Genomic DNA, 126,725 nt, shown 5'->3' with positions numbered 1-126,725 from the left:
CCCCCCAAAATAAAGCAGTATTAAGAAAAAGCCTAAAAACCAGCAAGTCTTACATTTAAGGACAAATTAAATACTTCACAAGGCCATATAGTAAAGAACAAGACTAGGATTCTGCTATGTTAAGTGCCAGACCACTTCCAACTAAAAAGCAGTTTAGATTAGACGCTTTCTATTTCTTTAATCACCTCACCGTCATCTACTGTGTGAAGGGAGGTTAAAGGGGCTGAGAAGTGCTTTGAGTTAAAGGAATCCAAAATAAAAGATGAGATAAACTAGTTTTTTTGGTTGTTTCTTTTTTTTCCCCCTGCACAAGTTCTCAGGCAGCATTAAAGCATGCAAAGAACAGGCTTTAGTTTGCTCAATCAAGGTGAACAACAGTTTGCCTCAATCTACCTCCAGTAGATACCAGTCATTTTAGTAACGGAACACAAAGAAAGCCTCAGAATTCCAAAGGTCTACAGAAGCTTCCCACAGGCACAAAAGAAAAAAAAATTAGGAGATTTTATTTGTCATGATTTGGTACATTTTTGAAGGCCAGTTGCCTGAGTTACAGAAAATCAGATGTTCTACCCCCCTCCGTTCTGATGCTAACATTCTCCTTCAGTGATTTCACCAATCTTTCAACTCTGTATCTTCTCATATTTGCGACGTACTTTTGAGATTTTTTAAAATTCAATACTGTAATACTCTCACTCACCTTTACGTCATTGAGTGAACAGTGGAAAATAATTCACAGATGTTATTTATAAGAGGAGAATAATAGTATTCAGTAAATTTAAGACAAATCCCTACTTTCCTATTAAATGGCAAGTGATAAGCAGCGTTTGGAGCACTGTAAATCACTGCGCAATAATTGCTGGGGATTAGTTGAAATATAACGTCTCAATTAAGCAATGTCTGAAATAGGGAGACAGGGTACTGAACTAAGATCTGATGGACAAAACAAGTGAAGTGGAGATTGAAAAGGAGAAAAAAGGAGCTTGTCACCACAGGTAGAAGTTATTCATCAACTCATATTACACGTTCAAGTGAAATGCGCCACGCTTATCTTGTAAGTTTAAACGAATGGGAAACAACCAACCAACCTTTCTGCTTCATATTTGCATTTCTTCCTACTCTCAACTCTTCTCACCTAGGTGCAGTTTGCCTGTATCACAACTCACTGACACCTGCCAATTCAATTCAATTTCTGAGTGGAGCCATGCCAAACCAGCCCATTTCTCTTCTGCAACTTCATCATCATGGAGACCAATTTCAGCAAACGATAAAAGTTGTTCATTTCCCTGCATTTGGTAGTAACTGGGTAGTACTTGAGACCAAAATAAAGCAAAAACAACAAAAATAATCCACCAAAAAAAAAAAACAAAAAACAAACACAACAAAAAACAAGCACTTGTTTCCCACATCTCTGGCTCTTATGGAGCCAGCGTACTCCATAAAAGCATACTCATTAGTAAAGCAAGACCTTCACACCAGGGTGACTCCTCTTAGTGTGGTCTTCTGGACCACAAGAATGCCTAATATAGCTTGAAGCAAAGTATGTGAATGCTCCCTACTCCCTTGTATCAAAACATTGGAAGCTCTCCCCTTGAAACCCTTAGGCTGGATGCTTACGTAGCTTCACATTTTGTGCAGCCCTCCACTCATGCAGGAGTGAATGCAGTCCCAGGATGAACGGGTTCAGAGAAAGGAAGCTTCAATCATGCTGCTCTTCAATTATGTGAGAAAGGAATGATGTATTATTAACTTCCATAGCTGTACACTAAATTCCCCCTTGGGAATTTTTTTCATACATAGTATTTAACTAGATCAAAGTTTTACCTCATAAGGTAAAGAGCATAAGCCAAGTCTCATCTTTTCAAAGAAGTCTAAATCCAGGGAGATCCCAAACCAATCAACCAAACTGATAGACATATACTTTGTTATGGCCTTCTGTTTGGGGATAAAATATAATACATAAACCAATAACCATCTATTTGTTTCAAAGTCAGAACCTTTCTGATATTCCTGCCACCCGGCCACTTACCTACCACCCTATAATCTCCTTAATTTTTTGGCTACTTCATTCGAAGCCTGTCAACATAAATGTTACAAGGGAAAATACAGAACAGAGGATCTTCTGTATCTGTAGTCCGGAGATTTATCAAGTTCTTTTCAGTACTGATAACTGTTCTTAAAGTTGCCTGCTTTTTTCTACAGAATAACCATTACTCCCTGTTATTTTGTTAATACTACCAACATTAGTAGCACTCCCACTTTTTTGTGAAACTTACACAATTTTTTAATTCCCACAGGTTATTCTTCAAATTATGATAATCTGAACATCCCCCCCCACCCCCCAAAGGCCCTGTGCTAGATATATTTTCATGATGAGCAAAGTAAAATTCACATGTTCTTTATTTGTCCATATAACACACCATTAATTTTTTTTTTTTCTTTTTAAATTAGATAAAAGCAAAATTAAATGGCAGGTGTATGAAGTCCTTCTGAAACAATGCCAGAACAAAAAAACTGAATTACAAAATGTTAAAAAATATGTTGGTACATTTGAACTTAACATTCCACTACTGCATAATGTTACAGATATTGTCTAATGAAAAATAATTGTGCCACTTACCTATTTTTGCTGTTTCTAGGAAGTTTTTATTCTGTACATAGGACGATTCTGTACAAAATATGAAGTCTACATTTTTATTACTTATTACCATAAAACAAAGTACAATGTATGTACAATATTAAAATGAAGCCATACTGAAGCCACACTAAAAAGACACTTGTAATATTACTTTTGACATTCCTGATGTACAGGTGTAATTTTGGAGAACAGGGAAAGGTGTCAAACACAGAACTTTATGAAGAACCACAGTCACCAAAATTCTACTTCAATTTTTCTTCCTTTTTGTTGTTGTTGGCTTTGTTTTTTTGTTGTTCTTTTTTTTTTTTTAAGAATGGTTCAGTAAAGGATTATAAATATATAGTTATTGATAATAAACATGCTAAACAATTAGTGGTGACAGATTTTGGAATACTGCCTAATAAAATGACAAGTTGCCCCAAACTTAAAATATGAATCTATATGAAATTTAAGTGTCTAGAAATAGCATATTTCTATTTCTTTTTGGTGAATGTTTATCTTCAATAAAGAACAGAAATTAAATTTAGACAGTGAAAAATGTTCTTATACGTTGAGCATCACACAGTCAATCAAACATTGATATACATTTTTTTTTCCTTCCCCTCCTTGGGTAACATAATTCCTTTCAGCAACCTCTTGCACAAACATACTGAACACCCAAAATCAAAGGTAACTGATAATCTACCAGCTAAAGATGGAAGTTCAAACAATGGTATATCAAAATACATAGACACTGCTTTACACAATTAAAAAAGCACCCTTTTTCCCTCAAAAGGAGAAGGCATCTTTAAACTGTTCTAATAGAGTTTATCCTTATGGTAAAGCATAATCTTTTTCAAGTTTTACAGGAAATGTTTCTGACGCAGTGGACATTCCACTTATAGGTTGGGTTGGTCTTTAAATTTAGTTCTTGTAAGCCAATATCTACTGCTGAGAATTTTCTTCCAATAGACCACAAATATTGGAAATTGTATGTTAAATGCAACCAACAAACAGCAGGCATAGCATCTGCACAAGGTTACTATGAATGTCTGCTTTGTGCAATATCTTTATGGATGCAGGAGACATTATACTTCCTTAAAAAATGAAACAAAACTATTTTTAAAGAAGCCACATTTTTATCTCTTTATGCATCAAGACATTAAACATTAAGTTATATCATGTTACTGCCAGAGACAAAGGAAACTAATCACCCATTTAGAATAGCAGAACACATTTCAAACAGCTTGTAAGCAGGATAAGTAAGTCAAAATACTGGCCACCCTGAGAGAAATCAAATATTGAAGACAAAGAACTATATTTTAAAAAAGATTTTCCTCCCGTGCTTTTCCATCTACAACAAAAAGCTCAATACATGCAAGTAATCTTGTGGAATATATAGCAGCATTTGAAGATCATCAGCAATTCAGATGCGTTTTCAGTTCACTTGTGAGGTGTATTTGCAGCACATGTGCTCTTTACAACAACAAAAATATTTTCACAATAAAGTTATGGTCACAATCTCCCCAGCTCTTAGACTCAAAAAAAAGAAGCAAAATGGAATTCAACTGTCTGTTCTTTTTCTCCTTTTACTTTGTCCTAAGCTTGTGAAGTTTTGTTTCCTGAAAGGCTATGCTCATCTTTCAGATAAAAACTGATGCAGCTGAAATGACACAAAATATCTGCCATGGAATACTGAACTCTTAGAGCCCAAGAAAAATGCTGAGTATTAAAAGCTCAGATAAGGGAGAAAACAGTGAAAGAGTATTTTATTGACTTGGAAAAAAAAAAAAACAAAATGAAATTTTATATTCAATCTGTTCCCAGTCATAGTAAACACTTGTTGTTTTTTGTTTTTTTTTTTTTTTTTTTTTAGGAAAAATTATTTTACCAGTTCACTTCTGGAATACTGGTGCCATATAATATACTGAAGACTGGAAAATATGGCTTTAAATATACATAAAGTATTAGGACATGGAATATATATATACTTATATATATATCTTTATCCTAAGTAAAGGAGAAATGAATTTACAGAACCCTTAAAAGGAATCATGATCAAGGGTTGTCATGACAGGTACCAGTTTGTAAGCCATGTTTTATAGTACGAAAGAATAATCACGTACTTTCAAAACTGCTGGTATATTACAAGATAGCAATGTGGAAACAACTATAAAGTTGACAAATCCTACAAAAGGTTTAATACTCAAATTTGATATAATTTTACTTTTGAAAATGCACATTTATCATTAGTACCAACTATTGGTCATTCATTTATTTAGATGGAATTAGTTTACAGAATGCTCTTCTCAAACGTGATTATAAAAACTGCATGTTATCAGCCAGTTGGTACTACGATAACACCTCCAGGAAATTGTGTCCACTTGATTATTGTCAACCCAATATTCTGCATACAGAACTGGGTCGTTTACCATTGTTTGAACTACTAATCTTGAGCTGCATACTCTTAAGTTATTGCCTACAGAACTGGGTTGAAGAAAACTTTGACTTTGTGTGTAACCAATAGGTATGGCACAAAAAATTAAGTTCTACTGTAGAACTGAGTCCAGAAAAAAAAAATGTTCCTCCAAAATAATATTTCACTGTAATAGCTTAATGCCCATCATGTGATATTAATTCATCAGCTCTGCAATGTGATTCCAAGGCTTTCATGGTATAGATATCCTGAGGCAGTTCTGACTTGCGTCGCACGAGAGGACGATCTTTTTTCTGATCTTTCTGTGCCTGAAACCAAAGTAGAACAAACTTGACAAAAAATGTTACTTCCTGAACATTAAAATATTCCTTGCACATCCATCTTTACTTTCTGGAATGAAATTCTTACCATCTCCTTTTTATGCCATCACCTGTCTAGTTTTAAGTCTTGAAACTTTTTTTTTTATTTTTTATTTTCATTATTTTTTTCCTCCACAAAAAACCCAAAAAACTGAGAAACCCTAACAAACTAGAGCTACCAGCAATCACGGCATTACTACTGTGACAGTCACTTGATTATAACTGCTCTTAAAGTAAAACTCTGACCTCTCTTCTCTTACCATCTTTCATTTTGTGTATCTTTACATCCAAGACAAACAATCCTAACTTTTCCCATGCTTGTTTACTTGCACCATTCACACACCTGAATTCATAGGATTCTCCCATATTACTTTACTAATGCTGTATCAAAACCAGATAGTATTGACAGTATATTTTTCAACTACATAGGGGTATTTTCTTGCAGTCTCTATATCCTTCTAATCTACCCCAATTTGGTTGTTAATCAATATTTATTCTTTTTCTTTAAATTATACTCAGTCTATGAAGGAGCACAAGGTCAGTAATTCCTTTCTGCAAATATTCTTTTCATCCCCCTGCCCCCAGCTCCTCTTCCCAAGCTGTTACACTTCACATACATTTGAGCTCATTACATCTGCACTGAAATTTTTCACTCCTTACAATTTCTGTTAAGCCACACAGTTGCAATCTGCAAATGGCGTCATTTCAGACTCACATTCTTCACCTGTAGTGAATGCTATAATTCTTTCCTGATAAATCTGACATGCTGCTCTTTCATTCTTCTCATTGGGAAAAATAATTTTTATTTTTCCCCCCACCTTTGTTCTCTAAACAGCCTTATAAAAGGAATTCTACACTTAAAAATAATTTATGGCCCTTATAAAAACCAAGCAGCTTTTACTTTGCCTTTTTTTTTTTTTTTCACAAGCATCTTCATTAAGTTATTAAAGCACTGACCAAGTTGTATCATACCAGACTATTCACTACACTCGCAATCTGGGCAAGAAAAACAGCTGCTGGTAGACCTTCCTCAGCCATCCCATCACTTCTTCAATATCGATACTCTGCGTAAAGCCTTACTTTCAATGACACTGTATAGATCTTTACACTGTTCCTCACTTCTGATCTTTTATTTTTGACTTAAAAAAAACAAAAAAAAAAAAAACAAAAAAAACCCCAAAACACACAAACCCTTCATGCTGACTTTTTTTTCCTGGGAAGCCAGTTTAGCTTGTTTTAGCATCAGTTTCCTTTGGTACTTGAGCAAGGGATAAGTAAGTCTCTCTCCAGTCTGCAATCACAAATGCCACTGCATACCTAGCCTGCTGTCCACAGTACCCCACAGCCCCTCAGTCCTTTTCTTATCACGAGCCAATGATCAATCTCCTTGCAGGCTTCATATTTAGAGATTTCTGTAAGTTTATGGTTTTGTGTTTTTTTGTTGTTTTTTTCAACTCCAGTTTCAAACTGTCCTATTCACCCATTTAAGACAGGATCTTTATCTTTGAGAAATAGGTTTAGAGCTCTTTATCATTTCATTTACTTCTTGCACCCTTCTCTAATGGAGAAATGCAGGAAAGCATGCACCTGGGGAGATGGTTAAAGAACACTTAAACAGTTCTCAACAACTCCAAAACTTAATTTTACCACTTTTTTCTTTTCCATTAGCTTTTACTGCAAACTGCTTCAGAAATGAGTGTTTAAAAGGTAGCCAGTATTACAGAGTATAACTTAGAGGTTTATTATTATTAACTTCAACCTACTGAATTCAAAATCACATATTTCTTAGAATAGATGAAATATAGTATTGCAGAATAATTTTAGTTTTTAATTAATGGAATTTCAAGTAATGAAAGAGGTAAAGTCCACATTATGTTTATTGTAATTAAGTTCCTTGTTTGATATTTTCATTCAAATTAAGACTTTATCTCTGATCTCAATCCCTCACCTTGACATCACTGCTCTGATCTTAAACTTTGCTGTATATAGAGGTACTCATACTATTGATATTTTACCAGATATCTGAGTAATACTGTAGTGCTTGCTCCCTGTCTCCCCATCACCTTCCATTAGTTCCCAGTTCAAATAGTTCTCCAAAGCTCTAGTTCTAATGTTGGGACTCTGCTTCCACTTAAGTTAATTAAAAAAACACCTGGAGATCACTAATAGTCTTCTGTCTTTAGCTAACTAGAATGGCCTTGAGTCTCCTTGTCTTTTTGTAGGTAATGGAACGTTACCAGACCGTGAACTGGGAAAGACAGCCTATATGTGTAGGCAAGGAAATTTACACGGTGGACACCTCACAAGTTTTGTCAAAACACTGTAGGCTTTAGCCAAAATTGTGAATAACAGATAAAAGAAATGTAATCCCTAGTATCTCACTATTTTATAAGTTCTCCTTATTAAAGACAAAACTGTTATATAGTTAAGAGATTTATACATTTTTAATTCTGCTTAGGAGAAAAGCGTTGCTTCTGCCATGACTCAGCTAATTTCTAAGTTGAAAGGAAATGAAATCTTCTGTAGAATATCTCAAGAGGTTTTCATCAGATCCCTAGACATGAGAAATGTAACACCATATTCCTTGCTGCTCTATTATCACTTTAAAGTAGCAGCTCTAATGAAGTTTCTTATTGCAAGACACAAAAGTTAAAGAGATGAAAATATAGCTAGTTTATCTCTGGAATTAACAAAAAAAATCTAGAATTAAGAGCAACTGCCAGATTTATCATTTGTTAATACAATTTGTAAAGGGTACTTTATTATCTTCACATAACCTTACCTGACAAGCCTCTTCTTTCACTGTCTTTTTCAGCATCTGCAAATCTTCAATTAAAGGCCCATCTGTTTCCATTGCAACTGGACTGTTCAGCAAGCTCGTGTCACTATACGTTGGGTACTAATAAAATGCAAAGTGTTAAAATAATCATCCTGAATAGCAGTAACTAAATACTAAGAGTGATTTAGAGCACCTTAACGCTGCAATTATTGGAGATTAGCTTCAACATCTTATGCTTCCAGGTACCAAGGAATAATTTTTTTCCTAAGCGTACATAAAAGATGGAGAAAAATGGAACTCCAGTGTTTCCATTCTGGCATACATGTCCCACTGAAAAATTACACTTTATCTGAGACTTAATTTTAAAGCATATTCATATTTTGCCAATTTTTGGCAGCTGAAGACTCCCTAATACACTGTCTAGTGATTTAAGAACAGTGTGACAGCACAATGATTTTTATTGCTGGTGCAATTTTGTATTTATAAAAGAAAATACACAGTTTAAAAGATTAAGTTACTGTAGACAAAAACCTTTAAAGTTAAGTACTTACATAGGACAGAAAATTTTAATAAAGCAGCCATACAAGTGCTTCGGGAATTAAAAAATTATGTGAAAACACTCATAGTATCTGAAACATGCTGTTCAATAATCTCAATAGTTTATCAATAGGTTAAGTTTGATTTAACTCCAGTGAGGCTTAAGTGGTCTTTAAATAAAAACTCATTTATAAGCACACTTTCTCATCTATTTGTCTTCATAGATATTTAGTATCTGTGCCAGTAACATCATATATATAAGATAATAAAAAAATCTAATCAGCAGGAGTTGTAATATCAAGATCTAAAATTTTAAAGTGTATTCTGTTATGCAAAGTCAGGAATAGCTCTGAACAACAAGAACTGTTAGTAATTAAAAATTAAGGGAGTGTTAATAAATTCAGGGTGGAAGGGGGAATTGCTAAAATCCATTATATAGACTGCAGTGTTCAAATTAATCACTTTAAATCACTTGTCATTATCACCTCTCTTCAAGCAGGCTATGCAGAATATATGGTATACAGGCTGTGCTACCCAGCTTCAGAAAGCACACTGAATGACAAGAAGTTAATTGCAAAAACTAGCAATTTTATACTTCAGAACTGTAGATTTTACTACCATGAGTCTATTCATTTATTTAGACAGGCACAATTCACCATTTGTGACAGCAAATGACCATCTCTATCAAGCACTCTTGAACCAAGTCTTCTGTATGACATTAGAGAACGTTGTGTCAGTGAAAGACAACCACTACTTTCAAGCACATGGCTTTTCTAAAACTCATTTGACTCTTCTATTGTTAGGCATACTCTGATTTTTAACATTTTTTATTTGAGCAGTTTAGTAACTGTTCCCTGGTAGAAACGCTCTAAGGGGAAAAAACATTTATGAAATTCCTTCTCCTTAGGAAAAATATGACCCCGTACTTGGTTTTAGAACACCAATGAGATCATAAAGTGTCCTGCTTCCTTTTATCATTGTTCACTCTTCTACCACTCAAGCTAAGCTGCTGCAAAGACACAGCACAGTAAGTTGCTTGCTGCAATAATCTACTTGCTGAGAAGTAATAGAAATGGGTTTTTGTTTTTTTGCCTACAACAGCAAATCAGTGACTGCGATAAGGAAAAAGACTCTTTCAGAAAATGAATGAATAAATAAAAAGAGAAGCGGCATTCTCCAAGAAATGAGAGTGGGTGAGGGGAATTCAGGCTGAATCATCACCTTCTCCCATGATGTCAAGATAAGCACTCTAAAGGAAATTTTCTTTATCGATATTTTAATCATGTCAGCTCACAGATACTTGACAGGACATTTCCTTTTCAGTGAGAATCTGATGTGCACATTCACCAAGTGACTAACCCATAGCAAATATGAGAACAAATGCAGTAGACAAGAACGTACAATTTTAGTTTAATTCATTTGACACAGAGGAAAACTGAGCAGTCATAACTCACAGTTTGCAGAAAGATCTCTTTTGTAATATATTGTGTGCAAAACAGCTTTCAAAGAGAAACCAATTATGGCATCTCTATGTTTATAATTTTGCACAATAACTTTTCAAACCGCAATACAGTAAATCTCCTATTATAAGAAAAGGAAAAAGTACTTCACATCATATTTTTCAGAAACCTTTTTTCTTATTAAAGAACTACTTGCACAAGAGAAAGGTTACAAATTTTAAAGTACTTTTATTGTATATCTTTCATAATACAATTAATGAAATTGTTTTATTTCCATGACCAGTCAGACCTGTTTCCCCCACTGATATTTAACAAAACTAAAGTATTAAAACATGAACATCTTATGTTAATCTTTTCTAAATACCTGGGGATTTGATTTGGCTAGATTTTCTATTTTAACCCATGCTTCTTCCCGTTCCTTCAATTTTAGCTTCTCTCTGAAAAAAATTTCAAAGCAAAAATGGCAAAAGAAGCTTGGTGAATCCTGTATCACAACTTGTGTATTTTCTTTAACATTAAAAGAAAGATCACTAGAAGAATAAATTGTTTGGCAACGCCCATTTCAGCTTAGCGCCCAAAAAACCCATTTCACGTTGGCATTACAATTTGTAACAATGTCATGATCCCAAAGCAGCATTAAAAAGAAAAAAAACAAACCCAATCCTCTCATGAAGCAACCAGCTAACACGAGCTAATCTTTGCTAATTGTACACTTAAAAATTATTGTAACTCAAGGGGAAAAAAAAATTGAACTGTTACATGGATTCTTACTGTCATCTCAGTGGCTTGGGTGATAGTTTAAACAAGAGAAAAAACCCAGAGATATTTTGAATTGTACACAAATAGAGACATGAAACAAAACAAAACATAACAATCAAAAAACACAATAAATCATTCAATGGAGTCACAAGAAATGATACTTCAGAAGTAAGGTTTCTTTCTGTATACCTGATTTTTTTCAAATTTAAGTTATTGGTTTTTCCTACCCTAATAAACTGCCTCATGTATAGGCCTGAACAAACTCTTTGAAAGGTGGTAGAGTTGTGAAAGGGCTTTTAGATCAACAGTGCTTAAAAAAAAAAAAACAAAACTTTCAGGCTTCAACACATGGAGTAGCTGATCCTGGCAAAACTCAGCAATTATAATTCAAGCCTACACACAAGTTGCCTGCAGCACTTCATTAAGTTAAGCTTAGGGTGGGGTAGAATTCCCTCTCCATCTAAGCTCTATTGTGGTAAAGAATTTCGTTTTGCTCTGATGTCACCCTTAGCACCGTCTGCCTCAGTTCACATTCAAATAAAATGTCACGAAACAACCACAACCAAAAACAACAAACTAAACAAACAGGAAAAAGGAGGAACGATTGATTTCAGATTTAATAAAAGGACTTCTACTCATTTGATATAAGAGATTCACACAGTCTGTTCTTTCAAAAAAATAAATATTCACTTTTTGTCCATATAAGAAAATATATGCAATACTACAAGTTAATTTCTACTTGAATTATAACAAGCAGCTTCAAAATTTAAGTAAGATTATCTACATTAGAAATTTACATTACTTCCAAAATATTGTTTTAATTCAGATTCAGAATTTGAAACATTGTCTGAGGGAATTCTTGGTCACTTAGAAAGTAAAAATCAAATTGAAATCCAGATATTTTTAATATCTGCTTTTTAATCATGCTCCCAGTTTCTAAGGTAAGCACCGAATGATTCACACATTTGACTTCTATTTCCAATCTATTAAATAATTTTGAGGTCCAGAGGAATAGCAGGTTTATGAAAAGTAAATTCATGAGCACAAAATTTAGCTTCATTTTTGGGCATTTAGCAGAAAAAATTCTAGCTTCTAATTTCCTGCTCTCTTTCAGTGGCCTGTGCAGGACTACAGTAAGTCATCAGGATTCTTCTGGCAAACAGTGCATTATAACAGAGTGACAACTTTATCTTGGATTACTTCCAGAACAACAGGCACACATGCGCATACAATGCAATGTCAAAAATACTGGAAAAGTGTTTTGGCAAGGACTGAGTGATAACATGAGAAAATAACACTGGGTAAATACAGCATGCAAAAAATAAACAGAGGATGTCAACCAAGCTCTTCAGCAGATCATTAACAGTGGGCTCCATGATTAGCAGTGTCCTTTTCCAGAAACTAGTTTTAAGAAAGGTGATATGCAGCAGCATTGGGCCAAAGACTACAGGAAGTACCCCATTCTGAAGATTCTACAGTTCACGTGTAATGAGAACTTTTACCAAGCGAATTTTGAGACTGTTGTACTGTAATCAAGTGGGTACAACTTCCCAGTAGAGACATAGTTTTTCAGAGCAAAAGCACTCTGAACAAATTATTCAAGAACAGACAGACACTGACATGAAAACTTACTTCAGTTTTTCTGCTTTAAATTGCTGTGTGCAGTCATCGAACAGTTTTTGGTTCATCTCCATGAAGAGTTTCAGAGCATTGTATATCAAGCCATGTATTGTCCTATAAGTAAAACTTCTGGTTGAAACTCAGAGTACTTTAAACTTTGAAATCTATTTTTTCTGGTGAACAGAAGCCAATAGCCTACTTAACTGGAAAATCACATCATTTCAGAACAAATGGAAACAACACTAGTTAACGGAAGTTTCAGTTTATCCTCCAAAGGGCCAACACAAGTACTAAAGTTACCATTTCACTTACTCTATAATACTACTTGTCACCTATATTTTTCATGAACTTCATTTTTTAATACTGTGTATACCAAGAGGACTGGGTTTGAAATGACTGTCTGACCTTAATCAAGCTCAGTTGTTAAAGAAAATGCAAGATAGCATTACAGTTTTTGAAATAAGTAACTTACTGGCAACTGACAGAGTGATTATAAGGAGCCCAGAGAAGACATTATTCATTTTGGCAACTGCCACACAGCAACAGCGCTTAGTTCAACACAATTATGCCAGGACTCTTTGGAAAAGCGTTAGAAAAGTGATGTGGAAAACAACAATGACGAATATCTGCCTTATGAAGCACTTATTTTTACAGAGTATTTTACAAATTCTGGTGCATAATCTGCTGATCATCAAAACCACACAGCAAGCAATCGGTTAAGTGATTACTTTGTAACACAAGTGAGTTGCAAGTGGGAGTGCAGCTGTACTGGGTAGCACCACTTCTGCTCAAATAAAAATGAATGCATATTCTTGAAAGCCAGAAAAATAACTGACAACAATCCATGTTTACTATATGCAGTTGCATCACTGAACCAAAATTTCATTTGTAAGCACATTATTTGTTACTGCTTACATCCAGCGATAATTACCAACCGCTAACATCACTTTATCTTCCTTTCTTTTTCTGTGTTTAGAGGTAGATGCAGTATGCGTGCTTGGCTAACCAGACCTCAGTTCATGGCCAGCACTAGACTGTGGATGCTTTCATCATTCCAGCAGTTGCACCACAGCAGAAACAAAGAGGCCCTTTACAATGGAACAGCTGCAGAAAGGAGCTGACCAGGACTGTTTTCATGTGCAAGTACTATGTTATAGTGGGGGGAAAAAGTGAAAACAGTCAATGGAGAAAGAAAACAAAACACAAAGGGGGAAAAAACAAGAAAAGGAAAGGAAATAAAATGACCCAGTCTAAAACATACTGCACTAGAATTCAGAAGAAATGCAAATGAGCAAAGAAGTTAGAGATCAAAAAATCAGTTAGTCTTCAGAAACATCCAGATTAGAGATTAACAACAAATTTTCCTCACATTAATAAAAATGCCATGGATTACATGTACTAAAACATTGTTTTTTTATGTAATGGAAGAAAGACTTGCTTAGAATTTTTGCTTATATTGCTTATAATGTTCAAAATCAACATTTTGACAACAGTAATCTTTTTACTCTGCAACCCCAATGACATATAATAAAAACCTCAACACATTTAAAACTTCCCAAAGACAGGATTTGAGCTATTTTCAAGGCTAAACTAGACCAAAAAAAAAAAAAAAAAAGCACAAAATTTTATTTGTACAAATGTTTCTTACTTGTTCCAATGTGTCTTTGAATTCCGGTATAGAGATGGAAACATGATGGGTAAAATCTTTGCTGCATTATCACTAATTAAACTCATAATATACTCATTATTCCAGTAGTATAATGCACGCTCTGCAACCTAAGACGACACAGAAAAAAGAAACACTTCTTCAAACAATCTTTTAAAAAGCAAATATTTGGCAAAAACATGTGACAGGTAAGAAAAGCTGTAAATGAGATTCGGATTTTTGTAGCATAACTAGAAGCTACTGATGGAACTGATGGAGAAAGGAAAACTGCTTTTTCCTTAACAAGGACACGATTCAAACCATTCAAACAGCCCAAGAAATGCTCTTCTGCAAGAAAATGTATCTGTAGAATTCAATTTCAAGAAGTGAAATGCAAGCATTACATACTGCTAAGTTTCAGGTACTTCTGTGTACACCACAATTGTAAGCTGCTAAGAATAATATTTAAGTGAATCATCAAAAATAAACTCTAGTACTGCACACTCGAAAAGAGACAATAAGGCTAACTTTTGGATCTCCCAATTTTGCCATAGATGTTAAGACTTTCTGTAACAACTGAAGCTAAGTATGGTGAATAACAGCAAAATCGCTTTGTAAAAATCCTCACTGCATTGCACATTTTTTAAGTACAGACCTGAAAGTGTGGACTGGACACACATTTGGCTAGCTGTCTGAAAAGAGGCTCCATAACTTTTACAAATTCAGATGGTTCAATAACATCTAAAATTTCTTCTAATTCATTTAAAAACATGACTTCTTTTGGACTGTGAGTCTTTGGCCAGTATTTCAGCAGTGCCATTACAACCTGTAGGAGCAAAATGAACAAAATTTTGGTAAGTTAGTACATGACAAAGTAATTACATCTAATTAACATGTCTGATGAACGGAAAAAACAGTTGAACAGAAAAAACCCTCAAATATTTGTCTTCATATAACAGCTGTGATCAGATATGGTTCAGTGCAGAAGCACCCATTCACTGATCACTACTTTGCAATTAAATGTGTTGGACTAATGATACAAAACACTATACACAATTTCAGATAATTAAAAATATTCATCTAGGTATGCAGCTATGTGCAGCCAGACAAAAGTCTGTTTTTGTTTGTTCCAAGGTTAGTATCTGATTCTAAAGGAGAACAGGATCTGACTCAAAAGTCTTGCATCAGTATGTAGCTATGTGTGCCGGAAATCTGCGTGCCAGCACAGTATCAGCCTCACAACAGAGCACAATTCAGGCAAGTAAATATCTGACTAAACTGCTTTTCGATCAGCTGTTTCATGGAGAGTCAACCAGAACAAAATAAGCAGAGTACACTCAATTTTGCTCCTAAAAGATATACCTTAAAAACTATTAAATCGTTTTCAACATTGTAGAGAAAGATACCCATTTGATATGTCAAATGGTTATATATCTGATTCTTCCTAATAAAAATAATTACCTATCAATACTTCGTTCTCCAAGCGTCCTTAAACAGTTCACTGATAAAAAGGACATCAGTCTCCCCAAAATATATAATAAAGGCAAAATAAACTTACTGGTTCTGTAAGCGTGCTGTCCTTCTCTAAAAACTGAACTACACAGTATGCCAGCTACAATCAAAGAAAATATTTTGTTAAAACTTCTTGTGAAATGGAACACAGTGAGATCAGCAGCTTAACCAGGGAATGTTACAGAATTCAGATAAAACAACAGTACTTCTGTAATTTTACAAAGATTTGGAAGACAATTTAAACAACAGAAGAGCAAATACGCTCTAACCCTTTTTCTCAAACTTCTCAATTCTGTTCTCATCTTCTCTCCTAGTTATAATATGAAGGAACTTTCAATACAATCTCTCAAGAAAGAAAGAACAGAAAAGGAAGAATGGCTGAACAAAAGTTCCTCCCCCCATTATGATTTATTCTTCTCCCATTACTCAGTAGATCACTAAATACAACTGATACATTTTTATCAGAAAATAAGAAAAAAATATAAGTTTAATCAACCTGATTTTTTCTAGCATATATTAGGAGATCTGCGTGATTCCAGTGTACAAAGATACCAATAATGAGGAAGAAAAAACACTTAAATTTGGAGATATTTCCCACTGTTATTCTCTAACAAGGATATGCACAAGCGTAACAATTACCTCACGTTATGGAAGGTTTGCATTAAGTTATCACCTGAAACAATACTTGCATGCTGCTTTCACTTTCTAGGAAGATCCAATCTACAGAATTAGGAAGAACTTACACTATTAATACTCTAGGAAATATTCAACGTGAAATCAGACTTCTTCCACAAAGTAGTGCAATATCAATCACATCTATTACATCTTTGCTCAAATGCTCTGCTTGTTTGTACATAGTTTTTGCTTTATTATTTTTAATTAAAGAAACAACCTAGAATCTCACCTTTATACAAAAATAATTGCTCACTTTAATAAAATAAATTTCATAATTTCATTGAAGCAAATGCCCACTCAGAAGCCAATACTGCAAAGGTTGAATCAGTTCCTGCTGGAAAAGGAATAACCTGCACAATTGTATCATTTGCTTTACAAAGGAAGTTAAACTCTCCTCTCTTACCCATAAGGAAATGGCTAGAATCTTTTCTAAATAAGATTCTTGCATGGTAAGAAGGAATTTACACCTATTATTGGTGATCAAATGATCTGCAAATTATTGCTTTATTTCAGCTCTTCGTTATGAAAAAAAACACCTTGTAGATACCTTGGAAATAATGAATACGAAGAAAGCACTATGAAGCACATCTATCTTCACAAAGTCTACTGGGAGAATAGCAAAGTTTGTTTCTCAGTGGGCTCTATCTAGGCTACAGGTGAAAACCTAAAAAATCATTTCTAGCTGACATAGCTACAAACGATCTGAAGTGTCTTCACTGAGAAAGTCCATGCCTAGAAGCTGCTCACTTCGCAAGACCTGAACGCCTTCTCTCTCTATCTACACAGACCACACACACACACACACACACAAAAGCACTCAAGAGCCCCATCCAGCCTGACCCTGAATGTCACCTGGGAGAAGGCATACACCACATCTCCGGGCAACCCATTTCTGTGCTTCATTACCCTTATTATCAAAAAAAACCGGGTTTATATCCAGTCTCAATCTCCCATTTTAGTTTGAAACCACTGCCCCATGTCTTATCACAACAGATCCTGCTGAAGAGTCTGTCCTCTTCTTTCCAACAGCACCCCTTCAGGTCTCCCTAGAGGATTCTACAGGCTGAAAAGTTAATATTTCAACTCGGTTCCTCTTTTCAAACATAAAATTGAAAGTCATAATTCTGTTTTCTAAAGTATTTTCTACTTACTAACACCATCCCACACTGATTTAAAAACACTTTCAACTTCATCACCAAAGTTAGTAAAAAAAATACACTGAACAGTTTCGAGACTTAGGATTTTCTATATAGGAAAAAATAAACTATGAGCACCAGTTTCAAGCAGATACAAAGATCTGACTAGATTACAATATTTATCAACTTCACTTCTGAGAATTATTACTTTGCATCTGTGCCTAGACAGTCAACAACTACATCTTTTTCACCCTAAGTGCCAGCAGTCCCACTGAAGCAGAAATTTTGAACGTGAGACTCGCTGTACATCTGAAGTTCAGTCTAGGCGCTGTTTTCTAATGTTTGTTCATGCATGGAAGTTCAGTTGATTAGGCCATTTCCTTTCTTGTTTCTGATGATTGCTAACAAGAATTTCCATTCCAAGTGCCTTCTCATTTCATTCAGTAGGACGTCATAAAAGATGGGCATGCCTACGCCTTTTGTTGATGGGAATGCAAGTCATCCAGCGATTTAGAATTATTACTTGTGAAGTAAGGGAAATAGATAAAGATCAGATCATCTCAGTCAGGTAGAGTAGAAAAGAGAAGGTGGTCATCATAGTAGACCTCTGCACTTCTTGTCATCTAAAAAAAACCACCCAACAAACCTTACCTGTGGATGGTAAACACTGAGTGATTTCACTTTGTGCAGTGGTAACAAAACCTTCAATAGGAATATTTTGTGCTCTTCTTTTAATGGTAAGGCAAATCCATTAATTATGCTGTCAGGGAGAAAAAAAAGCAATTATTCAGACTGTTCCAATAGTCACTACTGCACAGCACATACAAAAATCCTTGATTTCATAGCTTTTTTTTTTTTTTTAAAGATCTCTTGGAAAACACAATGCAGCAGGAAAAAAAAAAGATTCAACATGTATGTCATGGTTCTATGATTTTGTTTTTGTTTTTTTTTTTTTGTTTTTGGATTTCAGTATTCCACATCAAAACATCATGTAGTATACGGGGCATTAAAGTGTCACTGCCCCAATTCCAAGTACCTATCCCTGTACATTACAGAAGTCACGGGATCTGGCCCTTCCGGGTGGGGGGGGCGCTCTCTTGCTGCCTGGCAGTGGGTGCTGGAGGGTGCTTTCCTGGCCATTCCAAGCTTTTCAGGTTTGAATCGGTCCCGGGAACTCTCTCTCTCTCATCTTGTCTGATTTATTAATCTCAATTTCAATTAAATTGTATATATTGTGTTATTTTGTATTCCGATATTATAGTAAAATAAGTTTTCCTCCATAGATTGTTGCCGCTGCTCTTTTCCTCCCTTCCTTCCTTCCCATTTTTTTTGTGGGACTGGGGTGGGGGGGGGAGGGCAGAGGCCTGTCGCCCCTGTCACGGACATAGATTGATCTGGTCAACTCCGTGACAACGTACCAGAGTTTTTGATCAAGCTCTTTAAAGAATACAACTTAACAGAACAGACAAATCAGCAATCTACCACTGAGACGACCATCTAACATTGCAGATAGCCTTCTAATTCTAAAACTAAGTGCCATGAAACTTATAATTTATTATATAAAAGCTGTGTAAAGTAAAACTAATAATGCTTTTAAGGTGTATTTACATACATATTTTTTAAAGAGCTTGCATCTCTGGATGAGAAGTCAACTGATAACAACCCCAGTTTTGACTAAGTTAGCAGCTTCACGTTGTGCAACTTAGATTCAAGGGCTGTCAGACACATCACTGAAGTTCACTTTAAGGAGATTAACAGATGATTTCTGAGGATTTATAACCCATTCTTTCCGTGCTTACTTGCTATACATTTAGTGAAGTTAGAGGAATTCTTAAACAAATTACCACTAGTTACATTTAATTACAGCTGCCCTGCAGCTTATCTTTATTACAAGGATAATAACGTAGAAAATGAAACTTAAAATGATAAAAAAATTTATCACATCCCAAAAATGCTGCTGTGCAGTTGAAGTTTTTGCTCTGTTTCTGCACTCTTACACAAAATTTAAACTTCTCCACATGCTATTTTCATCTTGTCTCATAACCGCTGGCAATCCCCAGCTGAATATTTAAAGTCTCCTTTGAAGATCAAGACAGTTTAATTGGACAAAACCTACAACTTACCTTCCCAATATTTCCAGTAATTCTGCTATGCCATTGTGATGTTCTGTTTCATAAATAAACCTAAAAATAAAAATGAAAAGTTTTACTCAGTTTCTGCTGAACAGAGAAATATATCTACCACTGAGATGACCATCTAACATTGCAGATAGCCTTGACCTCTCAGGTTTGAATTGCACAGCAGAAAACAAACTTTGTGGAGTCTATGAAAACAGTCAAGCAGCCTTGGAAACTTTTCTAAACATAATGGCACATTGTGTTCTTGAAGGCCCTGCTCTCCAGAAGATCTGCACACTCCACAAGCACATTAAGCTGCCTTCAACCTTCACGCTTGCTCTTTTCACTCCCATTTAACAATAGTGCATGCACTTCAGCTTTAACAATCCTACTCTGTGTCATTTCAATAATGCAAAACACAGCAAACAGCGCTTTAAATATTAAAATAACAGAACATCTGGCACAATCAAATGCCATGACTCAACCTTCTACAGCACATGCAAGCACAAAGTGTTCGAGCAGTTACTACTCATGGAGCTAAAAAGCTATTTGGTATTAGACTCCTGTACACACAAAAGGCTCAGCAATGAACAGAAGTAATCACATTTTCGTGCATTTTCTTCTGAAAGAACACTGTAATTTACCAGGCAATCATCTTTCTTATGGTCTTCTCAATTGCTTAAGCATAAATTTGTCAAGAAAGTTCCATGCACAAATTCAGGTACTTTGAAAATAATGATTTTTTTTCACTTACTAGAAAGTATTATTAATTTCATTTAGTAGAAAATTATTTTCTATTTGAAAACTTCTGATAGACCAACATATTACAGTTGCTTTTAACCCAGAATGTTAGACATGACTGTTCTTTTCTCCTTAAAGATACACTTGATATAATTTAGGACAACAATTTCAAGCAAAATTAAATGCAATGATACAAAAATCTTAAAAAAACCACACCAACATAAGCAGGAACATACTAACTTAATTTGTATATGTACATATACATATTTCACTTAAGAAAAAAAGATTAACATACCATGGGGACAGAATTTATGTAATTCTGGACAGTGACTACAGGATAAATAAAGATCAGATATTTCCTGCATCTTATTAAGATTATGTAGGAAGATTTAGAGGAAAAAAGTATATGAAAAGGAAAAATTTTGAAAAATTCTACACATTCTTTAAGAATTTGTCATGCACAATGCACTAATTCAATACAGAAGTTTAAATCACCTTCCTCCCTGGTACTCATATTCATAAAAGTTTACCTCTGAAAGCAAAAAATTTCTACTTATTTCTGCAATACTTAGGAACTATGAGTGAGGTATTTTGTTCACTCTTCCCCTTAAACTTTCCAACCTAAAATTTGGTAGAGAAAGGTCACTTCTACAGTGCATCTGACACATAAATTTCAGATGGAAAAAAAACTATGGAGAACTATTACCAGGATTGTGAAACTATTACAAAGTCAACATAACAACTAGATTGTTTCTCAGTATTTTAAAAGCCACCCACCAGAATAGCAGTGGAAGTAAAGACTGCTGAAAATAAAGAACATGAAGCAGAAAGTAAAAATACAGTTGAGAAATAAATTATAATAGGCTGTGATACTGTTGTACTGCTTGGTTCAGATATTACACAAAGCCATGCATTTCTGTAAAAACTAACACAACCTATGCACATAGAAATAAGTTTGCCAGTTTATTTGAAAGACATACACGTATTTTTTCCCTGGGAGATACTGGCTCTAGCCAGTCAAGAACTGTTGTCTGCAGGAGAGTGAAGGCTTACTAGCTTTAAAAGTAGCTCCTCTGCATCTCTTCTAAAGGCTCACTTGCTACCACAAATTGAGAAGCGAAACTCCCCTCTACAGCTGGTACTTCTGGGTGCCATTCATAAAATAGTAGCCAGTATGCAGAAGCTTTTTGCTGTTTTGTTAAAGAAGTTCATTTTGATTAGAAAATCGTGATGAAAAAAAACAGAAACATTGGAAAATGTGTAAAAACTGATACACAGTATTATAATGACTTGTAGAAAAGAAGTGTACAGAATCTAGAAATCAAAAAAGGCACCATAATCTTGCTTTCACACCTGATGACAGGCAATTAAAACAGACTTCTAAACCCCTTTGGAAAGACTGCAAATTAAATTTTCTTTGTGTCAATCTTTAATTGGGTGACTGGGTATAAAAACTACAGTGTATTCTACAATAACTAAAGTTCCCACCAACCCCAAACAGAACATCTTAGGTCTGAGGAAAGAAGAGCCAGTAAATATGCTCCTCCAATCAAATTCTCTGTCACTCCATTAGGGTTGCAACTTCTGCATTACAAAGAAATCAACTGCTATTACAGTATGAATACTACTACACAACAAGAGAAAGGTCTCAGATAAAGATACCAAACCACCCAATCAAGTAACATAATTCAAATATTGGCTGCCAAATATATGCTGCATGCAAGGCTCCCCCAATTTAAATCTCTCAAGTTAGCATCAAATACTGTTAGATGTAGTAGTATTAGATATGAAGTTACTAAGATTTGAAGACTGCTAACAGTATCTTGAAGCATATTTAGCTGTTTATCTGACCAAATGCCTCATAAGACAAAGACACTGACATACCTATAAAATATATTATTAATTTGTTTTCGGATGTAAGCTCTCAGGCCTAAGAATTTCCCATATATTCTGTGAAGAGTTGTTTTAAGAAAATCTCTTTCACGGGGATCTTCACTGTCAAAGAGCTCTAAAAGCTGCAAAGAGGGAAAAGAAAAGATATACTTTATTGAATGCAATGCTCCGCAAGAGAATGTGAATATAGAGCTTGAAGCCAAAAGTTATTTTTACCTTACCTGTAATACAAACTTCTGATCAATATATTTCTTAGCTATATTAGGTTGGAAATCTGGAGATTCTAAAAACCTTAAGAAAAATTCATAAACAAGCTGAAAAAGAGTCCAACGGAAAAAATACCATTAGTCTTATAAACAAAAAAAGCATTTTATGACCAGCATATTACCAAAATTACTAATTAGTTGCCCAAAATTGCACTGTTTATATTTGTACAACACATGTTTATTTACATAACACACAATGAAAGCTTTGCTTCTGGCCTCTCCATGAAGTATGTTTTTATTCAGTATAAGTTATGTTCTTTAAATTGCACTGAAATTCTGCTGAGCTCCACTGCTAGATTCTCCTCATATGACATAATCTAATATTCAACATGCCCAGAAGTATGTGTTTTAAAAATTGTTCTATGTTTGTCACAGCACCTCTCAAAGACAGAACTGAGTCAACGAATCCAGTGACAAACTGAAGCTCATCACAGCAGTTACATCCGGACCACAAGAAACAGCAAACCTTCAGCCTCCAAAACACTGACATTCATCGAAAAGATCAGTGTAAATTCAAGACATATTTTAACATCATAGAGGGATTAACTGATCTAGGGAGACAGACAGAACCTGTATGATTTTGAATCAATAAGAATGAATTTAATGTCAAAATTCTGTTAGATGATGACATCCTGTGCTTCATAAGGTACCTGCAGATGAGGCCATGCAGCTTCTAAAGTTGGTTCATCTTCCTCTGGATCAAACTCTGCTCCAGTTGGATTGGAAGATGGTGGTAATGTTCGAAACATATTAACTGCAAACTGAAATCACACATTCCTTTAAGAACTTTGAAGAAAATGAATGATTCCAAAGACAATTTTGACTGAAAAGTCTTAGCACAACCTACTTAGTTAATATCTGGAGAGAAATGCAAACTATATAACTCAGTAATTTAGAGAAAAATGAAGTACATTTATTTTTAAGATTTTAAACTTGGAGTACAGTTTTCCATGTGGTACTCTTCAAAGTACAAACATATTGGCAGGATGTCTTATTTTGTCTCTTCACACACACGCACTTTAAACACTCAAGCAAACATTTATAAAATATTTATATACACACCTGAAAAGAATTTGCAACTTCCAAAAGTAAAAGTCAGAGCCAGAGACACAAAACAAAGATTACCTGATATTGTTGTGTAAATTATTACCAGTTTCACTTCACACCATAGGCATACGGATGTGGAAATACCTCAAAATCAAGTTCCAACCTTCCTCTCTTAGTGGCACTTCTCTTAAGCCATGCCCATCTAACCATGCAGTTCAGCATCCTCAAGGAAGGATCTCTCAAGGTGTGTGTAAACACATACAAATCATTTCTGTGCCTCCAAGTGCTTGTCTAGATGCACACATGCACGAACCACAGCAGGGACCACAAGACCCTTAAAAATGAACAGTATTTTAAAGTCCCAGTACAAAGAAAAAACCCTTAGAAGTCTTAGAAGGGAAAAAAAGCCAAAGGGTAAATTTTAGAGAACCTCTTACATCTCAAGGTCAGAAACATTCTAGAGCGAAGGTGGGTGCTGACTGTGCTTGTGTCAATTGTGCATTAATAATCTAGTTACTTCCAGTTTAATAATTTTGCAATAATAATTTAAATTGTGACAGGTAGTATTTCTTTATGACGTCCTCTTCTAGGTACTTTACCTCACCACTGAGTGCAAGTTGAATTTTTTTGTTACGTAGTAAAATGCACATAATCAGATATAATCACAATTACATTAATATATGAAATACACATCACAAATGAAAGTAAAGCACATTTGTTGGCAAAAAAAAGCCTCATGTGATTTTTAGTGCACATTCTCAAGAGTGATCTTCCTTACAGAATCACAGAATGGCCAGGGTTGGAACTGACCTCAAGGATCACGAATCTCCAACCCCCTGCCACATGCAGGGCCACCAACCTCCCCATTATATGCTAGACCAGGCTGCCCAGGGCCCCATCCAACCAGGCCTTGTAGGCCTCCAGGGACGGACAGGGCATCCACAGCCTCTCTGGGCAGCCTGTTCCAGCACCTCACCACTCTCTCTGTAAAGAATTTCCCCGACATCCAACCTAAATCTGCCCTCCCTCAACTTAAAACCATTTCCCCTTGTCCTGCAGCTGTCAACCCTTTCAAAGAGTTGATTCCCCTCCTCTTTGTAGGCTCTCTTTAGGTTACAATAGTTTAGTACAGATTTAACAAGTCTGCACTACTCTCAGTTCTCCTAAAATGACAGCCAGTTTCTTTGTGGACAGAAAAGGACTAACTAGCTTGTGATTCAATGGCTATTCTTACACCTCTGAGGAGTTACTGATCCTAACTTTTACTGAGCAAGTTGGAGGGAACAGGTTTCTGCGCATGCCAGTAAGAAAACCAGAAAGAGCCTTCATCTGTAAATATAAAGACAGCTATGGCTGTCAGTACTGAAAGAGACTAATTCCTCAATTCCTCTTACAATCCAGATTATTAGGTAGGGCAGATGTTGTAAGAAACAACTGAATTGATGAGCAAACAGAAAAACAATCTATTTAGCAGTCTATTAGTAAGTGCATCCAAGAGAGTCTTTCTTATTCTGTTTTGTTGCTTGCTTATTTGGTATCAAAGCAGCAGCAGTCTCAACTAATTTTTGAATATAAAGATCAATTCAAATTATGGTCCTAAACCACCTCTACTGCTTCAGGCTGATTCTTTGATACAGATGCCTCAGTATTCTCAGCAGCTTAAATACACTGCAGAAATGACAAGATTGCCAAAATAAAAAACAGTGGCATACTATTCTTCCCTTTCATAATGATTGAGTGTATTAGGCTGCATTCAGAAACTTTTTAATGCTGCACTGAGCTCTGCTTTAAAACACACAAATTAAATCATTTTGTTCATTGTAAAAATACTAAGATATTCTAAAATAAATTTGGGTAGACGCTTGCTCACAGTGAGAATGTTTGCTATGCTGAATGGAGGACTATGACATACACAAAATGATTTACCAGATCAGCTGCAGCTGGCTGCATGGAACATCACAATGCATACATACACTCCATTCTAAGTGTGTACCACAAATACTGGAAGAGATTACTTATATACTATTACTGATACCTGATGATTGCAACAGATTGGAGGAGGCCTTCTGCAAGTATTAACAGGAAATCTGAGAATACATTTCTTAAGTCTGACCACAGAAGACACAACAGATCTCTCAAGAAAAGAATTATTTGCAAAAAGCTACAACATCAAGAACAGCAGAAACATTTACAGCCTTTTCAAGAACACTAATACTTGGTTCAGCAAACATGCCAGTAGAGTATTTCCACAACCAGAGAGAAGAAAGATTGCTCCACTGGATATTGCACTGAACTGAAAGTCCTGAGGATACAAAATAATTTACTTCATCAGCTGAGTTGTTCCTACACTTTCAACAAGTGTCTAATGCAGTTCCTAAATTCTGCAAGTTCGAGTTTATTTACAATCTAACTACAAGTCTACCCAGAATTACACTTAAATTCTATTCTTCATAGCATACTATCAGTCTCTAATTATCAAATTTTCAGATGATACGGGAGCCAAATGCACATCTTTATCCCCTTCTCAGTGTGTTATAAGGTGGTTTTCTTTAATTGTTCTTTTGCTTTTAAATAATATCCAAGTTTATTTAACCATCATTTCAAGATGACCCAGAAGCTCTGACAGATCAAGCTAGATCTGTTTCAATATGTTGTTTTGCAGAGGAATCCACTCCCTCCATCTGTGGTGGGACTCTGGGAAAAGCAGCATGCAGGCATGCTTCCCTGTTCACATTGTGACTGCTTATCATTTATCAGCTCCATTCACAGTTTAAAATAATGCTGTAACATTACCTACTAGCTGGCAGGCTTAGGAGCATACGTAAGTGCTGTCCTGCCTTCTCAAATCTGACAGATGGCAGAGCAGACAGTGGGAGGCAGTATCAAACTGCATCAACTAAATCCGCAAGAATTACATCATATTCCCATGAGGGAAATGTCATCCTCATGCTCTATTTTCCTCAGAGTATTCCTTCACATCAGGGATGCAGGTTTGATTTTGACTCTGAATAGCATATTAATTACTCTTTCACAGAATGAAAAGGAAAACTGAGATAGGCTGTATAAAGATACTCTAAAACTATAGACATCAATCAACTAGCAACCTCCAACCTGCCTTTGAAAAAGGTGAAAACTAGCAATAGTCAACTGACTTCCAAGAAAAACTAGGGATGATGAGACTTGGAACTCTCACTTCCTGAGACTGTTAACAGAAGAAACGTCAGCCTTTTCTAGATGGGAGAGTCTCAGGCTCTTGCTATAAAGAAAGAAAAGCTGGGTTGTGTAAGGTCTTAGTATTGACTCCTACTTTCTCCCCTTCCCCCACCTCAACCCCTCCTTTTTTTTTATTTTATTTTTTTTTATTTTTGAGAACATCAAGTGGAATGAGTTAAAAACTCAAAAACACAATAAATTTGTCCCATAAGAAATCAATCTCTTTTGTATTTTAAAACTTTGACCAAAAGAACATGGAAACTCAGTGCTCAAATCAAGGTACAGCATTTCTCAGTGAAGGAACAGACCTGAAATTCTCCTGTCTATGCCACTGAAATTTAGGAAAATGTACAATGAATTGGTATCATTGTGTCCTTTACCTTTTGGTCAAATGGCTTCCTCTAACATCTGCCTTTTTACCTAACGTGTGATATAAGTTGCAAAGCCCAATTTCCTCGAAAGTCAACTTCCCACAGGTGTACTTAAGCAAACATACCATAAAGGATTAATTTACATCCCCTTGATAACAACAGAACCTCACAATCTCCTCAAAATTTATCAGATTTGAGTCTTTATGAAACATGGACTAGTGTGCCAAAATTCCCTCTGAGCTTTTAGCGCTGACATCCTTGACTGTGAAGGATGTAACTTCGGAGGATAGGAGAACAAAAAAAAAAAAAAAAAAAAAAAAAAAAAGGCAAATATGCTGCATTTTTGCAGCTTCAGATATGCTTTCAGATATGTTCTGCTGCCATGGTTATATTCTCTGTTTTTCTGGTGGCCCATTTTGTGCAATGCTAGAGAAAAGTTTCAAGTGAGTAGGCATTACAGAGAGAACATGACACACATTCTCTCTTCCCTTTTGCTGAGCAGTCCAAGCGAAGCTTGACATGAACAGCTCTGAATGACAAACTCGGTAATCTGGCAGCCTGCCTCCTCTGTATTTTAACAAATAAAGCCATCCTAATAGCTAAGCTGAACCACAAATACTACACTTCCACTCCCAGTAAAATCTCTCATTCCATACTTAGTATCAAATTAAACAAAAAACCCCTACCCACATAACCAGAAATAACACTCAGAAATTCCTCATGCATGTAACTGAGTTTGTCACTTCATTTTCATAAGTGAAAAGTACAGTGAAAAACTGCTTTAACTACTGAAATGATCTGGTTATAAAATACAAAACTTATTTCCTATATATTACCAATTTTAAACTTAATATTGGCCTACATGTTTCACAAAACAAAAAACAAAAAACAAAAAAACTATATCATCCACAAGTACTCCATCATCATCAGGGAAAGTATTCTGGAAGCTACAGAGACAAGTCTCATTTATCCAAGCTTTGAATTTTCTTATTTCTCACAACACTACAGATTCAGCATTTCCTTGGCCTCCTCTGAGATCTCTTCAATAACCCCTGACTGGTCAGCTGGCAAACATCTGTATATGCTCACTTTTATAGACACAATACAGATGCTGCCCATCCTTTCCTGAGATGGAAAGCAGCAATCGCATGGTCAGTATTCTACAAAGTTAACAATTCTCACAAGACTTCTACTGAACTCATTTAGGGAAATGTCTATGCTTCTGACAGATTAGTGTGCACCAGAACTAGCTCACAAAGCCCTGTTTTCTTCAAAATCCAAGCTAAATTCAATCATACATCCTTTTACTAAACAAGAGAATCTGTGACACATGCTTTTCACCAAAATTACTCAATTTACTATTTACATTTACTGAATGTACTTAGGCATTTGTCCACGTCTTCCAGTTCTAAGATGCAAGCTCCTGCTCTGAGGACAGGAAGTCCAACTTCACTATAACATATATGAGAAATGGAACTTGTAAAGGGTTTAATAGAAACATTTCATTTCCCACCATATATTTGCTTACAAACAAAAGGAGAATCTGAAAGACCTGCCAGCCAGTTCCTTGAGGAAGAAGGGAAAGAAATTCTTGCATCCACTCTGGAAAATAACATTAAATCCATTTCAGAAACTCTATCTTTTGAAAAGGAAATTTGTTATTAAGGTTAAATAACTGAATTCATCCACCAGATGAATATATTGTTTAAAGAGAAGACCTAACCACACATTTGCCAAAGGTACCTGAAGCAAGAATAGAGACAGGGGACAGAAGGGGAATTGAACATGACATGATCACTAGAATTTTAAAGAGTGCTCTTATCAGAGCAAATAAAAAATAAAAGATGAAAACAAAAAAGGAAAACTTTTTTATTTAAAAAAATTTCTTATTACCATTAAATAAACAACTTGTAGAAATCATTGCCCTAAGTACTTGGCCTAACGTATGGCAGTATGTTAACCGAAGAAAACAAAAAAGTCTCATATACACACTTACAAAACCATGCACCATGCACATAAGTAAAAACTCATAAACAGATGAGTAACTGGCAAACATGAAGGTGAACAGAATGGCACAGCCATCCACAGATTAAAAGAAAAAAGAAAAAAAAAAAAAAAAAGACTTCACCTTTTAGAGTACATTCTACACTCATCACTGGCAATACCAGGATGCTGAACTTGATGGATTATGCCAAATTTGGTGCAATGAGTCCTAACACAGACAGATGTAGACAGGTCCCTTAAAGCACACAGAAGTCATTAGATTTCTTTTACCTTAAAATCCACATAATTATTTCATGAAGCCACTGCTAGAACTTAGCAATTTTTAAAGGCTGCTTTTATGAACAGTTTTCTCTCAATTATCTGTCCTGAAACAACCATATTCCTCCTGCAGTAGTACTGTAATTCTCTTTCTTTCTGGCACGCACATTCATATTGAGGACTTCATTTTGCCATCTGAATTTAACCTCTAAGTATTAGTCCAGGTCCAATAACCGACAGTGTGTATCACAATGCTGTCTAAATTCCATGGAAGGAAGTCCACACCCTTTAGAATCTAACGTGTGGAAAGCATTTAAAGTTCACTGAAAGATTCTGTGAGCTCATAGCAGAATACTAGTGATTAAGGTATCAAATCCTACACTAAAATGTATTAGACTGACAGAAATACACACTATTACCACTAGTTGCATGTAAAAGCAAAAGCAGCATATATCTTCTTGGGCAAATGTATTATTGTCAGTTTTTGGACAGAGGAAGAATCATAATATGGAAGTTATGAATTTATGGACAGCTAAGACTCCTCATACAGTCAATCCATGGACAGCTAAGACTCCAACCCACAGTCAAGATTTTCAAGCCTTCCATCATGAATTCAGTTTTATCTAAGCAAAATCTTTGCAAGCTTATTGTCTAATAATTCCCTTTTCAGTGGTGTCAAACAATCAATTAGCAAAAATAGAAGTAGGTTATCCAGACACAAACCCACATTTGGTCATTAACCATCCTCTGTGCTTCCTGTATTTTTGACATATAGAGTTATTAGGAATTCTCACAAAGACAAGTTCTCATGAAAGTGGCATCTATCAGTAAGCATTTATGGTGGACTCAGGTAACAAGTAATTTTTTTTAAGTTAATAGTAAAATTTCTTAGAATGCACTCTGAAGATCCTATAAGACTCTGATTTGGAGCAGGACCTCACAATCTTACTGAGTTTATATTATATTTACGTTAAACATACATTGTTTTCTCATCACCCTGAAAACTCATCCCAAGCTATTACAGATCACAGGAAAACACATTCGTGTAACACACGATCAAGAGCAGTTTGCAAACTCTGCAGTTAGCGACTTGAAAAGATATCATTGTTCCCAGCCCAATTGCTACTCCAAGCAACTGATGTCCAGCCACCACAACGAGGGCAGAAAGATTCTCTTGTAGTTTCATAGTTGACTTCTCTGGAGCATACTTAAATATGACACAAAAGTAAAGCAGGTCTAATAGGCTTGGAACTGAATAGTAAAGGGAAGAAACAACACAGGTCTAAGGAGTTCATACAGCTTGTTCCAGCAGAATTCTCATCTGTGTACAATATAAGGTCCAACTCTCATTCTCAGCTCTGAATGCAGGAAAAAAAAAAATAAATCAATTTCAACCAATGGTACTGAATGTTGTTATGTAATATCAAGTGCCAAGCTCCCACAAGTGAACTTAATTCTCACCTTACAAAAATATTCTCAATTTTTCAGTTTCGCAATCTACATTCTTTTAAAAACTAGACATATTTAACTTCCCCAGTTTTTAGAAATATCTATTCCAGAAGAAATCTATGGGGAAAAAAGGAGAGTTTTCTGGAGGTGCACAGAGCTGGGAAGAGACAGAACCAGAACAACTGAACTAAACCGGCCAAAGGGATACTCCTCACCATACAGTATTATGTGGAACTGTAAAAACTGGGGGAAGTTGGCCAGGGGCAGTAGCTGCTTGGGCACTGGTCAGCTGGTGGCTAGCAACTGCACTGTACACCACTTGGCTTATATATCATATACACACACATTCATATTTATATGTACATACCTATCATTAGTATTATCTCCATTATTACCACCATTAATATTATTTTGTCCTTCCTTTTTTGTCTTAGTAAATAGTTTTTATCTCACCCTATGAGTTCCACTTTCTTTTTCCCTTGCCAATCCTATCCTTACCACTAGGAGCAGGGAATGAACACAAGCCGTATGGTGCTGAGCTGCTGCCAGGTTAAACCAAACAGTACCCAAGTTCTACCGTACAAAGAAGATGAGCCAACAGTGGCAAAAAGATTTTTAAAAACACAGTTATGTTACCATTTTGCTGATGTACAGAGGGCAGTTGATCTCTGAATATTTCAGTAAGGTTTTTTAAAATAGATTGATGTAGCTAAAGAAACAAGTATGAGTTAAAAAAAATAATCAGACTGGTTCCTGTCACTTACCATATGTACTACTTCAGGGTAAATAGGTTCTGTAATCACATTGCGATTGTGTGTGATATATTCTACCATTTCACTTAAAGCTGCTCGCTTTACTTCCTTCCACTTTAGGTCACTTAGTGGATCAGAAACAAAGTCAAAAAGTACACAACATTGTCGTAACTTCTGGATAAAAAGCTTTTCTTGATCAGCAGGAGGAACATCTGAAAAGTGAAAATAATTGGTTATAAGTTACATTGCAGCAGACTTCACTCTACTCATTTTTATTTCCCTGAGACACAGGCATTGTGGTCTTTATAAGCGAACTTCTTGAATCTTCAAACAAATTTCAGAAATATAGCAGTCCAGAATATTAACTCGATAAAATACAGCACAGTATAGAATGATTAAAATTGCAAAGTGATGCATGCTTGCTTTTGCTAGGAATAGGTACTGCATAGGAAAAAAAAAAAAGCACACACTTAGAAAAAAAAATGCCTCAGGGAATTTCCCAAAGAGCTCTATTTGCGTACAAAATATTAGGTTGCATCTGCAGAAAAACTTTGAGTATTAAGAAATGCATTGGTGGATTTTCAGTTATTAACAGATGAAACCAATGAGCCACCTTTTCAACTTCAGACTCATCACCTAACAAATTCCATTTCTCCATCAAGCATTCCTACAACATGAGACCGCAATAAACACATAATAAGCATAAACCAACTGTTTAAACTTCAAAGCACAAAAAAAACTTTTAAAGAAATTGGAGTAGCTGAAGATGCTAAGTGCATCTATTTTGCCAATTTGTAACACTAATTTGAACGTTCTACATGTGCAAGAGAAAGACTTGCATTAGCAACCTTTTGAAGCATTTACAGGAGTTCATTTAAGTAACTGTAGCCAGCTCTGCAACATGGTGCACTGTCTCTAAATCTGCAGACGACATCAAGTTGGAAGGAAGAGTCCATCTGTCTGAGCTCAGGAAGGCCCTACACAGAGAGGGATAGGGATAGGCTGGATAGGTGGGACGAGGCATATGGGACAGAGTTTAACAGGACCAAACACCAAGTCCTGCACTTTGGCCACAACCCCAGGCAATGCTACAAGCCTCGGGCAGAGTGGCCAGAAAACTGAAAAGGACCTGGGGGCACTGGTTGATGCTTGACTGAACATGATCCAAGAAGGACAACAGCATCCTGACTTGAATTAGAAACAGTGCAGCCAGAAGGAGCAGGGAGGTGATTGTCCCTCTGTACTTTGCACCGGTGAGGCTGCACTTTGAGTGCTGTGTTCACTTTTGGGCTCCTCACCACAAGAAAGATATTGAGGCTCTAGAGCAGATCCAGAGAAGGGCAATGAAGCCATGAGGGGTCTGGAGCGTAGGCCTTATGAGGCGCAGCTGATGGAACTGGGATTGTTTAGTCTTGAGGAAAGGAGGTCTGGGGAGATCTTACTGCCTTCTAAAACTACCCAAAAAGAGGATATGGTGAGGTAGGGGTTGGCCTCTTCTCCTGTGTAACTAGCAATAGGACTAGAGAGAATAGCCTCAAGTTGTACCAGGAGAGGTTCAGATTGAACATTAGGAAAAACTGCTTCTCCAAAAGAGTGGTCAGGGACTCAAAGGGGCCGCCCAGGGAAGTGATGGAGTCACTATCCTGGAGGGTGTTCAAGAAACATTTAGATGCTGTATTGAGAGACAAGGTTTAGTGAGCAATATTAGTGATAAGTGGACAGTTGGATGTTCTAATTAGATGTGGTCTTTTCTACCCTTAATGATTATATGATTGAACACCGGTCTTCTAAGATAACAATCACCAAACATAAGCCAGGAGTTGATATACTCAAAAAACATTTGAGGAAATAACATTGTCAGTTCTTACCAAGTTGAATATAAAATACGAAAAAAATAACAAGCCAATCAAAATGAGTAACCTGTTGGTTTGACACTGTTTAATTTATCATGATTCAGGTGCAGTTAATGAAATGAATTAACTAATAGGACCAGTAACATTTCTACTCCTCCGTCTTCCTTCCAAGACTCCAGTCTTGAAAGCATTTACTTCTTTCTGTCCAACTTCCTCGTCCCTCGTCCCTCCCTTCCCCCGCCCTCCCGCTCACCCTCCGCCTTCTTGTTTCCTGGAGTATCTTTGACCTGTGAAGCCAGTCCATGTATTTATATTTCTGAACACTTTTGCAGTTGTTTTATTTTACTGCTCCTCACATTTAAACTGACTCTTCTCAGGTGTGCGCAGATCTACTTTATTAAATTCCTCTTTTCTTTAATACCTATTCCATATACTTCATAGATACTGAATGCAACTGAGACTGGCTTCAAGATATCCCGAAACAAACCAACTAACCAAGCCAGACAATGAGAATATTTGTATCTTTTGGTAACTCCGTTTCCCTATCTGTAACACTCTTACACTAATTTACTTTTAACCTTTTGAGACAAAGATTGCCTTAACACAGTGCTTTGTGCAGTGTATTTTCACTATTTGACAAGGACACCTTTATTCTCTCAAGTTTTTACCTACCAATTTTTACTAGATGCTACAAAATTCTGCATGTGCCTGTTTGCCTAAGTAATCCCATGAGTAATTAAAATGATCAATGTGTGACATTATGGTTCAGTACATCCAGCAAACGCTTTGGGCAATCTGGACATTAACCTTCAATAATTAACGAACACTTAAGTAATTGGTGAGATGTAAAGAAAACAGTACCATATTTTGACAGCAGCAAAAATCCAGATCCAATTAAAATGGTCTAATAACCACGGCAACAAGTTTAAGACAGAAATCCTTCTTAAATTAGCAGCATAACATTTTGTTTTTGCATGACAACTTCTTGATTTTAATTATTGTTGGATATGAACCGCTGAGTCATAAATAGCATGACAAAAGGCAAAATAAAACTAGATTGCCTACTTCTGCTTATTCCAGCTGATGGCCTTTATTTTCCCTAAGTGCAGAATGCAAAGACTTCCTTAAACACAAGTGAAATGAGCCTTTGTCAAACAATGGATTTCAAGTGGTACTACTGAACATAAACACACACCTACCACACGCACATGCAAACTAATGAACTGAATGTCGGACCGCGATCAACGCCTGCAGCCCTGTTGGTCAGGTACTACAATGAGTAGCTCTGCTTTAAACACTTGACAAACTTATCATTAAGACAGCAAGCTAGAGTGGCCTCTTCCTTCTCAAAAAGAAGTTGCTTTCAAAAGTACTTTTGCTATAATAAGCCTTTATGATGTACCGGTCTAAAATGGCTTTTCTCTCTTAGCTACATACACTAAATTGCTCTGAAGTGCTCCAAAGAAACTCCAACCAGATGAGAAAATCTGTAGGGAAACAGCACCAAAGAGCATACAGAACAATAACAAAAAGTCAGGGTACATACACCATTACTGGTTACAGACTTCAGCATCAGATAGCGAAGAGTTCAAGAATTAGAATGGAGGTGATAAGAGGTCATCAACTTTCTAACAAATAAAATAGAAGCTCTGTAAAGTGTAGCAAGTGACTTTAAGGTACTTGAAGCCACACAAACTGCATCTTAATACATATGTTTTAGTCTATTTAGATTAAAAACTACACTAATGAATATTTCCTCCTGGGAAGAATATTTAATAGAATAGCCTGTATGACTTGAATTTGCAAACAAGACACAGAGTGGTTAGAGAGGTTACCTTTTCCAAATTAACTGTAAAATGGAAAGTGATTTGGCCTGAAGCATAGCAACATGATCTCACTTAGGGATACTATGCTGTACTACACAAAATCCAGAGCCTAACCAGAGACCACAATCTTAGAAGGAACAGACAGACACACAATTACAATCACCTGAAAGGAGAGGAAGCATTAAAGCTATAATTACCACTCATCTCTGAGACAAAAGACTGACAACTAAGCGGGTCAAGAAATACTCCCAGAAGGCAAGCCACCTATCTCACCACCTTACTTTGAATTGGCTAAAATATTTTAAGTATTTCAGTTATACCTATAAACAGTTGTTTACCCTCACATGTGCTCTACCATAGCTTTCAATTTCTTGACCTCAAATCTCTCATGGTGCTCATCCAGAGCATTTGTTGTCAAGTTGAGACCATCCCTACTTTTAAGATTTGAAATGATGATTTCAGTATAACAATGATTACCGAAGGTGACCAAGAAACCATCATGATTAGACCATGATTTTTGTGAAGAGAATGCACGTGTAGCAGCAGAAGAATCCTGAAAAAGTCTTTAATCTGAAGCCCTGTGCCAGCCAGGGACGTGTGCTTTCAGTTCACTGCCTGGTGACTTGTCCATCAGCTTCCACTTCAATTAGTTGATAACCTCCAAATTTTAGCTGTTCAGGTTAACAGACATCTAAAGGGAGTGTTATTAGGTAGTTTTAATATTAATTTTATTTTATTTTTAGAACCAAGCAGCTCTTTGAGCACTCCTCAAAGACTGGGAAGGCTGTGGCTATTCAAAAGCTATTCCTTATGATTATGCCAAAATTGACATTTTGTGCTATTCACTGAGCCACTCCACACTTGCAGTTTGTATCACTTTTGTTCAATACCAACAAGTTTTGTTTCTAGTTATAACACTGATATCATCCACCCTTACCAGTAACTGTATTTTATTAAATACTGTTTCTGGTCTGCTAATATAATGGGAACATAGCTTTCCAGAATCACAAAGCAAATCATAAGAATGATCTTGATTTCCAGCAATTCCTGACACCAGATTTACACAAACAAATACTGTAATGGCAGATTTTATGCCAAAATCGGCATTATTTATCCCATTACTCTTCTTGTGAAACAACTCCTAACACATCACAAAAGGTATCCCCAGAAGTCAGTATTATGATTGCAAGATAAGCCTCAGATTCCTAAGGATCAGCCTTCTTTCCTTTTCAGGTATTTCACCTCTTCCCTCATTTCAGTCCCTGGGTAATTGCTGCATTGACTTACCCAGCATACAGACTGGCAGGCTCTGCCTCTTTATATTTAATGGTATTGATTCTGAATTATCTACTCCATTTAAAATGCTCAACACCACCTCAGACTGTGGCCTTGCCAGACAAACTCACTGATGAGTATAAAATATCTTCCTTTCACTGTACAACTGGCATAGGCTTTTACATATCAGACTGAATACACCAGGATCACACTCAGAGGCAAGGTGCTCAGCTGCCAGGACAGTTACCAAGAGTCTTGGCAGAGCACAGACAATCAACTGTGAAAGCCAAAATTTGAAACAGAGTTCTATGAATGAAAACAAACTGCTTGGAAGCTCCAGGTATTTCTTCAGCAACAATTACTGCAAAACCACAGTAACTGAATTCATGTCAAGTGCTCCCACTGGTAACTGTCCTCCCCTCGTTCCTGACTGCTCCTCAGCTGGTCTGTGACACCATTCTGCAACCAGGGGCTGTAAGTTACAACTTCATCAGAAGAGGTGACTTCTTAAGAGGTAGCACAGCTCCCTCCAAGAACTAAAACATCACTGCATGCTAACAAGTCCCGATTTTCTCAATTTCATAAAACAATAAACTCTACCTGTGTTAAAAGAGAATGGGAAAAAGAAAAATGAAAACTAATACTGAAGTTAGGTTTCTAAGAGCCCAGACATCCATGCAATATTGCATGACATTCATGAACTGCAAGACTGCAGAGAATGGACTGTTCAAAGCAAACCTGCTGAAAGTAACTGTTTCCTTAGGACAAATGTGTAGAGCAGAAGTTCTCGCCAACTCCTGCTTGCTGGTAGATGGGAAATCTTATCAAACGTGCCTTCACATCTAATGAAGGGCTACAGCTTTTAAATGACACGGAGAAATGACATTTAACTGTAAATTAGGGTGCTCCTAGCATATACCACAAAGCATACTGTTAACACAATGCAGCCCCTTCCAGCAATCAAAAGCAATTATTAGCATCATTTAAATTGGATGTTATTAGAAAAGCAAGCAGCATTAGCAGTGTTAGTAGAGCTTTGCAATCTGCACTGCTGTGCTTCAATGTGAGGAGTTTGCTATCTTCCCACAACCATTTTTTCCACAGCCATTTCAGCTAATATTACCATGACAGCACTTTGTTCAAAGAATAAGCAGCGTTTAACATGCAGAGTGAAGGAAATGGAAGTTGCTAGACATGCAGGCAGAGGGATTGCAGAACATGAGAAAATGAATACAGCTTTAATAAAATTATCATTTTTTTCCAGAACTAGTGATCAAATCTTAAAGAATCATAGAAAAATGGCAAGATAACAAAAGCCTGTCTAACATTTGATCAAGTTCAATTTAAAGTATCCACCTGATTTTGAAATGATTAAATTACTGTTCAAGTCTCAATCAAGGAATACTTCTTCAGATTACACAACTTTCTCTGCATTTCTATTACTTGTCATACTCATTACAGTTCTCTTTGATTTTCTTCAGCAGATTTTACTGAAAACATGACAGAACTAATTAACACTAAGAGATGTAACTCCCCTAGATAACAGTGTTTTACCTTAATAGGTGATAATAGAAATAAGGGGTTTGGGAGGAAATTTTCCAGTTCATGCATGGAAAGTTTAATTAATGCTATTACTTCTAGCAGCCTTTCAAAATACACTTAAGGAATGCAAGAAATTGCTATAATTACATATAATATGCAATATGTTTCATACATTAACTAGCAGCCTTGGGAGTGGGAGTTCTGCTGCAGATTACTTGAAAACAAGCAAGATATTATGATGCATACAGAGGATTGAAAAAACACACAAAATATCAACACTGAAATGCTTTATGTGGAACTCTACTGATCCTATAGAAGTATTGGGGTTTTGTTTGTTTGTTTGTTTGTTTTGAGAGAGGACAATAGAGACATTTCATATAATAAAAATGACCACAGTGATCAAAGCCACAGGAACACTCGAGGAAAAACACAGTACTTGTATTAAATTCAAGAGAGCATGACATACAGAGAAAAATAGTAAGAGGCACAGAAAACAAACAAACTTCTATCTCACTGCTGAACATAAAAGGTACATTCAGTGTCATAAAAGAACTGCAGTTGAGTCTTATTACAACTCCTTCTGTCAAGTTTGAGGTCCTACTGCAATTACCATGCATTATACTTGTGTACATTCCTATTGAGAAGTTCTCAAGTTTTTTTCCTTTCTTTTTCAAGAACACATTCCCTGTCAGAAACAGGATGCTGAAGGTTGGATGAACATTCAGCCTGACCAGAACAACAAAGCCCATCACTCTCCAGCAACTCCTGCTCAATAATTAAAATTACAGGCTCTTCTGCAAGGCAAACAATAAACCGCTTTGATAGTCTGAATAGCTAATATAGTTGTTTTGTTCTAGGTCAATAAGAAGGTGAGCTGAGACCAAAAGATGGATGCATTCCATCTGAACTGATGAACTGATCTGAAATGAACTCGTGCAGCAGCCTGAAACTTCACAAGCATGACCTACTGTGGGTCAGCTGCTTTTATGCAGCATCACGGTTCTCAGGAGCATTCCAGGAGAGAAATGAGAAGGAGCTGTAAGCAGCGGGTATTTCCACTCCTCTCTGCCTTCAAGGAACTGAGCTGCTGCCATCAATACCTTCTGGCTGTTCTCCAGGTAACAGAAATGCGTAACTGGTTTCCGTCTTTGGAACTGCACTGCTCCTTACTACTGCTGTTCCACATTCCATAATGCAATTGAACAAAATTGGCACCCAAAACATAAGTATTTTTCTATATATGAAGTTTAAAAACAATGCTTGAAATAACATACATGTGGCACATCTTCTAGCTACAATTCAAAAGCAAGTTGTGCTTCATTTTCAAGTAGTTCAAACTTCTGGATGTTCAAATGATGTATTTTTATTTTAGTTTTGTTAAAATCTGAGAAAATCCAGCTTTATTTTTCCAGTAAAGCAATAGCACTGGCTTTGCTTCTATGCTGATCTGCTATCTGGATTAAAAACAGTCCACTTTTTATTTCAAGTGATTCCATCTCTGATATTTGTGTCTGAAACTAGTCTTAATCTTATAGAACAGACATTGGATGGAGGAGATAGGAGGAGAAAGATGCCTGAAGTCATTAAGAGTATTTTAAGTTTTGTGTTTCTAAATAAAGAAATCTCTTTACTCAAATGAAAGGCTTCTCACTGGATTGCGTGATTTTCCTTTTTTTGAAAGACTACAGCCTCCTATTTAGTGGGAAGAAAACGCACTAAGGACTGCTAGAATTAAACAAGCTATCAGACTACTAACTGCAAATCCTTCCTCCCTCCCTACCCTACCAAAAAAAAAACAACCCAACTTGTGTTTTTTTTTAAACACAAGAAACCATCATGGCTTAATAAGCTTAAGAGAGCCAGAAAGTCCTGAGAAGTGCAAGCATTGTCAGCAAAGCTCAGAACAGGTGCTTCACAGCACTCATGCACTGTGAAAGCCGCAGTCTTTGGAGAGCCAGAGCTGAAGGAGGTTGCTGGTGGCAGCAGTAACAGTGAGACTGAACTGTGGTTTGGATGATGGAGAAACTTTACACAATGGCATTTCACCACCAAAGATTTTAAATGGGAGATTAAGGATTTCAACTTGTAATCAAGTAGAAAAAAAGCTTGCTATCATTCTATGCTGTCTGGCACAATTTTAAATATTAAACAATCTGGGACTCTGAAATGACTTCCAGCAACATCTTTTACAGGTGCACATAATAACTATCGATGAGAAAACTGGATAAACAGCAAGTAAGCTCCACACCTCATTATGCAATGACTTTTCAGAAGTGGAACAAAATCACCCTGCTTCTAAAGTCCTGCTTGAAAAAGAACGTTATCTCAAATCCACCATTTTCTTTGAAATCTCACAAAATTAAAAAACATAAAAGCACTTTGAGAACAGACAAGTAATTCAAATCTAACTGAAATTAGCCTTTTTAGCCTAGATTAGAACATAGTAAAAATTATAGAGAAGAAATCACAAGTGCATAAATACTTGAAAGGCAACGTACCATGAAGAGAAAAAAACACAGGAATGCTTATACAGGAAATGACAAGTGTAACAAGCAGAAATGGGCTTGAACTAATGAAATAAAAAATCCACCTGAAAATTAGGGAGAAAAATGACAGCAAGTAAAATCAAGCAGACAGTGGAAGGGAAAAAGAAAAAAAGAAAAAATCTTCATCTTAACAAGGGAAGAAGGAAACCAAAGAGATAAAGAGCTGTCAGAGCTTTGGGGCACTCACACAGTTAATATGACAGCAACACCCATTTTAAACACAAAGCCCTTACTAGTAACATATGGGAAAATCCTCTATTTCCTAGCTCTTACGTGTACTTCACAAGATGCAACTAACCTTGTGTCCACCTTCTGTAGTATAATAAACTGAAGTTCTGCAGAAACAGGCTTATTATGCAACAACTGCATTTAATTAAAGGTAAGAGTTTTTATATATGAGAACTCTCTGAAAAAATGAAGAGTTACTGTCAAGGACATTGGTGAAACCAGATTTAAGTTACATTAATATAACACAATACACAACCAACCACCAAAATATGAAATACCTAGGCTACTTCCTAAACAGCCTATCAGCCTGCTTCTTCTTCTCAATGTTCCACTTGCTATACCCTGGATTACTGCTTGTCTCCTATTAGGCAGTTCTAAATGATAAAATCTATAAATTTAATGATGGAATTCAGAATAAGTACTAGCAAGATAGAGTAAGATTTACTGAAGAGTGCTGGGTTACATTTTGGCTTAGAAAGAGATGACATAACAGGTAAGAAAGCATGACCAAGGTCTGTTTTTCTATACAGCCAAGCTTAAAGAGTTCCACATTCCAAAGCAATGTAACTTCATGTAAGAAGTTTAGTAAGTTGTAACATAAATACAGCTGCATGCATTCGCCACTTTGTCGTAAGCTGACGTTTATTTTTACATTAATCAAACACACCCATAACTTCCTTGGTAAAACATCTAAATGAGCTTTCCAAATGCTCCACTATTTTCAAAATTAGAAATAGGATGTGGAAAATGCAGGTCTTTTTGAAAAGTCTATCCATAGGAAGGGCTGCAACAGTGAAGGTAACTCAATCTGCATGCAAACAGAGATTCTGAAGGACCTTTCAACAGATACTAAGTCCCACTGAGTGCACTCCTTAAAAATTCTGCTGTTCAACTCAATAGCTTTCCTGTTATTGCTATAAGCAACACTTTGTTAGCTTCATATGCCTGTGAAATTTAGGAACCTTGTGTGATGCATCTCAGGTAAAAAAACAGCCAAGCGTGACAGCAGCAATGTTTTGGAAAGTAACCTTAGGACTAACTAGGTCAGTAACCTGCTTAGCAGCCACTCCTTGCCATGTCAACAGCCAACGACAATTACTTCAAATACTAACAACAGTTACTAGCAGATCTCTGCTGGGAACTAAAATTCATGTTTTAGAAAAAGAAGTTTTGATTCATGTAAGAGAAAGCCAATTATGTCCATCTGAAAATGTACCGAAATACATGATTTCAACATTACCATGTTTCAAGACAGGCAGATATTGAAGACATAATACACCTGCACATTTCGTTAGTAATGGGTGCTTAAGAACTTTCCATTTAACTCAATTCAAAACAATCACTACTATATAATATGGCATCATTTCCTCACATTGACAAATACATTCATTCCAAAAAAATGCCTTCAGCCTCATGTTTACTCTGATTGAAAGGTCAGCAAGACCTTAATTTCCTACTGGGAAAGGAACAAAACCAAAATATTTATATCATGCACATAAATAACAGCACACAAACCTCCCCTCCCCCCTACCTCCCCAGAAAAACCAACAAAATAATAGAGAAGATCCCTTGTGTCAGATTTTGGATTTTCAGATAGTTTCTATAGAAGATCACACGCAAGTGGAAGCAAAAGGAAGTGATCTAGGAAGAAGTTGGTTTGGTCTAAAGATTAATCTAAAGGCTAAAACTACAGTTCCTTTGGAGTACGTCTTTGAAGGAAAACCTATTTCACTCAAAGTGCAGATAACACATCTTTCCTTAATCTATTTATGGAAGTTCAAGCTCTGATCATTTTGCCCATTTTCATTCCAGTATGTGAATGAACATAGGAAACCTCTGAAACAGCACTGACATTGACATGCCTTCACTTTAAATAGAAAAGGAGAAATTTGTTTCTAGAACCTGTGTGAAAATACATATTTGGTGGCTTGAGTTTAAAAATATGTTAAAGAACTTCCATAAAATTACTCAAAATAGAAAGTGTTTCTGAGTAGACTGCTACAATCAACTAAAAAAAGTAAAAAACAAGTAATTTTTTAGGTAGCTTTTAGCATCTTCTAGGCTTCATAGTTCATCTTTAACTTAAAACAAAAATATTTACTTCATAAGATTCAGACACCTATCAGGAGCAAGAGCGATTACGAAAATCAAAGCACTGAAGCCTGACAAAATTGTCACTTCCACCTTTGATAATGGTTCAGTCAGCCCCCACCCCTACTTTTAACTGCATTAAAAAAAAAGAAATCTTAATTGACAGACAGTAAAAATGCTGTTGCACAACCTGTATGCACAGAGGCAGATTTGGCTTTAAAGCACCACACGTTCAGGACACCCTTTAACTCCACTGTGTGGCCTTCAAAGCCCAGCATGTGGGCTGAGGCCAAGCACAGACAACATTCTACTTGCACCATTATACGTTGTGTTGGTCAGGCATAAAGGTTCAATGCAAAAGCCACTACCATGAGAGGACCATCTTATCTGCACAGATGTAAGTATTCCTGTATCTTAAACGTTGCTGGTGCCCACTAGATCTACATGGTTTCCAATACTGTTTCAGTAACTAGCAGTAGTTACAGGGGTTTAGCTGACTCAACGGAAGTTAAAATTATTATTAAAAGCTTTGAACAGAAATAGGGACATTTTTTTCAGAAATGATTGCACTGAATTTTCATGTTAAAATGAAAATCGCCAAGCAAGAATTTTGATGGCTGAATAAAAATTGCAGACAGTATGTACTTACACTGACATAATTTTGCTTCCTTTGAAGGGAGTACAAATTACACCGTGACTCAATAAATGCAACCAAAATATCAGATGACTCTTCCTCTAATTTAATGGAATTTTTAGTACAACAGAGTCCCCTCTAAAGGCTTTTTTTTCCATATACAATTGTACCCTGAGAGGTTTTAAATGCAGCATGAACACTTGACATTCTCATTGTTTCCAGCAGCTTAGTTTATACACGCACACTTCATACACAAAGATTTAGACAAAGAAAAGAAAATAAGTGCAGCAGCAATGACAGAAATATAGAATATACAGAGAAAGAGCAACAACAAGATAAAATATATCCACGGGTGCAAAGTGAAGAGTTAATAAGCATGTCATCATGCTAAACCCAGCAGGAATGATAAATAACAAATCTCCTTTAGATCTGCTCTTGGTCAAGTATCAAAAATGCTTCCCATGAGTTCCTTCAGGAAACAGCAGTTTAAAAAACCACCACATCAGCCTATGTCTGCTATGCACAATGGCTATGTCTGGATGTCTTCCTAAAACCATCATAAGAGGCAAAACACTAACAGTCACATGAAATATCAGTCCTTGGATAATTACCTAATACTAACCGATGCAGTATGCATCTCAATATCTTATAGATGTGAGAACTGCTACTTGTTCCCTTCCAAAGCAACACTTTTCAAAAAGAATGGTAGGTGGGTTTCAGTGTACCACTGGTTACACAATGCTAGGGAGCAGCACTGGCCAAAAAACACACTATGAGCATACAGGAAACTTTTAGCAAGAAGGATGACTGTGAACTCCGGGAGTGAGGCTCAACATCAGAGCATGGGTGGCTCAGTGAGAAGGAGTGGCTATCAGCCAAAACAACTTGCCCATGCTCAAACCTTGAGATTATTCAACTGTAGTTGGCTCCCTCAGCTAAGATCCAAAGCCAAAAATATTTACGACCCATGAAAAGGACAGAAAGTGAGTGCCAACCATGGGAAGTCCCATTAACTGGATTAGCAGGTGAGGAAAGAAAGATTGCTGTATGAAAGGCCTTCAAATATTTCCACTAACTAAAAACATACCTGTAGTTTCAGAAGTAGTTGTCAGTATATTTTAAATTCACTAAAATAATCACAATGGTTCATTTGTGTGATGGAAGCATCTCTGTCAAAAGTGATTAAGAGGCACTCATCTATGCACCTTCCCTCCTAAGATTTTACTCTGACGACAAAGACTCATTGTACCCTGAATGTGTACTAAATACAAATGTGTTGAAGGATTAAGGGTATTAATATTTAAATAAACATAACTCAAACCAGTTAAAGCTGACTGCGTACGTTATGTTTATGAGTTCTAGCTTACTCAAAAGATATTTTAGTTATCCATGTTCTCTAAAAACACATACCTGCCACATAGCTTTTAGACTACCGCCGAGCAGCTAACAGAGCATTAAGAAACAAACAAAGCAGTGGTTTTGTGTGCTATTTTTAATCATACAAGTAGTTCCAGCTCCTATCTTTAGTACTTTGCAAAAACAGTGAGAATCATAAAACATCATAATAGTTTTCATTAAAGCAGCACACAAAATTCAGAGTTACTACAGATGTAAAACTACCAAAAGGTACATGGCATCAAACACATTAAGGAGTCTGCTTTAATAACTGAAGGGAAATACTGCTCTTTGAATTTGAAAATGTATATATGTATACTTAGATATAAAAATCAATTTTAAAGTGACAGTAAGGCCAATCATTTTTTGTGCTACATGCAACAAGGAATTACAGCATCACATGACTTTCAACAGAAGTAGCAGCCTCGCTCCCACTTGGCTAATATCTCCCCTCAAAGCACTGAAACACAGATGGAACTGCTCACATTGTCCGGTCCTGTTTTAAGCAGAGATTCCACACTCCCTTCTGCAGTCTTGTTCTCAAGTTTAAATGCCTTCATGGTGAAAAAGATCTTTCTTTGTGTTCAATGGCCATCTCTCATGTTGCAGCTTGCATTTGTCACCTCTCCTCAAGCACTGTGCATCCCTGAGAAGTGCTTGGCTCTGCTTCCCCATCCCCTCTCCTCCTGACAGATGAAGAAAATATCACTACTCAGCCCTTCCTTCCTCAGGCCAGCAAACCCAGTTCTCTCAGCCTCCTTTTGTACATTGAGAGATTAATGGCCGCTGCTCTTCATGCTGAATTTACCCTGCATTACTGCTGAAGTGTGAGCTTTGGCCTCTACTTCCATTTAATTCATTACTAAATTGATTTTTTTTTTTTTAGGCTCAGAAACAACTCCTGAGAAGTAAAAGCCCTCACGATATTTCAGGAAGTATTGATAGACAAATATCTACAGGCCAATTATATTTTCAGGAAAAAGAGACACAACCTTTTTTTTTTTTAAATGAAATAAATGTGCTGTTCTCCTTTAAGAAAAAATGCATATCACAGGTTCAAATGCATTATGCAGCTCACTTAGGAGTTGTTTCATCTCCTTGTCAAAGGAACTTGACCTTCAATATTGAAGTACTAAATTACAAAATAGAAATGCACCCATCAATAGAGAGGGTGCTCTTGGTTGCCCTAAGGTGGTCCAAACTTACGGAAAGCACCGACAGGTGCTCGACACTGTGTTAATACCAAACTGAACCAGTAGTCTTCGTTGGGCTTTTACAGGAATGCAGGATGCTTCCCATCCAAATCCTCAGATGTTTGCATCAAAATAACATTACCACTTATATCTTTGGTTATGTGCTGTAGACAAGCATTACCTGAAGATGGAATATAAACTCCTTTCCATTATCCCTTGTTCAAGATTAAAAGGAGCACATGTAAAGAACAAGCAAAGTTAACTACTGCACTTTTTACAAAATCTGGATGAAATTAAATAAATCTGAGCCCATCAAGAATTCAAAATTTTTTGCTCCCTGGGAAAGCAAAGGGGAATGGATGACAAGATATCTGAAACAGGCAATGGCCTACAGGAAGGCTCAGTGAGAGCTGACAGGATCAGGGCGTACACATCCTCCTTCCCACACAACTTTCATCATGTCTTGCAAAATATCTTGAAAATCATTTTGAAAAAGCATGAATAGACAACATTACCAACTGCAGCAGTCAGCAACTAGGCCACTAAAGCAATTGCTACACTCTGCTAATAATTCTGCCAGTAGAGATCAGATTTTTTGCCAATATTTTATTCAAATATCTGTCCACATCTTGAGTTGTAAAAGCAGTGGCATTAGGGCTTTCTCTATCAACATTTAGGTTTTTTTGTTTGTTTGTTTGTTTGTTTGTTTGTTTGTTTTAGAGCAGTCAACTATACTTCTAATAAAAAAAATGTGCCCCTCTCAAATGAATAAACATCTGCCTACAGAAAGAACCAAGATCCCTTATTTACTGAGTGCAATCTGTACATTGTAACCTACAGCTTTCAGCAAGACTGCTCCACAGTAAATATGAACTGGTAACTCTGAAGTCTAGTGACAAATGTTAACTGCTCGCCTTAATCTATATTGCTTTCACAGCTGCTTTCTTTGCTTAAAGTACAGAGATGAAGGCCCAATTCCTTGCCCCAGGCCTCATCTCAATTACCTGGAACAAGGCTCTGAGTCCACTCCCATCACCCTAGGGCTTTAGCTGCCAGAAGGTCTCCATAAGGAGAAAGCAGCACCTTGAAAATACCACCCTGCTTTGCTTTCCTCTTGCACCTTTTCTCTGCTGTCCCTATGTCATCTCCTGGCAAAACATACACAGACCAGCTGCTTTATCTACTCCATTTTTACTTGTTCTTCTTTGCACACAAGTCTCTACCCAGGATCACAAAACACAGCAGTTACTCCATACTCATGACAGCTGGTCTATATAAAATCGTGATTTTCTTAGCTTTAGCTTGTTCCCAGATGAGCTAAGCTCATCATGAGCACCAATAAGGAGCAGTTCTGCTGTCCATCATATGCTATCTTTGTACTCTAGAATAATCAATGCAGCAACAGCGCAACTGGGATCTCCTGGAAAGCCTGCTGCAGGTGGAATGACCAAAGGGCTTACCACCCCAGCAGGCCAAACACCCCTCCTGAGCCAGGGCTTTCAGCATAAGCAAATAAGAGACCAAGGGCCGTGTGCCACGTGCATTCACTCTGTGGCTGTACTCTCCTGGTGTTTGGTGTTTTCCACAATAGGTCCAAAGTCATATTCTGCAGGCCTGATTTCCACACACTGGTCTCAGGCAACTGCCAGCAGTCTGACTGTGACGAAGGGCAGAGCCTCATACTACCAAACCAGGAAAGGAGAACACATTTTTATGACAGCCATCAGGGTCAGCCAACAGGTCAGTGCTTGCCAAACAAGTCCACAGTGACTTCAAGCCAGGTAGTCAACATATCAGGATCCAGAGAGATGAGGTACACACCAAAGATAAAGCTGCAACCCGAATGAGGCAACGGCAAGGCCAAGGGCCTGACCTTAACAACAGCTCCAGAATGAAGGACTAGGCCTGACCTTTACACTGCAAAAGGAAGTAATTCTAATAGGAAATCAATCCTATACTGCAACAGGTGATGTAAAAGGACAACAACAGCATGGATTGGGGCAAACAGTAAATCTTTGTCATTATATGTCAGAGTTATCAGTTCATTTTAATTACTAATTATACATAGTACTGTTCTGGTAGGGTTCATTTGGGAGGCAAATCAGTATTGCTTACATCAGAGCAGCTAGCAATATGTGGCTCACAAAAGAATGAAGTAATGTGTACAGATGGAGGAGGTGATCTCTAAAGAAATTCCTCTGGGCTATAACAGCAGACACTCACCTAATTTCTTGCCTTCTGAAAAATGCTAAATGATCTCATACTACTTTCTTAATTGCTTATAATAAAGTTGACTCTTCACTCATTAAATAAAACAAAACCAACAACAACAACAAAAAAAAAACCACACAAGCATAATAATCCTTAACCTCAACCTTACTAGTGTATTATCATGCATACCAAAAATACTGCATTTAGGATATTTCAGAAGCTTCTTAAAATACGCTTTCACAACTACGTATTTGATCTGAGCAACCAAAGGGATAACAGATTCACCAGTGTGAACCTTTTTTTCATACCAAGAGAAAGGATTGCTAAGGTTCAGCATTATAATATTACATAGTTCAGCTTCACACATTTTTTTTTGCAAAACAGATTTGCACCTTTAAAAGATGGAGCTTCTACCATTCCAAAAGGTATCATTAAATTAAGGTGATTTGGGCAGAAGGAAAAGCTACAGCTCAGGCAGTCACAGTTATATTCCCTTGACAACAAGCGAAGCCCTTATTCTAACTCAAAGGAATTTTACCACATTTCCCCCCACTCACAGACCAAAATTAGAGCCTTCTAGAATACATTCAGTCTCACTTCAGACAGAGGATAAGGGTCTTTCATGGGCAAAAAGCAATCATGATTTTTCCCCACATATGCTGACAGCTACTACTGTTTAGAGGAGCAGGCTTCTGAACGTTGTTTGTTTAAAAATTAAACTTCCAAAGCAAAATATTTTCAGCATATGGAATACTCATAAAAAACTAATTATTTTCAGTACCAATAGCTAGCCTGTGCCTGAGTAAGCTGAGAAGCTAAAGGTAATCACAAGCAGCATCAGCTGTGTTTCTTCCAGATAAGTGCCATTGTTCAGTGTGCGCTGATCTCATCTAAAAGATGTTCTGCTTTCATAAAAAGTTCTAAAAACAAAGCCAACTTGAGGAAGATGTTAAAAAATAAATGCTTTGATTGGTTAAGAAGCTTGTTTATACCACTTAAAAAACAGAAAGAAGTCACAGAATCACAGCAATACAAAATTTCACTAACTGCAAAAATAGAAAAGACACAAAATATTACGTAGAAGCTTCCTACCAAAATACATTTTCTCTAGGAGCTACACAACACGTCCATTTTCAATGCAGTAATTTTATACACCCAGGAAGACGTATCCTGCGCAGCAATTTAACATCCAGCACCATGAGCCAACAGGCACATAAGTGCTCGCTTGTTAGGGCTGAGCTGCCTCTCTTCTAGGAAATGCTTTATGAATGCATAAAGGATATTTTCCTAATGTATGTCACATCTCTCTCCCTGCCCCCCCAACAAGACCAATTCTTCCACATGCTGCAGTGCATTTGAAAAGCATTCCAACCCAGCAATGCACACACAGCAGCCCTGAAGCACACCCACCGTTTGTCCCTTTTCTATAAGAACTGTATATGGATAACTTGGCTCTTCCCTCCCCCTCCCCCGCTACCTTTCTGGGGTAGTGACTTCACATCCTTTGACATCAGCGCTTACTGAAAGGGGGATGGGAGAGTTGCAGCAGAAAGCAGCAAAACCTGCTTTTAGCAATGCGTGCGATGCCTGCGTGCACGCTCAGCCTCCGCGCGGAGGTCGGAGCCGGCTGCCCGGCTACAAAGGGCTCCTGCAAGGAGCCGCACCTCCCCGGAGCCGGCCGGGGGGTCGCGATCCGCTACGACTCACCTCTGATGTGCAAAAGGGCCACGGGCTGGAAGGGCCCGTTGGAATTGGCTGCGTCAACCACCATCCTGCTGCCGGCTCTGTTACATGTCAACATCTAGGCTCCGCCGGGCAAGGCAGCGTATTCCTTAAGGCAAGAAACCGGCCTCCATTTTAGTTTAAAAAAAGACAGAAACTGAAGCGCTCTGCAGCTGGAGGGAACTGGCTGCTGGGTGATGTCAGCGGGCTGGAGGAGCCCCATTGGCTGAGGGCCGCAACTTAAAATGACACCGGGCGAGCCGCGAATGGGAGGCGGCCGGGCGGCAGGCGGCGCGCCCCCCAGCGGCCGGGCTCAGGGAGCCGGGCGGGCGGCCTGGGGCAAAGGGCTGCGCCGGGGCCCGGCGTCACACGCGGCTATGGCCCGCTGCTCACGTTCACTAGCGTCTGTTAACGGAGCGCACGCCTTACTTGCTGTATAATGATAATAATAAAAAAAAAAAAAAAAAAACGAAAAAGTTTAATGCTTCTTTCAACAAGGCTGCCAAGAATTGCCACGCAGGAGGCCAACTCAGCACTGAGAGCACTTCTGCATCTTTACATTTCGAAAGCCATACGAAAAGCTGCTCCCAGTGAAATGGATCTCTGACTTGTTTTTAGCAGCAGTTTGCAAATAGAAAGCCCTACTCACGCTCCAACGAAGTGCTTTATGGCTGGTTACTGGCAGGGGTTTGTCAGGACAGAGCCATACACATGGCATTTGGGAACTGAAGAATGCACACTCCAAGCTCACATGAGTGTTTCTTCCACAGAAACAAACCTACACTGCAGCTTAACTTGGATGTAGCAGAACTCAGGTTTTTATTTTCAGCAAGCTCAATAGAAGTGTTGCAGCAGTCACAGGACACAGTCACAGAAAAATTTTGCTGTACAAAGCCAGAAATCCAAAAAAAAAAAAAAGCAGCATAATTATTTTTACACTTTTTGACCTAAATTACTTCGGGTATTTGTAACAAGACTGTAAGAAACCTTTCCTTTATTACAGGAGATCTGAAGATGTGTTTTTACAGAGAGTTACTTGAAGGCCCATTTTGTCTCCTGGATACCACACATCTGGGAGTGACATCCAGAGACAGACAATGCATCTGTACTAACCCCAAAGCTGCACAGCTCCCCAAACTCTAAACCAGCATGTCACCTTTTCTGGTATTCAAATTATTTGATCTACAACATTTTCCTACCTTATGATAGAGGAGTACATCCAAAAACAAAAAGATGCTTTTCAGTTACATAATTTGCTAATGAAGTTTTTGAAGAAAAATCATCAGGCATACACACAGCTGGCTGGAAAAAAATAATGCACTGCCAAATGTAAGTTAGAGCTCTACTGAATATTACTGAATTGGATGAAGGGAAAAGACTAATTGGGATAGGTAAGAGAGGAGTATTTACTTGTGATACATGAAGGAATCAATCAGATTTACTGCTGACTGGGCCTGATTTAAAGTAGTACATCATGGATGTTCAAGAAAGATGCAAAATCCATGCAAAAGCTTAAGTGAAAACAGTCTAGAAATAGTCTAGAAATATTACTTACTAAAATATCAAGTGGGTGTTTTTTGTGTTGTGTTTTTCATATATATATTTATTTTTTTTTTAATAGGAGGGTGAGTGAGAGTGGGTGGCTGTTGTATAGAGTTTTTTGCAGGGGGAGTAGGGGAGTAAAAATAACTAGACTGTATCCAAGTGTTTTAGAAAGTAATTACAGAATTGGAGAGAACTAGTTCTCCATTCACTGAAGACAGTAAAGACAGTCCATCAAGGAGGATTAACTTAAATACTAAACAAAATCCTTTCACAATAAAAAAAATGAAGCAAACTAAGACTGCAAACTTTTTCTACAAATTAAAAATAGCCAAACATAACAAGAGATATAAATGTAGCTGATCTTGCTTCTAGGTGCCATTTGCGGAACACAAACTTCTGATGCACTTTTAAGCCTCTTCTCCAAGACTGCAGAGATTCAGATCATACATTCTTCCAGTCTAGACAGTAGATATAATCACAAGAGTGTCAGTTTCTATATTCATATATTCTTTGGGTATACCTTAGATTTCAAACTTCAGTCCTCTAAAAGAAAGGCTACAAAAGAGAGCCTTGTAACAAGACTAGATTTAAAACCAAAACCAAGATTGAACCCAACCAGAAAGTGCTCTGCAAGATCTTAGTAGATGAAGGAGGAAAGAATAGCTAAATGTTTCTGCAATATTTTCATATGTAGAATTTTATAATTAAATTCTGTTTTGTTTTCATATCTCAAGTGAAATCGGACTGTTCTACAGTGACAAGTCTCAGTATGATGAAGCAAAAACTATGTTTAAAATTGCAGTTCCTCTGGTAACCTCATCTTTATAAGGCAGCTGCCGTTCCTCCTCTCTATTTGCATCCTTGCAGTAGTAGTCAAATGCTGCTTCTGTTTGTCAGGACCTCCCTGCAAAGACTGAAGGGGGTAGGTATGAGGGCACACAACCACTGTACTGTAACAACAAAGCAAAGAAGTAATGTTACCTCAGTTACAGTGTGATTTTCTCCTTCATTCATAAGCATGGCTTGAAAAGCTAGAGGTAAGTGGTACATCCTGCTAAGGAGGGTCATATAGCTGCTCTATGCCTTAAGGCATTTTATTTGCCACCAAAAGAAAACTGAATTAGGAATTGATTTGCTAACGAGAAGGGGAAGAATATTAGGGCAAATGGAATAGTACTAAAGAATATCAGTGAGAGGAAGAAGAGGTTATTTAAACAAATTTGTGAAGACAATTTTCTTGCAACAGAATAAAAAAAAACATTAATTCTAAAAATGGGTAGCTGAAGTTAACAAATAAACAGCAAACATGAATTGACAATATAGCAAAACTGTAGCTATCACAGGTCTCCTCTGAAGCCTGCTCCTCACATCAAACTTCCTGACAAGAGGAATGACAGAAAATCCCATCAAGATCTCAGGATATATTTAAACGTGTTACATTTAGGAGCTAGCACTGTAGCTGGTGAATTCTCTTTAGCCCTTCAGCATATCTGGTACTTCCTTCAAAACAAATGCTTCATTTGAGTTGTCAAGTAAAAAAACAAACAACAAAAAAAACCCCACAAAACAGAAAGCCACCAACAGCCCTCCTCCCAAACAACAAATTCACCTGGACAAAGCCTGCCTTTGCTTCTGTTCTGGACCTCATGTGATTTCCATGAAGACACCTTAAATGGTTACCTCTCATCAAATAAGAAGTTGGGACTTCCAGACTGGGAAAGGAGGGGGGCAGGGAAAATGTTATTTAGGCTGAATTCTAAAGATACTAAAGGCATAATTCTGTGACTACTGGAAGCACTATTCCTCAGCAACCTAAGTTAGTTCAGTTGCAGATTGCTTTCAGTTCTCTTCCTGCATTCCCATTTGCTTCCATGGTTTTCCAACCACAGAAGGAAATGAGTTGGGATGAGTCAAGTCATTTACATAATCTGGTTCACCAAACAGCCATGCAGAAAAGGAATGGGAATAAATGGGACTAGGTTTTATTGTAGCATTGATTTTTTTTTTTTTTTTTCCCCCTCTCTCCTCCACAGAATCACAGAATCTTTGAGTTGGAAGAGACCCTTAAAGGTCACCTACTGCTCAATCAGGCTGCATAGAGCCCCATCCAGACTGATCTTGGGTGTCTCCAGGGCTGGGGCTTCTATCACCTCTTTGGGCAACCCATACCAGTGTCTCATGACTCTCAGTGTAAAAAAAACAACAACAAAAAAAAAACCACAAAAAACAAAAACAAACAAACAAAAAACCACCACAACAAAACTTTTTCCTTATATCTGGTCTCAATCTGCCCTCTTTTATTTTCAAATCATTATCCTATGTGTTGTCCTACCACAACAGACCCCATTAAAGAGCTTGTCCCCTTCTTTCTTACAGCGCTCCCTTTAGGTACCGAGAGGCCGCTCTCAGGTCTCTCCAGAGCCTTCTCTTCTCTGGGCCACACAGCCTCAGCTCTCTCAGTCTGTCCTCACAGGGAAGGTGTTGTGGCTCTCTGGATGCACTCTAAAAGGTCCATGTCTTTACTGAGGGCCCCATATCAGGACACAGTACTTCAGGTGAGGTCTCACCAGAGCAGAGTAGAAGTAGTTTCATCCAAGAAACTCTTTTTTTTTTTTTTCCCCTTTAGGCAAAATTTATCACTCTTGCAAATGATGTAATGCTATAGAAAAGGGTCTCCTCCCAGCCCCAAACACTGAGTTCAGAAAGTTACTTGAGGACAACTGTCTTAGGAGAAGAAAAGAAAGAAGTGCTATACAGTCTAGAAAAGAAGCTGCAGCAATGGGAAAGATACTGGACTCCCTCATACAACAGTCTAGCTCAATTCCAAAGGACAGAGAATGAAAAAAATGTTCTTCAAGCAAAGAGAGACAGTAAGCACTAAATATTCTAAATAAGAAAATAAATAAGAAAAAAACATAACTTGGATAAATAAAACAGATCTGAACTACCACTTAGCTTCCCTAAAAAATTCCAAACACTAAATCATAGAGAAAAGATGGCATTCTACATTCAGAGTCAAAAAATCAGTAACATTTACTTACTAGTACACAGGAAAAAATTAATTAAAATTGAAATTGACAAGCATCTACCTAGACTAAATTTGTCTCTATCTGCATCCCATTATATTTGCATAGTCACTGAAGCAACGCAGACACACAGACTCAACGAGACCAAGTTCTTCTTCAGCCAACACCATATACTCAGAACATGTTTTAAGCAGAAAAAAGTTAAGGAACACATAGTAAGCTCAGAAATCCACACAACAAAATTAAAAAAAATTCATTAAAAATAACTGTCTTTTAAAAACATATTTTGGTGCAAAAACATACTTCCCTGGGCAGATAGCAGAGACTCTTTTTCAAGTACTGACAACCTATTTCAACTAAGCCTTGTATAGAAGCCAACACAAAACCACATACAGGAGTAATATTGATGTATTACACAGATCACAAGTCATTTTCTGGAAATGAAGCTTAAAATCGCATTTAAGAGTAAAATCTTGAAAGCATGACAGTTATCCAGCAAACACTCATCCATTTGAGTGTATACATATTAAATACGTTTGATTAGTAGATGTCTTATGAAAGCAGTTTAGTGTGACAAAAAAGTTTAGGTCAGTGAGGACCTGTGCAATGGACAGAATGCTCTCTTTATAAATATGAGCATACTAAAAGATAATTCAAGTGATTTAAACTCTGAATAGAGAGATTAGAATATACAATTTAAAACATGGTATTGCCTTATTTTCTACTTTAATGGGTTCTATCTGGGCTTGAGTGGAAACAAGTTTGGTAGGAAATGCTGCCAGTGACAGATGTAAAGCATTCTTCTAACACTTCCAGCTCCTGACTAATGAGTAGGTGTTGGAGAGGGCAGTTGAAATGAAAAATGGCTCATTAATCCTAGCCTATGATTCCATGTAAAGCTAACTAAAGAAAAATAATCACTCTCAGGCAAAGTATTTCTCTTTATAACCTTTTTTTTTTTTGTTCAGTTATTATTCACTCACAAAGGGTATTTTTTTATCTTTAGAATGTTACAAAGTCACTCAGACTGGAGAGCCGCTAAATAATCTAACACTTTCATAATGATTATTTACTCATTTGATTGTGTATTTTCCTGTACCAACATTAAATACCTACCATTTTTTCCATGGGTTTTCTACCATTTCTGTGTATACCAACATTGCAAAAATTTTAATCACTCAAATTTGATTCAATAGTTCTTCCAGACACAAAAAGTTACTAAATTAACATGGCAAAGAAAACCTCCAGGCTTCTTTCATAGAATACAATAAGTACATTCAGTGACAACTAAGCACACTGATATGGGACCTTCTGCAATATTTTCATCTACATGCTTTTTGTTTCAATAAATTCAACACAAAATTAGGCTGCCAAATATACTATAGCAGCATGAACGCAGCCAGGATCAGAAGAATACCACTTAGCATACTAAGTTAGTCCACTGTAGTTCATGTAAAATGGAGAAAACATCATCTGTTTGACAGCACTGCATTCAGCGATGCTTTGCATGACAATGAATTTTGTTTTGCCTCAGTGTTTTGCCTATTAAATGCATTACATCTCAGGGCAAATTATCTTTTGGAGCAGCATAATCTTGTTTAATCTACTACCTTGCTTTGCATAAAACTGTGGTGTTACCCCCTTATAGCTGGACAAAATTCTTTATTTGCTGCGCACGCAGATAAAAAGCACAATTCAAGTGGAATGGCTGAAGTACTGCACCTTCTGTGATGGAAGTGACATTAAACATTCAGATTTTGTCTCGACAGCTTGTAAGGATAATGCTCCTTAAAACCTCCAGAAAGTCCCTTACCTTCTAGATTTCCATAAATCCAAGAATATTACAGATACCCCACCTCTTCTACATCAAGAAAATAGATGGTAGTTGAACGAAAAATTAACACTTTGATCAATTTACCTTGATCTCAATTTTGCTTAGGTATCTGTTCCCTGGGTTGAGAGAAACATGCAATAGTTTTCTATTCTTGATCTCTTCAGAAACTGTCACTTTTCCCATTCCTCATTGTTTAAGAAATTAATATTTCTCCCTCCATCCACTTTTTGGTTTACAGTGCATCAGAATCTTAGGGTAGAATCACCTCTTCTGCAATCTTCATTCATCAGATTTCAATACTGCACAGAGAAAGAAAACAGAACTCCCTTATACAGCCACTTACAACTTAAAAGCACTAGGAAAGCTTTTACAACACTTGCCTCCCTATCAGAATCCTATATCAAAGGCAGACAAGTTGGGACACCAGCCCTCCTTTTGCACAAAACAGAATTTGGCACACCTATTAAGTCTCTTCTTGGAAAAAAAAAAATCTACCATACACTCCACATGACATGCATTTAGAAAATGGCATCCTTATGACCTGTCATTTTTTTTCTTTCAAATGGATATTTGTTATTGTTTTTTGTCATTGATAGCCCAACTTCATTACTAAAACTATTAAGTCAACAGAGCTATTTCTTCCTACACTGAGATATATATGAACACACATGCATGAAGGGGAATGCGTGTGTAAGGCATTTCCCAGGACAGCAAAAAACCCAGCCACTAGGGGAAAGAAACAACTCCATAAACAAATTAGGAATTGATTTTGAAAACAAAAGCTGAACTCAATTGTCAAATTTAAGACTATAGAAAAACTATGTTCACCTTTATATACATAAAAAAAAAAAAAAGAAAATAGCAACACAAAACACAAAGCCATGACAGTGGCATCACAGGAGTTCACCACGAGGCTATAAAACCTATTTCCACCCAGCTTTAAAAAGCAGACATGCTATAAAAATAGCTTTTTTGAGTTACATCCAAATTTACATATGCATGACTAACACTTGTTCATAAGGATATTATTTAACACTTTAGAATATTATGGAGCATCGCATTCTAAGATAATTATTCTAGGGCTGACAGAATATTATCATTCAATGAATATTACTTGCAGATTTAAGCTAGATTTGTGACACAACAGTATTCGACCACATATGAAGTGTTTTATTCCACTCAAGGCACCTTAGCACTGTACTCAAGAATCCTCACGGCAACATTGTTTTGTATTTGTATTTGTTTTGACTCAGATCACATCAGTAGAAAACATCACCATTTGGTACAACACCTCTCTCAACACATTTACACATTTATTAAAAATCAGCACATTCTTGCAAAATAACATCAACAAATACAACTATGCTCACCTGTCTCCACTCTAAAAAAAAATACCTTGTAGCTTATCAACTAAAAGTACATAATGGACAAAGAACTATCTTAGAAATACATAATTAGCATGGGAAAAAGCATCCACCTGTAATGCAAGTATTTTTAAAATTCTGTATTTTAGAATACATACTTACTGAATCACTAACCTCAAATTTTACTTTTCGGTATCAGATCTTACAGCAGAGAAAATACAGTAATAAAGGTGGCCAGTTCACTGTTTATGAAACAGTTTTGGCTGCTTTTTCATTCCTTTCTATCCTTTATCAGTAACTCAGCAAATGCAGAGCAACACTTCAACAATTCAACCCTTTGGATGCCAGTGTTGGCACGCTGTTCTCACTTAAAAGGGGCCACTACGATCCCCATAAAGTCAAAGTAGTATTTTAAACATGTTCGCAAAAAATATTAAGCCCTAATGATTTAGATAGTAAACTACACATAGAATTCACAAATGACTGCATGAAATTCTCTTCTTAAAGAAAATGTTTAAGGAAAAAAAAAAAGCTAGATTTGGAAGTAAACATGATTAGTCCATGCCAAAAGGAAGAAATGTCATCCTTACCTTTCCTCAGTATTAAACTTAGATCTGTACGATCTGAAATAGATGGAGACTGACTTTTTACAAGACCTGACAGTAAGAGGGCAAGAGGGAACAGTTGTAAACAAAAAGAAAGGAGATGAAATCATCTCAGTCAGGGGAAAATTCTTTACTCAGAGGGCAGTGAGGCCCTGGCACTGCTGCTCAGAAAGCTGTGGGTGCCCCATCCCCAGAGGTGCCCAAAGCCAGGCTAGATAGGCCCTGGGCAGCCTGAGCTGGTGGGGGGCAGGCAGTCCATGCAGGAGGTGGAACTGCTCATGCAAGTTCTAGAGCTTTTTCCAGTATGTGATGTATTTAGGTGTCAGAAGTTCATATAGTTAACCTAGATTAAAGAATTGAAGTAAAATTCACAACACTAGCAATTAGCACATTAACTGCCAGCACAGGGCAAAGCAAATCACAGACGCTCTGGAGTTATTTGCTAATTTAACTGTAAAAAATATATATATATCCATAGTGCAAGAATAAACTTTAAAGAAGATTCTGTATTTCAAAAGTGGAGAGTTGCAAAGAACACAAACTTCAGTGTAACGGCGGTCAGATACATACAATAAATACTTGTCCATACTGAACGTTTGTGCTGTTTGTGTCTCAGAACACATTCTGAATTCATCAGTTTAAATACATCCTGAATTACAAGCCATTTTCTTAACAGTGCTAAAATAATGATAAGCTTCTGAAAGCTGAATCACCCTTAATTATTTATACTAGCTATAACCAAAGCATTAATCAGGAAGTTTTCAAACACCGCAAAAAAACCACAAAACACTTGATTAGGCCCCAACAAGTAACTTTTCCCAGACAACAGCTAAAAACAAAACCAACTTTCTGTAATAAGTACCCATACTACAAATCTTAGCAAACAAACATGGTAAAGCAGATAAGCTGAAGTTAACACAACACAAACGTGTAGGCACAGAATTTTTTTGTTTCAGCGAGAAATCAGCAAGATCTTTTCACACCATCTGACCTTAGATTACAGTCCTGGAAGCAGCCCTTCTGGGATACTCCTGGGTTATGTGCAGGCAGACACTGCCTGTTCTACCTGCACTGAGTCAGGCTGCACTTCACCGTGCTGTACAGGGATCTTCGCTGGCTTGCAGTTTTGCTAACACACGCATGTCTCTGCAAAGCAACAGCACCCCACACTTCTCAGAAATTCTGTGTTTATTCTTAGAGCCTCTTAACTCATAATTTATTTCCTTTTCTTTCTGCTAAGCTATGCAGCTCCTCCATTTCCTGAATAAACTGAGGGTTTACAATGTTAAGCGTAACGTGCTCCAATGAATACAAATCATATTGCACTAATAGCAGTTATCAGGGCAAACACACTGGCATTTCCAGAAACAATTTCATGCAATATCTAACGGAAAGTTAGCTGCATACCTGAAGGCTAAAAGTTGAGGCTAGTTTAGGTTAAAAGGCAAAATATTTCCCATGTAAGAAACACAGACCAAAAACCACTTAGACAGTTCCCCCTCTCCCTTCTCATTAGTTCAAGAGATCTGCTGACCCCAGCTCGAGTCCTACAGCACAGAAGAAAGCAACCATACTTCAGCATTACCGCAGGCCACTGAGAGCCTACCAGCCACAAGCTCCCACAGAGCTAACACAATTTTGCACACACAGAGTCAGTTCCATTCTGTAAGTTGTGTTTTTAATACGACCTTATATGAAGTACCTCACACGACACCCTACCCAGTATTTATGAATGGAACACACATCTCTTGGCCTACTACATGTAGAAGGAAGGTTTCCCAGCACTGTGGCTACAGAAATACAACTCCCTTAAGAGTTTTAACCAGCTTCCAAAACAACTAACCCAAAGCAATACTGTGTTCATTCCAATCCTTTACTCAAGTCAAACTTGCCTTAATCCTCTTGGCCTTTTTAAATTACAGCCTGGCCAGTAGGCTTTCACTGCTGTCCAGGCAGGAAACACATGCAAAAAACTCAAACACAGAACAAGAAAGTTTAGGAAGTCCAATAGCCACAAGCAGGCACATGTACTGGGAGCAGCAATTACACAGGTACCTGGCTACTATCCATGAGACTGGACATAGCCTTACTAGAAACGCAGTAATTATTATCCATCACTAGATCACCAATGGTACTAGTGTTTCATAACAAAGTTTGACTTTCAACAGCCTGGGGACACACATACAGCACCACGAGACATCCTCCATAGCTAAGTTCAGCATCTTTTATTTCCTGTCACCTGAAAGTAGGTGAAAGGAATCACAGCTTGAAAGACAAAGCATGTGCACAATATATTGCTATTGACATGTAGGTACATTGCTTCAAAAGCATTAACACATCTTACACAGATAAAGATTTTTTATTTTTTTTTTTTTTAATTCTTGTATTCCAGTCAGGCTCTCTTCTGCCATTCGTTGCTCTATTTCAACTCCAATATCTTTCAAAAAATTTCTGCACATTCACCCCATCCTCTGGGGACTGACTACCTTTCCCCCCCTCTCATCCACACTCACTTTTCTCATTCCATCTCAATATCCATTCTGCTTCCAGTTGAATACTCAGTCCAGTCTCACTGACCTGACAGCCCCAGACACTACCAGAAACACACTATTCACAACTGGACAGAATGGAGGTTCTGAGAACAAGTCATGAGTATTTTCCTCTGCAAGTGATTCTCTGAACAAAGGAGAACGCCTGTCAACAAGGTTGTGATCAAACCTTTTTCAAAAAATGCTGCTTTTATTTGGTGTAATTTGCTTATGCCTCACCCCAGATGTGATGGCTAACTGTATGTGCGTGAACTTGCCCTGTCAGTTTAAGACATACAACATACCTTTCAGTAATCTGTGGTGTTACATATTCTTATTTAGACATTCAATAAACGAGATTGAAATTTACAGATTAAACTGCATTTAAATCTTGAAGCCTTTTATACAGATTTTCACACTAGCAAGATGAACAGTATTTTGTATTCTTTTCATAAAAGCAGTATCCATGGGATAAGAAGAATGCTGCAGCCTAATTTTATCTACATGAAGAGCAGTACAGTTCATGTAAGCGGGGAAACTGGGTTCCTTATTGTCAAGGAGCACTAATGCATTATATCAAGAGGAAAATTACTAAGGAAAAAAAAGTCTTATCCCCTGACATTTTCACATTATCTATCACTGGTCTGCCTAACATTTCAGTGATGTATTGGCGTTTCACTGCCAACTTTGAAGACAGGAAAGTAGTATGCACTGCATTCCAAAAATGCCTTTTTTGAAATAAACCTTTAGAGCAGATCAGTTTCTTGTAACCTACAGATCAGTGCATCCGAGCACATCTGGAAAACCGTACCTTAAATCTACAAGGTACCGTAAGCACAACACACTGACATGCTAACAGCACAGACAGTAGCTAAAACAATAAATACCACATTAGTGAGAGAAGATGCATCAATTATTATTGTTTTTCCATCACAGGCAGCAGTAAATATAATTCTGTATGATCACAAAGCCCTAAAATTGACAAAAGAAAAAAATGATTTCACCAGAAAGACACAACTCTGTCTAGTTCATGCTCGGGAAATCCGACCAACCAGCAGGGATAGACCTGGCCTTCTCTCAGTACCAAGATCTTTGTTTGCACAAAGTAGAGTTTGAGCACATCTCACTGAGGACACAAAATTGATGTTTTACCAAAAACAAAAAAACAAAAAACCAAAAAAAAAAAAAAAACCAAAAAAAAAAAAAACCACCAAATATTTTTCTTTTATGTGAGATGGGTGAATTTACTTACACATAAACCCTTTTGGGCTGAAAAGGCTCAGGTATTTCCTAAATTGACTGCCAAGGTGGCAACAGCCTGGAAGCCTGTTTGCATATGCAAGTATGTGCAAGTTTGCATATGCTAATATTTAATAGATAATATGTTTTTCAGTTAAAGTGTCAGAGTAAAAATGCTTCAATCTCACACTCAATCCCTCACAAGAGTCACTTTGGTTTAGAAAGACATACCTTTTAAAGCTGGCAGTTTTTGAAGCTCCCTGTTATTGCTGACATTAAACCTTGATGAACTCTGACGCTTTTCCTTTTTCAGTACTGTCTGGGGTGCTGGTACTTTGATTTTAGATAACTGTGCTGGGGGAGGAGCGCTGTTTGATTTTTTGTTTGACACCTGTTTAAAAAGAAATGAAAACAGTTAACTGTAGTTGGACTTGGAGCATCTTTTATGTTGTCTTTACAGAAATAACATAAATAGAATGTTTTGACTGAAAGGTTATTTTGTCATCCCCTGTGTGCATAATTACTTTGTTCCCTATGTGTATTATTTCTATACCATAACATTCACATAGATGGAAATTAATCATTGTTACATGCGTCCACCCATTTATTCAGTTACCTGCCAACAAAAAAAAATATGTTATAACATAGCTCCTCAGCTGCTCCCACCATCTGCGTGAGTAGTCCAGGTCTTCAAGGTACTCGGCTATCTGACTTGAGCTTCAAAAGAATCAGGACCCTGTCTATTTACATCAGCTGAACTTCACTCTGCCTATTTGTATTGTGCCTTGCAGTCAGAGTCATACATTGGCCAGGGTATTCAGACTTTGACAGAAGTTTAGAAAATAAAAAGGATGAATCTTATTATTGTAGCAAATAGAGTTAGGAAACTTCAGCAGCTTCTAAAACATACATATAGCAGTTTGCTGCCTATTCAGAGCAAGTAGCTTTTACTGTAATATTCCTTACCACATTGTCACTGTACCTCTGTATGAATTAAATAACAGAATGAGAAGAACGGACCTTTTTGCTCCATTTCCCAGAACATATTTGATAGTGCTCTCACTCAAACTAAATAAAATGCATCACTAACAAAAGCCTGTCAGAACTTGAAATGAGAAAAGCAACATTACCTTTTTTTTTTTTCAGTAGGAAAAGCAGGTTTAAAGTAGGCAATAGTTGACCGTTTCTAAACATGACAAACTTCACAAGGCACTTTACAAGGACGATAATACATCCAGATACATAATACATCTAGAAACAGTCTACAACAGGAATGTAACAACAGCTAAGTGAGAAACCTTACTGCAGGTACTGTAGTTTGGTGGTTTTTAGTTTTGCTGTTTAGAAAAAAAACAGGATCTTAAATTGATGTAGAAACTTTTCAAATTTGCAAGCTATTTTACATCGCAGCAAACTACTGAAAAGACACCTTAGCTTACTGAAAAGACACTCTCTCTTACAGGAGGAGAACACAGTCTCCTTTTCAATAAATGCCTATATGATAAGTAAAAGGAAAAAAATTGGACAGGAATGGGATTCAGGATGGAAATCAAGTCATAATGCTGCTATTTCAGCATTTCAATGGATTTAAATATAACAGATACAAAAGCTGTGTTTCAGTTACCAGACACTTTCATAGAGATGTATCTAAAACAACAAATCTCATATTCTGAAGAGGATTTCCAGAACAGCTTATTCATTAGCCATTTCCATACAGTTTGTGAGTGAACACGTTCAGTGCATGTAGAAATGTTACCTTACCATACATCACCATTCACAGAGTCTAAAGGTAGACAAATTGAAGACTGTCGTTTTATGCAAACCTTTATCTAGAAAGAAATACTCTGTAACCGGCAGAGAAACGTCTGTATTTCAACAATACAGTACTGTACGTAACAGAACTGTTCACGCGTTGGAAATGACTGAAAGCAACATTTAGATGTTTAATGAGAACTAAGATACCCATTCTGCAAGTTTTTAAAATTAAAAGAGCAAAAATACAGAACAAATAAGGGAAAAGAGGCAGTACGTTGATAACCACAAGTTATCAAAAATATATTCTAGACTTCCAGTAAAAATGGTGCAAGTTTGTAAGTTAAAGGCATTTACATACAAATGACAGCCATTTCCCTGCATTATATATTTTTTTTTCACTATTTCTCTAAAACACTAACTGCTGAAAAATCTTTTTTGCTGAAATACAAATGATCCGCGAGGTAAATTCTACCCCTTAACTCAAATTAAGAAAAAAGTGTTCTAAATTATCAAGTGACAAAGCAGATGGAAAAGTAGCACTAAAAATTAGGAAGCGACGATTTGCCATGCATTATGCAATTAAAGCTAATTATACTTTCAACCTATTATAAGCAATATTACTATACAAGATTCTACACTTTTAATGTTATGCTTGATCTTAATGCTGTTTTCTGAACAGGCTATCTTCCATTACCACCTGTTTTTTTGTTCATTACTTAAAACAGGAAAAGTCACTTTCCTGCTTCCTCTATTCCCAAGCAAATTCTTAACTGTGAATTAACAAGTACTCACTTGTGCCTTTACACACACACACACACACACAATGGTAAATTAAGGTAACTCACTCACCAGGAAACCATGTATTCTGAATTGCAGATAAATTCTAAAATTAGCCAGAAGTAGTTATTTAAAAGGATGGGCAACATTTCTAAATAGAGGCATCGAAAGAAAGCATTTTTTGTTCCTATGGCAACTTCCAGTCTTGCAGTGATGGTTCCACGTAATTCCAGCCGTGAATCACCAGCCCTTCTTTCCACCATCAGCCCCAACTATCCCTGAATTTCAGCTGTGTTCCAACTGTTCAGCCATCACACATCAGAGAACTGCCAGAGCAGCTTACAGCTCTTGGTTACGTGAAAGCTATGCTACGCAGCAATGACTGACAACTTCTGCAAGTGGCACTACAGCTCTCTAAAGACTGTGCTCACCTCCAAAACTGGCACATAACCAGCCCTTGCATAGAAGGGCATCTGAAGAAATTATGTCATTTTAGGCAGCACATCTCAGTCATCCCACCTTTTATTTTCTGCATTAGGCAGCTGCAAGCCTAATGAGAACAACCCAGACTACTTTACTTTTTAAAAAGATACAGTGCTCCTTAGTTCTGAGTGAAGACCTGTGCTCAGCTTCCTCCCCCAGTAACCAAACTATTTCAGAAAACCACAATTCCTGAGGAAAGCTGACAGACGTTTGGCTACGAAGAACAATTATTTGATAGTAGAACAGTCAAATTACAGATACACTTTTATCAATACTTTCAGTAATTAGAATGGGAAGTACCTGTTCCTACCCTCGTTCTGAAAAACCGTTCCCTTCTACCCAAGTGTATATATATTCACATTCAATTCAAAGTGGCTGATAAACCTAAAAATGTGTACAAATTACTGTGAAAAATCATCATACTGAGAAAGTGTTTATGTAGATCATAATTTAAAAACAACCTCCAGATTTTCTGATCATCTTCACTTTTAAAGCTGGAGCTTCACTTATTCTGACGAATATTAAGACTATCATGACAACTGTAATTCTGACTTCTAACTCCTGCTTGTAATAATTGAGAAAACAGAGCTCATGCTCCTCAGTTCCCATGAATAGGCTTGACATGAATTCAAGAAAGGAAGAAGTTACTTGTCAGTAACAAGAGCTCAAGATGTAGTCCTTGCATCCCTCCCTCCCTTGTGTCACAAAACAGCTAAGGTCAGCAGGGTCCCTGGGGTCCACCTACTCCAGCTCCTGCTCAAGCAGGGACACCCAGAGCAGGGTGCACAGACACATCCAGGCAGCTCTCGAAGATCTCCAAGAGATTCCACAGCCTCTCTGGCGGCCTGTGCCAGTACCTCATTATCCACACAGCACAGAAGTGCTGTTTGATGGTCAGATGGGTCCTCCTGTGGCTCAGTTTGTGCACACTCCTCTTACCTTGGCACCAGGCAACACAGAAAAGAGCCTGGGCCTGTCCTCTTCGCACCACCTTTGTCCATGTTTTAAAATACATTTATGAGACCCCACCTCCCCAGCCTTCTCCAGACAGAGCAATCCCAGCACTCTCAGCCTTCCCTCATAGGAGAAGTTCTCCAGTCTTTGCAAAGATATTGAACAACTGTCAGGCAGAAGTCCTCATGTATGAAGAATGAAGTACATTACTGTTTTAACAACACTGCTTTGAACACAGTTTGATTCCTTGAGCACCTGACGCAGGTGCATACTGACCAAAGCAAAACACTACATTTGCGATCAGATGAAAAGAACGAAGTGGACAAAGCACATCTCCAGTTACAGCCAGCTTTTAAATTAATTGATCATCACCCACCAGCCCACATGGTAACTTCAGACAGTCAGAAGAGAGCTGGAGAGAACTGGGAGCAGAAACAAGGGTGCACCCGTGCCCCATTTTAACAAGTCTCTCCAGAAGACTCAAGACATCTTCCCTCACTGACAGTCCCTCAAACCACCAATACTCAAGCTACTTTACCAAATAGGCAACCAGAAAAATTTGGTCAACCTCACTTTTCAAAGAACAGTCACTAATAGCACTAATAGTCAAATTAGACCAGATCATACAAAGCCTCGTGGCTCCACAAAACCCTAAGGGTTTCCAAGGCAAACCTAGAAGAAAACAGCAAGCTTTCATACTTGGTTTTGAGACAAAGTGGTCAGAGAAGGGGAAGAATTTGAAGATGGCAATGGATGCATCTGCCAATCAAGATTTAAACAACTGAATGACTAAGCACAGGGCAAGAGATATTCTGTCTCCCTGCATGAAGATAACACAGAACTAGGCAACATCCTGTATGGTGTTTCTTGATACATATCTGGTTAGCATTAGCCTGCAAGTGTATCCCCTCTATTGAGTACCATAATTGAATTGAAGTTTAAAAAGGCACATATATCAACCCAGCATAAAAATAGCATGCTCTACACCACTAAGAATCTTTATGAGAAGCCTAGAGTGCAAGGTTTACCTACTGAAACTTCTGAACCAGTTATCAAATGATTAAAACTTCCTGTGAAATGCAGGTACACAAGGTAAAAAGCAGAACGCTCTTGGTAAGAATCAAGATCTTGAACCTGAGATAGAAGGAAAATGCTTCTACTAATGCAGATTTAATCCTTTTCTTTTCCATTTTGGTACAATAAGTAGCCCCTATGGATTTACCCTTCATTAGGATAAACAGAGGCCAGCACCCAGAAGAACCCATTTCTTGCCAAGCAAGCCTCGAAAGGGGCTTTAAAAGCTCTCTGGATTACAGATGAAATAAACTTACATTGAATCTGAAATACAATTTACTGAAACTAAGCAAAGAACTGCAAAAAACATGAAAGACATTTACAACTTCATTTTCAAAAATCTGTGAGCATCCAATTTGTAATTAAAACAATCAGGCTAAGAGGCAGAGGCCAAGTAGATGATCAGTGTAATTAAGCTGAGTTTAAACTTAATGTAGTCTCGAGATGAGAACTAAAATCAAAGATCAAGAAGTCAAAATGGGTGGAGAGTAGCTGAAATCTAAATACCATTCAGATAAATTCCCCTCTGAATAACTTCAAAGCAGCACAAAAATCTCTAAACATTCCAAGCATCTCAAACTGCCTCAGAGCTCTCTCCTTTGCAGGTCTTCATTTACTACTCTATGTTGAGGCTGCAAACAAGGTCAGGCCACATCTGACACACGGCCCAGCAGCAAACAACCCAATAATTATACCCACAACATACCTGCAAGAGTCAGGCCAGTGGCAGAAGATTAGCAGCTGGCATTGAGGAAAGAGTATCAAAATTTCCCTAGAAATTTGACTGCAGTCAAAATTCCAGATGTTGTACCATCCTAGAGTCTCGCAGGTCTCTCAGATCGAGCAATTTCTGTGTATCAATTCACCAGCCTTAATCGAAAAACACTGAACAGATACACTGAAACTGAGAATGTTGAGTTCTATTTTTTAACAGTAACTGCTTGGCAATAGCAACAGTTCTCACCCTAAACTTCACACATTACAATTGAGCTCCTTCCTCTGAAAGTAGGATACACTGCCCCTCACTACTGTCACGCCTTCAGATATACAGTCATCAGTACGCTACTTTGAAGCTAAAGCACATGGGTAAATACCTGCAGTGAACAGTTCTACCTAATACTCTCACTATCATTAGTGTGCATAAGATGTGCTGTCCTCATTCCTTCAGGCTAGCTTCTGCAACTCCTCAGGGTACTCTATTATTCTGCACTGAGGAAAAAAAGCATCGGTTCCCTGCCTACTTTTGACTAAACCTGCATTTTTTTTTTTAGAGCCTTTTAATTAAGAGGTAGTCTTCTCTTGAGCATCAGTACATATTCTGAGACTGCAGTGAATGACAGTCCACTACCACAACTATGCATTTCCATGTGGCACATCCTGAAACACTTCATGATTATCTTGAGATTTTTCTCAAGTTGAAGATCAACATGCTTTCCAACAGGACATTAGAAGAAACTTGTCACAGTAATAAAGGCAGCGCTCAGATCTACTAAAAGAGTCTGCAATAATTAAAATTCATGCCCACAGCTGGCAAGGCATTTGATGTGGACCAACTAGGTATGACCTTAACCTTCAGCATCTCCAATCTGCAGAGACTCGCTGCAAACCACATGAATCTCAACATTTGCTCTTAATCACCTAGACAAATAAAAAGAGACATTGCTCCTTCAACAAAGCAGTTAAAGAGAAGCAAGGAAACAACACACTCCAGGGCACCATTTTTAATGGCAAACAGTTCTGAAGTTTTGATTTAATTGAAGATTTGCACCGCTGTGTCGTTATTGTTCACTAGTTTCGTCAGCTCAAGAACATTTGGACAGGCAACGTCAGAGGAGCCTCTAAAGACCATGCTTTTGGTGCTGGCGGCTTTGGTTGGTCTCTAACAGACTGCATTGTGACTTCTGTTTTTCCTTAAAAGGATTATTACCAGAATGATGCTTGGACAGCCCTGCTAAAACAATCCTTGCAGCTGCCCTTCCAGCAAGTATGCTCATTACTCCTAAAAAAATCTCTCAGTAGTCAGGATGTACAGGATAGTGCAGTGATTTTATCAGCTTGTTTTTATTTGCTAACATGGCAAGAGCTGCACCATAAAGCTTTGAGGATCCACAGTATCGCATTGATAAATGAAAAGATTAGCTTTTCAACTGGGTAGTGACAAAGTTTATACATTTCAGCACAGCAATAAGCACTCACTGAGTTACACTGAGGTGCCCACGTAGGAGCTGTGATTCTGCATGTATACAGTGCAGCATTACTGCTAGCTGCTCTTTGTGAATAACCCTGGAGTGCCACTAGTGCTTCGTCAGACCTAACATGAAGTTTGTTGACTGGCCTCTGTGACTGGGAAGTTCCACACAAACAGCGAGTCTTCACACTCAAACAGTGTACTACAGCAGGTTTTATACACAAATCATTTTAAAGGAACAATCCACATTGCTGAAACTTCCTTGCCTTTCTTGCACACATTTTTCAAAACAGAAAGTCTTGCTTGTATTTCCTGCTACATGCTTACATGCAGCTCAAATTTGATCTTCTAAGGACTTGTATCATCCTAGTTTTGTTGCAATATGCTTGCCTTGCAACACATCAAACCAATGCTGACAATTGCAAAAGGTGTCTTCGCTCACTGAACTGCAACCTTCAGATTCTTGCATTCTAACTTGACATCCATAGCTAAGTATCAGTAGCATGCATTTGTTTCTGTTTCCTCCTTCTAAAACTGATTTTTTAAACTACCTTACTCAAACTGCCTTTGTTTTTGGTCAGTGATCAGACCTGCAGTCTGAGGTTGCAGAGGAACTCAACTCTGGCAATAGCAAAGGGGCGCCCATCAGCTCAGACTAGGCTTACTCATGCTGGCTTGTGTCTGCTGAACCACCACCAGCGAGCACTTAGTGCTTTGCAAGCATAAGCAGCGAGGAAATATTTGTTTCTTAACGCATTTTCTATAATGAAACTTCAAAGAAACAAATGGCCCAGAAAAGTCAATCTTGTTATCTGCAACCATCAGATAATTTAATTAAAAACAGATAAGGCCCTAAGTATTATTTCAGAACATTTATAAAAAAATACAGAGATGAAGAATCTGAACAAATGATGGCCTGGTTTAAATTACATTAATTCTCATTTTCAAATCTTAATTTCTCTTTCAATGACTTCCGACTTTCAAAAAAAAATATCTAAGGAAACAACCTACCTTTATTTGTTTTCCTTCAAACCTGAGGGCTCTCTCCCCACAAACATTCACACTACATATACACACACACACACACACAAAAATCACACAAATCCATCTGCATTAAGACCCAAACCTCCTATAGACTGCAGTAAATTCTCAGTAAAGCTGCTGATGAGCTAAAGCTACTGCATATACATATATATATTTTGCTTTCCCAGTGGCGTCTGTAATCTTGTGTTCTTGAATCTAGTTATAAATAATTTTTCAGCCCACAAACTCATACTGAAACTTCACTAAGATATCAATACATTTGGAAATAGGAACTGAGAATTTTTTTTTTAAAATTGCAAGGCTGCTTTAACAGTAACAGACAGTGCATCTTCCCAGGTTTTGTTTTAACAGTAGGACACTTCTTCATATCACCTCTGCTAAGATATCTACACTACATAACTAACGTCACTTCTACTTCTCCCCTTTTCTACATATTATTTTTAGGGAAATTAGTAAACTAACTGAAAAGTGATTGCTGAGAGTTGGTGGTAGGGCAGAGGCACGGATCAGTACTTAACAAGGTGATTTTCTGTTGGTTTTTTTTTTCAATCTCAAAATTGGTTTCTATAGTGGTTATCACCTAACATTTACAAAACATTGTCAATAAATCAAGCCATTTCTTGCATGGAAAGGGAACTGGCCAACAGTATATATTTTATTACATTGTGTATGAAAAAAATAGAAAAAACCTTTGAGTACAAAGAAACCAAGCAGGACAGCAAATCAAAGCAGTGATAATAGTAACACACACACACACACACACACACATTACTCAAACCACATTAGCTTTCTGTTTGCCAGCAGAAGAACTTGAAGACAGAATTATGATTTCTGTTCTTCATTGTTCAAAGTCACCAAGCCAATATTCTGTTAACCAAAAGTAGCTTTTCCCTGCTACAAACTATGAGTATCCAGATAAAGAAATGAATGAAACTATGAGTTCAGAAGGTTTCATGCCTTCTCAAGCGAGTACATTAGATCTAGAAGCTCTCATTGTCACCTGTTACTGTGCTGTACAAAGGGTCACCAGCTACTCCTGAACCTCCCATCTCCCAGGTGAACCCCAGCCATCTGTCGTCCCAGTGCTCCCAGACCAATCAGTTCAATTGCAACACCAAGCAGAGAGCAAAACTATGATCCAGACAGTGATCCATCTGCAGGTTAAATGCACTCCAGCTCAGGCACGTTAAGTATTAGAATCACTCTCGGTGCTTGCGATTTTGCAGCTACAGCCAACACCGATGTCAACCAACCTGTGTTCCCTGTAGCAGCAGATAGCATCAGTAAGAAGTGCAAGTTTTAGCACATACATTCCCACAGGCCAAATACAGAAATAAGAGTCTATGTGGTTCAGATCTTAACTTTCTTTCCTGTGGTTTGTACCTGAGAACTATTAATACAGTATTGTAAGAAACATTTGAATTTTTTGAAATTTAAAAAAAAAAAAAAAAAAAAAGGCTTTTGCTACACAGAGGCAATGATAACATCTGACAATCACTTACTACTCCTTCTAGAGAAACTCACACTGAAAGTAACAAGAAGCCAACTTGGAAGATTTGTAACAACCCAGCTACAGGCTGACACAGAACCCAAACTACCATGATAGTGAAACAGAGGGAAGACCTGTTTCTCTGCACTCAAATGCAGCTGACCCTGCATTACTGCTGTTTAAAGGCACAAAACAACCTCCACACAACTGTGTGTAACAGAGCTCTGGAAAAAAAGCTTATTCCCAAGGAAAGAAACATCTGTAAAGGCCAGCATCCTCACAGGGAATCATCCACAAGTTACTCAGTGCTGGGATAATCACTACCCACACCTGGACATTTCTCTTCATTGTGTGTTCTCACTACAGCCTTTGGTCATTGGTAAACAAATCCCAGAGCATTTTACCAGAGTAAGTCTCCATCCCTTCAGAGTGCAACCATACATAACAGATTGTTGTTGTTCCCAACCTGAAATACTCTGGACTAATTACTGAAGTATAAAGTTACTCCAAACGGAATAGATTCAACAGTTCTGGCAATGATTTACCCTAATCCATATTTACTAACAGGCAAAAAGCTGAAGTCAGACACAAACTTAATCATATTAGCTTTTCTCTCAAATGTTCAAGAAGTGAACAATATGTAAGACTGGGAACTGGACTCACTACATTTGGTTACAAACAGACATGGTACCCCCTCCACCCCTACATGTACTGCACAGCTCTGGTAGCTCCAGTATTAGAGAACAGAAGGATAATTTAAAATACAGAAGTCCTCCCACCCAGGTGAGTTTAAACAGGGCTTGGAAAAAAAAAATGACACAAATTTAGATAATATTAAAAAAGTCAGTTAAATCACAATAATATAAAAACAATTTTATACAACATCCAGTTAGGCAACGTTCTAAGCTATATACTGGCTTAAAGTAAGGATGGAAAAACTACACATCTCCTCTATAACTGAAACTATTTTCTAGCAGCTACTAACCACACAGAATACCAAGCAACGTAGATCTGTGGTCTTATCTAGCACGGCTTTTTGTATTACAGCAAGTAACCAAGACACAGGTAATAGGAGAAGAATCAACTTTTGTTTTTTTCTCCTTAAATCTCTGTTTGGGGGGAACACAGGAAACAAATAAATGGGCAAAATGAATCTTGTTTTCAAATACAATGACAATGAAATCCTTTGATACGTAAACAAAAAAGTATTTATTTCAGTAGGTCACTTGCACACTGCAGCTACTGTGGAGCTTCTATACATACTTGTGTCTCTTTGTAAAATTCAGCAGAAGTACACAAGTACCAGCTTAAGTCCTTTACATCGCTCTTCAGCAACTGCATGCCTACCAGTAAAGCCTGGTATGATTTCAAAACTCTTCTCAGACTTGCTGGGTAGCTCCACTCAACCAAAATCTCATCTCCCTGACCACAAGACAGAAAAAGCACTCGTTTATTCCTGTGAACTGTTGAGATCCATTTATATCTTCATCTACAGAAGTCCAAGGCATAATGAATTTAGCTGAGTGTTATAAATTTAGTCAGGTGTTTATAAATAAAGTATTTGTGGGATGCTGCTGCTTGTGCTGTCCCCTGTTCTTTGTACAGCAGACAGTTTCTAGTCTTTACTATCTGCCATTTGCATTACATTCATCTGCATTAAATTCATACCCATTAAATATAATTTTGCTGAAAAAATATGACACAAACCTGTGTATTTCTAAACCTAGAGTCCACAGCAGTTTCTTTAAAGAGCCATGTTAAAACACTGGTACAAGGGAAACAAAAGGACAACCTTTGTTACAGAAAAAAATCCTAAAAAAGCCCATATCAATAGTATATTCCAGAGCATTGCTATATTTGCTGTTCTACACTTCCTTATGCTAAGGAATAGTTTCCCTTCTGCACATCTAAGTGTCAGCTAACATACACTTTGGTTACAGCCAGCCACATTAGAATGCAAACTTCATATTACTACTTGGGTGCAATTACCCTATTAATTAAGTTAATGAGTGAGGCACTGAGGTGCTCAAAACTGTCTGGAGGCTAAACAATGCCCACTGGGAATGACAACCACAGTATATGCACCAGTCACAATCTCAGCAGCACACGGGTCCCTTTCCCACTCTGCCCCCACTCACACAATAACAAAGCATTATCACAGACTTAAGCTAACTGTACTTTCACATTGGGAAGGCCAACTGAAACAGAAAAATGCATGAACATATTCTGTTGAGATTAATCTCTTTTTTAATATTCAAAATATGGAAAAGCTTTATCTGCAAATACAGAAGGAAAGGAATCTAGATGGGCATTTTCAGTTAACATTTAAATCACACTACTAGCTCCAGCGGCAGCTTTACACGCCGTCCTTGAAGGACCAAGAAAATCAGTTCTGGTCTCAGCAGCATGTCATTCAGAAACACGAGAAAATGAGTTATCAACCAATATATAGCAAAGGTACCAGTAATCACAATCCTTACAATTGCACAGGAACCAAGATTCAAGTCAAGAAGTAATACTCTTCTTTTTAATGCCATAGCAATATACCATAACTTCAGAACACATCATGTTCATTTGCACCGTTATGAACTTTTACATCCTGCTACTGTCCTGATCTCATTCCAAGAGTTTTCTCTCCTAGTAGCCAAGAAATCAGCTCTTTCCACAGAAATTCAGTCATAATTTTTTTTGCAAGTTAAAAGAAAGTTTATAAGTTTTAATGGTTATATCACAGAATGACATATCATCTGATGTCAGTAGCATATATCTTTCTGCACAATAAATGAAAACTCATTTGCATCAGAAGGAACAGACTTCTGCAAGCCAAACACTTCCCTCCCCTCCTGTCCATCCCCCACCCCCATACACCAGTAATCACGTGGGGAATGGAAAAAATGGTAAAGCTGGATGAGCAGCAGGACATGCAGTTTAGAGGATGAAATAGACAAACTTCTCAGCATGGCATTTTATGCTCAGGCTGGTATTAACTGTAAAGTAAATAAACGCTGGATTTTCTAATGAAGGAAATCTAATAATTCTGGGTTTTCAGATTAATGCGAGAGAATGGGAGCGTGTCATGAGTTAACTGAGTCCTTTCAAATAACTGCACCTTGCTGGTGGGCAAAACAAACAGCAAAGCAGAAAGAAAAAATACTGCAGCAACAACTGAAAAATCAATTAAAAAAAAAAGCAATACTCCACTGTATACATATATACAGAAATTAGATACAAAAAAAAAAAACCAACCTGGCAGCCTTTGACGAAGCATAAGGCCTCCCGACAACATAACAGGTTACTGACAACTGGCACAGTTTATCAAGAGTTTTTGAGAAAAGAGCTCCAGAAATCACAGAGAATGGTAAAAACCACAATGAGCTGCTAGAAGACAAGTCCCAAACCTCACAACAAGACTAGAAAATAAGACAGATGTACTCCTCACAACCAAAGAGGAAACAGATGAGTGATTAAGACCATAGCAAGCTCTCAGACTGTGACATAAAATTAACTTCCTCAAAAGCATCTTCACTTAGAGCACTTTTTAATCAAAGACCAGGTCAGTAGTTCCCAGAACCACTTCTCTCACAGTCACCCATCACAACAAAACTACAACCATCTAGAAAAATTCCAAATGTTTTTCAGAAGTCTTCAGAAACTTGCCTGGAAAGATTACACGCTTTAGTAATACTTACTTCATGTTCTTGGTTTTCTTGTCCATCTTTGCCACTTTTTCCACTTTTGCCCGATTTTGCAGGTTCCTGAGAAAAATTTCAGTCTCAGTTATGTTAGGTAGATTTTAAAGTTGAGGTGTTTGCTTTTTATTCAACTGGGTGTATTAAAACTGATAGGACCAGCAAGGATGTTGTTTCACTGGAAGACCTTAACACTGAACTATCATTCTCTACAAAGCTGCTTTAAAGATTCTCCATCTTCAGGAAGGTTTTAGAGTTATATTTATGCCTCAAAATTGACCAATAAGGTGATTAGATATAGGCTTTTATTATTTAGCTTATAGTGGACAAAGAACGCAATTGATTAGAATCACGTCTAAAAATTTCACCTTGCTGTCTTTGGGCTTTAGCCTCAGGAGTATTTACACTTAGTTCTGCCTTGAAAAAGAAGTTCTTGGAATACACATTTTATACTTCATTACAGTGCCTGTTCTAGATGGTCTATGCATGCAGTTTTAAAGCAGACCCAATGCTCAGATTCTCTACTCCCTGCACTGTACCTGCAGCTTTAATCAATCCACAGCCTCTTTGTGAGACTTGCTTTTCTAAGAAAACCAAAGTTTGAATGCATTCAGTATGACCAGTGGCAAGGATATCGGGGGAAAAAAGTTAAAGCCCAAAAGCAATGTGAGTCACAATACCCATCTAACTTCAAAACATTACCAAAAAGCTAAAAAACAGGCAGAAGGCAAACAAAAAGGGTTCAGTGGGACAGCAGCTGGATGAGACAGACTCTATACATCACTGCTCTTGCTCTTCCCTCCTTCCCACGACTGCTAATCACCTACCACAGAGCGCAACCCAGTTAACTTCACGTCGGATTTACAACTTTCCTGGTACTTCCACTTGCAGGAGCCCCTTCCGGGACTGACAAAACAACCGCTCCCGGTCACCGGGGCAGAAGGGACGGGAAGGCCCCGCTGAGCTCTCGTACCGATTCCCCCGGGCACAAATTCAGCTTACAGCCGGCCCGGGACGGCCCCCCCGCACACCCGGAGCCGCCTCTCCCCGCTCACTCTTCCGCCAGCTCCGCTCAGCGCACGCTTCCATCCCCTCCCTCCTCACTCCTCCGCACGCCAAACCCACGGCTTCTCCCCTTCCCCCGGCCGCCCCCGAGCCCCGCACACCGGGACCCCCGAGGCGAGACGAGGCCGGGACCCCCCCGCCACAGCCCTGGGCTAGGCCCCGCGGGGGGACCGCCCCCTCCCCAGCGCTCGGAGGCGTGCAGCGCGGCCGCACACGGCGGCGTGCGGGAAAGCCGCGTTTCCCCCAGCGGCACGGAGCTCCCCGCCGCCCCTCGCCTTGCCTCGGGCCGCTCCTCCCCGCGGGGCCTCTACACCCCCACAACCTCCCCGCAGAGCTCGACCTCCCCCCTTCCCTCCCCGCTCCTCCCCGCCTCACTTTCTCCTTCTTGTTTTTATTCGGCATGGCCTCTTCGGGCGCCGCGGCCAGACACGCGCAACCCCCGGCGGCCCCGCTCGGCGCTGCGCCCGCCCCGCGCTGCCGCTCCCCCCCCCGGCTCCGGCGGCGGCGGCGACGGCGGCCTCAGCCTTCCGCCCGCCCCCTTTCTCCGCCGCCGCCCGCGGAGAGAGGGCAGCCCGCCCGCTCATTGGCTGCCTGCGTCACGTGAGCGGCTGCTCCGTAGCGTCACCTGGTGGGCGGGGCGTGCGGTGTCCTCCCGCCTCCCGTCACGGTGCGGAGCGGTGGTTGTCTGGGCTGCGGCCTGGGGGCGGACTGGCAGAACCTGAGCGATCCGCGTGCCGTTCCCGCCGTTCCCCTGAGGGAGGCGACCCGAGGACCGTGCCTCAGCTCGTGGCTCTTTGGGGCCCTCTGGAGCTCCCCTCTTTGATGAGGGGTAGCCCAGGGGGGAAGCCAGTGTGTAAAAGGGGAAATAAATACTTTTTAAAAAGTTTACACGTCTGAAGCATGCTGGTCCTTAGTGCAAATTCACTTACTCGTCATCAGTTTGAGGACTTCCCTGTATGCTTGCGCTACACAGCCTGTGTTGCATTAGTCTTTTCCCTTCTTTGTTTTTAGGTGCTGAGGTACATGTGTGTTTTTTAATGATGCTCATCTGTACCAGAGATATTTTTCCAAAAGCAACTCTTAAATCTCTCAAAAGTTGGAATGGAAAAATCAGAATGACCTCAGAGAAAAGAAGTTGTTACAAACTGTAGTTACCATGTGGCCTCACTAAGCCCCGAATTACTGTCAGCTGAGGGAAGACCATGGTGGTTATTAATCCGCCTAAAAACGCCAAGACACGAAACATTTAAAATTTACTTTGGATGTGCTATTAAGTGCTAACTGTGCTGTGCTACTAAAGGGCTGAAAAATTGCAACTTTGCAAACAGCAGTAAAAATGAGAAATCCATCTCATTTCTTACTCAGCCCATGAATATCAAAGCCAGCACTAGCCAAGACCATCTATCAGCTGTCCTAAGTTGGAAGGGATGGAGAAGGATCATCGATCCATTTATATTCACCATATTTGAACACGCTGCTTTTGCTGCAAAGAACAAAGAACTTTCCTCTTTTCCAGCCACTGCGAAGAATTCTACTGACTAGGGAGAGCTGTGTCCTATTGCTTCAGTTCCCTTCCTCTCTGCGCTTCTTAAGTGGTAGGAAACAAATTATGTCTGCCTCTTATCCTTTCCTTAATCTTCTCTGGTTTGAGGGTTTAGAATTAAGGTGCCTTTATCACTGCTAAGAACCAGTCACAAATGAGTTACTACTACTAAATAGTAAGTAAATACAAGAGGAGAACATAGATTTTGAACATAGTAAGAGACAGTAAGAGAAACAAATCTACCTCCATCTGTAATTTGGAAGTTGATCAATGTATCTCTATACATTGATCAGATTTGTATGGCTGAGGATAAACTCCAAAGATTCCAGTGGTTTGTTCAATTCCAGTTTCACACAGAAGATTAAACTACTCTTAATTTCCAGCTGTGGTGTTCCTGCCTCACTCCCTTGCACTGATGCTAGTACTGTGCAGCCCCTTAAACTGGTCTGTATGCTAAAATGCTATGGGGTGGTTGGTTGTTGTTTTTTCTTCCCTTGAACAAGTACACCACCACCTGTTTCTGTAAACACCAGTGCTGGCCGAAGGAAGGGGGTGGAAATATGTGGCGGGGGCGGGATGTGACCTCAACAGCTTAGATTTAGATCAGTTTAAGCAGCTTAATGAGTTTCTCATTGGCTCTTGGCCTCCTTTGTGCTTGCTAGTGCTCCTAGTTTTTTCCAAATAATGGAAAAAACTCTGTCAGTATCATTACCCACCTACTCGTGAATAGCAGGAGCAAAAATTGGCTGCTTATTTTGCTGTTAGTTGGGAAGACCTTGAATCGATCCATCAGGCTGAATACAGATTCAAGAGATGGCACTGACTCAGTTAACATTTGGGAAGTTTTCTTTGTGACCACAGATGTAGAAACTCTTATGAAAACTTGACTCCCCCTCACCTCACTTGCTAGGGAAGGAGTCTCATTCACCAGTAACAGAAAGCAATTGTATTTTTCAAAGCTGACTTTATTGTATGAAATAATCAGTGGGCGGAGGTGGTTTACAAGAGGAATAGTTCCATCTATGCTCTGTATGCTCTAATGTCTTTGCAAAATCTGAGAATAAGAGGAGTGACGTACATTTTCCTGCAGTACTGAGATGAAATCTTGTTTTTACTATGGTGTTACATCACTGTAGGCCTCATTATTCTGTTACTGAATGGTATTAAACATGAAAAGAAAGTGATGTAATACGAGTGTGAATATGACTTTATTAATATTTATATTCACTTCTGTACGTGCTTCATGCAAACTGGATGTTTTCAAAAACAAGAACAGACTCAGACTCATTAGGCTATCTCTGTAATTAAATCAGTAAAAGCGAATGCATGCAGCAGAGCTATCAATTTTTATTTTTTATTTTTACTGTATTGACAGAATTGTTTAAACACACAAAAGTTAAAACACAAAATAATGTATTGTATAAAGCAGCTGCATAACATTTCATAACCTGAAATTGGGCCGTGTATCCAGCACATCAACAAAGGGGTAATATTTACATGGTTAATCCTTTCCAATTGTGCTGGATATTCTTTTTAAGTTTCTTCTTTATTTTTAAATTCCTTTTTAAAGGTTAAGCATTTGTGCTCTGTCATGAGTTTACTGAACAGATCACAATCACTGTGACTGGGACAACACCTTCCATTCCCAGATGTATAGTGTGACTGCTTTCCAAGCACCATCTCTTGTTTAACTGGGTGTATGCAAATTCAGCTTGCTAAAATGGCAGGATACTAACCGAGCAGGGAAGATAGGAGACAATGAGACGTTCTGCCAGTGAGCTGTTAATTTGGCTCAGCTGAAACTATGCAACCGCACTTGTGGACAAGGTTTGAGAAGCCAGTGAACTGTCATCATTACACGTAATCGTCAAACACTGACAGACTGTTTCTCAAAATGCTTCTTTATTGACTGTAGCAGATCTCGTCTGTTTTCTGGCACCTTTTCTGGCACGTTCGAATGGAGAAATGAAAACTCAAGCACCAGTTGCAGTGAAGAGGCTGGACTGGATGGATTGAAATTAAACAGTTTTTCTAATCTTGTGTTCAGGCTAAACTACTAGATCTGGTAACTTGCCTCTGAGGAGTAGTGAAACTGCCATGTTGATCTTGGGGAATGAACTACTTCATCAACCTTGAGCACCTGCAGGAGACTCTGCTTCTACACAGTCTAGCATCAAAAGCTGCAAAGCCACTATATTCCACTTCAAGGAAAAGCTGAAGTGTCTTTCAGAAACCTTCACTAGTAGATGTATTTACACACTAATAGATGTATTCTGCTTAACCTCAATTACATAAAATAGCACTTGGGCTGTTCTCAAGCTAAAGGGCTGAATTTTAGTTCTTCGCAGTTCTGTTACTGTCTGTTAGTTTTAGATGCATAGCTGTCACATTCTGCCCTGTTGTAAAAGTTACAAAATTATTTAATCAAGGCTGTATAGAGCTCAGACTCCTGAGCTGATGAGTAGCAGATCAAATTTCAGAACTTTTCACATATTACAAGATAGTATTTCAGCATTGCCTGTGACCACGTAGATACAAATGACAATTATTGGCATCGCTTGCACAGAACCAGAATTGCACATTCAAAACGTTAAGAACCATAATGAATTGATATAATCATATGTATGTATAGTAGTGTCAGTGTTAGATGCCTTCTAGCTGTAAGGTTGCTAAGGTTGCTGGATACTTTTGTAAAACTTGGACTGGTCAAAAATGGAAAAAAGTACTTGTATGGTTGATTATACCATGTGGATCGCAGCTTTAAGAATTTTCAGTGACTATATGTAATTATATCTGCACTGAAATACATAGGTTGCTCTGAAAGTAATGCCTCCTATTTATTTCTGTGGAAACTACAAGAGATGCAAAGAGCATAGTAATACTACTTGATAGAGCAAATTCACAGCTACAAAACACTTTTTTAACTTAGACACCACTGTTAGCTATGCATTTTCACCGGCAATGAGCGAGAACCTGCATACTATGCTCGTCAAAATCTGTATGACCATCTAAAATGTGATTTGTCTTTCCTGTTGCTGTCAGCACTGCCAAAATGCACCATCCACCACCTCACTGTGCTCACATATGCTGTGTGGTCTCCATAAACATTCAGTAAACATTAATAAATGGCAATGAGTGCTATATTTTTTTTTTCGTGGAGAAATTTAGTGACACACCTTTGCTTCATAAACACTTTCATGCCAGATGCCGTTTTGTCAGACTGTCCATCTGTTGCCATCTGTCATGTGGTAGCAAAATGTAATGGAATACTGGTGGGAAAGTTCAGCCTTATATGGGAACTGTTGAGTCACAGCCTGAACCACTGATGGATTACCTGAGGAAAAGACTAGGTCAGCCATGGGAGCATAGCCTGTGACCTAGACCCATTTAAGGGCTGACTTCCACAGGGGAAGGATCTCTTTCTGGAGATCCCTCCTCCACAGTGGAGTGTCACTGTGAGCCTGAATCTTCAAATACAAGCGAGCATTCCTTCTCTGTTTGTTTCATTCCATTTCACCACGATATTCTTTCCGACTGTAACAAATGTCTACTGCCATACCACCACTATCTGCCTCTGATGCTGTGGGCCAACATAATCAAATCAGAGGCATTACTTTCAGAGCAGCTATCATATGTGTAAGGTCCATCCAGGAGATGGGGGCCATGTACAAGACTACCTACAATGCATGGCTGAGACCCATCATGGAAGCCCAGTCAGGAGGTCATGCTGTATTCTGTACGTCTGTATTCATTAACACATTGATTCTGGATTTCTGTTAGGGAGAACTTAATCTTGAAATGGAAAAAAAAAAAAAAAAATAGCAAAAAACAAGCATGGAGAACTCACTTGTGCAGAATGCCACTGAGGCATCATTGCTGAGATCCAGATGACAAACTATGGAGAAATAAGTATAGAACAAAAGCATCTGTTAACTTCTAAGGATAGTTAAACAAAAAAAATCCTGTTTGTCGCCAGTTTTCAGTATTTATGACAATCATTGCCTACTACGCATTAAATTGTCTTGAATATGGAAAAGTCAGTAATCACAGTAATAGGCAGTTCAGTGGATGAACAATTTGTCTTAATCAGAATGGCGATTCCCATGAAGAGAGACTTCTCTTGTGTGCTAGTACCAGATTCCATAGAGATTGGAACTACAAAAATAGTAACATTAAAACACTTCAGTCAAATCACTGGATGTTCTTCTGCCTCAGTGAAGCAAATAAAAAGATCATAAGAGCAAGACTTTGCTGCATGTCATGCAATCACATCTTTCCCGAGAAATAAACAAAGATGTGCAACTGTGCTGGTAACATAGATGACATTAGGATGTCTGCTTTCATGTTTCTCCTATTTTTTGTGGTTTTATTTTTAGCATTTATAGTGAATTGGGAGATGTGTTTGTAAATGTAATATGATCTGTTTAAAATATTGGATGATCCTAGCGTTCTGAGGGCATAAAGGATCGATTTATTTTTGATACTTCATCTCATTTTTGTGTCAGAATTCTGTATCATAATGGTGTGCTTTGGTGCAATTTTTAGCAGCGTCTTTGTTGATTCCAGGTCTTTGCTGCATTAAGTGTAATGCTTCCATTCATCTATTACCATTCCCTCTTCCCACACGATGTCAAAGAAAGATTAATTTTGTATCAGATGAGTGAGTCAACTAACATAAAGGTGACTGTATCTAAGACTCCTACATTTTCATTCTTATCAAGTTTAAGTTGATATTTATGGAATGAATGAGGAGTCCCAATTAATTGCACCTCCTGTTGATGGCATGCAAGACTTTCTCTTTCAATGCTTCATGCTTTTTTCTGCCTTTTTTAGGATTCAGTGTAGCTAATATAGCTATATATTTTTATCTTACTGTGGGAAGAGTTGAAAGACATACTCAGGAGCTATACTAATGACTTAACACTGTAAATTATCCCAATGTAAAAAATGCCAATGTAAATACCATAAATTTGTATATGTGTGAGGGTCTGATTCTGAGTATGCTCAGAATCACAGAATCACAGAATCACAGAATTGTAGGGGTTGGAAGGGACCTCCAGAGATCATCGAGTCCAACCCCCCTGCCAAAGCAGGTTCCCTACAGCAGGTCGCACAGGTAGGCATCCAGGCAGGTCTTGAACATCTCCAGAGAAGGAGACTCCACCACCTCCCTGGGCAGCCTGTTCCAGTGCTCCGTCACCCTCACTGTAAAGAAGTTCTTGCGCATGTTTGTGCGGAACTTCCTATGCTGCACTTTCCGGCCGTTTCCCCTTGTCCTGTCTCCACTCACCACTGAAAACAGTCTGGCCTCGCCATTCTGCCCCCCACACCTTAGATACTTATAGACCTGGATCAGGTCCCCTCTCAGTCTTCTTTTCTCAAGGCTGAACAAACCCAGTTCACTCAGCCTTTCCTCATAGGAGAGATGCTCCAGGCCCTTCACCATCTTCGTGGCCCTCCGCTGGACTCTTTCCAAGAGATCCTTGTCTTTTTTGTACTGGGGAGCCCAGAACTGGACGCAGTACTCCAGATGAGGCCTCACCAGGGCAGAGTAGAGGGGGAGGATCACCTCCCTCGACCTGCTGGACACGCTCTTTTTAATGCACCCCAGTAAGCCACTGGCCTTTTTGGCTACAAGGGCACACTGCTGGCTCATGGCCAACCTGTCATCCACCAGGACACCCAGGTCCCTTTCCGCAGAGCTCCCCTCCAGCAGCTCATCCCCCAACCTGTACTGGTGCATGGAATTATTCCTCCCCAGATGCAAGACTCTACACTTGCTTTTGTTAAACCTCATCCGGTTTTTTTCTGCCCAGCTCTCCAGCCTATCCAGGTCTTGCTGAAAGGCAACACAGCCTTCAGGCGTATCAGCCAATCCTCCCAACTTCGTATCATCAGAAGATGCATATGCTGGATTTGTGGTCTGCTTCAGGATCAATCTATGTTTCCTGATAGAAAGTAAGGAGTAGTTTTCATCAATACAGCTTTTGGTTTGCTCCATGTAGAGCAGGATGTGTGCATCAACACTGCAGCCTCTGGAAGGGGCCTGTAGTATTCTGCTGGCCTTTACACAGCCTTTTTCAAATACAGGGGCACAGAATAAATACCACTTCTCTGCTACGCTCCCGTCCTGTGATCATGACAGTTATTACTGTGTACTTTAATGTGGATAAAGTTTGTTTTCAGGGAGTATTTCCTGGAGCTACATGAAGATCTCTCAGCACCAACCTACCCTTCCATTTCTCTTTTGGCAGCCAGGGTGATTTCTGCAGTCAATATTTCCTTGCTTTCAAGGGCTGTGATAGCCTGGATTCTTCTGCTACACAGACTCCTTCTTGGCATCTTGAAGCTTATCTTTGCATATGGTACACCTGAACTATTTTTAAGGGTTCTGTAACAATCAATACCCTTTCTTGTTTGTCCAAGAAAATGTGAGAAATGCTCCCAGCATACTACAATATTACTACTATAGCACATGTTCAGAGAAGAATAATATGAAGGCCTGCCAGGCAAAAGGCTTGCAAGGATGATGTTGGAGGACTGGACCAAGTAGAAAGTGACTTCATAGTCAGACCATTTTCTAGTGATATCTAGCTGCTGGGTGGCCTCTAGGTTTTGTCTGTGAGGAAGCCTTGTAATTTTGCTCCAAAGAGCAGATGCTAACAAAGAGGACTGTGGAACAAAGCTTGTAATGATTCAAGCTTGTAGTGTTAAGTGCACTCAGAATCTCTGAACTTGTTATGTTGGGCTGGAATTCAAGGCTGTAGATTCTTCCTGACGGCAGAAGACTTTCACCCTTCTAGATTCAGTTTTTCAAAATAACAGTCAGAGGAATTTGTCAGTGTTAGCGAACCAGAATTTTTGCTTAGCCACATTTTAGGAGCTGGCAGCTTTGTTTTTCCTGAACTTGTAAAACAAATCAAACATTCTGAAAACAAATCAGACCGAGCAACTAAACATTGAAAAATGTTTATCAACACTGCAAGCCAGATTCTTCAGAATAGAAATATTAGGCAAACTTAATACAGATTTCTCTTCCATCTGTATTTATATCATGCTGTGATCTGCCTGCCTGGCATGCCTGTGCAGTCTTTGCCCCAAAGTTAGCTTTGTTTTCATCTTGTGTTCAGTATTTATCTTAAAAATTCTATATAGATAGGAGTTGTATTTACATTTATGTCATCATCTCTTATGCATATTAGGATTTCTTTTGAACACCAGACAGGTGAATGAAAGTACTGGGAGACAATAATGTTGATTACTAAGAAGTGATTAATCAAGGCGTTTGACACAGACTTTTTTTCCTTCAAAGCAGACACATAATATTTATACTCGATACATTCTCTTTGCAAAGAGGTCCACTTTTCTTTTAACTCCTTTTGTTCTGTCTGCAGTTTTTTCTTATCCCTGAAGATGACCTCTATTGGTGTAATCAGATCTGATTATTGCAACTGTTATTACAGATGATGATTTCCATAAAACAGCTCATGTCTCCAGCATGCTGTATGTATCTGTTTACGGATGTGATCCATATACATGTAACACTGATTCAGAAATCAATGCTGTGATCTGTTTTTCCATTCCTTTCGCCAGGGCTGTCAAGATAGAAGGCAGGTGAATATTGATATCCTTATGGGCAGCCATTTGCCAATCTTGTATTTTTTAATTTATGGAATAGTTGCACTTACTTCATGGCCTGCTTCATTTTTGTCTCAGAAGAACTAGCAGATATTTGAGCTAAAGTTCACTGCTTTTCAACAAGAATCAAACAGGAAAATCCATGCTATTAGTATGTATGAGAAGCTGACAGGTAATTGTCCTTAATTCCCACAGCAGTTGAAATTTAACATTTCTATGTGAAGAAGGTAAAGCTAGTAAAGAAAATGAAGTGAATAAATAAATATAAGACAAATAAAGAGACTTTTATTGACACTTATGTGTAAATCCTACTGCTTACCCTAAGTTAATTGGATTTTTGCAAATTACTTGATTAAGTTGTCTATGAATTTTAGTCCTGCTAAATATCTTGATATGTAACAGAAAGTAATTTTTTTAGATTTTTTTTAAGATTTATTTGTATAGTGGAACCAATCACACCTTGTACCTAAAGGTTGAAGTGAATATTAAAAATATTTTTGTATGATACTGACCCTACTTCTGTTTTGAATACGTTAGTAAGTCAACATTCTTTTCACAAAAAAAAGTTTGATTTTGCTGTGATATATGTATTTCCCTAAAGACACTGTTCATTTATAGTGGTACTCAACTGAAGTCTAAATTAACTATATGCATATGTCTTTGTGTGCTTGAAGCTAGAATGAAAATGGTCAAAAGCTGTACACTTCCAAAGAAATTACTACGTATGCAGTGCTTATGCAGTGGCGTGGAGGCAGAGCCTCAATCATTGCTGTATTTCCAGTCCATTCAGCTGTACACAGGTCCTGAATCATTCACTGAGAAGAGATGAAGTTGTTCAGTTATGGTGTTGACAGTTTCTCTCCTTTGTATGTTGTTGGCTGAAGAAACTAGCTAGCCCAACTGTTGCAGGCTTGAGTGAGCCTTGAATGTATATGGCAAGAACCTCATACCCAACTTTTTGATTATTCTGTAAATGTAACAGAGGAAGTGGATTTTTGAGAGGTGTTAAGTTCAGATGCTTTGTGTTCAAAAACTCTTTTTAAGATCTAACATTAATTGCTACTGGTAAACACTTTGATGACTAACAAAAATGTCTTAGAAAAAGCTTGTGAGCTCAGAAAAGATCTAGGGTATGGGAGACTTGGATTCTATTTTATTTTGGCCATTGATTTGCAGTATGATTTTTGACAAATTGATCTCTCTGTGTTTCTTTTTCACACCTTTTAACTGTCCTTATCTTTACTGCAATTTGTCTCTATTTGTCCTAGATTAAGGAGAGAAGCAATCTTGACTGTGATTCTAATGAGTGATAGCAAATAATATTAAATACCAAGTACTTTTCAGACACTGTACTGAAATATTATTTGAATGGGTTTTGTATAGGTGTGCAATGATACAGATTAAAATGCACGTTCAGACATGTTAAACCTTGAAGGTTTTTTACACATTCAGTTCTCTTTCATGCCTGATACAGTTTTAAAAATATTCTCATTAAAAATATTTTTGTATGATACTGACCCTACTTCTGTTTTGAATACAACTCACTAAATATTCCTCAGGTAGCTACTGCTATCCTTACTCCAAATATACCTTGATGGTATTTTTTCTTTGAAAAGAAAACTGGCTTCTAAATTATCACCAGTTCTGCTGTGAGGTGCCAAGTGATATAGGCAGTCTTTGTGTCAGGCTTAAGGCCCTACCAATTTTAGTTGGATTCCATGAAAATGTAAGTGCAGTGAGCAGGGAAAAACAATGTGTAGTCAATTAAAAGCTCATGGAGACCACTGAACATGTACTTTTTTATTGAGAACTGTAGCTATTTGCTGTCTTCATTGACCTAGAAAAAGGAAGTGAGAATCACTTGATTTTTAACAATTTATTAATGCTTTTTTGACAACATAGATATATTGCATCCATTGCATCATGCTGAAAATTCGTCTGCCTTGAGTGCACAAAGGAAGAACACTCCATGTCCCTCTTAGCAAATTTTGTTAAAACAAAGTCAATCTTGTTAAAATATTTTTACTTCAGTTTTCCTGAGGTTGATTTTTCTGCTTTTTTTTTTTTTTTTTTTAAATTAAAAATTTAATTTAGTTGTTGGTGAAAAAAAAACCCGCAGATATAGAGACTGATGGAACACTGAAGAAGAGTAACATGAGCTAAGTTCATCTGTCCCAATTCCATTTGGGTCTGAAACTTACTTTTCAGGGCTGAACCTTTGAAGGCTAAAGGGTAGTTGAGCCTTCCAGCCTGCTCAGCCTTTACTTTGAAAGCAACATGCCAGCTTAGTTAACCAGACCTTACAGGAAAACTGGGCTTAGACCAACTATTACATATTGGCTGCTGAATACCTATTGAATAGCAACTTTCAGTTAAGAACAACATGAGGTGGATCTGAAGTAGTTACTCTGAGATGAAAAGCTATGTATCCCATTACGAGTCCCTTGAGCTTCTCAGTGTCCGTCTGCCGATTTGAGAAGAAAACAACATTAATAATGTATTCACAGCTTGTGCTCTGGCTTTTATGTTGCTATTAATTCTTCCAGCATGAGCTATCTCAGTATTATTTAGCTTCCTAGCTCTAAGATGTTACAAGCTATGGCAAGCTACTTAGTATTTTCTATTTCAGAGGATAAAAGGAATTAAAACATATGATGTGGGATTAAAATGGATCTGTAATTATAAAGTTGTTCAGTTTTTTAGTAAGACTCCATACTACATTAGTATGTTTTAGCACTGCTTTAAATACTGTATAAATGGGGGAATTTGAGCAAAAAAAAAGTGACATATAGATTATTACAACTAACACTACCTAGTTCTTAATCATACAAATCTTTTAATGCCATAAATTGAGTAATGTAATGTTCTGAACTTAAAGAGCTGACAAAATTGTTGTAGCTCCATGGAGGTGAATAGAAATGTCAGTGACAGAATAATTGCCAAAAAAATCTGGACATTATTTTGGACAGTATTTTAATATTTTTAATTAGTAGCTCCTCCAGGAACAGTTAAATTACTGCATTGGAGTCTAAGTTATTCACACATAATTTATAGCCTTGTTTTGGGTAGTTGTTTTTTTTGTTTTCAAATTGCTTAACAATGTGATTAGAAAGTATATCAGAATTAAAGCCTGCAGCCAAAACAAGACAATATTGGCTGTCAGGATTTAATTGTCTGAAAGTCATGCTCTTTTGAAGTATTGATCTTTCTCCTTCCTTAAAAGAGATGGTTTGTATGTGCAAGGAAAGTAGTTGGCTGCCTGGGAGAAAATAGCACGCAAATGTAGTCCTCGCTCCAAGATATTTGCAAAATAAAAATTCTTTTTAATCTCTGATTTTTTATTTTGGGAATATCAGGTGTTATCACTGGCCAAAATACTCCAGGGCTTGGCTATTTATCTCTGTTGATCATCTCAGTGGTTTTCATACCTTTGTGGCTTCAAGACGCCGCATTCACAGAATGTGGGGATAAAGGAGCTGGAGCTAGGAAACCACTGTCTGCAAGATACTGACAACAGGAACTGCAGCAGGTTGCTGCAGATTGGTCTCCTTGCTGCTCTGACTGCTCAGCACTGGCTTAGGGAACTGCTGGGTCAGGGCTTGAACTGGTGATTGAGCACCTGGCAAAAGGATGTGGCAGGCCCAGGGAACACAGGCAAATTGCTTGCACCTGTGCTGCTCCCCACATGATCAGAAGGGGGGGGGGGGGGGGGGGAGGATCAAGGGGGGAACCACCCTGGGATTGTGTAAGGACCAGCCACTGATGGCTGCTTCCCATGAAGGAGTGCTCTGTAGCTAGAGAGATTCTTCATAGGCTGGATGAGTTCAGTTTTTCTTCCTGTGTGATGAGTGGCCTATCTGTGATTACTTTCCCTGACATGGTGATGAACCTGTCAGAAGCAATTTTGCTTTTTCATGAGCAGAGTGTTTGATGTAGTCAGCAGGATAACAGCGAGAGTATCCAGAATTTAAAGATAGAAATGGTGTTCTTGGAGAATATCTCACAGGGATTTGGATGGGAGAAATCAAACTTCCTTGGAAAGGAATTATCTGGACCCATTGCAGGGTTTCTAGTATTTCCCTAGCATTCTGCAGAGGTAGTAGAAGAATGAGGACTTCTTAGGAGTTATGGGGGCATCCACAAGGTGGCATCTTGTACAGCTGAATTTCTTGAAGATGTGGGAAATCATATTTTTTCCTGCCTGGGAAGAATAGCTTGCTGCATCAGCTGTGGTGTGGCTACTATTAACAGCACTGAATTGCACCAAATCCACTAAAGAAGCATTAAGGAAGGAAAATAAGATGCTATTTTCCCAAGTTTAATCTTCCTTTTCCTGCTGAAATAATGATGCGTACCATGGCCCACATACCATAGTCAAATTAATGGACCTAATACAAAGATTTAAAGAAAAACTGAGAGAGTGTTGCCGCGTGGTTATTAAGAATATGGGGCATGGAGGTAGAGTTATATTATGGTTAACAGGTCTAGGATGTCAAAGGTAGCTTCCATCATGTCCCATCTTGCCATGCAACAAAGATTACACTTAACTTTTATACTTGGCAATGAGAACCACTTGCTATTACAATGGCTGGTTGCTGTGTGTAAACTTACATGACCAAATGAAAGCAATGTGCCCACCCATTGGAATGTGGGATAATATGGAAGACTTACAAATATATATAAAGAAATTAGGAATGAATGGGGCTATTTATGAGGAGGACTTTGGAAGTCCTACCCTAGGTAAATTTACAGCTGGGAAGAGAGATCTAATTCTGCAACAGCTACAAAGCCTGCACACACAGTGAACTGATCTATGGACTTCCGTGTATTCAATATAGAACGTGTTGATTATATGTATAGTAACTGAAATGTTTAGGTTCATCTCCAAATGTGCCCAATCACTGCTCTGCTGTGAAGGGGTGGAGAGTAAGGGAACTGTTAGGTCTTGGCTTATGCTGGTGATTGAGCACCTGGTGAAGGGGTGCGGTGGGCCCAGGGTGCACAGGCAAATTGTTTGCATGTATTTTCCCTGTGCCATCTGAAGGGGTGGAGCCACCCTGGGCTCTCAGACAGGCCAGCCACTGAAGGGAATTGCATCTGTTGGACTGAGGGTATTTTCTCTGTGGGGGTGCTGCATAGTTAAAGATTCTTTTCATCATTTGGGTGAGTTATATTTTTCTTTTTGTGTATAAGTGTTGGTCTACCTGTGAGAGCTTTGCTTGGTATCACCAAGAACGCGTCAGAAGTTATTTTGCTTTATTTTTATGAGCAGAACATCTGAGATAAAGGCTTCTGTGTTCTAATGTCATCCTTCTGTAAGAAAGCTTGAACAGTTTGTAAGCTAGTTGTGCTTGGATGTTAAACTGTTATGGTTTTTTTTTCTTTTAGTTATTGCTCACTTGAATTCTGCAAGTGAAACAAACCAGGTCTCGTTCTTCCAGCATAATTACACGTTCTGTAGTACACTGTTAATACAGCTGTCTTATTCAGACAGATACTTTTTTTTTATTTAATCAGCCGTCACTGATTCAGTGATGTAGTCAATCCTGAAATCAAATTCAACTTATGAGTTTGGTTGTTGTGTGTTTGGTTTTTTTTCCTTTTTTTTTCCTTTTTTTTTTTTTTTTAGCTAAAGATAAGATGAGGAATAAAGTGGAATATGAAATATTCTTTTTATTCTTCAACCTATACAAGGAATATCTGAACTAGGAAAGCAATTGCAGCTCTGACTCTAAAAATTAAAGTCTTCCATAGTCACTGTCAATTGGAGTTTGTACATTATAGTGCTCTTCCAGATGCCAGGAGATTGAAGGATGAAATACAGAAAAATCATAACTTGGGTTCTTGCTTTTCTTACCAACTTGCTGGTTCTGTTGTAAGAAAAAGCCAGCTCAGCCCACTGATATGCTCCAGAACCTGAAATTCTCTTTTTCTTACCCAAACAAAAGCTAAAAATACTTAATGGTGTTTGAGAATGTTTCATAGATCAGAGTTTAGTATCTCTGACACTGTACTTGGTTTCTTTTCATGTGGGCTTATGGTCATTTCTGTAAGGATCATTTGCCAGCAGTTATCTGTTCTCTGTTGCTAATGTTCTTTCAAAAATGAAACTAAATGGGCCTACACACTGATGCATTCAGCCAAGTGTCCAGTTAGTACAGACACTATGTAGTAATAGTAATAACTTGGGTAATCATAGACATGTGTTCTGGCATGATAGCTATTTATTTACATACAAAAGTTTCATAGAAAATGAAATTCACTTATGAGAAAATCAGAACTAAGCTTAAAGTTAATTTTAGCAGTTGAAGGGAGAGAAAAAACTGATCTGAATAAAACAATGCATAGTATAGGAGATCTGATAGACTGAATGTATCTGTTAGTGTTCGAAGGTCACGTGAACTTTATTGCTTAAATAGCAGCAGCAACTGGTAAACTGTAATGCTAGTGTGCTGTTTTATGTTGCTATGGAAATCTATTAAAATGCAAATAAAATACATTTGCAAAACAACCATAGTAAATGATTTTTGTCTCTGTAAGTACAAGGCACAAAGAAGCAGTTTGCAAGAAAAAACCTCTTGTAAATTGTTTTGGGGTCTGCTGGATTTAAAATTACTCCAACATGTTTCATTTTAAACCAAGAATTTTGTATTTATTTAAAATTAAAATGACCTCATGAAATTCAACAGAAATTGTAATCCTGACTGAATGTGAACTACTCTGAAAGACCGATGTAATACTTCAGTTGGGGAGCGGGAGAACTGAAGGTTTTGCTTTTCATTTTTTTTCTATAAACTTCTAGTTGCTTTCTCTAGTAACTTCTTGCTGTACTGAGAAAAGCCTTTAAGTTTTAGGTGAGGTCCCAAAACAAAATATTTTGTGATGCAGTCGATGAAGGCTGGAAAGAGATAAGAACCATTTACACTGGCATGAGAGCATAGAGAGAGCATGGTGTGTTTATAAGAAAAGAAATATTAAAGAAAGATAACAGATTTTCTTGATTATTAATTCATTTTCTGTAAACCCAGTTCAGATCTCTTTTCCTGAATTTGATGTACTACTAATAATGCAACTGGATCAGTTTGTGTAATTTTAGTAAATCAGTATGAATTTTATTTCACAAATTCAGTGTTACTCCTGTCAGGCTTTTCTCTCTCTTTTTTTTTTTTTTTTTTTTTTTTTGGACAGTGTAGGAAAAACACATTTACAATTTCTTTAAAGAATTGTGAGGGAGAAAGCTTTTCCAGCCTTCTTAAATGGGCCTGCTTCTTGGCTTCGCATCCATTACAGTTTGATTTTTTTTCATATCATATATTCTAATTCTTCTCAAAGGAAGATTTAATTTTTCCTGTGCTTCCTCTAGACCTTGTTCTGGTGGACAGGTGGAACAGTACGTGATCATCTTAAAACTGTGATGTAACAAGAGGACTACAGAGTCCTGCACTCGTTTAGGTCTCATTTGCTAAGTCACTTCATAGTGTTTGCTTTTTTCTCTGGATAGAGTTCTGTAAATATCTGCTGCCTATCACTAGGCTGACTTTGTAAAAGCAGACAATGCAAAATAGCTGAGTAAATACACACATTGAAATATTACAGTATTAATAATATAAATAAGATCATGAACACATGTTAGATGTAGAGAAAAAAAATGCTGTTTTTGAACAGAGAAACAGAGTTCAGTGAACAGGGAACATGGTGTTCAGTATCAGGCACAGATCTCAATGAACTGACTGTGCTCCACTGCACAGTTCAGCTGCTGAAAACAAGTGCCAAAAATATGTCCTGCTCTTCTGTTTAAAAAAAAAAAAATAAATAAAATTAAAAAATGCCTACATTGTAATAAGGCTGTGATAAGAGTGTGATTTACTGTATTTGATACAGCATACTCTTGAAGACTGTGCAAGTCTTTTTCTGTTTGTGCACTTGAAGTGAGGTCTGTAGCTCGTTCCTCTGTGCTTTGCATAAGAAGGAACCAGTATGCTTACAGGAGCGAGCATCTTATTCCTTGTTATTTCCACAAGAGAATGTACCTGATCTTGTTTTTAAACTGGTTCCTGATCCTCAGCAGTGCAGCAGTCACTTTTAGGTAAGAGTTTTGATTCTGACACCTGTAACTCTCACCAATAGCTTCACTTTTCATCGAGGAAGTGATTTTATTTTAATGTTATCGTGAAATGGGAACATTCTAAAAGTAATGAGAACAAAGACATGGAAACAAAGATATTGAGTAGCAAGTGTTCTAAAAAGAAGTGCATTGAGCAGGCTTCTTCCCTATCTGTTATTGCACGTGACACCCGTTGAAGGGATGATACCTGCATTTAGAGATGACATTTCTGTAAATCATTGTCTAGCTCAATAAAAAATGAATTACTTTCATCTGATTACTTTAACTACTGCAGCAGTATATATGTGTTTTCTTTTAAATGTAGAAACTACACTTAAAATTAAGTTCAGAAAAGAGTTTAGTTTAATTTTAGGCAGCCGTGTGTACCAGAGCAGAATGTTCCTGCACTTCCTGTGTACTGAGCTTGATCATGCTTGATCGTGATCACTTAGTTTAGAGAGCAGAAATGGCAGATAATGTACCCAACCATGTATTTGAAAGGACCAGCGCTGAGTGAGTGGTGATGTGGCAGCTGTTGGACCACCTGAGGCTGCTGTGGTCTGTGTCACGTCTCACAGGTACTCCTAGAGCAGAACATGCATTCCTGGCACCACTGCAATAAAACTCATTTTTCTGCCATGTATCAGACCACTGCATGAGGCTGAATCCTTCCATGAGATTCCCATTCCATTCAGCCTGAAGCAAATTCATTTCTCCTACTGAAAATAGCATACTAAATACTGGTGCAAACTAATAGTAAGTAATTATGGCATTTGATTTTTCTCATTTTTGGTTGGAAAAAAAATTTCAAGATTTTTCAGCAAAAAAATATATTTAACTGCAATATAATTATTTTTTATTTCCTAAAGCCACCACAAAATGATCTGAACTTCATAGCAATTTCATATATTTAATATGGATGCATAGTAATATGACAACACTATCCTCTAGTGGCAGTATGTGTTAACACGTCTCAGTCTGCATCAGTGTGAGTTTACGTGTGCTGAGAAGATGGAATGTAACCCACGTCAGCATTTATCCATTCATAATTTAGTTTTGCACAACATAACAAGAAATAAATAACCAAATGCTGTGTACAATGCAAAGATAATGTATACATCAGCAACCAGCATCAGCCACACAATGTATATTTCCATGTGACTGTAAAAAAGGGTGTAGATCTGATTTCTTGTAATCAGACAGTTAAACCTCTCTGGTTCTGTTCAGATGTGGCAGCTGTTTCATAGCTACATCATTTTCATGTCGTAATGTTACCAGTAGGTTCTTAGCCTACGATAAATCTACTAAAGTCTGCATTAAAATCTAACTCTCATGGTGGGCATGCTTAATCCAGTTTGCACAACCACATAAAGCATTACGATTTTTAAGTTTGATATTTATACATCTTGTGTATATCTTAAGGGAAGGCAAGGCAAACATTGTGTAAGAATAAACTCAGAGTTCAAAGCATTGTTTCTTTTTCAAAAGGAGCAGTCTAGAGTGAAAGCTATTTAATTTTTGCAAAGGTAAAGGCTACAAAAAACCCCACAACTTTTGCACATCCTCTGGAAGTTTGGAGGGCTATCTATGTTAAATTCCTATGATTCAGAGACTTTTTAAAAAATATTTGACACATCAGAGAATTCATCTAAATATTTCACAGTGTATTTGGGAAATGAAGAGGTTATGATACTCCTTACTCATGTATGCCCTATGTAAAAGCAAGGTGAAGCAGGAGAAAGAAGAGACCTTTTTAGTAGACACAACTCTACTTTTCATACAGAGTGGTCCCTGGAAACAACAATCAGAACAAATGGGAATTAACATCTTGATATTTTTACTATTGTGATTTTTCTTTCAAAGACCACTGGGCTTACAGCCAGCTCCCTTGTGTAGTAACTCCAATTAGAGGACAGCATGGTTTGCTTAGCAGCATTTTCATTTCTCTTCTCTTTAGCTAGACAGTTATCAAACGTTTTAGTATATGGGTTCATACATTTTGAGTGCTACTGCTTAATACACCATAAAATATAACCATTGGTTACTAGAGATTGGCTATACTGACTTTCATACGAATTTCTACAAACTGCTTGTATTTTATAAATGCATTTAATCCAATAGTGGATCTGCTCCTGTTGTGTCAAGTTGTTTTTCTGTTAGTGTCTGTTCAAAATCACTTGAAGTAAATATTTATTTTACTTTTCATGTGATTGGTATTTAAAAACCGAAAGGAAAAGTAAAAACTTAGAAATGCAGTATTTATTTTCTTAGCATTCAATTTATATTGCCAAATGTTTGCTTTTCTTTCCCTGAGGTCTGCACTCTGAGCAAAGGAGATACTTGAGCTGCACAGTCGAGTCATTGTCCTGTCGTCTTTGTTTTACAATCCCCTCAAGCGTTGTTTGCTACAATGGTATTAACTACTGTGGTTTCCAGTGTGAAAAACTTAATTATTGCTCTGTAGCTACATTTATGTTGTTGCAAATTTCAACTGACAAATGATCCTTTCTGATGAGACAACAGCTATTTTTCAAGTGTCAGTGAAACTCCTAGTAATATAAGTAGTGCCCCACTAAGGGTTAGATGTAACCATTCAATGAGCAGTGTTAATTTAAAAATGTCCTGTGAAGAGATCAGATGTTACTAGATGTGAAAGATGCTATTCAGTGGCTTGCAGCGAGTTACGAAGCTTGTTGCTTCTGATTCACTGGTTTTCTTTTGGTTCACATTGCTTGTGACCGGGTGCAGGCAGATCACAGAACTGTAACGAATTAACTGTATGCATTCTGTCCCCTCAAAACATAGCTAATGATGGAAAGCAGTGACCAGTAATTTTGTTTGTTACCAGTGCCAATGGCCAATAAAGACTGTCTTATCCTTTTTCTTCTACAAGTTGTTCTCAGAAAGCTGAGCACTGTCAGTGAGAAATAGATGAATAACTCAGAATTGCTACCTATGCTTTGTGTTCTGTGGATAAACTAAGCAATGAGAAATGCAACAAAGGAAGGATAGCAACTATATGCCCTGTCAGAAATGCTTATGTGCATCTTAGAAAAATGAACTCTTCTGGGGGAAATATTAGGCACCAAGTATATACTTAGCTGTATGTTAATGACCGGCTGCAGTCTGCTTCAGTGAAGGTGGGCTCAACACAATAGGTGATTAAATAATGTTCTTTTTTCCTTATACTATGTGCAAGTAGGCCTATGTTGTAGAGAGAAGAAACTTGAATCTTAACTCCCTGTTCTCTTCAACAAATCAGTACCACCAGGTGAATCCGTCTCTTGCTCCTGCTCCATAGAATCATAGAATCATTGCATGGATTGGGTTGGAAGGGATCTTGTAGTTCCAACCTCCTGCTGTGGGCAGGGTCACCACCCAGCAGCTCAGGCTGCCCAGGGTCCATGCAACCTGGCTTTGAGCACCTCCAGGGATGGGGCACCCACAATTTCTATGGGCAGACTATGCCAGGGCCTCACCGCCCTCTGATGTTTAATCTAAATCTCCCCTCTTTCAGTTTAAAAACGTTCCACTTTGTCCTATCACTGTCAGACTATGCAAAAAGTTTATAAGTTCTCTTCAAGTACTGGAAGACCACAGTGAGGTCTCCCTGGAGACTTTTCTTCTCTGGATTGAACAAGCCCAGCTCCCTCATCCTTTCTTTACAGGAGAGATGCTCCAGTCCTCTGATCACCTTCATGGCTTCCTCTGGGCTTGCTCCACTTGCCTAATTCTCTTGAATTCTGTGTTTCTGTGCATATTGAACTTGCAAAACTGTAAGAAGTTGGAGTTCACTGTTTTATGGGTTATGGTGTATTTTAGTGTTCCTTTTGGCTAAAAATAAACTTGATGTCATGTTACTGAAAAATGCATGCTTACTTGATGAGTCAATATTTTTTGGAATATGTTATTTTTCTTTGTAGATATTCTGCCTTGAAAAGGAACCTTTGAAAATTTTCGTGAGATAAATACTTTATTTACGTATTTATTGTTTGCTATGACTTGTGATGTGTAGTTTCATATATTCATGATTGTAAGAATGATAACTGTTGTGGACAGAAACTAATTACACTATGCGGCATTTATTAGAGAAAATCTAGAGTATATTTACTGACATAATACAGATACAATGTAGTGATTTAACAGTGATGTAAGATTTGAGATGACTGGATACACCGGGTTATTTACTGTATAGAGGGTAGAGGTAAACATACCCTTACAGGAGACCATCCTGTTGAGTCATGAGGATCAGTGTGGACCTCATTGTTTCCAGGCTCCTTGAACCACAGAGGTAAGGAGCCTTGGTGGGCTGGATCCACTCCTAGTCCCAGACTTGGTCATCAGTTTGTGCACATACATGCCCTTTGACATAATATAAGGTATAATCTTAGTAAAGCTAACAAAGCTTACAGTCAATTTAAGATGTTTTAGGCTTTGTCAATCCCTCTGAGATCACAATTAGTCACTTGGTGAGGATCTGTATCAACAAAGTATCTTGACATTAAGAAGTACAGATCTCCATGCAGATGTACCCTTAAGAGGTGTCCCTACTCAAGGGGAGATCCTGTCATGCAGCCCACAGCTGTGTGGGAGAACCTCCAGAGGCTCTTGGGCTGCTCAGCATTTACAGGGTTAGATGATTGACTTGTAGTCATTGGTTGCTTTTTAAGTGCATGCTCAATTGGCTCTCAGCTGTTGAACCAGGTGTCTGTTATCAGCTCTTCCAGCCCCCCAGTTTGAGACAGATTTGTGGTCATTAATCTGTCTTAGTAAGGGTGTTATCAGTACTGTTGCTTGTTGTCCTCCTGTGCAAGGCCAGGGCAAAGGAGGGAGTTAAAGGGGAGGGAAATGCAGGGGAGCACACTGTCACAGTACTTTAAATACAAACACAGGATTTTGAAACATTTGAAAACATTGTATTTGTCCGTGAAGCATTGTAGTGTAATAATGGCTTAGTATTTAGGATTCTAGTGCATCTTTTTCTGTGTATCTTTGAAGTATAGAATAGGTATTAGAAGAACTCTATAGTAAACGTGGACTTTCTCATCTATTATCACATTTTAAATTGAGGCATGACTGTTAGCTCTGCAGCACCGAATTAGTAGAAGCACAGCTCCTTTGATAGTGTCTTTCTTTGCTGACTTACAACACAGTTAATTTATATACTCATTTAATATTTGGGCTATCTGCTGAGATGTGCAAGAAGAGTACAGTAATGGCAGCACGCTCTAAAGGATTACAGGAAATAAAAATCCTCACACATAGTTTGCACAGATCACTGAAGAGCTATGCCATGAGCGGATAGTTGTTGCGTGCTAATGGCCTGGAGAATGGGAACTTAGAGCCTAGCAGAGGCATCCTCTATTTCCAGTAATAAACAGACAAACCAGCCCCTGCTACTGGTGATGCAACTGCAGGTTATGTGCAGTGATTGGTACGTTAGATCTTTCATATGGTGAATATGTCACTTCACAATTGGCTTCACTGAATTCGGTTCGTTAGGTCAGGTGCTCTTCAGGATGAATTAGGACAACATTTGCCCTGGATAAAGCAAAAAAAAAAAAAAAAAAAAAGTCCTATTATGTTGGTAAGAAACTGCACAGGCAAAATGTTTTTTTTTTTTTTTTTGTCTGTCAGCAACCAGAAAAAAAGAGACATTCAGTGTGTGACAGTGAAAAGAAGAAATAAATACATTGGGGACATTGATTTGAATTTGTGGAGGCTGCTTTTTCACCGAATTTCAGTTATGCCAGTGGGAAGCATTTGTTCTTCCTCTCTCTTTGCTGATACTACCCCGTACATCTGGAAGCAATTGGCCTTAAGAAAAGGCCCTGACATCTCCAGTTAGAGAAAGCAGACCGACGGTATGAGGCAGAGCTGTGACAACAAATCTGCAAGCCCGTCTTCACCAATTTCATACTGTCGTATTAACTCTGATACAAATTTTCAGTACCAATTCACTCTTATGTGTGTTACTGCCTGAGCTAAATACCTGGAAAGTATTAAGAATTACTTTTCAATAAAAGTCAAATAGACTCCATGCAAACTAGCCAGGAATTGGTTTAAATAGAAGCAGGTGCATGAGAGCCCTAAACTTTTCTCAGGCTGAATAAAGTATAAATATAAAGTACATTCTTTGTCAGGTAATGCAAAAGAAAGCAGAATCCTCTACCCAGTTGAAGTTCTAGTTGACTGAATAAAAGTGCCATGTGACTTCCCCTAATATAAACAGAAGAAAACTAGAGACCAAAGAGTTGATAGTTAAATACCATATTTGATGCTATATTTTTCATACTAATTCGTTTTTAAAAATGAAATTGTTTTCAATGTACTACTTAATGAGATTTGTGAGGAAAAAGTCCCACACCATTCTTTCATTTTGCATTCTTAAAGCAATGATCCTAGGTAGAAAATAAATAAGAAATTGCATTGTGGATGCAGTAGTTCCTCTTGAATTCAACACAGACATAAGTTACAAACTGATTATATCCTAATGAAGAGGTTCCAAATCTTAAATTAAGACAAGAAAATTTTTGAGCTGTGAGGCTGAAAAGCAAGCTATGTCTCTACTTTTTTTTTTTTTTTTTTTTTTTTAAACAAAGTTGCATATTATCAATAGTATAAAATGAGAAAACTACTAGTTTATTACCAGGTAGACCTGAATACCAGAACATGGCTGCTTGCTCCCATAAAAAAAAAGTCAATAGCCCTATTCTCTGAATTAGGTTTATGTATAGAATTAAGTGCTCAACACTTTAAAAAAAAAAAAAAAAAAAAAAAAAAAAAAAAAAAAGTTCATGATCTGGCTCTGGGAGCCATTTACTATTAAATTTCAAGCCTTGTGTTTTAAAGTGAGATCTTCTAGAGGCAAGAAGGGAATTGTTCAGCTTGTAAACGACACAATTTCTGGGTGCATATTTCTTTATTGGCTTTCTCTGAGAAATCAGTTGCCAGGTATGCTTGGAAGGACATAGTGCTGAAGCATCCAGTGGATTGGTTTGGCATGGCATTGGTTTGGCATTCTGTTTTTCTATTTTAATAAGTTCCCAAATCAAACAGATGTGAAATAATAATAAAAAGTCCTAAATAAAGAAAGAGTCATAAATGTTTTGGTCAAAATATCCTGTAACCAAAGAATTAGCAGATAGGAGAGCCAAAGTGCTTTTCCAGGAAGTGTCATTTTTTGTATTAGAGGAGCTCTCTACTGGGAAACAGTGCTACAGGTCCAATTGCTTCAAGGGTAATGAGCAATTTAACTAAATAAAATAGTGGTACAGTTTTGTAATAGTCTAAAATAATGTTAATTCTTAAGTCTCCTGAATAATTATGCCTGTCTCTGTTTTCTTCAGGACTGAATGTGTATTCTTCATTGGTTTTTAGAGATTTTTGTATGTCAATCATTAAATTCCACTTTCTTTTTTATAGTTTGAGGTTAGTCATGTATATAGAGGATTAAGCAACGTTAGTCAAGTGTTATGCTTCCAAAAATATTTTGCTAATCACTAATCTTATTATACAGTTTTTGTGTTCACTTGTTTAATTTGGTTCTGAAGCAAATTCATTGCTCCTAATATTTTTGTCTAGATTAAAAGACAAACAATCACAGGATTCTCATGTCTAGCAGTTCTAGCAGTTAAATGGTTATTGTTTCTAATATCGCTATTTTCAATAATTTACTACTCAAAAGATGGTTTAAGTATGTAGTTTGAGAAGCATGGAATGCAGTGTGTTATAAATCATATTTCTTTTAGAGAACAAAAAACATGACTGTAATTTGTCTGTCACAACATTCTTCAGTTTCTCTGTTACATCTCGAGCTGTTTCTTATGCCCGGACCCATGCATAGTGACTTTTACCCTCAAGAAGCGTCTCGTTTTCCTGCCAAATCAATGCTGTTTAGCACCTTGCGTTCTGTTCTTTAAAAGCATTAAAGAGGGTGAGCTACTAAGCCAGTTCCCCTTAGGTTTTGAGAATGTGACTCTCTAATCTTATGTAAAGAGGCATTAACAATATTAGTCACAGTGTTCTGCTTTTACTCTGCTCCTGACCAGTCCGTCATGTAGTGGTCCTTGCACCAGCAGAAATCTCACTGGCATTAATACATGTAGAAAATTGTTCTGTGAAATGATTGAGTTTTGTAGAACAGTGCTACTCTTACTTATAGACACAGCATCAGTTCTTTTTTTTTACTAATGCATGTGAGAGTTGTGTGTTTAAAAAAAAAAAAAAGAATCTCCTGAAAAAATAAAGCTTGCAATCTTGAATCAGCAGAGTGTTTTACGATAGGGATGTTTGAGTAGGGACTAAGGGGGGATTTGGAGCATCTGGGCTTTATAGCTGTAAATAACATAATTTATTTGTAATCACTGCTTGTGTAAGAATTATATGATAAAGCCACTAAAACAATATTTCATAACACTTAACAATACTGGATGGATTTTCTTGGCAAACACCCTGCAGGGAGATGCTGAGAAGTTTCAGGTTATAAGTGCAGTCTTACATCAGCACTCAGTGCTACAAGTCCAACCACCTGCACTAAACAGGGACACCCACAGCTCCATCAGGTGCGCAGAGCCCTGTCGTCCAGCTTGACCTTGGCTGTCCCCAGGGATGGAGAATTTACCATCTCTCTTGGCAACCTTTGCCAGTCCCTTTCTAATAGGCATATTACCCTGACTAACAGAAATAACATTCTCTTATATCCAGCCCTCAATGTTTTTTTGAGTGCTCAAAATTTTTATTTGTTCTAATGTTTAATATCATTTGAAGATTATGTAAACGAAGTGCTTTTCTTCACTTGTATCTTTGCTGCTTAAGTTCTTTACTGATTTCAGTGGAATGTAAAAATTTATTTTGTGTTACAAGAGTTCTGTAAACTGAGTGATAGAATGATAGAATGGTTTGGGTTGGAAGAGACTTTTAAGATCATCTGGTTCCAACCCCTCTGCTATAGGCAGGGACACCTCTCAGTAGATCAGATTGCTCCAGGTCCCATCCAGCCTCAAGTGTGGGAGCATCCACAGCCTCTCTGGACAACGTGTTCCAGTCTCTCACCACTCTCACAGTAAAGAATTTCTTCCTAAGTCTCACCTTTTTCAGTTTAAAGCCATTTCCTCTTTGTTCTGTTGCTACATGCACTTACAGAAAGTCCCTCTCTGGCTTTTCTGTGGACTGGAAGGTACTTTAAGATACTGGAAGGCTGATGGAAACTATAGATCGAAGATTTATAAAGATTTAAAATGTTTAAAGCATTTAAATACATTCTAACAATATTTAAGGTCTAGAAATATGCACCTATAACTTGTTAAACACTTCATATTTTTTCTTCCAGATTTAAGTGTTTCAGATTCAATTAGGTTACATCTGATGGGTTGCTGGTTGAACCAAATGATCTTAGTGGTCTTTTCTTTTCCAACATTAATGATTCTCTGATTCTGTGATAATCTTCCATTTGAACTCCTGTAAAATCCTGTGGGAAATACATGAACAATTTCTTAACAGGAATTTTTAAGAAATAATATCAAAATATTAATGTAATTACATGTAGTGCAGTTTCTAGTAGTGACGGCCAATACATTTAAACTGATAGTGAATATTAGATGCTAAACAGTGTTTCCTAACTCATTCATAAGTTTGTAAATCAAATTGGTGACTATCTTCCAAAAAAATTCAAGTTGCTTTTGTTTTGGAATCTCAAAATGTAATTGGAAATGTAACTTTCAGGCACTTGAGGATGATTTGCAGTGAGTTTTAATAGTTCACTTCATCTGTAAATGAAGTCTAGAAGTGGCTCTTAAGTTCTTGAAGTCCTCACCTCCAATAAGTTTATAGAAATTCCTTACATCAAGTATTGCATTCTGCTATGGTATCAGTAAGCTGCTGGATGGTATGTGACAGATAGAACCAGATGGATACGTATATCATCCCTGTATCCCACCCATCTCATTTGCATTGGAAGGAAGCTCCAGTACATGAACAGGAAGCTTTCAATTCAGACTGTTTTCCAACCTGAGCTGTCGGGGAGTGGGATTGCAGGGTACACTGTAGCTCCCTTTTCTGCATCACAAGCCAAGACAATTCAGTCCTTCCAAGTTTTAAACTACAGACCTCCCTACAGATCGAGGCAGATTAATATCTTGGGAAAAAAAAACATAACACTTACTGATATATTTTCCAAACTTGAAAATTCTGATGAAGATTTTAGAAATAAAAATGCTTTTTTTTTTTTTTTTTGAATTATCTTTGTTTTTCAGGTTGATGATTTAGAATTTTGAGACTAGTGATAGGTGTAGATGTAAACTGTGAAGTGTTTCAAGGACAGATGACAGTAGGCTACAACATATACTTGTCAGGTGAATATTGTGCAGTTTTTAAGTAATCCACTGAGCTTGAGCATCTTCAGATCTCTTTCAATCCAGTCTGAGTGTATGTTTTCAGGAGTTCAGTGTTAATGCTGAGCTGACTGTGTTTTCCTTTTTACAGTGTTTTTCTTTTTTTGCTGCAGAAGAACATTAGTAGTAGAACTAGCAAAGAGAACTAAGCAGGACAAGGGGGCAAATGAGGATAAAGGCCCTGTACTGCAGAGTGCTGAACATGTTTTGAGGTGTTTACTGCCATTAACTCCTGTTGACTCCTACTCTGCATGCAAACAGGGTAAATTAAAAGAATGTGTGTATGTGCATGTGTGTGGAATCAAAGAACCTTATTTAACCTATCTCTGGGTAATAGCCAAGTGCTTTAAGTCAAGACAACAGTCAGATGCTTTGGGGTATGAAAGGTGCTTAACGCAGAAGAAAAAAAGGAATATAGCTGCTTTGGTTTTGATCTTGCTCATGTGATAAAAGTTCCAGTGGCTTACAGTCCTTCTAGCAGGTCCAAAGACCTGCCCTAATTATATTTATATAAAGTTTACTAAATATTTCAGTATTATTAATAATGGCAAGATCTGAACTCATTAAAGGTGGGAAATGGTAGGATTAATTTGCTTCAGCTTTTATTTGCCAAGAGAGCATTTTCCCAGCATATTCTTTCTCTATATATTTTAGCTTTGTAATTGTGGATCAAAGCATACCCAGCTTTAGTTGTATTAAGTGAATCTCACTGAAATAGAAACTCAGAAATACATTTTCTGCCAGAAAATGTAACTGGAGAAGTCTCGATTGAGTTCAGCTTATTAAATCTGTTTACTCAGTGTGCCTAAGTCTTTTTGGAATTTAAAAACAACAAAACACATGGATGTGCTTGGGCACTGGGATATGACAAGTAGTGCGTTCTTAAAGAAATACTCCTGGGAGAAAGGCTTGGGAAACATTGTCAATATAGTACAGTAAACTAGATCTCATAAATCCATTGCCTGGAAATAATGTCTGGCTCTATCCACTGAAAATTATTCTGAAATTGGGAATTGCAAAGCTTCACGCTTTACATTCATGTGAGTGTAAGAATTCCATCTGGTCCCATATCCCAATTCTGGAGATTGCTGCTATTTTTGTGCCTTCAAAAGAAGGTGAAGAATTTTTCAGGAAACTGCTGTGGTCTGGCCTTGGTCTTTTCCTGATCTCTAATTGTTAGACTGGGTCAAGTTTTACTAGCTCTTTCCACATTATGGATATAACTAATTTATAATGATTGTGAGCATTCACTGTATTTACTGTCCATATGAATATTTGCATATAAGTTTGGAACCTCGTTTACTTCACGTCATTTAGTGTATAAGGTCAGCCACACGAAATGACACCAAAGCTCTATCTGGCTTATTACTGCCTCACATCCCGTGGGAGAGTTTTGTTTGGTGAGCCCTATTATTTGCAAGGTAACAGATGACATTTTCTATTGACCTTCTTAAAATCATTAGTGACATTTGTAATTGCAGCACTGACATCAATCATCTCTTATTTTCCATCTGATCTATTTTGCAGTGAAGCATTTCGGTGTGTTCGTTTCTCTTTTGTGGAAGTTGCTCCACACTTTTATTTTTGTCACCTTTTATATAGGATTCCATAGTTTATTTTAGAAACTAAAATTATAAGGTTTTTTTTTATACTTTCTGAGCTGGGATGTTAGAATTGCATACTTGGTAGATTTGGGAACATGGTAGGTCTATGTCTCAGAATTATTTTCTATCATTTTGCTAATTGTTTATCTTGTTTACATTTTTGAACCCTTTTAACTGCTGTTTTCAAAATATCTTCTATAATGACTCCAAGACAATCTTCCAGTATGCTAATAGTGATCATCTTTTTACATGCACTGCTCTTGCATACTGCACAGCCTTAATTGATTTTATTCATCCATTATCCACTTAGAAAGTGCTGGAATGGTGCTCTTGGATAGACCAAAGGTCAACTCTTTGTCCAGTTTCCTGAAACAACACTGGCAAAGATGAAATGCACTGAGGGGAAAAGCAACAGCACTAGAACAGGGGAATCATGTATTGTTACTCTGTCAGAATATCCTCCCCAGCTCCAGCATTTTGTAGCTCAGGAAATTCCAGAGTTAGAGATACTGTCTTTGTAGTTAATGAATTTTATTTCCTGTTGCTCAGCGTGGTATGATTCTTCTGCAAATGCTAGCAGAGTTTTAGATTTGACTGTCCTGACTAATTTTTATCATGAATAATATTTTCTCCTATTTTATCCATATGCTGTTGGTCTTGACTGAAAATAATTATGCCAGTCAGTATTCACAAACACTTAAGTTCAAGTATGCACTCAGTTAATTGATCACTCCTTTTTTTTTTTTTTTTTTTTTTTTTGTTAGATCAAATGCAGTTTATGCTTTTTCCAGTTGTTTTTTAAAATCCGAAACTGTTTAATTTTCTCCTTTGACATGTCAATAATTTTTTCATGCAAGGTACTGAGCTTTTATTTGAGGAAGAGATGAATGAAATCTGAGCCGTGCTTTAACTTTTTTAAGCCAAAGCATGCTGCTGACAAAGCTGCAGAAATTCATGGTTATTCCAAATGCATTCTATCCCAGCTGCAACAGTTTAAGTAATTCATGATTTTTTGAGATGTGAATAGGGATAAAAGTGGGGAGAACTGGTAAGTGCTTTAATTTTCAGCCTTTCTACTTAACCCTTTATTATATTCATGTAGGATTTTTGCAGAAGTATTGTCCTTAGGAAAATGATCTTTGACTGAAGAACTGCCTGGAAATGTGTGTCTCCTGCCTAGAGTTAAATACAGGATTAGAACCCACATTATTGAAATTAAGGAAAGCTGCTGCTCTGACCTTGCTTACCAGTAGCAGAACATAGCACACCACTGTGTAGCTGGATGCTGTGCAATACAGAAAATTATTTGGTGTGTTTTTGTGTGTGATTAAGCAGAGAAACCCAAACTCTAGCACTCCTGATGTTTTCAGTGCTGTTTGCTGAAGTGCTGAATTCCTAATCCATGTTGTGCATTTTCAAAGATTGTGTTATTTGCAACTAGAAATGAAGGCGTATCATTATTCATTTGAACAATTTAATACTGACTGGGGCTTATAGAAAGAGCAGACTTGCAGTTACCTCATGGGGAGAAGGAATCAGCTGCGGTTACTTAGACTTTTCTCCTCTTATTTCCTGTTATCCAATAATCTCTTTGAAGAAGAGTCTCCAATTTTCTGTTCTCCCTTCTAAGCCTGGCACTTGCCCTAAATATTTATTTATTTGCAAAATAGGCCCATGTAGGTAGGCATCCTTGAGATTGTTAAGATTACAGTAACAGCTGTCAGCACTGTTTACCTTATTTTCCTTGTGTGGTTCTACTTCATGAAATCTCCTTGGTGTTTAACATCAGCTATCCCTAGAAACAGGAGCGTTAGTTTTTCTGGTGCTCTGCTAGGAGGAATGGTGATGAAATATACCTTCATCTCATCATTAAAAATAGCTTATGTCGATGAGTCTAAACTTCAGTAGCCAAGAAATGACTTGGTAGTTGTTTTACTCCAAGGGTGTTTGCTTCTTGAACTCGCTAAGGTAGAACAGGCTCCTTTCTCATCAGTCTGAGAAGACATACTTATTTCACAGCACCATTCCAGCACTGTCTGCTGAACTATTTTGCTTTTTCTCAATGCAGATTCAAACTGCTTGACAGATTTCACCTCTGTGTTCTTGACTTCTAAGAATTTCTTTCCTCTTTTAATGGAGGCCAGATGGTTTTTCACACATCACATCACTCCAGATTGTTCTTAATATGGCAGAAAATTTCCCATTCTCTTGCACTGCACTGTCTGTTCAACAGTGGTATTTTTCACCACCGCAGAGTGCTCCTTCATGACATGCTGCAGTCTTTGAGAATTAGCTGTCTCATCATTCCTCCAATTTCATTTCCAAAATTATACTCTATCCCCCTTTCTTAGACCATTAGTTCCATTTGCTGGGAGACTTCTGTAACAAAAAGAGCAACGTTTTACTTATTACTAGGGTTAGATGGTCCGTCCTCCATAGTCTTTGAAGAGTGTAAGTATTGGTGTGTTATTCATTTTAAGTGATTTGTTTCCTTCTAGCTAGAAAATACACAGTAGATCTGGAATGTCCCTATTTTTTTAAATCGTGCATTCAGTTTCTAGGATGAGTATCTCCTGAAAGAGATTATTGAAGTAACTGAGGAGTTAGGCATTCTGGCTCAGAAATATCTAGCAATTCAAGCACTCGAGAAGAAGTGTACCAGTATTTCAGAAAGAATGAACTGTCTCTTAGCAGCTCTACTTAATTACTGAACAGGATAGATAGTAGTGCCTAAAGTTAATATTCTATATGATGGTGTTACTGTGAGCTCACTGGAAACGGTTCTGCAAGGCATGTGCTGATGCTCTTCTATTTAAAGCATAATGGAATTTCTGTGTAGTGAATTAACTAAGACATGCATGTATATATCCCATCTAAGCCTCCACAACTTTAGTGCACAGCCACTGATTACATTTTAATTTGATGACAGTGTCTGGATTTATGCAAACATGAACTAGTTTTGCATTATTTTGGAGATGTAAGCATTGTAACGGTTTATTTTTTGAAACAGTACTTTTTAATGAAAAAAGTGTGGTCTTGATCCAGAGTATTTAGCTAGGGTTTAGTAAGGTGTCAATATGAATTACAGAAGGAGATTCCACACAAATCTTTTCTAAATAAGTAATCCTCAGAAGAATTAAAGATTCCAGACTACTTTTCCAGGGGAGCTGTAGTACGTGAGCCTTGTAAACAAAAGACAATTCCATATTTGGATGTATTATATTTTTCTTTTACCAAATTACTTAATAGCAGCATCTGTTCATCACTGCACAAGCCTATGAATCCTAGTGATAAAGAGTTCAGTGAGTTCCAGAGTAATTATCAGACCACTGCCTGTTAGAAATAAACACTGCTCCAAGAGGGAAAGAGTGTAGATAGTGAAAGGTGAATGTTTGATGACTGAGGATGGGAAATTCTAGGAGGACTTACCAGTTTTAAGAACTATTGTGATCACTTCCACGAGAGGCTCTTATGGGATTGCTAACCATGAAGTATCTTCACACACTGGGTAATACATGAGTATTTGCCCTACCATTTTCTGGAGGATGGTTTTGATTTCTCTTTGTTCACCCAATATTTCTAAATGATTTTCAATCAGTCATTTCTATTGTTTTGAGTTTTGATTTAAAAACAACAAAAAAAAGTATATCCAAAATTCACTTACGCTGTTATGCATTTGGAGTCAGCTTTTCCCCAGAGTAAAAAAAATAAAAAAAAGAATAAAAAAAATTAAAAAAATTAAAAAGTCTTATTTGCTATCTAGTGTCAATTAAAATTTGGCTGGAAGTTTTTTTTTTTTGCTGTTGTTGTTGGAGATGTTATATATTTGCATTCCAGCTGCAGGCTGGCATCCATGCTTTGGGATAAATGGCAATGAGCCTGCTCAGTCTCTCAGAAGCCCTCTAAATAAACAAAGTAGTAATTATGGTAGGCAGCAACAACCACTGAAACCTGTTGATTTCCTTTTTTTAAAAAGCATTCAATCTCTCCTGCAAGGATCCACAATTCTTCTCTAGATAATGTTTAGCAACCTCTAGAATTTGTCTGTGAGTGTCATGGTATGAAGTTCTAGGAGAAGGAGCTGTACAACGTGAAGTCAGAAGTTGTACAATGTGTGTGTGAGTGAGTTGCTAAATAGTGTGAGGATCCTGTCTCTGATATTACAAAATGGAAAAAATCCTGAAGCTTAGGTAACATTGTGTAAATGAAGAGGTAGATGTTGAGCTGAAACCAGGATGAATGGTGGAGCTGCCTAAGGGAAAGGGAAGAATGTTCTGTTGAAGTTCTCTGATAGTAAGAATGCTCTGAGTTGGCAGATTCAACAGCTGCTGGAAAAACTCATTTTACGCCTCACCCTTTTGATTTTGCCCACTGTCCTATTAGTGTGGGACAAATGAGATAGAGGGCACTGTGCTGGGGTTACACCGCAGGAAGAAAAATCCTCACTGCATTTTTCTTAGAGAACTGCAGGTGTCACTAAAAATCGTGAAGACAGTTCCATTCTCTGGGAGAAAAGACGCTGAGGAAATCTGGGGAAGCAGTGAAAATGAATCCTTCTCCAGTTACTGAGTGTGATGAGCCAGTGTAAGAAAACAGGCCATGTCATAGGACATAAGAATATATCTAGTTTGAGAAAAGACAAAGAAAATATCTTGATGAGCATATTCTAAGTGCTGTGATACCAGTCATTGTGGAGAATGTAAGACAATCTTGCAATAGTTTTCCATTCACTTGCATCTTTTAGTTTGCCACCTTTCAATATTGACATACTTAGTTTCATTCTTGACTGAAACAAAAAATATGGAAGTATTTGCAATCTATGATCTATCACAGTGTCGAACTATCAAGTATTTAGTAAGACAGTTACCAATGGACAATATTATTTTCTTAAACAATGGCAAATGATTGCTGCTATCTTTAACACTTCTGAAAACCAACAGCATCCTTCTCACCTTTTGCTTATTAAGGAATAATAAATAAATAAATCATTAAATATTTATTTTGAGAAAGTCAAGCAGAAAGAAGAGGAAGAGAGAGACACAGACAGCAGCAAGATGAACCAGAAATGGTGGTGTGTCTCACTCTAAACAGTGTACTCTAGTGTTGAGCAAGGCACTGTTGACTTTTGCCTCTGAATGGCCAAAAAATGATGGACTACTTTAGAAAAGCTAACTTTCTATCATCAAATTACTGCTGGTTGCCCAAACTTCCATTTCCAGGAGAAGTATAATTTGCATGTAATGATAAGACTCCCAAAGCTGGAAGAAATACTGATCATTTATGTATATGCAGGAACAGAGTGAGGACTAACGTTAGAATTGAGTGGAATAAACTCTGAGATGGATGTAGTGGGAAGAGCAAATACAGTTGTCAAACATCTGTGGCAAATATGAAACAAGATCATATTAAATGTGTTAAAAAATATTTTATAAAACTTACTACTTTGCTGTTTTATATCCTGCTGTTGGCAGAGCAAATACAATGAGTTAGTTCTATAAATTTTACTCATCTCTGTCTGTTTTTAATGTGGCAATGACCTCCAGCAACTTCTTCTTGAAAAGTACTGTCTTTGGAAGGCTTATCCCATGTTGAATTCAGCTTCAGCAGGAAACAGCAGTGAAAACAAAAAGAGCACTTTACTATTTGAATTTCCCTTTTTCCAAAGTTCTCTCTACCTTATTTAAACATGTCTAAAGAGCTAACACTTTCTCACTTTGTAATGTTTTTCAGAAAGATTTCAGTTTTCTCCAAGCAAATGACTTCAATTTTCTCCAATCTTTTGTATTGTTTTAAAGCAATAAAGTATTGGAAGCATCTGTCTTTTCCTACCAGAAGAAGCTATATCCAGAGCTTTCCCACTTTCATTTTACATTTCATCTGTATTGGCTGAAGACCAAACTCCTCCCTGTTTAATTTGGCACTCTGCTGAAGCTGCAGGTTATGCCAAGCATGTGAACAAACACCCCCCACCTTTTCTTCCATCATTACCTTTTACAGCAGTGATCAGAAACATGGGGGTTTCTTTGTGTTTCTTTGTTAAGAATTCCTATCCAACGATGTTACAGACAAAATTGTTCTTGGCACTTAGCTGCCAACATTTCATTAGCTGATGCCTGTCATATTATCACATATTCATTTCAGTCTCTTTTATAAGAAAGTCATACTGTGCCTTTAACTGCATTTTCATTAAACCTGTCTTTGCTACTTTTCCCTTTCAGCCAAACATGTCTTCAAGAAAAATTGAACATACTGTTTGATGATTCACTGATCATCAGTAAATACAGTTTGTTCATCTTTTTTCCTCTGCTGTACTAGATGCTCAGTTTGATAACCTTCTGCATGTGTTGAGATTCATTTCTTTTTCAAACTGGACCAGTGAATTTTGCATTATACTTGTTCCAACTGGCACAGAATTTATATTTCTTAGATTTAATATTTCTGTTTTGTGTTTTGCCCTGATACTGAAACTGATCTGAGGGCTTTCTGCCCCTGGTTCATATCATTATTTGATTCTTTATGATTATCACAGCGTTGGGTATCAGCGCAACAGAAGAAAACATTTCATACAGATAGTTTTGATGAAAATGTTATGTCTTTATGAAGTATTTTATTACATAGCCCTGAAATCTTTTAAAAATAAGTATAAAATCCAATAAAGCACAAATATAGAATCATAGAATCATAGAATCACCAAGGTTGGAAAAGACCTAAAAGATCACCCAGTCCAACCGTTCACCTATTCCCAATAGCTCCTTCTAAACCATGTCCCTCAACGCAACATCCAGTCTTTCCTTGAACACCCCCAGGGTCGGTGATTCCACCACCTCCCTGGGCAGTCCATTCCAGTGCCTGACCACCCTTTCTGAAAAGTAATACTTCCTCATGTCCAGCCTGAATTTCCCCTGGCGTAGCTTGAAACCATTCCCCCTGGTCCTATCACTAATGACACGAGAGAAGAGGCCGACCCCCAGCTCACTACAACCTCCCTTCAGGAAGTTATAGAGAGCAATAAGGTCTCCCCTGAGCCTCCTCTTCTCCAGGCTGAACATTCCCAGCTCCTTCAGCCTCTCCTCATATGGCCTGTGTTCCAGACCCCTCACCAGCTTCGTTGCCCTTCTTTGAACACGTTCCAGGGCCTCAATATCTTTCTTGCAGTGAGGGGCCCAAAACTGGACACAGTAATATATACGTTCCATAATATGTTCCATATGAATGCTTTTCACTGATTGGGGACTACATTTTAGTCTGTTTGTGCAAGAATGTTTGCAGGTACCATCTTATTTAAGAATTTGTTGTGCTGCCTGCGGTATTGGAAAATGTTATGTATGTACTCGTAGTATCAGGAGTATATCCATGATGTACATAGATGCTTGTTACATTCGCATATTATGTGAGAAGTAGATATGCAGAAGATATATACGTAATTCAGAACAAATACAGACTTTGCAAGAATCGTCTGGATCAAGTGTAACACTGTATATAGAAATATCAGCTAGTGTTACCTTTTGCATACCTGGGTGGATGGTAAGAAGTTTTTTCTTATTGCATGTACATAAAAAATTGTCAGCAGCCTCTCCCCTCCATAAGCACTGCAAGACCAGCTTCTCTCCTTTAAAGAGATGTGAAAGGCCAAGTCATTAAAATACTTACATCAGAACAAAAATTTCTTTTAAATATAAAAATTAAAATATTCACCATTCTATAATAAAATGAAAACCAGGTGGAAAGCAAACCAAAGAATAAAGCAACAGTGAAAACACAGAATAATGTACATGTAGGGACTATGATGTATTCAAAAGCAGAATTAACTGAAATATCAATCTAAACTTGTAGTTTTCTGCAACAGATTCTTGGGTGAGATTTTGGCCTTCTTATAAGAAGACAAGGCATTTAGAAAGCATGGAACTCCCCCAGATGAAGAGGCTTCTTCAGTGTTGTTGCACAGGTGCTCCACTGTCTTCTTAAGTTGTTGATCTAGAAAGATTTCTTATTCCACTAAAAGAATGTGTATGGTGGAACTGTGATGCATCTCTACTTCCTCCTTCAAGAGAGAAGGCTTCAGAAGACTGAGCTTTCTGAGGAATCTGAGTCATAAGAGAGGATTATTTTCCTTAAGTGTGTCAGAGGGAGAAAGGAGAAAGTGATCATTTAGCCTGAAGTTCAGTTATATCATAGAATAGGACAAGGGGGAATGGTTTTAAGATCGAGAAGGGAAGGTTTAGTTTGGATGTCAGGGGGGAGTTCTTTGAGAGGGGTAAGTTGGTGGAACAGGCTGTCCAGAGAGGTTGTGGATGCTCTATCCCTGGAGATGTTCATGATCAGGTTTGATGGAGCCTTGGGCTACCTGGTCTAGTACCAGGTTTGTAGGTTGATTGCCCTGCCTGTGGCACGGGGTTTGGATATCTTGGGGTTATCCAACCAAAGATCTTTGGGTCCCTTCTGACTCAAGCTGTTTTGTGATTCTATGGTTGGTTTAATATAGTGGGTGGCATGATGTATTTCTTCATATTGCCTTTCAGTTATGAAAAGTAGAGCCTTGGTTCTACTCCTGGGTATATGTTTTGTCTTTGAATATTTTAAGGAGATTATTTATGATCAATAACAATTCCTGACAATTGAACAGTAAACATACTGCCTTGCTTCCTTTATGCTTTGCTGTCTAGCTTCAATTTGTGTTCCTTCTCTGTTATACAATGTCATCCCAGAAAAAGTTGCACTTCATTGAGAAAGGGTAATCTTCAAATACAATGTCAGGTTATATCTCTGGGTATCCTATTGACTTATCTGTTTATTTGGAATCCCTTTAGAGAACAGCAAGTTCACGTTTGTAATGTTATTGCCATGTTGCAGTATGAGGTTGAGTCCTGAGCTACTGTACATTTAATTGAATTACAGTTAATTTTCTAGAATTTTTCTTAGCAGTCTTGCCTTAGGTCATTTCAGAGCCAACATCTGTGTTCTTCCTCATTTGAGGAAAACAAGCTCACTTGGCAGGCAGTTACTGGGACAAATATAACTGGACCTCAGTGTAATTCCCTTATGGGCAGATGTAGGATGGCATTTATTCTGCAGCTTGTTGTTTGGTGGAAGGTTATCTGTTACAAACCAGGTTGAGTATTGGTTACATTATGAAGCTTAAATATTGTGGAAAACTGTAGAAATGCATGAAGCCTGTGAAATAAAGAGAACATCATGCTTTTGCGTCTGTAATTTTCCATTGGTCTGTGACATAACCATTTGATTTTGGCATTGTACTCGTGTCTGTGCCAATAAATAAGTTGGCTAAAAGTCCGGAGAATTACTGTCTCATAATCAAGCCCATCATTAAAGTGTGTACACAGAAATGGGCCTAGAGACTGGAGTTCTTGCCAAAACCCCAGAACCGAAAAAGAACATCAAGATTTTCTGAAACATTCCTGTAAGGCATTTACCAGTGTTTATGCAGTTCTTAGTCTATCTCTTCCACTGCTGCTTTTTGTTGTTTGGGAGCATAAGATGATGGGTTTCCTGCAAGTCAAGAGAAGCTTCTGGATAAGCAGAGAGGAGCAATGCCTCTTTTCACCTTGATGTCATTATAATCCTAATTTTCATCAAAGGATTCTCGAGGGTATCCCTCTGGGCTTCACCAGTCTGCACAGCCCGATTAAACAAAGCTCTCATTTGTTCTTGGTAGTCTCAGAATGCCCTTTCTGAGTGCCACAGCATGTTAGGATGGTCAGTGGATATTAAGTTTTTAAATCTTTTTCTGAAATGTGTTTATTAGATAATGCACAGAATGTCTGTGACCAGACAAATACTTAATGTATGTATATACATTATATACTAATACTATATTACTGCATTTACTCTTGCTAAGAACTGTTCAGTTTAGTCTGCAGGGATGTCATAAGAATACACACCCACAAATCTATGGAGATTGCACCTGATGGGAGCATCCACATTAAGGTCTGGAAATACCAGGTATTTACCAACACATTGTCATTAAGTTCCAGACAGACAGTCCATGTATTCTATGCACATAGATATATGCTGTCAGCTGTAAGGATCTAAAATTGAAAATCAGATCTCAAATCCTATCTATTGCATATTTCCAGGTTACTTAGTATTTAAGTTCTGTCAATAAAGATCTTCTTTTTTTGATTAAATAAATTGAGGAAGTCACCTATTAGGTATGAATCCTCTTTAGAACTTTTTCTAAGTAATTCAAACCTATAATTAACTTGAATGAGGGCAAAAACAATAGCTCGAGAATTAAAGTGACCTCCAGTGCATTCTTTTTACTGGTTTCTGTATCTTTCTCAAATGAGAAACAAACAAACAAATCTCAACAGACAATCTACACAATTGGTGCACAGATGGTACAGAGCAGAACCAGATTCCTGCGCAGAATTGCATAGCTTTCATCCCATGCAGTTTCTACAGAGATACAGATTTTACCCATCCATCTGAGCTGTTAAGTTTCATGCGCTGAGTGTGAGACTCATAGATTTGGCTCCTGCATCAACGCTCCCCCACAAACAGGGGTATGTCTTACATACTTTCCTAGCGCCGTGCCAGAATCTTTCTCCTACTCCGTGACCTGATATACCAGCTGCAGTTGGTTGGCAGCTCCTTATGCCTTCTGTCTCCCAGTGCACTGGTCTGTTGCATGGAACAGTCTGCTGGGCTACATGTCAACCTGTCCTTGCTGAGATGTTGAGCTCCAAGCAACCTCTGGCTTGCTCTCACGTTTCCTGGCTGCAGCATGGCAATCATAGAATCACTTGAGTTGGAAGGGACCCTTACAGGTCATCCAGTCCTACTCCCTATAATGCACTGGGACACCCCCAGCTCCATCAGATGCTCAGGAGCCCCATCCAGCCTGACCTTGAGTGTCTCCAGGGATGGGACATCCACCACTTCTCTGGGCAACCTGAGCCAATGTTTCACCACTTAGCTGGATATAAGGATGAAGCATTTTTTTTGCCACCTAAATCTTCCCTCTCTTAGTTTGAAACCGTTTCCAGTGCTGGTCTCTTCCCAAGCAGATATGTCTCCTGCACAGGACCTGTCCACAATTCTGTCTTATTCATTACAAAAGAAGAAACATGAGAAGACTGAGCTTTTTCTAAGCTAAATTATGCAAAGAGACAGTCAATTTTGTTTGCAAAAGTGTGATGATGTGAAAAATTTGTTTGCATATGCCTTTCAGGCTGTATCAAATATTCTGGAAAGTCATCTGTTCCTTCAAAGATCTTTTTGGTCCTCTATCGTGTCTAGATAAATGGATTTAAAGACTCTCATTTTAATGGACTTCTGAGATATATTTGTGTCTAGTTTTATACAGAAAATTCATTAAATTTTCAATATTTTTCAAAGACCAAAAAAAATTCATTTATTGTTTCATGGCTCATTGTGCTGGCACAGCTTCTTAAATTTTTGCCTGTTGCAGGCCTGGCTCAGCCATATTTCATTAGACAAAGCTGTCACCAAAGCTTGATGGGAGATTTGTCCAAGTAAAGGCTCTATGGTTTGACGTGTTTTTTAACTGCCTTTCTTGTTAATGTCTTTCATTTGAACTGGAACATAGATAATTATATTCTACATCAGAAACAACAACTTTGGTTTTTTTTATAAATAAAATATTTGTTTTACTGTGCAAAGCCTGGAAACACCTTCAAAGAAGTGATTTTAGTATCTTATAATTTTCTGTACGCCATAAATGGTTACTTGGAATGTGTTTCTAGTTGTCTGCCCTAAAAGGAAAAAAATACTGACCAAAAGAATTTAAAGTGCTTAAGAGTTTTAACCACAAAGGATACACAGAGAGGCTAGAATGGCACATGGTGCTGAGCCCGTCAGATTCTTAAAATACCAACAATTTGGTGGTCTATAATCCTGTCACTCTTTTCATATATCTGAAAAAAAACCCCAAATGCTTACCCATCCTTATTAATTGAAACTTGAGCTTTCAGGCAACATATTTGATTTTTTCCAGTATCAGTGTTAGAAAATTGAGAAGGACTACTTTCTAAACAAACCTGGTGAAACATCATGAAAAGATTTTGCAAAAAGTGGTCTACTCAGAAACCATAACATGAAAATTTGTTTCATGTTATTCACAATTTTTGTCTTCCTCTAGAAGACAAATTTTGCATTTAAAAACCCATATGGACCAATCCTTTATTTAGACTCTATTCCATTAAAGTATTTTGTGATCTGATGATCAGATCCAGAGAAAACCTGAGAATAAATCAGTAAAGTTAGTGCTCTGGCTTTCACAGTGTTGGACCTCCTTGAAAGAGTTAGTTGTGTTGAGCTATGGTTTTCTAGCAAAAGCAGATAAGCTTTATATTTGAAGTGGTACAGAAATATATGATGCACAAGCATGAACATTTCAAATTAAAATGTTCTCCAATATTTTCTGTGAAGGATGAGACATACAATTCTGGAAAAAAAAAATTAAAAATCTTGTTTTAAAGTCTGAGAATAGAAAGATTTTAAACCAGAAATGATGGTGCTAAATAGCACGTAACCTACATCCTTCAAACTTTAATATATTCTAGAATGAACCAAACCTTTATCATCTTTACTATAATCACCATACAGTGATATATTCCAATATCTTCTTCAGTGACAATGGATTGTCTTTACTTTTCTCTATATATTTTCTACAAGCAAAAGAATGAGTAGAGATCGCCTGAACAGATGAAACAGGAAATGGCTGTTGGCAGGAAGACTGACGAATCTATGAATCCTGTTTATTGGGCCACATGTGGCTTGTTATTTCTTTGTATGAGAAGAATTTTCTTCTCATCTTCAATGGTAGTGACAGTGGAGAAAAGACTAAGATGTTCTGAACTGCTTCTCAAACAGCTGCCATAGCTTTTCAGTATAACCAGGTTATTCTCGATGCAAACAGTTTTTATCTTCTTTCACTTGAACAACTGGTGACAAGGTAGGTGTTTCTGTGGACAGAAGACTAAATGGAAAGAAATCGCCTGTATGGTATTTTTCTGTTACATAGATGTACTTACAGATGTCCTGAAACCCAGCTCTCAGCAAGGAGAACGTAGGAAAAGAATTGCTGATAGTTTATGGAACATGCTGAGTATGTTTGATCCTGAGAATAAGGTCATTTTACTGAGGTATTATATATCAGCACATATAGAAATTTTCCTTATGTATTTTCTTCATTTGATAGCAATGAGATACATAGCAGAATGAAAGCATGCGTCCTTCCACCACATAGAAAGAAGAATATCCTTGGTTTGGCACAGTGTACGTATGTATCATGGCAAAGATGGAATCATAAGAGGTTCTGTTGACCTTGATCAGCAAAATGAGAAGGGTCCTTATTAACAAACATCTCACTGAAGTCTGACCATAAATTCTTGCATGCAAACTGTTTGTGTATTTCATCTTTGTAAATACTACCATACTTGTATCTAGTAGGATAGCTTAGAAACTAGTGGTTTCTCACAAATACTTTATTGTTGTGTTTATATTTGATGCTTGACATATCATAAATTCCATACAATACAACCTGTCTGTGTTGTAATGTGATATCCCTGTGACTTCTGCTTCCTAACTGCAGAAATGGGTGTTCTTCCACTCAATCATATATTCCATCTTCATTTCTAGATTAGTAAGCTTTTAGAGAAGGTATAAACTTGCAACTGTTCATAAACTCTTGTAATGTGGCATATGTTATACGAAGTCTCCTGGGTATTTGATTTCCAGGTTTTCCCAACATCTCTTTCCCAGATACTTTTTGAATGATTATTCCCTTTAGCTTGCGTTTTTCCAGAATGAATCAAATTTTGGGTGATAGCCAAAGCCCATTGAGGTCAGAAGAATGTCTCTTATTGACTTCAGTGGGCTTTGGATTTGTTCCTTTGTTTTCTCTCTTCAGGAACCAAACTCTGCACACCTTACAGTTCTAACAGGAATTGTGCACAAGCAAAGCAAGCAGCCTTGGGCTTCACAGTCTGGTATTTTCTGACTCCTTTGCATTGTATTTCACTCCTTTCACTAGCATTCGTAATGATCCGATATCATTTACAAATCTAAGTGCTGTTTATCTGTCACCATGGATAGCTAATGGAAATCTGAAGTAATACTGAGTGAACTCTGCTGTGTTCTGCCACTGCTTCTTTCCAGACTTGATATATGTTCTTCCATCGCTTTTAGTTTCAGTATTTTAATTATGTTGCAGTTCATAAGGTTTTGTTTGAGCCACTGTGAATCATTTGTGGGTAAAGTTTTGAAAGACACTGTAATCAGATACAAAGTCCAGTTATGGTTTTATGCTACATACAATATCTTTGCCCAGATACAGAAAAGCACTTTAACATATGCTTGAGTCTATTCCAATTAAGAAAAGCAAGTAATGTATTTGCCTAAGTGGGATTTTGGTCTCAGTAAAAGCTAAGCAGAAATTTATTCCTAAATGAGGTAATATTTTGAAATTTTGTATCTTATATCTTTGTTCTACAGAGTTCTATGAAGTTCTATGAAGTTCTACTGTTTTGCAAAGTAGGCTGTTATATTGGCCTTACATGACAAGGTTTTGGTAGCAAGGAACTTGTCAAGCATTTCTGATTTGAAAACCTCCCAAAACACATTAAAAAGAAAAATATTTAGAGAGGAGACATTTCTTTATTTCTCTGCAGGCTGCAAGGAGGGTAATCTCCACAAATCAAGCACCTCAAGTCTTCACATCTCCTATTTCTGTTTGAAAATTTGTAATACCTGCTTATCTAATGCATGTCGCACCCACCTACTACATGCTTATAGCATTACTCCAGTGCAAGGTTACACACACAAAAAAAAACACCTGAGTCTTCTGGGCTTGCCTGGAGGTCTTTAATGGTCTTTGATGATCCTTTGGGAGGGTGTGTGGCCCCGCTATTTACTTTGTAACATGTTTGGCAGAGGTTTTCCAAGGATGCTTAGTCATGATCTCAACCTAGTCTGTACTGATTGGTTACTGTTTTGGACTTGCCCTCCTTCTTCTAGGATGTTACTCTTATTACAGAAGTCCCATGGTCATGAATATTTATTATAGAGCAGCAGTACATCTGGAAGTTACAAGCAGAACTATAACTGTAAGCATCTTAAATAGGCAAAAATGGCAAGTAATTAGTTCTGAGACATCAAGGTGGCCTCTCTGAATACAGAAGCTGTCCATGGTGGAGGAAGTTGTTTCCCCACAGCCCATTGGCACCACGTGGAGCAAATTTCCAAGTGCAGCCATGGTTCAGCAGTGAATGTGGCCTGGAGGAGGCTCTGCTCATGGAGAGCCCCCACAGGAGCAGGACCCAGGCTGGAGCTGCAGCCTGTGATGGGGTGGGAAGGGTGAGGGAGCTACTGCCTGTGCAGACAGTGCTGGAGTAGTGTGCTCCTGAAGGATGGGACCTGTGGTACTAGCTTGTACATTGGAGGGGTTATTGAACAATGGCAGCCTTTGGAGGGTCACCAAGATGGTCAGGGGGCTGAAGGACTTGCCTTATGAGACTTTTTCAGCCTGGAGAACATAGGGCTTATGGGGGACCTTGTAGCTGGAGATCACCAAGAAGACAGAGCCAGGCACTTTGTGGTATTGTGTGGTGAGAGGACAAGAAATAACAGTAGTTGAAACAAGAGAAGTTCAGACTGGATTTAAGAAAACCATTTCTAAAGGGATGGCAAGCTACCATTGGAAGATTGCTCAGAGGAGTTGCATAGTCTTTAGAGGTTTTCAAGGTCAAACTTTGAGTGATTTGGTCAAATCTCATAGCTGAAAATGTTTTGAACAGTAGGTTGGACTAGGTTACCTCCAGTTTTACATTCCAGTCTAATTTGTCCCATGATGTCTCTATTGCTTTTATGTATTCTATTGCTGATTTTTCCAGTATACTCTTGGTCTATATTTGGGTTCATACATATTGTTTGACAGCATCTATTCCATTATAATTATGAGAGTAAAAGGGAGAAAAGTAAGTGCTAGAATTCATTAGACTTCCATAGGAAAAGTGCTAAACCGTATTCCTCCCTCTTGAATTTTTCCATTTCGCAGTATCTGCTTCTCCTAGCATAATTGTCTCCATCATAAATTAACTCACTGATTCCTTTCCAATCTAAGGATGCATATGTCCTCCTACTGGTTTACATTTTTTTTATAGCTGTTTTGTTAAGCACTTGTTATAAATAACAACACCAGCAAGATTCTGCTGCTTTAGCTGCTCAGGCATCTTTTCCTTAGCTTTCTTGTTAAAGACTAATTTAAAAAAATGATTTCTTGATTCTTTCTTTTTCAATTTTTGTCAAAATGTAAGTTGTATTTCACAGAATCACAGAATAGGTGAGGCTGGAAAGGATCTCTGGGTCCATTTGGTCTAAGCCCCCTTCTTGTACAGGAATACCCAGAGCAGGGTGCCCAGGACAGCGTCCAGGTGACTTTTGAATATCTCCAAGATGGAGACTCCACAATCTGTAGGCAGCCCATACAGCCCATACCAGCGCTTGGACACCCTCACTGTAATCTTCTGATCTTCAGATGTAACCTCTTGTGTTTCAGTTTGTGCCCATTTCCTATTTCCTGTCACTGGACACCACTAAGAAGAACTTGACTTTCTCTTCTTTATGCCTTCACTTCAGACTTCAAGGAAACCACCATATGCCTCCATGTCTTTATGCTAAATATTCTTAGCTCTTTGCCTGTCCTCATATGTGTGATGATCCAGCCTCCTTATGATCTTAGTGGCCTTTTGTTGTCTCTCCAGTCCTGAACTGGACCCAGCACTTCAGATACGGCCTCACCAGTGTTGAGTAGAATGGAAGGATCACCTCACTTGACCTGTGACAGCATTCTGGTCATGGAATGAATAAAAGTTTGTAAAAGCACATCATCCAGCCCAAGTGAAAATAGAAAGACAAATTTTTGAACATCCTCAGGAAAAAAAACTTCAAATTAATATTATTTGGGGTTATTTAAATTGTACTGTTTGGCTAAGGTAGAGATGTCCTGCTCAAAGTAATTTTTAAAATATAAAATGTTGCAACATGAAAATTTGAACATTTCCTTTCAAAAAATGCCTGACTGAAATAAATCTTTATTTTAGTCATATTTTCCACATTTTAGGTCAAGAAAGGCCTAAATTAAAAGTAATTTCTTTTAGGAAGGAGTTCAGTACAAATGACAGGTTTCTAGTATAATGGCTTGACAGTTTTGGCCCTTTATGTTAATCATCTAACTGACGTACCTCAGTTCTCTTCTCTATGTGAGAGGAGAGTTATACAGTTTATTGACCACAGGGGGTGTTAAAATAATCTATATTTATGAAACACTGTAAAGACAGAAAAACTTGATTTCCAAATGCAATTATCCAAAATAATTTGACAGTCTAAATGCCACCACCTTTGAATGAAATTAAAAGGCACCATCAGGAATACTCTGAATCACTGATATAAATTCATTAGAAGAAATGTATCTTAATGATTTAATGAAACAGAAGATAGAAAGGATCACTGAAACCACCTTGCAGTAACCTCCTCCCTGTGGACCATTGATCATCAGCTCCTTCCTTTGTTTCCTAACTTTGAACAACGTAATAATGCGAAAGAACACTGTTCCTCTTGAGCCACGATAGCTTCACTCTGTTAAGGGTCTCTGATCTATGCATATCCTAGCAGATGTACCCAAGCATCCAAGTAGAGAATTCTAACACCGCAGCAAACAGCTCATCTTATCCACACATTCCTAAAAATGCCTAATGCATTTTTGAGACGTGACTTCCATCTGCAAATCTGCATCAGTTCTCCCCCAGTTAAATCTCTGTCACAGCTGTAACTCCCATCATGTTGCAGTGCATGGATAATCTTGTTAAATATGCAGTCTTTGTCTTTTAAATTTTTAGATGCTTACCCTTTGATTACCCTAAATACTATTTTTCTATTTTTTTTTTTTTTCAGAAATGATATTGAAGAGACATTTTATAGAAAAGAAAAAGAGTGAACAAAATAATAATTTCATGGCTAAATCATTGTCATTAGGGAGTTCATTAAAGAATGCTTAGAAAGAAAACTGAGTTCTGGAGGTGAATCTTGTGCAAGAAAGAAAAAGAAAACACCCAGAAAACCTTTTGAAGTAAGTCTGTTCCTGAACCCACACATCTTTATAGCTAACTAATTAGATATTATTCTCCTTATGAGCTCTTAAACATTGCTTTCCGTTTTGTTTTTCACATGTATATGTAGGCAAAGTGGATCAATCTAGGCTTTGGCTTTCATTCAGCTTAGTCTGGCAATCCTGGTATCTACAACAGAAGAGTCTGCTTTAGAGGCATGCAAATTCACATCAGTGTCGCTTTTCTAAATTTCACAACAGCCTTCATCTTCATAGCTTCATACTTGTATTTGTTGGGTTTCCTTGTAGTGTCAATTGCCTTTTCTTCCAGTGAAGCCTTGAAAAAGTATGCGTGAATTCACACAAATTGCTGGTGTAGTTACCATTTTCTGCAGTTGAATATGTAGTAACTCAGTTCTGAATTTTGGCTTGCTTTATACATACAGAAATAGTGCAAGTGCCACCTGTTTTTAATTATTCCTGAAAAGCCAGTAAGAGGTAGTACAAAGGCCAGTCAGGGGAATGATTCAGAGTAATCTGAGCTTTTTTTTGCTATTGATTTTTGGCTGATGGCATTCTCTTTGCTAAGTCTGCTGCCCTCTCCGTAGACTGATAGAATTGTTTGTGTTGGAAGGGAAACTCACAGGCCATTCAGTCCAACTGCCTGCAATGAGCAGGGATGACCACAGCTCCATCAGGTGCTCAGAGACCCCATCCAGTCTGACCTTAGCTGTCTGCGGGGATGGAACATCTACTACCTCTCCAGGCAACCTGTGCCAGTACAACCTGTGCCAGTACCTCACCACCACCAAAAGTTCTCTGTAGTGCCTGTTGCATCCTGTGCTGATGAAGGTACTGAATTCCAGTTATGGGTTTTCAGATCAGGAGGAGACACTCTTTTTCTTAGAAGTAGTATAAAATAAGGAAACACAAGGAGCTAAAAGAAGTGGTCTTCTGGTTAAGATAACTTAAGTGAACAAGTGAAATCCCTTGAAACTGAGGTAGCAATTGAAATCTTTAGATCAACGACATCAGCAGTTACCAAAGATCTCAGCCTATCACCGCTTCAGTCTTAAGAGAAATGTCCCAAACTGAATACCTGTTTTGAGTGTGCTCCTGAACCTATAATGATAATTACAGATATTTAAAAGTTGAAGTTCTAGCTGTGTTGTACACAAAAGATGTTCATTAAGATGTATGGGTGTCTGTTACTGAGGTATAACAGCTTAGTTAGCACCAGGGAGACTAAACAGCTGACTTGGCCAGTCTCTTAGAAAAGCCTTATGAAGACCAGTTGAGAGAACTGGGATTGTTAGTTTGGAGAAGAGTAGGCTCAGGGTGACCTTACTGCTCTCTACAACTACCTGAAGGGAGGCCATGGTGAGGTGGGGGTTGCCCTCTTCTCCAATGTAACTAGCAATAGGACTAGAGGGAATGACCTGAAGTTGTGCCAGAGGAGATTTAGGTTGCACGTTAGGAAGCACAGTTGGTCAGGCACTGGAACAGGCTGCCCAGGGAGGTGGTGGAGTCACCAACCCCAGAGATGTTCAAGAAATGTTTAGATGTTGTACTGAGGGATGTGGTTTAGTGGGAAATATTGGTGGTAGGTGGATGGTTGGACTGGGTGATCTTAGAGGTCTTTTCCAACTTTGGTGATTCTATGATTTCTATGATCAATCTTCTTCTGTTTCATATTGAAAAATCACAATGAGTAAAGTAATTTAAAACATGTTCGCCAAACGTGTTCGTTGCAGCATTCACCAAAAGTTTAGGATCAGGACAATCAGGTGAAAAAAATTGGCCAAGATTTCTTAAAGATCTTAAAGAGAAGGAGTAAAACCCTACTAAGAGGAAAAAAGTTTACTGCTTTTCCACATTTTTGTATATGAGGCAGTGAAATGAATAGGCCCTATTTGAGCTGGATGTAACATCAGCAGTTTCAATATGATTCTGCTTCATTTTTTTATTGACAAATAAGTGTGTGTTTGAGTGTGCATATGAAACCCTTCACCTAACTTTGACTCCAAAGATCCTTAATCACTTGCAGCTTGCTGGCTTACTGTGCTAATGCTACGGTTTAATATGGATTCTTTTCTCTTTCACTTAGCACTGTTCTCACCTTTTCTTAAGCAAATCTCACCCATCCTACCTCCATTTCTCAGTGATGTGTTTATTTTTGCAGTTCTCTCCAAACATCTCTTGCACAGGCAAACTCGCTGACCATTTTTCAGGAACTTTTGAGACATAAGAAAGTACTTTCTTCATGTGATCAGCTGGTAATTTGGAATTTAGGTCTCTTCGTTCTCTTATTTCCTGGCAGTTTTTCAAATGGCAAGAAGCTGTTCTCTTCTGAAGCTCAGATAACTGCTGTCTTTAGGGATCCTATTTATCAAACACCCATTCTCCAGCATTATACACTTACCTTGAGGTATATTTATTCAGCGTATCACATGAGCTTCTGCAGGGCAGATAGCAGCAATTTAAGGGACTTCCTCCCTAAATTTGAAATGTCTGTTGTAATACAAGCTGCCTTATTCC

At 37.8% G+C, this 126,725-nt stretch overlaps 1 protein-coding gene across 2 annotated transcripts; it reads right to left on the bottom strand.

Annotated features, from left to right (window-relative positions):
* Positions 1 to 5,227: 5,227 nt before the first annotated feature.
* On the bottom strand, positions 5,228 to 77,221 carry PPP2R5C (protein phosphatase 2 regulatory subunit B'gamma; the record flags this gene model as incomplete). 2 transcript variants are annotated; one of them, XM_079537508.1, is made up of 16 exons in its annotated part: positions 5,228 to 5,359; positions 8,193 to 8,309; positions 10,551 to 10,623; positions 12,578 to 12,679; positions 14,214 to 14,341; positions 14,866 to 15,036; positions 15,769 to 15,822; positions 18,185 to 18,293; positions 19,657 to 19,716; positions 22,276 to 22,406; positions 22,506 to 22,598; positions 23,201 to 23,311; positions 31,657 to 31,856; positions 62,533 to 62,692; positions 75,755 to 75,820; positions 77,195 to 77,221. In XM_079537508.1, the coding sequence occupies 16 exons, from the start codon at positions 77,219 to 77,221 to the stop codon at positions 5,228 to 5,230; spliced, it is 1,734 nt and encodes a 577-aa protein (XP_079393634.1). The 2 variants fall into 2 exon arrangements, with proteins under 2 accessions (XP_079393634.1, XP_079393635.1); XM_079537509.1 differs by lacking the exons at positions 62,533 to 62,692; positions 75,755 to 75,820; positions 77,195 to 77,221 and adding an exon at positions 50,146 to 50,239.
* Between the last annotated feature and the right edge of the window lie 49,504 nt (positions 77,222 to 126,725).

Source organism: Tetrao urogallus (assembly GCF_951394365.1).
Source record: "Tetrao urogallus genome assembly, chromosome: 6".
Classification (NCBI taxonomy): domain Eukaryota; kingdom Metazoa; phylum Chordata; class Aves; order Galliformes; family Phasianidae; genus Tetrao; species Tetrao urogallus.
The sequence above is the reverse complement of the archived record's forward strand: the minus strand, read 5'-3'. Positions and strand labels throughout refer to the sequence as shown.